Source organism: Mytilus edulis, chromosome 4 (genome assembly GCF_963676685.1).
Source record: "Mytilus edulis chromosome 4, xbMytEdul2.2, whole genome shotgun sequence".
NCBI classification, from domain to species: domain Eukaryota; kingdom Metazoa; phylum Mollusca; class Bivalvia; order Mytilida; family Mytilidae; genus Mytilus; species Mytilus edulis.
This window is the reverse complement of record NC_092347.1, coordinates 55,083,368-55,227,546: the sequence shown is the minus strand read 5'-3', so window position 1 is coordinate 55,227,546 and position 144,179 is coordinate 55,083,368. Positions and strand designations below refer to the sequence as shown.

At 31.8% G+C, this 144,179-nt stretch overlaps 4 protein-coding genes and 1 long non-coding RNA gene across 6 annotated transcripts in view; 3 read left to right on the top strand and 2 right to left on the bottom strand.

Moving 5' to 3' along the window:
• Nucleotides 1-2,308, top strand: part of LOC139519971 (putative amine oxidase [copper-containing]) — an 18,813-nt gene extending 16,505 nt beyond the window's left edge. Inside the window, exon 3 of the mRNA XM_071312301.1 lies at nt 1-2,308. This exon is cut by the window's left edge and continues 948 nt beyond it. The gene's annotated coding sequence lies outside the window, so the exon portion shown is untranslated.
• A 34,316-nt stretch (nt 2,309-36,624) lies between these two features.
• On the top strand, nt 36,625-67,626 carry LOC139519970 (AP-5 complex subunit beta-1-like). 2 transcript variants are annotated; one of them, XM_071312300.1, is made up of 24 exons: nt 36,625-36,786; nt 40,065-40,153; nt 42,152-42,266; nt 43,014-43,145; nt 43,840-43,952; nt 44,408-44,441; nt 45,067-45,222; nt 46,437-46,511; nt 47,316-47,453; nt 47,922-48,057; nt 49,405-49,558; nt 52,647-52,736; nt 54,975-55,110; nt 55,817-55,952; nt 57,504-57,610; nt 58,163-58,235; nt 59,211-59,277; nt 59,823-59,869; nt 60,592-60,662; nt 61,928-62,033; nt 63,816-63,879; nt 64,790-64,945; nt 65,692-65,792; nt 67,360-67,626. In XM_071312300.1, exons 1-24 carry the CDS (start codon nt 36,685-36,687, stop codon nt 67,509-67,511), a joined length of 2,550 nt encoding a protein of 849 aa, XP_071168401.1. In that variant the 5' UTR covers nt 36,625-36,684; the 3' UTR covers nt 67,512-67,626. The 2 variants fall into 2 exon arrangements, with proteins under 2 accessions (XP_071168401.1, XP_071168400.1); XM_071312299.1 differs by having other exon boundaries at nt 44,408-44,450.
• Nucleotides 67,627-79,085: 11,459 nt separating this feature from the next.
• On the bottom strand, nt 79,086-106,642 carry LOC139519969 (uncharacterized). The gene is made up of 3 exons (XR_011663774.1): nt 106,508-106,642; nt 84,243-84,545; nt 79,086-80,419 (listed from the first exon to the last, which is right to left on the bottom strand). It is a non-coding gene; the product is annotated as an uncharacterized lncRNA (long non-coding RNA).
• An 8,765-nt stretch (nt 106,643-115,407) lies between these two features.
• On the bottom strand, nt 115,408-127,961 carry LOC139521932 (putative SERF-like protein). Its single transcript, XM_071315692.1, has 3 exons — nt 127,826-127,961; nt 118,957-119,080; nt 115,408-116,299 (listed from the first exon to the last, which is right to left on the bottom strand). Exons 1-3 carry the CDS (start codon nt 127,830-127,832, stop codon nt 116,197-116,199), a joined length of 234 nt encoding a protein of 77 aa, XP_071171793.1. The 5' UTR covers nt 127,833-127,961; the 3' UTR covers nt 115,408-116,196.
• A 5,099-nt stretch (nt 127,962-133,060) lies between these two features.
• Nucleotides 133,061-143,637, top strand: LOC139521931 (activated RNA polymerase II transcriptional coactivator p15-like). Its single transcript, XM_071315691.1, has 5 exons — nt 133,061-133,174; nt 136,637-136,693; nt 137,656-137,763; nt 139,353-139,458; nt 143,026-143,637. Exons 2-5 carry the CDS (start codon nt 136,640-136,642, stop codon nt 143,109-143,111), a joined length of 354 nt encoding a protein of 117 aa, XP_071171792.1. The 5' UTR covers nt 133,061-133,174; nt 136,637-136,639; the 3' UTR covers nt 143,112-143,637.
• Nucleotides 143,638-144,179: the final 542 nt, after the last annotated feature.

Here is a 144,179-nt window from a genome sequence, read left to right as displayed (position 1 = left end):
AATTCTATAATTTGTCAAATTCAGAAGAAATTTCCTTTTTTTTTTAAATTGTTTGCTTCCAGTTAACAATTCGCCGATATGTTTTCTGTATGCAGTGAACTTGGCTTGGCCTTTCTCGTATAAATCCGATGATGCCAATAAGTATAAATCTGTCATTGAAATAAACTACTATACATGCATTGGTTTAAGAATTGGATAAACATTATTTTCCACCAGTTACTCGTTTCATATGACTTTAATGTATATTGTAAATTATTGTCACGTTTTCTTGGAAATTAGGCAACCGTCTATCTCAAAGTGTAAAAACTATGTTTTCTGTATTACCTGTTAAAACTTGAGATTATTCAAATCCAAAATTCGAATCTTATATTGTTTTTGTCAGGTGAGAAAATATACTTTAAGGACATGTTTACCATTCATTATATCTTTGTTTCCATTGTTTTATTTTTGAAGTAATAAAATGTATAAAAGTAATAATTATTCCATGTTTAATCTGTGTACAAGTATATTGTGTATATAATTATTATAGATTTAGGCAAACTTTATTTATATGTGATATGTTTGAAATGGTTGTGATTAATGTAATACCACTTTTATTAGGAATAGTTTTCTTTTTTCTACTCAGCTTGACCGATTCTTACTTCTTACGGAAGTCTATTATTTGTTATTGATTTCTTCATTTGTCATATAGAATAATTTTGAAAGTCTCATTTTATACTCCCACGCCACTTGTAAGGTCTCGTGGTAGTGCTCGCATTATAAAAGCGTGACGTCGTGGGTTCTATCCCCCTATTTTCGTGGGTTCTTTCCCCGGTTAGGTCAATTCAAAAACTTCAAATTATTAGTCATTTGCTACTTCTCCGCCAAGAACGCTGATTTTAAAATTTAAAGCAGGACAGGTTAGCTTTGCGTCAGCATTATGTACTATCACCATTTGAGTAGCCCGTTTAAATCTTTGAATATTTAGCCACCAGTGAATCAATATTTTATAATTCCAGCTTTTGATCAAATTTATCCGTCAGATATAAACTAAACAATATCTAAGTCAATGAAGCCATAATAGTGATGTACTGAATCAAAGATAAATTTGGTGTGAGTGTCTCCAAACTAACACAAAAGGGTACTGTAAAGGAATTCAAATATTATTGTACCTCGGAGAAAATTCCATTGCATAGTCAAAGCCATAGGTGTAAATGTATGTTTAACAGTTTTGTTGATAAGTGTATATGTACTAGATGTATTTTATATTAGATAACCACATATCTGTGTATTTTGGATGATAATTTTTTATTCAAGTTGATAAAGTACATACATTTTACATTTGTATATACATGTGACTTGTAGTTAATAATCAGTTACTAGTTGAATAAAAAGACGAAGGTATATTTATATAAACCTGAGTTCAACATTCCAGAAAGATAGAACTGTGTTATATTTACATAATATTGTAATTCGTGTATAAGATGTGTGATAGATTGATTAATATACTATAGTGTTAGGATTTGCTTCATTGTGAACTATAGTTATAAGCAACTTTGAACTGTTCAAACGAATTAATTTTGGTGAATTTATTATTCAAGGTTTTTTTTAATTCGTGACTATGCTCCGTCCACTGAAATTCACGCATTGTAAAGCAAAACTGCACCTTTCATTTCGGGCAAACTTACTATTTTTCGAAAATGTCAATCACTAAAATGAAATATGAAAAACCATTTCTGTAGTTAACAGACGAACGGAGATAATTCAATCATAAATAACGAAAAAATTAGAACATATCAGAAACTAATCAGCCTGAGAAAAGAAAGGAAAAGAAAAAACACGAACAGTTTTATATTTTTTATAATAAGATTACAAGTTAATATTGATATTGCAACAAAGCATGTTGACAAAATATTGTTTTTCATTTCAAACATTAGTTACATGTTATTATGACTTTTGTTTTAACACCATTCTGAGTATCTAAACCCGCCCACAAAATAAAGTTTTAACTTGCGAATTGCTCATCTCTCGAGTTCAGTTTAAATCCATTCAGAACATTCAAGAGATTATTGGAATCAATTTCAGTATTTATTTGAGACAATAAGCAATGTACGTTTATATTATTGATATGAATGCAAGAATGATACTCAATCATTATACTATACTATAAGTACTTTTTTCATCACCATGGCTTAACCTCAAAATAAACGGAACGTAGAATTCATGCTTTTTAATACTCTAGTACATTATATTTATTTGACTGCATTCATTTACAGTATATATGTTTGTTTTTATTTATTGATTGTTAATTAAATAAATATTGCAGAAAGACTTTATTTCATATTGTTTAACTGCCTTTTAACTTGCCAAATAAAGATTGTGTTAGATTATTAAAGTTTTGAATTATTTTTTTACAAATGGTAAAAAAAAATCCTTGATACCGAGGTTATACCTTAAAAGAGAATCGAGAAAACCAAAGGGACATTACAAACAGTTAAACGTCAAAATAAATAAAAGAGGAAGCATTCTTCTGGATTAAATTTAATAAGGAACGCTTAACCAAAATATTAACAACCAGGAATTTATGAAAACGTATAAAGTAAGGAGTTGTATGACCCGAAACCGAAAATAATAGACCAAGTGTGTTGCGCATTTTGATACATTGCAATGCTCTGTAGTAACAACTAGGGGTAAACCAGTACCCTTTATTTGTCAATTCTATATTTTCCTCCTATAACTGTACTGCTAGATTATGGTGAACATTTTACTTTTGTTTGATATGACATAGCAATATCATTCGCACTCCTGCTTTATTTGTTTACAAAATCAAGAAAATGATAAAAAAAAAAAAAAAAAAAAAAGGAATCATGACCAAAAGAACGAAACAAAGAAGCAAAAAAACTGTTAAAAAAATTAAAAAAACAAAATTTGTGACAAACCGTAAACAGGTAATGTGCTTCAGTGACTAATCAATATCCCTTCCCCATGTCACACAATTCACGTTAGTCATGTTTTTTTTTTCGTAGAAATTTTAACGATTTTTCGAATCTTCAATGTTCAGTAAATAACTTTCTATTCATTTTTTGTTGTAAACTGTACATGGTTACATCAACATCATGCAAAATTGGGGTCAGGTGACCGTATTTCTGTTACTTACACTTGGCCTACTTTATGTGCAAGATTCAAACAAATGTACCAATCTTAAAAGATACTTTGCATGCATATACTGAAGTCGAAGAAAAACAGCTATGTATCGTTTAAGATAATGAAAGAAGCAGTATATAGGTTTTCAAAATCGATAGATCGAAATAGAGAAAACAAATCCAGGTAATAAACTAAAACCGAGGGAAACAAAAGAACAACAGGAACACTTAAAAGTACAACAAAAAGAAACGACAAAAAACAACAGGAACACTTAAAAGTGACAACAAAAAGAAACGACACCATACATAATCAAAGTACTGAAGTACTGAACATCAGAGGACCTCAAGTTGTGTTGAATTATTGATAAATGACATGTGTTTATATTATACCTGCCGGACAGATATGTTCACCTTACAATATAGTACAAATAATATAATTTGCTATGCTATATCTGAAATACTGACTTGAACTAGGATACTTAACTTTGTGAATTATCAATGATTATGTGGTCAAATGAGAACTGTTAGATTTGCATTATGACCATATAGTTGCACACATACAAAAATAGTTAGCATATAACTTACAATAGAGAATTAACATAGCAAACAATTCTTCGAGTAGCTATATAGTCACTCACCAATGCTCACTGAACTATGATATTAAGGAGGTTCAAGACAATCATATTAAAACAGACAAATTGTAATATTGGAGCTAAAGATACCAGATGAACAGCAAACTCATAAACCGAAAATAAACTTACAATTCCATGACTAAAACTAAAAAAGACATGCAGACAAATAAAAGTACACTAAAAACAACAGGTGCTCTGGATGGGTAAGCAGATCCTGCTCTACAAATGACATTTATTAACAATGTTTGTTCATGTAGTATCCATGGCCAGGTCTTCTACTTTCTGGAACATTTAGCTTTTGGATCAATCACTAATGGGATGGATGTTAACACAGCAATATTACTATCCCTTATTCTAGATTTTTGTTGCAGTCAACAAAAACTTTTTTAATGTTCATAAATAGCTTCACTGAGTTACCTTGGTTTTATTGCAACACAGTCAATCATTTATCCATTATATTTAAAAAAAAAAAATAAGAATCTGCAGCTATACATGTACATTGTAGGTTCTGTTTTCTAATTATTAAATGATTCATTGTAAATATTACAATATATGATATGTACATGTAGATAGCCTTTCGCTAATGATGGTATTTTTGTTAATTGAATTTCACAACATCTGGATAGTTTTTCAACTGTTAGTCTTTTTTTACTTTGTTCTGGATTTAATACTTTGAATACCACTGGTTTAAGCAATGAGAAAATTTTGCACCACACATATAGAACACAACTACCATATGAATGTGTTGGTCCTTAGTAAGAAGCATGTAAAACAGGGCTTGTAATTTTTTGGTGTATATCTTGATTTTCCGTTTGTACATTGATGTGGCCATTAGTTTTCTTGTATGTATTGTTTAACATTTGTCATTTCATGGCTATTTCTTACTGATGTATGTATAGTTTTTTTTATTGTAAAAGTGTTGTATGGTAAGCTTTATTTCTTTTTTGTCATTTTGTATAGGGCTGGTGTCTGATTACCAGATTACCAATCATACCACCCTTTTCATTTCTTTTTTTTATGAATTATGACAACAGTTTGGTGTTAATTTTCATTTATGTATGTACAGTAATTACTGTACATGTAACAATATAAAACAGTATATATACATGTATAATCTCATTCCATCATTAATATTGGTCATTGTTGGTATAAATTTATCTTTAAGTTTAACAATGTACTGTGAAAGAGCTATCTTCTAACAGATACATTTTGTACTTAGTATATAGTATGGTTATTAGTGTGAAACCACTGATTCAAAGGACAAGTTTCACTTCTTGTCCAAAATGGCCTAAAATATAAAGTTAAACATAAAGCTCCAAAAAGTTCACAATTTGGTTTCTCAAATGGGTATATTTCTAAAGTCATAACGCTCAATAAATCAGTTCTTTTCATAAAAGTACATTTTATGTTCCAAATTTTGTCAAAATATGATGATTTTGGGCAATTTTCAGACCCGAAAGCTTTAAGCAATTAAGAATTAAGATTTAGCCACCACCTACCATTCAAAATGTTTTGTGACCAAAAGAATCCAAATCTGATATATATAATTCATCAATATAAAAACTTTTTGGATCTTGGATGGCAGCCAAGTTTAATTATTCCAACAACAATTAAAGTTTTACCATAGTTATCTGTGGTATAATTTTCACAATTATTCAATAGTTTTGTTGTGTATGATTTACAAATATAAAAATAAAGATGGCAAGACCGGAAGAAGGCCGCCTGATTTTTTTAAGTGACATATGAACAACAGAGTCAGTGTGGGGCCACTAAGCTAAACTGCCCGCTTTGCACCAGCCAATATAAATGAATGCCTAGGGTGGGAATCGAACCCACATACACCAACTCTGTTGTCCCTATATTTTTAAATGAACAAAAAATTGGTGTGTCAAAAACAAATTTAAACAATATACGACGAAAAATTTTTCAAATTTTGCGGTCGTATAAAAAATGTATAAATTGGTTAAAATTTAATTATCAATTTATACATGAATATATCTATAGGTTGATTTTCTGTGATTCAGATGTCTACTCAGATTGTAGTCTCATAGGCTCCAATGTACAGCTACATGAATAGACAGCGTAAGAGTGTTTAAAATTGCTAAGGCAGACTTTTGGGGGGAGGAAAGAACTGAAGGCTTGCCCTTTTCGAGGAGCTCCATGTATGGTAACTGCGTAGTCCTTTTTTTATATAGTTTTACCCAAAATGTTGACTTGCTAGACCCCTCCCCCTTTAAAACTCCTGGATTCTCATCCAATTTGATAGAAATCTAAACTGTTTTAAAACAAAGTTGTTTAAGTAATAACAATTATGTTTGGGAATTAAAAATAGAAAGGTTCCTTTAAATGTTGCTGAACATTTTGTTTGAATAATCTAGAATATACATGTACATGTGGTTTTAATCGTGGACATTTTAAATCCATGTTAACTTATGCGTGACTTGGGCTTCTGGTACAAATTAAAACATGGAATTATTCATGCAAACTCACAGAAAGATTCTTGAGATTTAAATTTCCACAGAATAATAAATAAACAAAAACATTAAACAATTTAAACATTTAACATACTAAAATTTATGATAAAAGAGATGATTTTTCATTTCCTATCGTTAACTATCCATTGTCTTGTCACCATCTTACGGTGTTTATATACACTGTATCTCAACTTGTATGATTCTCTCATGTATGTAACAATGTTTTAGATTTTAACGAGAGAAATTTATGTATTACTGAAAAATTATTACACCAGGGTTTTCCATATCACAAACTAGTCACAACATTTACTAAATCTTATCAGCGGTATAAGGACATTATTCGTAAATATAGCTCAACATGCAGACTTCTTATACGTTCAGGTATTTCACATCCAATTTTTTATGGAAATATTCTTTATAAAGCACAAAGGTGTCAGTATTCACCTCAGAAACTAACAAAACCTTTGAATAGACTTATTAAGAGGGATTTAGTAACTATACTGTTGTCAGGTCATTAAAGATTGCATATTTTGGCGTTAATATTAATTCACGTATAGGGTCTTTGCATCGGAACTAAACACATTCATTTAAAAAACAGTTGTTGGCATGACACTGGTTATGTTCTTCTCATATATGTTATGATGGTATGATACTAAACCCCTAATGGGAAGGATTGTGCTTGATATTCATATGATGAAATCATAATCTTACAGTCAGTTTTATTGAAGTCTGGAGCTGGCATGTCAGTTAACTGCTAGTAGTCTGTTGTAATTTATGTATTATTGTCATTTTGTTTATTTTCTAGACTATGGTTACATGTACATCTTCTGACATCAGACTCAGACTTCTCTTGAACTGAATTTTAATGTGCGTATTGTTATGAGTTTACTTTTCTACATTGGCTAGAGGTATAGGGGGAGGGTTGAGATCTCACAAACATGTTTAACCCTGCCGCATTTTAGCGCCTGTCCCAAGTCAGGAGCCTCTGGGCTTTGTTAGTCTTGTATTATTTTAATTTTGGTTTCTTGTGTACAATTTGAAAATTAGTATGGCGTTCATTATCACTGAACTAGCTAGTATATATTTGTTTAGGGGCCAGCTGAAGGACGCCTCCGGATGCGGGAATTTCTCGCTACATTCAGTGTTCTCCCCAGAAATTTTGGATAGCATCACATTTTGCGTAAAAAAAAATAACTGAATTTTTTTAATGTCATTTGTCGCGTCGCGTCGATGCTCTTTTTCCTTTATATGTTTTAGTTTATATTGTTATATATTCATAACTGAGAATACAATTAAACTATAACCACAAAAACAGTTGTTTCAGTTTATGTTTTCTTTATTCATTTATAGTTACAACATTATTTTTTTCCTCTTGTGCCAAATAAAAATAAATATGTGGTTTCAGTTACCCAACAATAAGTCAAATGAATGAATGGTTCATTATAGTGCAAGCTGTATATACAAAACTAAATATCTAGTACACAAAATTAACTATTTTTTATATTATATGAAGTAAAGATAAAGTAGTAAAAGTAGCAAAAAAAAATCAATTTAAAAACTTTTTTTGTTTTGTTTATGAAATTCATTGTTTCATGGCACTCAATCAATTAGTCCCAGTTGATTGTTATCTTTACATCAAAAAGTTATCTAACAAATACTAAGTCTGTTAATGCGTAGTTTTCTCTCTTGGTATATTTTTTTCGATCTGTTGTCGTTGTCGTGAAAATGCGGATTTTTTTCATATCTGGTCCGGTTCCGTTCCGTAGTTTTCCCAAAAATGTGCAATGGCGAATTTCTCGCTACATAATAAAGTCATTGAAGACCTGTTGGTGACCTTCTGCTGTTGTTTTTTTTTCTTTGGTCAGGTTGTTGTCTCTGTGACACATTCCCCATTTTCATTCTCAATTTTAACATTTTGATAAAATAAAATAATACACTAACCCTTTGCAATGTTGCAGTTCAACTTTTAATCTAGGGTTCTGGAAAACATTTAAAATATCTCTTGCAGTCATATGCAGGGTATAGGGCTCATAGGTTTGACTCAATAAAGATTTGCTAAGTTTACTGACATGTAGAATCCCAATATCGCTCTTAGTATAAATAGCCACATGTGTGCTCAAATAACCATTTAGATTAGTCTCAAAATTGATATATCTAACTCAATTGAGTAGATCTAGCTAAAATTTTACTCATAAATGTAAGTGATCATATTTGCTCAATTTAAGATCTCATGGGTGCTCGTAGTGAAATTTAACTGATTGTATTTGCTCAAGTACTCATGTATGCGTGAACAAATGTCTAATTCAAATACCTAAAATTTTACATGTATATGGTTACACAACTTAATAATTTTGGCAATACATGTACATGTGACATGTTAGTCCAAATAATTATGACGTCTTAAAAGGCTATTATATTTTTTTTCTTTGACGCCTTACTTCGACGTCGAAGTAAGGCGTAAAAGAAAAAAATATAATAGCCTTTCAAGACGTCATAATTATTTGGACTCTTTTTTTTCTTTGACGCCTTACTTCGACGTCGAAGTAAGGCGTAAAAGAAAAAAATATAATAGCCTTTCAAGACGTCATAATTATTTGGACTCGAAGTAAGGCGTCAAAGAAAAAAAATATAATAGCCTTTCAAGACGTCATAATTATTTGGACTAGTGACATGTATGGTCAAAATTATACAATACTACAAGGAAGACTTAAAAAACAGAACAGTTAATCTATATTTATATATACCTCTAAAACTGTAAGGATTCTCCAAATATATCTAGTGGCTAGTAAATTCTGACATTTTACTTTCACTTTCAGTGTAAAATAAGACTTCTTCTTCTTTTGGTTTCTAGCGATCCTTCAATTATTGAAGATTATTCGCCGGGCGTCGACTATAAAATTTATAATTTACACTAATTTAGCAACAAAAAAAATCAAAAATAACAAAATCAAAAAATCAACATAACGTATGTACATTTGAAAAAATAAGTTGTGATAAAACTATATACATTTGATAACAGAATAGTTAGGGATAGAATATGGGGATTAGAGCAGATTCTGAGATCATACTCTTGAATCCCTCTACCGTACTGCATGATACTATTTGTTGTGGCAGATGATTCCAATTTATAACTGTTCGTGGATAAAATGAATATTTATAACTGTCTTTAGATGTTTGTATTTGCCTAAATGAGTGTGGATTGCTATGTCTGGTTCTATTGTCAAGTGGGATCAAAAGATTATGTGTAGGAACTGCAACAATTTCATGAATAATTTTGTAAAAGAAAACAAGTCTGTATCGTAAACGCCTAATTTCGAGTGGGTACCAATTTAGGTCTGTCATCATTTCAGTAACTGAGCTGGTGTTATGGAAGCGGTTGCATGAGAAGCGTGCTGCTCTTCTCTGAACTTTTTCAATTTGTAAATTTTGTTGTTTTTGATGTGGGTCCCAAATTGTTGAGCAGTACTCTAATTTTGGTCGGACAAGAGCTTTATATGCATGAGCTTTAACTTTCGGTGATGCTATTTTTAGGTTTCTACGAATAAATCCAAGGGACTGGTTTGCTTTTGATGTCATGTTATCTATATGTTTGTCCCATTTTAAGTTTGATTGAAGAGTTAGGCCTAAATATTTTGTAGAGTCAACTTTTTCTAAAGAGTGATTGTGTAATTTATAGGTAAAGTCTAAAGGTTTGCGTTTCTGAGTTACACTGAGAATGTTGCACTTGTCAGGGTGGAAATGCATGAGCCAGTCCTGCTCCCACCTGCCGGCCGCTTCTAAGTCAGACTGTAATTTAAGTGTGTCATCTGGTTTTTTAATTTCCCTATAAATAATGCTGTCATCTGCAAACAATCTTAATGTACTGTGTTCAATATATTCTGCCAAATCATTGATGAAGATTAAAAATAAAATTGGACCAAGCACTGTGCCTTGGGGTACCCCAGATGTTACAGGAATTTTATTTGATGTTTCACCTTCAAGGACTACTGTTTGTGTTCTGTTTGTTAAGAAATCTTGAATCCAATAATATGCATTACAATTTATACCATAGAAACCAATTTTATACATGAGGTGGTGGTGTGAAACTTTATCAAATGCTTTTGCAAAATCCATTATTATGATGTCTATTAGGATGTTTTTATTATTTGAATTTGCAAGATCTTGAATAAATGATATTAGCTGAGTTTCACAGGAGCGGGAGGATCGAAAACCATGTTGTAAGTCATATAGTATTTTATTTTTTTTCCAGATGTTTCATAATGCTACTAGCTACAACATGTTCTAATAGTTTGCAGCAGATGCAAGTCAATGATATTGGACGATAGTTTATAGGATCGTGTTTGTCACCTTTTTTGAATGCTGGACATACACTTGCGTGACGCCAGTCATCTGGGATCTTTCCAGAGTTCAGTGATGTTTGAAATATGATTGATAAGATGGGAGAGATAGATGATTTACACTCTTTTAAAATTTTACCATGGATGAGATCAGGCCCAGCAGCTTTGTTGATGTTGATGTTATTTAGGAGTTTTTCAATGCCTTGTTTTTGTATCTTAATATCAGGCATCTGCGGATGTTTACTGACGCCCTTGTCTGGTATTGGGTCATCTGTTACAGGTGTAAATGCTTTTTTGAACTGTTCATTTAAAATATTAGCTTTTGCTTTTGAGTCAGATGTTAGTGAGCCCTCTTTTCGAAGTGGTGGTATGTTAGAGCTTTCAGACTTTTGTGTTTTTATGTAACTGAACAGATTTTTTGGGAAACTCTTTGATATAGTAGTAGGGTTTTCATCAACTGGTATCCCACATATCATATTTTCAATATAATTCCAATAAGATGTTCTTTGTTGTTTTTGTATATCATGTTTTAATTTTTTAAGTTGGTCTAGTTTCCCTTTGCCTTTTAATTTGTACTTTTGATACTTTTTCTTGTACTTTTTCATTTGCCGTCTAATACTGTCTGTTATCCAAGGTAAATTTTTACTATTTCTCATCATTTTCTGTGGTATGTTCTCAGTGATAGTGTTTTGTAATGAGTTTTTGAATATTAACCAAAGTGTGTTTGTATCTTCACTATCTTTTTTATGTATGATCTTTTGATATATGCCGTCTATATCCTCTTTTATTTTTTGCCAGTTAGCATTTTTATATTTATATACTTTTCGTGGCTTGGTTTGGCATCTTTTTAGTGATAGTAAACATTCTAAATATACAATATCATGGTCTGCCTCACCTAGTGGTGGTATGGTTTCAGTTTTTTCAATGATGGCTGGATAATTTGTTAACACAAGATCTAAAATTTTATCATTTCGAGTTGGTATGTTTACAACTTGTGCTAATGAATGGTCATTTATCATATCTAAAAATTGTTGATGTTGTTTTTGGTTTGGTTTTCCAGGGATGACACTTGTTGTTTCCCAATTGATGTTTCCTAAATTAAAGTCCCCACCAATAATTATGGCTGACTTTGAGTTTACATTTATTCTACTTATGGATTCATTTAGTAAATCTAAAGATGTATCATCATCTGGCTGGGGTCGATAATAAGCACATATATAACATTTACGTGCATTTGATATCGATAATTCTACCCATATCATTTCACATCCTGTGTCTAGTTCTTTGATTTCTGTACATAAATAATTATTTGATATAGCTATGAGTACACCTCCATGACATTGTCCTTTTTTATTTGGTGGTCTATCTTTTCTAAATACTGTGTAATGATCTTTTGAAAAATATTCATAAGATGATGTTTTTGAGTCTAACCAGGTTTCAGTACCAATTATAATATCAGGCTGTGTGGTATCAATCAAAATATCTACTTCTGGTTTTTTGTTCTTAATAGACTGGAAGTTAATATTTACTATTGCTTTTATGAGCAAGACTCTTGCTTTTATGAGCAAGAGTCATAATTGACACTCAAAAATAGTCCATCTCTATTGGAAGAATAAGAAGTCGAAGATTCTCTGAATATTACATAAAATACAATTATTTCAACCAATAATTATATATAAGAATTACTTACAAATTCATTAACAAAATCCGCTTTTTTACGCGTCAAGGGACATAATTATTCAAATATACTAATGCAAGTAACTAAGTCGGAGAAGGAGCGAAAATCCGAAACAGCACCTTAATTAAAAAACAGAAAATAGTTCCACGTGCACGTGTGTGTCCAAGTGATCAATCTACTTGTTATTTGCGAAGAAAAGAAATTTAACTTAAAAAATTGTTGAGATCTTTTAAAAAAAAAAAAATTGATTCCATTAAAGAATACAAAGAAAGTAACCTTATCTTTAAGGGCCTTGCAGGTTCTTGTTACTCCTACCCAATCTGCTGGTATTTTCAAAATGGCTGCGGGGGACGCGGCCTGACAAATTATTTTAATATTGTGTCAGATTAAATATTCCTGATTTTGCTTCGTTAATATTATAGACAAATATGCTACAAACGGTTTAAAGATGTTACTCTAAATCAAATAATTGAAATATAATTACCTTTCTGTGTGTAATTGCGTGAATTGATTTTCTCTCGTTTATCTTCTCGCTCTTGCTCACTTGATGAATATGCATAGGTGGTATTCATCCGCGACAATAATATTTCGGTATATCATTGATATTGAAGATCGTTTGATTGATATACGAATATTTCTAACGACAAAACATTTTCATGTTATTAATTTTCATTTAAAAAAATCTGAGTATCCATTGAAAACATGAATATAAAAGAAGAGACAAGGAATTTTATTCTGCACTATAATGTTCGCGGGTTCATAATGTCGGTTATTATCCCAACACTAATTATATATCCATCTCTTTGATCTTTGAAGATCTTTGAAAAGTAGGCGATGGCAATACACCCGAGGCCCCTCAGGGGCCTCTGATGTAAAAACGAACTTAAGACACACCAAACAAACAAATTTACGGTCATCGTCACGAATTGGTACGTGTCTAACTCCTCTCGTTTTAGAGTTCATTCGACTCCATCAGTATTTTTCATTTTATTTTATTTTTATTCTTCCTTAGTATCTTCCAAATGAATTTATGATATTTGCACATCGGTTAATTATATTGTTGCCTCATTTGTTCAGTTTCTAATGACTTCAAATAGTTAAAATAGAATACAGAGATTAGTGAGAATTAACTCACTCTTCTTCAATAATCTAAATATGCTACGCAGATCGACATGATTTAAAAAAAATTAGTTATCAGTTATTTGAAATCTTTCTAGAAATTATAAGTCGGTAAAGAATGTGTGTTTTTTTAACAAAGATAGTATTTTTTTTATTTCAAAAGATTTGTCTGAAATATTCGTTTGATTGATCTCTGACCAACTCAAACCTAAAAGCAAGCTGGTGCAAACCAAAGAAAAATACCATTTTGGCATAAATAGTTATCAAAGGTACCAAGATTATAATTTAATACACAAGACACGCGTTTCGTCCACATAAGACTCATCAGTGAAGCTAAGATCAAAATAGTTGTAAAACCACACAAGTACAAAGTTGAAGAGCATTGAGGACCCACAATTCCAAATCGTTCTGGCCAAAAACGAATTCTCAGATCCAACCATATGCGGTTTTCAAACCGATAACCTCACATGGAAATTATGCACACGACAAACATTTTTTTATCGTGTTGCATTATTGCACCGTGTACAATGACACATAGATATGAGACTGTAATTGACATAATGTGGAAACAGCAAATGTTGTTGTTTTGAACAAAATAGGTAATGAAAAATCTTCAAATGTTTTAAATTATTCGGGCCGTTAAATAGAAAGTGTTGCGTGGCATGCACAGAAACCAGGGTTGTTCACTGGATTAAGTTTGCATTTTTCTATGCAGAAGTACAAAACTCGTGCATACATCCATATGTCATTAAACTTTCACTCATGTTTTGGTGTTAGAGTTAATGCCGTGTCCTTTTGCGTAACATTGTCCTTTTGCGTAACATGAGTCCAACTTTACAATTCAACTAGCACATTGCCTAAGAAATTGTTTCGTCTCCAGAAATGTTACAATTTCACAGTTGATAAAAAATAATGATGTTAGTTTTGGGATGGTGTTTGATGAGTGACAAGACGATTGTAAGTCAATATAATTCCAAATGATACTTCTGAACCCAACACATAGTCTGAGAGACTATCAATCAATTTTATTTTCAAAAATATATATGACAGAAAATTCAACTGCTGAATTACGAATTTGGTCTATAATGTCTTGAATTGTGGATTAAATTTGTCTAATGCCAAAAGAAGCGTGGATCTATCACGTGCAATATCGATAAAAAGTATAGGTTAAGCCTGTTGGGATTTAATCAACCAATGCAAGCACAAAACATGTCGCATTTTCTTTTGAATGAATACTTTATTTGCAAGAAGCATATACATGCTATGGTGAACGAAAATATATACAATATATGACAGATAAAAGACAGCAGAGAACAGTAGTTACAGAGTATACAATAATATTATGTCAATATATGTGATATAATTTTCCAAGCTGCATTTAAATAATTGCATAGTTTTACTGTCAGAGATTTAGAATGAGCTTGTAATAAATTATCTAACTTGTGCTCGATTTGGCCAAGAACAGTAGAATAAAGGTAAAAATTCTATACGCACAGATCTATACGTTGGACATGATAAAACAAAATGAAATTCGTCCGCTAAAACATTCATACTGCAACATATACAAATTCTGTTTCTCTTTGAGTATTTAGATACCGACCAACTTGAACATTTAATCTAAGTGTGCCGCTACGCAGTTTTGTTAATCTAGATACATTACAATGAAAATTTAAGTATTTTTTCAAAACCAAATACTAGTTTATATCGTTTATAAATAACAAGTTTGTTACATTCTTCTAAAGCTGTATTCCAGCTTTGTAAAAATTGATCTTTAATACGTGTTTTTATACAATCAAATGATAATTTACTAGCATCTTGTGAAATCCATATATCATAAAATCCAAGGTTACATAACAATTTTTTACGTTAGACGCCCAATTAATTTTACCATTATTTGCATCTTCGTACAAAGGTTTATAAGCTTCACAATATGAGGTTTATTAGTTACAATATGAATCCAATATTTCAGGATTTTATATTTTCTCAAAATATGCAATGATAAGTGTAACATTGATTAAGATGAATCGTGATTCGCATGGCGCATGATACACGAAACGCAATTTATCGCTCACTCTGCAGGCGCACTTCGTTTGTTTTTAATTATATTGATCTATAACTACATTAGATGCTTTATTCTGATTGGATAACTGCACATCACGTCGTGTTTAATTATTCCTTAAGAAATTGCATTACTCAATAAAACTTATCATTCATGATAACACGTGGTCCCACAATAAAGTTCACAGGTGAATTAAATAAAAAAATATAAAATTCGTGTTTTCATGATCATATATAAAGCTAAAAAATGTAATTATAAGTATTGAATGTTTCTTTTTGTAACTTCATAGTGTTGTAAAGCGTTGACCGTGCGCACATCTTTAGAATGAAGCGCTTCCGTACTAAATACAAAATGTACTTCAGTCAACGCTTTTACACTCCAATGAAGTTACAAAAAGTAGTATTCAATTCTTAAAACGTTAGAGTAACCTGCATAATCTTAACTGTTTTCTAAGTATTAGCAAGGGTTTGTATAATACCGGTATACTGAAATTTGATTTAAACTTACTGAAAACTGGTGCGTTGACAGGATGGTAGTCGAATGTTTTTTTTCATGCATCGTCAAAATGTCACAATAGGTAATATGACTCGTGTTGTGCTTGTGCTTGTAATTTTATTATTATGATGATGTTTCACTCTTCCTTAGGCCAACATTCTTTGTTTAAACTATAATCTAGTACATTAGACTCAAAGTCATATGCTATGTTATAATGTTTTGTATTCTTGTCTTTCTTTTTTGTTTATTTACTTGGTCTACAGCGTGTCTATATGCTGTTTTGATTTGTCTGTTAAAATAGTTATTTGTTTTTATAGTAATTAAGATTATTATAAATAACCTCATCAAAGATAAAATTTGTATTTACGCCAGATGCGCGTTTCTTCTACAAAAGACTCATCAGTGTCGCTCGAATCCAAAACAGTTAAAAAGGCCAAATAAAGTTCGAAGCTGAAGAGCATTGAGGACCAAAATTCCTAAAAGTTTTGCCAAATACAGCTAAGGCAAACTATTCCTGAGGCCTTAGTATTTAAAAAATTCAGCTAATTTATAAATATGACCATATCAATGTCAATTCATTTCAGCACAGAAGTGCTGAATACTGGGCTGGTGATACTCTCGGGGAATTAATACTCCACCAGCAGTGGTATCGACCCAGTGGATGTAAATAAGCTCATCATAGATACCAGGGTTAAATTTTGTATTTACGCAAGACGCGCGTTTCATCTACAAAAGACTCAACAGTGACGCTCGAATCCAAAACAGTTAAAAAGACCAAATAAAGTACATGGGCGTCAAGTTGGTTACCTATTCCCTATTCCCTATTCGTTACCTATTCCCTATTCCCTATTCGTTGCCTATTCGTTACCTATTCCCTATTCCCTATTCGTTACCTATTCGTTACCTATTCCCTATTCCCTATTCGTTACCTATTCGTTACCTATTCCCTATTCCCTATTCGTTGCCTATTCGTTACCTATTCCCTATTCGTTACCTATTCGTTACCTATTCCCTATTCCCTATTCGTTACATAAAGTACGAAGTTATAGAGCATTGAGGAACAAAATTCCTAAAAGTTTTGCCAAATACAGCTAAGGTCGTCTATTCCTGAGATATAAAAGCCTTAGTTAAAAGCACAATGTTAACTGCTGTTCACCAATATTTGACAATTTTACATAGTACATAGATATAAGAAGATGTGGTATGAGTGCCAATGAGACAACTCTCCATCCAAGTAACAATTTATAAGAGTAAACCATTATAGGTCAAGTTGTAGTCTTCAACACGAAGACTTGCCTCACACCGAACAGTAAGCTATAAAGGGCCCAAAAAATCACTAGTGTAAAACCATTCAAACGGGAAAACCAATGGTCTAATCTATATAAAAAACGAAAAACGAGAAACACTTATGAACCAAATAAACAAACGACAACTACTGAACATTGTTATCAATATAAATGAATTTGATACGACTGTCATACAAGTAAGGGGTTTAGCTAGCTATAAAACAAAGTTTAATACACCATTTTCTTCATAAAGAAACGCCTGTACCAAGCCAGGAATATGACAAGTTTTTACCATTCCTGTGTTCGAGTTTAGTGTTTGAAATTTGATTAATGATTTCTCGTTTTGAATATTCCTTGACGAGCTAGTTCGGTATTATTGCCATTTTACTTTTATTTCTATAAATTCTTACTTAAACAGTTGTATTCACTGCTCTTTGGTGAAAGTTGATGGAGCCCTGATGCCTTGCTTCCTTAGTTTTTCTTTAACTTCGTCAAATGCCAATTCTGTATTACTGGAATTCTGTACAACTGGTGTGTCACTTTTCTTACTGTTCTTACTTGAAACACGCTTTTTACGAACTGGCGGCATTTTACGGAAGTTGTGAAAAGTTGTGAAATAACCAAAAAGTTTTGATTTGAATTTTGCACTGCTATACTGCTACTAACTTATTAATGCAACTGACTAAATAAACCTGACAAAGATTGAAAAATTAACACGTGCACCAAGTTCATGAGACGGTTAAGAAAACATTGCCGTCTCTACCACAGACATCATAAATGTGTATCGTCCACCTAAATAAATAATGATTTTAACAGAAGCCGAGTCGGACAGAACATGAAACATTAATATAAACATCAATTAAAAATTTCTAATTAAACAGTTGTATTCACTGTCGTTTATCACTGAAACAATATTGGCTCTGGTTTTGGGTTTTGTTACGTATTAACATTTGGAATCACGTTGACTTTATCGATGCTGAACAATTGCATGATTGAATAAATAAATGTAATAGACCTGTTAATTAACGTTATAAATCATTTAGAACCAAAAAATCACAGTTTTCTTGTCACACTGTACTCAAAATAACAACCATTTCTTTTTGAAATCCTGATGCCATTCGCGAGTATTATACTATTTGGTAGTGAGGATGGTTTATGCAAACTTGGTCATGTAACTGTCTCTTTTATGGGAAGTGCTATTTTGCAGGTTGCGGGTTGCGGGTTGCAGGTTGCGGGTTGCGGGTTGCGGGTTGAAGTTTGCAGGTTGCAGGTCACACATATAAAATCTACCCCATGACTAATAAATTTAAAATCATTTCTAACAGAACACATCCTGTAGTAATCTATACTATTAAACGAGAAGACCTCATTTTTGGTGTCGCTTCTCCTCCTTTCACAATAAATTAATCATCATGCCTCTGTGTTCTATAGGTAACATGTATAGTCGCATTTGCCATCCATTCTTATGATCATTAAGTTTGGGTTATTTGGGCCAAAAAAGAAAAAAGAATGCGTCCGGATATTTTCCCGTCATTGGACAAAACTTTAAGTCAGATTAGACTTCCGGTTTGTGTTTTTCTGTACTTCGAACATACAAAGACTATGAAATAAAGTATATGAATTTGCTTTCTGCTATCATTTTGAGTACTATCATGTATCATCCTTGCTTAACGTGTTTCAGTCTGGGTTATTTTGGGAGGAAAACGAAAATGAATAATATTTGCTATTTACTATCAATTAGTTTACAGTGGCGGATCCAGAACTTTTCATAAGGGAGGGGGTGCTGACTGACCTACTCTCATCTTCCCCATATAATCAACAATTTTTTTCCAACGAAAGGGGGCAGGGCCCCCAGCCCCCCCCTGGGATCCGCCTATGGTTTACTATCAACGACGGTCACTGCGGATATATTTCTATATACTTACATACATTTACTATGAATTACTGTATTTGTTATAATTTACTATAAATTCCAATGGTTATCTTGGGGAGGGGGGGGGGGGGACTCTTTACTATTCATGGCGTTCACTGATGTATATATATATATATATAAGTACCTTTGAATTTTGATACCTCTCCTGAAATTCTCTGTATTGAGTAATTAAAGTATATATGCATGTTCATAGAGTACAGAAAAACAGAAGGTATAAAAATCGGTATTTGGAAAATAGGAGGAGGGCAAAAAAATGTGCCCAGTCCCTAAGTACCTTTGAATTTTGATACCTCTCCGGAAATTCTCCAGTCAGCATATTTTTTTTTACAGTTTACATACGCTCTATTTCCCCGCGATTTCGCGGGTGTGTTCTAGTAAAGCTTAAAAGTAGGGTAGAAGTTTTTGGTCAGTTTTCAGTTGTCAGTTTTTGATTTTGTCATTTCATTATAATTCAAATTCAATAATCATAAGTTTAATACACATACATGTATCTTTTGATGCTTATCATTCTGCTCAATTGCTATTAATAGTTCTAAACATTGATTCTAATTAAAGTGAAAGCAATGAAAACTTATTTACATAGGCTGAACAGGTTCTATCATAGAACACATTAATCTGTCTTAATCTAGTTACATAAACAATTAAATTCCTTTCAGTGGACATTTAACATCTTTGAGGCTAATATTATGAAATTATTAGGTTTAAATAATTGTATATGCCCTTTCTTGCATGAACCTAATTTAGTACAAGAAGCAAACAAAATAACTTGCTTCATTTGGCAGTCAGTTTTATTATTTAAAGACGCAAAATAAAAATTTAGACATTACAGAGACGCTTGAGAGTCAACATAAGTTTGCAGACCCAGCCAAAATAAATGAAAAGGGTAAGTATTCTTATTTCTTCTATTTTTACTTTCTTTTCTCTTTTTTTTTTTTTTTGGGGGGGGGGGGGGGGTGTACTTGAGCCAGTTCCACTACAATTGTCCATTTACAATTTGACTATTGATTGAAAAGTAAAAATAGTATTTATTATTTTCAAAAAGAGAATCCTTTGAGTATATAAAGGTGTACATGTATGTATGGTTAAGGCTGATTTTGGCCTAATTAAATTTCATGTGAAAGATTTGAACTGATTGAGTCAATTAAGACCCTAAAATTCAAGCTGCAATCGGAAAAATCAATCAAATATGCCATACTATGTCACTTTTCAGATGTTTTTTGTCAAAAATAAAAGTGCCACATTAATTCGTGTTCACTCTCAATCTTTATAATATGTTATGAACTATCATAAAATACAACTTACATTTAAATATTAAGAAATATAGATTCCACAAATGCAACAAGTGTGTTACGATATTTCTCCACTCCAGACAGTTATTTTTTTTTAATATTTAAATACTTAAATTTAATTGTTGAAAGTGGGCAAAATATTGTAATACACGAGTTATAGTGGTGGAATCTGTTTCTCTGATGATTTTATCCTTCCTTTTTAACTTGACCTCGACCTCATTTCATGGAACAGTGAACAAGGTTAAGTTTTGGTGGTCAATTGCATATCTTAGAAACTATAAGCAATAGGTCTAGTATATTCTGTTTATGGATGGACTGTAAGGTGTACATGTCCAATTGGCAGGTGTCTTCTGACCTTGGCCTCATTTTTATGGTTCAGTGGTTATGGTAAAGTTTTTGTGTTTTGGTCTATTTTTCTTATACTGTATGCAATAGGTCTGCTATATTTTATGTATGAAATAATTGTAAAATTTACATGTCTAGCCGGCAGGTGTCATCTGACCTTGACCTCATTTTCATGGTTCAGTGGTCAAACTTAAGTTTGGAGTTTTGGTCTTTTTTTCTTATACTATATGCAATAGGTCAACAATATTTGGTGTATGGAAATATTTGATGATCTATCTGTCAGTCGCGCAGGTTTTATTTGACCATGACCTCATTTTCCCGGTTCATTGCTCAGTGTTAAGTTTTTGTGCTTTGGTCTGTTTTTCTTAATATATAAGTAATAGGTCAACTATATTTGTTGTACGGAGGAATTGTTAGCTGTACATGTCTGTCTGTCTGGTATGGTTCATTGGTCAATGTTTAGTTTTCTTGGTAAATGTTAAATTAATGTGACAGTTGTAGTAAAGCTATATAGTTAGAACTATCAACATAATATCAATGACTTGTAAAGAAGGCGATACATTTTACCGTGTGCACTCTTGTGCTTTAAATTGACAGAAATTAACACTTACTGAAAACTAGAGGTTAGTAGAACATATAATCCTGATACAAAAACAACATGAGTACAACACTAGTACACAAATAAGAAGATGTGGTACGAGTGCCAATGAGACAACTCTCCATCCAAGACAATGAAGTTAAAGTAAGCAGTATTATTTTACAATACGGCCTTCAACACAGAACCTTCAAGTTGGCTCAATTTTGGGTCCTGATGAAAATTAGAAGTGCAATTCTTATAAATATACATGTAAATTAATATTTTGACAATACATGAAAGACAGGACCGAATACAGAAATTTTAAAATGGGAAGACATGTCCAAGTAATCCTGGAGGCTCTACAGAGTATTTCAAATGTTTTCCGAAAAATTGAGATTTGTTTTGGCAGAAGGGGCAGCTCTGTTTGATGGTCTATATTTAGTGATTCAAAATGTTTGCTTGTCTTTTGCAATTATCATAGTTTCTCAACTCTCAGTTTCTTTGAAACTTTACTCAAGGACAGCAACAAAAAACCCAGGTATACATGTATATGTTCAGCTCACAGGACATTTTCTAAAAAAAATGATACTTCTTAGGGTCATAACTCTTTTAAATACGTCAACCTTTTTAGAACTTGTCATAGATGTTGTTGATATTAACCTATTATAACCTATTTATAGAATAGTTTTATAAAAAAAAAAATGGCAAGAGTTGTACACGTGGGAGCGATAACAAAAGCCGGATAGACAGACCGGCGAAGAAAGGACTAACAGACGCTCGGTATTTCTATTTCCCCTGCAACATGTTACTAAAAAAATGCCTTTCATAAGCCAGTAAAAATTTAAAGGAGTATCAAGCGAAAACAAGACTTTTGAATAGGTAGACTTTTGAGAAGGACCCTTGCTAAGAATGCAATAGAACTTAGCTAAAAAGAATCCAGAAACACTGTTAATCAAAAATATATACAATGATGTTCATATATATATATATCTAGTTTAAAGGCAAAAAGTCTTTAATTTACCACTTAAAATTAAAACCGTGTCAAGTACTTAATATGTATTAGTTAGTGGTGAGAATCTACCGTTTGTTGAAGGTTTTACCCTAATGTTTGTTAAGCTTTCTTTTCAAGTTCATACGAAAATGTGTGTATAATATTATATAAACCCATCAAGATATTGTAATTAATGTGAGTTGATAGATTTCTATTTGTAGGTGTAAGTTTATTTACACAAGAATGATGTGTATTGTAATTAAATACCATGCCTTTAACATTGATAATAAAATTGTTATAACAAGTGAAGCAAGTAAAATTTTGTAGATTACACCATCCCATGCTTATCCCCTTGTGGCAACCCGCAACCTGCAACCCGCAACCTGCAACCCGCAACCCGCAACCCGCAACCTGCATTTTAGACAATTTCCTCTTTTATCTGTGCATTCCGTGGATAACAGATTTAATATAAACACCAGCGTCCAAATTAAAAAAAAAAGAACCACCATAGCAGACCAAAAGCAATCTGTCCAAATGTTTTGACATTTTGTTTTCTATTTTCTTTACCTTTTTTCACGTTTTTTGTTCTAGTTCACGTCATAATAAATGTCTTTTGTCCTGCAACTATAAATGGTTTTGATAAACCTGGTTAAACATATTGTAGCGTAGCTTACAATCTAGTTCAGAACGTTGTTGGTAAAATTGCGTGTCTTTCAGTATTTTTTGTACTTCATAAAGGTTCAGCAACACTCCCACAAAAAAACAAAAAAACGTTCGACACAGGTTTGTTACTGTCAGAGTTGTACACATTTTTATAACGTGTAACATTATTAAAAAGGAGACTGATTGCATTCTTTTCTATGATTATAATCCCAGAAAACTCAACTTGACTGAACTTTTTCAAACTATGTAAGCTAAAGTCATAACACATACATGTTAAATTTTCTTAAGTGTGCTAAGGTTTGCATTTTTATTTTTAATCATAAGTTATTATCCTGCGTCTTTTTACATCTTTACAAATATAACATTAATGAGGTCCAAACAGACACTAAATTATTTAAATATGATAGTTAGCATTTTTTTTTCGTTCGTCCACTCACTCGTGTGTTAGTATCTGGTGCATGTGCTTTATATAGAACGTAATCACACCAAAGTTTTTATAAAAATGATAGGAGTTGCGACTTCGATAACAACAAACATTTAAGTTGTCTGGAAAAGGATGGTTCAGTGCTATTATCTTGCGTCTATTGCATGATTCTACAACAATATGATTACCTAACCATCTTTTTCAAAATATTTGATACTAAACGTCATATGTATAGTCTAAATCAGCGTCTTTTGTGTCGTATGTTTATTGTGTTGCCCGTCCTTCTCAGCATAGGTATAAAACAATGCAAGATGTTAAGCGTATTTTGCAATGTTTTAAGTTGAACTGTATTAATTAGTGCTTTCGGGATACTAGCTGGTGTGGTATTATTAATCGAATGACATTGAAAATTGCATCATCCGCGCAATGTGTTTTAATAATTCTTTGTTCGTATACATCAATTATACTAAACCACTCCACTATCTATAAGTGCAGTTTCAAGGTAATTGGAAAGTGGTACAGGATTTTGGTTCACACCAGGGTCATTTTCATAGTCTTTCTATCGTCAAGTGTATACCACATTTCAAAATAGTTTGCCAAATACAGCTAAGGTCATCTATCATAATTCATTGGGAAGAAGATTCTTCGTATTTGGAATTTTTTTGTTTTGTAAATAGTAAATTTATCATTATGACCATACTGTATAATATAAGTTATATTCAGTGTTCATGGGCCGGTGAAACCTAAATTATATAAACAATTCAATATTTGTTTGTTTTAGCAAGTGTTTATCCAAAATTATATTAAAAATCAAAAAATTAAATCAGATTGGTTAAAGATATCATTTAACGAAAAAAAAATTAATTAAAAAACTTTTAATTTGATATTGTATAAAAAAAATGAACCGAACAACAATGTGTAGCACTAAATAACGCATGTTTGGTTTGGACACTATATATTAAGTCTAGTACATTAAAGTCGAAATGCGCGTTTGGCGTAACAAATTATTGAATCTCTCGATAGTTTTTACAACATTTCATAGAAATATTTGTATATAGTACAAATCTGATGATAAGTCTAATTCAGTAGGTCACATATACGAGGAGAAGATGATGGGATTGGGGGACCATTGTAATATATGATATAATATAGTGCAGTGACGGAATAGGGAAAAGGAATATAATTTATTCAGTTTAATTTCACCTCATGTTACATGGCTAAAACATTTTGCCGTCCTACTTAAAGAATTTTACTTGAATTAGAATTTGGTGGGCAAAAAGTTCTACCAGTGCATTTTTGTTTTTAATATTGTCAATTTTAGCGTTAAGCATTGACTAAAACTGTGGCATTCAGTCTGACTTGTTACCTTGCATGGAATGTATTGTCATTAGATATAAGCAGAAGTCTAAAACTAGTCTAGGGATGGACTCCTGAAATAAGCCATTCAAAAGTCACCAAATTTGTTTCCTGGTATTTACTTTATTAGAAATAGGATGGAAGACATAGTGTGCGACAAATGGAGTTACGCAATTAAGATTTTTCCAGGTTTGGTTGATTTCAAGTAATAAATTTTGAAATGTCAATTATGGTTTACCTGGATACGAATGATTTCTTGTTGGTCAAATTGACAAATGTTTATTCTGATGGCTCGCTTGTTCACTTGTAAATGTTTGCATTGACTTTTTTAAAACTGAACACGCTAACGGCATTGTTAACCAATCTTCGGTTAAAGGTCAAATTAGGGTTACATGAAAACGGGTTAAAGCTGAAAATGTTTGCACCTGTCCTAAGTCAGGAATCTGATGTACAGTAGTTGTCGTTTGTTTATGTAATTTATACTCGTTTCTCGTTTCTCGTTTTTTTTTTATATAGATTAGACCGTTGGTTTTCCCGTTTGAATGGTTTACACTAGTAATTTTGGGACCCTTTATAGCTTGTTGTTCGATGTGAGCCAAGGCTCCGTGTTGAAGGCCGTACATTGACTTATAATGGTTTACTTCTATAAATTGTTATTTGGATGGAGAGTTGTCTCATTGGCACTCACACCACATCTTCCTATATCTATAAAACGAGGTTGAAATAATGACTTGCAATTAAGTCAATAATACATTTGAAATATTTTCGATCATAGATATAACTAAACACGCATCGGGCCTGTCATGGGTAACAAGTCTTCAGTTAAAGATCTTATAGATTAGGCTTACAGGACTGCTGGTTCAATTGAGGTTGAAATACTGACTTGCAAGTCCATAATACAACATTTGCGATTAATTTCAATCTTATATTGACCAAATTGAACAATACTAACAGTTGCTAAAATTGAAATATCATTTCATTATTCTGCTTTTATAAATGTTTCACGGTAAGAAAGAAAAAAAATCGTATTTTATTTTTTGTCTTATTGGCATTTGCCAATAAGCTTTTGGGTATGTTCTAACAAGTGGATGTGCTTAAATCATTAGGTTGGATCATCTGTATATCGGAAAGAATTCGAACCTAACAAGTTGCATTTAACTGAATTACTTCCTGTTTTACTCCTAAAGGAATACGATATTTTTTCAAGGTAAATACAGCAGACGTTCACCATTAGTAATTTTGACTAAACGTCAAGCCACATTGTCTTCGCATTGAATGATGTCAAACCTTATTTATAAGTCTATAAATTGAATGATATATCAAACCTTAATTATTGAGTATTTGTTCATATTTACTTTGGTACATGTAATCATGGAATCATCATATTAATATAGATTTTATTAAAGTCTCACTACTTGCAATACATAAATATACAGTACATACAGAGTATATACACAATATAACACAGACAATACACAAATATAAAATACAAGTACCATTCTATTAAGAATTATGAGACACTGTAAAACAATTTCTGTATAGATATTCTAAATATCAATAATCTCAATTTTCAATTTACTTAGTTACATGTGCTCTCAAAAATTACCAGACTACAGGGAAAAACTGAATCCATTTATACTAGTAAAAATAAAGGGATGGGATGTGTTTTTTTTACATAGTTTTGTAATCTGACTTTACTTGTTGCTTTCTATCAGTGTTCAAACCCTAAATGTTTAGGTCATTGTCACATTATATTATTTCCATTTTAACACAAGTTGATACTATTTAAGGAGAACCGTGGTTAGCACATTGGACTACTAACACAAAGACTCAGGCCTTATCATGCATGTACTTCTATCCAATTCATAGTTCAATTTAAAAGGAGACTTCAAGTTAACATTTGAAATAAATGTTTATTATAATTATGTATTTCAGTGTGAAATAAATGGTTTGCCACACTATATTTCGTCACAATATTCTACACCCAAGTGGCCATTTACCCTGTGACATATATTATTATGTGAATTTTAGTTATATTATCTACTTATTTTGTATTTGTCACAAACTTAATGTTGATATAGTTTATATGGCAATACATATTTAAATTGAATTGAAAATATATATATCTCTACGCCCGCGCTCTAAACGGAAATCATGCAGGGTGCAAAAACATGGTATACACAAAGGTCTTAACAGAAAACATACCTCGAAATCTCTACGCCCTCGCTCTAAACAGAAATCATGCAGGGTGCAAAAACATGGCATACACAAAGGTCTTAACAGAAAACAAACCTCCAATGTTGGGCTACACGACCTAGAGGAAAACACATCTGGGAAAACAGGGTGCAAAAACATGACATACGCAAAGGTCTTAACAGTAAACATACCTCGAAATCTCTACGCCTGCGCTCTTAACGGAAATCATGCCGGGTGCAAAAACATGTCATACACAAAGGTATTAAAAGAAAACATACCTCGAAATTTCTACGCCCGCGCTCTAAACAGAAATCATGCAGGGTGCAAAAACATGGCATACACAAAAGTCTTAACAGAAAACATAGCTCGAAATCTCTACGCCCGCGCTCTAAACAGAAATCATGCAGGGTGCAAAAACATGGCATACACAAAGGTCTTAACAGAAAACAAACCTCCAATGTTGGGCCACACGACCTAGAGGAAAACAGGGTGCAAAAACATGGCATACGCAAAGGTCTTAACAGAAAACATACCTCGAAATCTTTACGCCCGCGCTCTAAACGGACATCATGCAGGGTGCAAAAACATGGCATACACAAAGGTCTTAACAGAAAACAAACCTCCAATGTTGGGCCACACGACCTAGAGGAAAACAGGGTGCAAAACATGACATACGCAAAGGTCTTAACAGAAAACATACCTCGAAATCTCTACGCCCGCGCTCTTAACGGAAATCATGCAGGGTGCAAAAACATGGCATACACAAAGGTCTTAATAGAAAACATACCTCGAAATTTCTACGCCCGCGCTCTAAACAGAAATCATGCAGGGTGCAAAAACATGGCATACACAAAAGTCTTAACAAAAAACATACCTCGAAATCTCTACGCCCGCGCTCTAAGCAGAAATCATGCAGGGTGCAAAAACATGGCATACACAAAGGTCTTAACAGAAAACAAACCTCCAATGTTGGGCCACACGACCTAGAGGAAAACAGGGTGCAAAAACATGGCATACGCAAAGGTCTTAACAGAAAACATACCTCGAAATCTCTACGCCCGCGCTCTAAACGGAAATCATGCAGGGTGCAAAAACATGGCATACACAAAGGTCTTAACAGAAAACATACCTCGAAATCTCTACGCCCGCGCTCTAAACGGAAATCATGCAGGGTGCAAAAACATGACATACACAAAGGTCTTAACAGAAAACATTCCTCGAAATCTCTACGCCCGCGCTCTAAACGGAAATCATGCATGGTGCAAAAACATGGCATACACAAAGGTATTAACATAAAACAAACCTCCAATGTTGGGCCACACGACCTAGAGGAAAACAGGGTGCAAAAACATGACATACGCAAAGGTCTTAACAGAAAACATACCTCGAAATCTCTACGCCCGCGCTCTAAACGGAAATCATGCAGGGTGCAAAAACATGGTATACACAAAGGTCTTAACAGAAAACATACCTCGAAATCTCTACGCCCGTGCTCTAAACGGAAATCATGCAGGGTGCAAAAACATGGTATACACAAAGGTCTTAACAGAAAACATACCTCGAAATCACTACGCCCGCGCTCGGTGCAAAAACATGGCATACACAAAGGTCTTAACAGAAAACATACCTCGAAATCTCTACGCCCGCGCTCTAAACGGCAATCATGCAGGGTGCAAAAACATGGCATACACAAAGGTCTTAACAGAAAACAAACCTCCAATGTTGGGCCACACGACCTAGAGAAAAACAGGGTGCAAAAACATGGCATACGCAAAGGTCTTAACAGAAAACAAACCTTTAACAAACAAACAAACAAATTTATCACTTACACTTGGATATCTACCTACAGGTAACATAGCCTTAAACGTATATCCTTAATCTTCATGTTATTGTTTACCTTCAGCTGCACTTTCTTGTTGTCTATATTTTGAGATAAGCTACTGTTTAAAGGGGCCAACATGTAGGATAGAAAGTTTATTCTTAAAACATTTTCTTACAGAATGGACTGTTATTGGCTTATATCTCTCAAAAGAAATGTTTAATATTAAAAAAGGCCAAAACATTTTTTTTCAGCAGTGTGTTCTTAACCACTACAAAAACAAGAAAAAAATGGAGTAGAACTGTCAAAAAGTTAACATTAACCATAAATGTAGTTTCGTAAGGGGAAGCAATGCAAATTGTGGAATATTTTGATTCTTTAAAAGCATTTTTTCAAACTAAACAGTTTCAAATTCTTAACAGTTAACTTGAGCCACTCATTATACATACATTATTACATTGTAAATACCTTTTATTCCTAATGAAAAAAACTCTTAATATGAAATGCATATCTTTATTGTCCAAGTAAAGATCAAACTAAAAATGGACCAATCGGCTAGCCTTTCGATCACATGATCATACTAGTAGTTAATCTGTTCACTGACATTTAAGGGACGACCATTTGATATTCGAGGGGGGGGGGGGGGGGGGGGGCAGGAGGATTTGGAAAATAAATAACTCCGCCTTGATAATCACAAAAATAAATGGTTTGTTCTGTGGTAGTTTGAAAATAATGATTACCTGGCTTTCAATGTATTGAAAATAAATAACTCAGCAGGTCTAATCGAAAGCATGAGATGGCACCAGATTCTTCATAAATTCATCGGGAAACACTTCCATTTTTTTTTAATAATAAAAGTATGAATATTATTTAAATATACTTGAAATGTCTGAAAATTGGTTTCATTTAACTTGAGGTATATTGTCTCAAGAAACCTTACCTCACTTTTATTTTAACAGGGCCGTAACTACATTGAGGCAAATGCCTCAAGTAGGAAATTTCAAAACCAAACGCTTGTCTCCATATCAAATTGTGTTCACAGCGAGTGCTGTGCAAGAAGCAAGTTCTGTTTTCCCTCAGACGTGGCCCTGATTTTTCGGGATCGATGTTTCTTAATTATTTGTCTTTAGTTCATTGATTGCCCTTCTGTATTCTGTTAGTGTTGCATTCCTTTTGTAATCTAGTAATTTTGTTATGAACATGAGTTTAAAAAAAAACAGCAGCCACAGACTTAACTATGTGAATTCCATTTTTGCTTTATCATGCACATTGGTCTTTTGATGTTGTCCCCAGAAACTTTAAGTCTTACATTGAATTTATACATTTTGCTTTGAGACCAAAATATTGTCAAAAAATTATTAAAACAAAACTTGCATTTTCAGATTATGAAAGGGTCTTCGGAACAACCCGGCAGAAAGCATTATTTTGCATCATTTGTTCTATAGCTTCTTGGGCCTTCATTGGCTCCAAAACCCTTTAAAAAAAATGACCCGCCCTCTCCCTTTTAAGAAAAAAAAACCACGGAAGCGGGGCCACTCTTAAGCAGCCAGTGGGCCCCCACTTATGAAAATTTCTAGATCCGCCACTGGTATATATTACATAAGACTATAGGTAGTTCGAACACTCTCTATATACTCAATTCGAAATCTTTATATAGAATAGAACAGAAAAGAATATTTATTTTCCAAATTACAGGGTCTATATATAAAGAGCATATAAATGAAGACCAACCATCGATGCCATCATGGTGCGAGCTACTGATGATACCCCGCCCAAATATTTCGGTAAACAGGAAGTTATTGAGTTGTGAATCTGAAAAAAGCATCACACAGTATAACTGACTTGTATAAACCTTGAAATTAAATTTCAGAAATCATTGTATTGTAGTTTCTGAGAAAAATATGACGAAAATTTTGAACTTTCCTCTCATGTGAAAAGTGTTCGGTAAACAGAAAGTTGTTGTTCGAGTTATGAATCTGAAAACGCATCACACGATATAGCCGACTTCAATAAACCCTGAAACAAAATTTCAGAAATCCTTGAATGTTGTTCATGAAAAAGATACAACGAATATATTCATGGGACGGACGGACGAACTGACGGACGGACTGACGGATGGACGGACGGTCAGACAGAGGTAAAACAGTATACGCCCCACTTTTTCGAAGTGGTGGTATAATGATTGGGTCAACATTAATACATAGCAATACTAATATGATATAGTTATCTTTATATCACCATAGGCCTCAGTCACAATCGAAACCAAAACAAATTAGGAAAAAAGCAACTAACACATTGATATTAAACAACAGCCAGTATCAAGACCTGTACTACGTTATTCAAAAGAACTAATAATAAAATCATCATTTTCCCATAATAGTAAAGTTGTCTTGTGTTAACATCGAAGATTAATCATCTTTATCTAATGTTTTAAAGTTCTGACAAGTGCTAGAAATATGCTGAAAGAGTTCATCCCTCAAATTATTTATATGAAGGGAGTATTCGATTGAAAAATGACGCTCAGCTGAACAATACGATTTTTTGAGTATCTGGCATTTTCAATTCCTAATGTAATGGGTGAGCACCAATTCTTAATTAAGCATATGAACTACCTTTCTTAAAATCAATATTATCTAAATATTTTTCTTCTTGAAACAATCTTTAAATAAAAACTGAGTGTCAAGTATGCCAGAAAACACATAATGTACTAAGTTTTTACAATTAGATAATTTGACAAAGACACAAGCGGGACAAGAAAGTCACACGTTGTCTAAGATTTTTTACTAGTTGTTATTGGCTTTTATACTTCACTCCGTTCTATTTAAGCAGTCAAATTGCGTTGAATGTATATTTCTATGTCATATACAGTCACTGACCCCGTCACCCGATATCACTTTCCCCCATGAATATATTGAAATAGAAGTTGCCGAAATGTTCATGTCCGTCATATTTGTTTTTCATAATAAGTTTTGTTGTAAATCATCAGTCCTGCACCTCCCCAACCATTATAAAAGAGGCATATTTTTCTAGATTTTAAAATAAGCTCGGAATATAAAATTGGTATCCCTACAAATATATTGAGTGTCATCTATCAGACTATGTCTGATCGATTGCTATCGAAAGTGCTGTGTATTGTTTCCGTATTTCGTGGATTCACATTCCTGATTCATTATTGGAATTGCTCATCTTTTCTGAGCACATATTTCGTCCTATTTGTCATCTTATTTTTTAAGATCTGGGTATGTATTTGTCTCTGTTTTTCTCATTTTGACTGACGCCACATTAGTCTCTTATTTCTACGACAAAATCAATTTAAATAAAACTCAGATGAGTGACACACGGGGTAGAAAGTGCTGCGACCAAAGAGGGCGGGTAGTGTAATCCAACTCCGATATATTTATTTATGTAGGTAATTGTCATGAAACCTCACTCCCCTGATACGTGAAAGGGGGAAACCGAAGATCTTGTGAAAGAAGGTAGATCCAGACACACAAAAAAACAAGCGAACTAGAACAGCACAGACTGACAGTGGACACACAAACGACGAAATATAAAGACAAATAAAATACTCAGACACGTAAAACGAAAGATAAGGAACGAGCAGTTGCAATTAGCATGTGTACCAACTTCCATATAATGAGACAAATGTCCCGCATGAAAAGAAGAATTGGAATCAAAACGGACAACCACAAATATTGCAGAGAACAGAGTTGTTTTTTTAGAGAAAATTTACCGGGCCAATACAAACAAGACAGATGCATTGTCGGAACAATGGGCTGTTGGAGTAATGGGTTGTCGGAATAGTGGGCTGTCGGAGTAATGGGCTGTCGGAATAATGAGGGGGGGGGGCAAGGGGTTTAACTGTTATGCTGTTATGGGGCAATTTAATTCTTTGTTATCTGTATTCAGAGAAGGATTCCATTAACATATACCCATCACAGAAGTGAGGTCCAGGACAATTCAAGTATATCTTATGATTATCCTTTGTAATAAATTCCATTTTTTTTATGAATGGGTATTTAGAATTATCTTAATTTTTTGTATGAGAATAATGTTCCTTGTTTTCCGTACGAACATATTAAATTAAAACAATTCTTAATATGACAAAAAGGAAAACATATGGCCAGGAATATCTGACAAGGATCTCAATTAAGGACTAGGTCCTAACAACCACTTAACCTTTTATATAATATGGTACATAGACTCAGCTCTGTGAGATTCTTTTCAAAGCAGAACCAAATGCATTGTACAATGAAAGTTCCAACCATGTACTTGGGTCCGAAGCTGCACATAACTCACAACAAACAAAGATTTATTTCGTTTCAAGCCATTGTTTCCCTACTAAACTATGTATTCTACTTACTAGTACACTTGGTACAATCAAAAACCTCAGCTGATAAAAAATTGTTCAAATAAGGCCTTTGAAAATAGTGGAATAAATTGCTTTTAGAGTGTCAAAATTCGTTCGAAGTACTTGATAAATTGCATGCTTATAATTGGTGCTTTTGATTTTTCTACCCTATATACCACTTTGCCTCAAAGTTTTATTAAGAAAAATTCACACACCTCATTAAATGGTCATTTAGAAAAAGTCAGAATATTCAAACTCTTTTAGGTCACTTTTTTTATTAGCAACAAAGGGAGCTTCAGTCAATATATATAAACAATACACCAACGTTTCATGAGAACTGCTGAAAACATTTTTGTGTTAATGTCTGAAAACTGGAAAATCACCCCTTTTTAATTAATAAAACCCGTTAACTCGGAAACGTAATTATCTAAAATTTATAAAAATTGAAAGTTACAAATGTACCTCATGTTAATAGATATAAACAATTCACCAAAATTCCTTGCTTTGTGAAAGCATTTTTGAGATATTATCAGAAAACTGAAGAAAAAAAAACCACCAATTTTATTAAATAAAAACCCATTACCCAGAAACTTAAAATCTAAAATTTATAAAAAAAAAAAAAAAAAAAAAAAAAAAGGGAGCTCACGTCAATAGATATAACCAATTTCCCAAAGTTTAATGCAAATGGTTAAAGAGTTTTTGACTTAATGTCCAACATGTTGACATACTGATATGTGAAAGACCGAATTATTTTAATATTTCATTTACTGTTATCTGTTTTTGTCCATTTTAATTCCTTGTTATCTGTTATGAGCCAAATCAATTTGCTGTTTTGCTGTTATTGGGACCCCCCTTGCCCCCTCAATAATGGTTGTCGGAATAATGGAATGTCACCAAAGATTCATTTCTGCAGAGGATGAGGATTAATTCTCATTAAAATCTTGCTTCAGTAGTGCAGAAAATGAATAATCTATCCTCTTATCCTCTTAGTTTACAAAAATAAATAACCAATCAAAAACTAATCCTCCCCCCCCCCCTCCCCCTACTTTTTTATATATAGTTTTACCGTGGTGGACAATGCACGACTATATTTTAAACAGATTAAGATACAAGTATCATATATACGATCATCATATATACAGAAAAATTAAATAAAAACCCATTACCCAGAAACTTATAAAAACCCATTACCCAGAAACTTATTACTGAAAAATTATTACACCAGGGTTTTCGATATCACAAACTGGTCAAAACATTTACTAAATTTTATCACCGGTATAAGGAAATAATTCGTAAATATAACTCAACATGCAGACATCTTATACGTTCAGGTATTTCACATCCAAAATTTTATGGAAATATTCTTTATAAAGCACAAAAATGTCAGTATTCTCCTCAGAAACTAACAAAACCTTTAAATAGACTTATTAAAAGGGGATATAGTTACGATACTGTTGTCAGGTCATTAAAGATTGCATATTTTGGCTTTAACATTGATTCACTGATAGGGTCTTTGCATCGGAACTAAACACATTTATTTCTAAAAAAACAGTTGTTGGCATGACACGGGTTATGTTCTTCTCATATATTTTATGATAGTATGATACTAAACCCCTAACGGGAGGGATTGTACCTGATATTCATATGATGAAGACATAATCTTTCAATCAGTTTAATTGAGGTCTGGAGCTGGCATGTCAGTTAACTGCTAGTAGTCTGTTGTTATTTATGTATTATTGTCATTTTATTTGTTTTCTTTTGTTACATCTTTTGACATCAGACTCGGACTTCTCTTGAACTAAATTTTAATGTGCGTATTGTTATTCTTTTACTTTTCTACATTGGCTAGAGGTATAGGGGGAGGGTTGAGATCTCATAAACATGTTTAACCCCGCCGCAATTTTGCGCCTGTCCCAAGTCAGGAGCCTCTGGCCTTTGTTAGTCTTGTATGATTTTAAATTTTAGTTTCTTGTGTATAATTCGGAGTTTAGTATGACGTCCATTATCACTGTACTATTATGCATATTTTAGGGGCCAGCTGAAGGACACCTACGGGTGCGGGAATTCTCGCTACATTGAAGACCCATTGGTTGCCTTCGGCTGTTGTTTGCTCTATGGTCGGGTGGTTGTCGCTTTGACATATTCACCATTTCCTTTCTCAATTTTAGAATTTACATTTTAACATGTTAAAGGTAAAGACATTTATATATGTGTCATATATGATATATATGCATGTCCCTGTTCCAAATATTTCCAAAACAAATATAGACCCCCTTAATTTTACTGATAAATCAAGTTTAGAAAAATTACATTTGTCTTTCTGTAAATATATCCTCGGAACAAGAAAATCTTCATCAAACATAGCTGTGAGAACAGAGCTAGGGAGATACCCACTCGAGTTGCATATAAAAACTCAAAGTATACTTTACTTATCAAGATTACTAAATTCTGAAATTAATCCATTATTATACGAATCCTTTTTACTTTCTAAAAGTTTAGATAATTCAGGTTGCTATACCTGGTTTACATATGTTAAAAATATTTTGAAAGAGGTAAATATGGACGCATCCATTCTTGAGGAAAACAAAAGAAAAAATTACTCAAAGTTGTTAAAAAAAACCTTAAAACATCAATTCTTAAATTTCTACACAAATATGTTTGAACAAAAATTTGAAAAAATAGATAAAAAAAGTAAATTGCATTTATATAAAAGTTTAAAGCAAAATTTAGAAATGAAAAACTACTTAAACTGTAAATCTTTTGAAAAGAGAAGGAACATAACAAAAATGCGAATTAGCGATCATAATTTAATGATAGAAAAAGGAAGACATTTAAAAATACCTAGAGAAAAAAGACTATGCACATCCTGTAATACAATGGAGGATGAAGCCCATTTTATTTTATACTGCAAAAAAATTGCTAAACTAAAAGATAACTTTATAGGAAATGTAATTAAACATATGCCAGATTTTATGTCCTGGCAAGAAAATGAAAAAATTAAATATCCTCTTTGTCCATCAACCTCAAAAGAAGTAGAAAGCTTAGGGTCCTATTTTAAACAGGCATTAGAACTGAGGACAGGGGACTCTTGATTTATTTATAAAATATATTTATATATCATATAGATAGATTGTTTTGCTTTTTTGCTTTTTTTGTTTTCATGGTTTGTTTGTTAAATGTATTTTGTGTATGTTTATATTATTTGTCACAAACTTATTGTTCAGAGTTTATATGACAATAAATAAATAAATAAATAAATAAAGTTAAAGGTTATACTTTTAAAATATCATACCTTTTTAACGTGTAATGAAATAAAAATTCGAACAATCATGCACTCTTTTTATGAATAAAGGTTATCATGGTTATACTACAGTGTGTTTTCTCGTGTGATTTGTTCATTGCGAGAAAATATGCTTTCTTATTTTATACCGACATTTCCGTCTTTTTGTCTGACCGATACCCGACATTGGTCTAAAACTATGTTAAAGGCCTAACATTCCTCTACATTGAAGATTTCAATTGAAATTTGACCTGCAAAATGACTTGTGAAAACATTGTTTTGCAATTAAAATGTGACATTGAAAGGGGTTCGGTACAAAGAAAATTTTCAGATAAAAGCTACATATGTGACATTTTAAAGGTATATTGTCAACGTGAATTTGCAATATTTAAGGATGTTCCCCGGAAAACTCCTAGTCCGAGATTACTATGACGTCCAACGGCTGTTTTGCCAGACAAGCTGTGGCCCAGCTTACTCTGACGTCCAACGGCTGTTTTGCCAGACAATCTTGGCACAGCTTGTCCCAGCTTGTCTGGCAAAACAGCTGTTGTCTGGCAAAACAGCCGTTGGACGTCAGAGTAATCTCGGACTAGTAAACTCCCCAAAATCTTGGACTAAATATATGTATAATTTAGTTCTAGACAAAAATTCTAACAATTAGACATACACACTCTGGAAGTGTCTATATCATAAAGATTACTCTGTGTATAACCAAAATCTGTATAGTTAGAAGTAGTCTGAGATTACTCTGATGTCCAAACGGCTGTTTTGCCAGACAAGCTGGGGCCGTGGGACAGCTGGGGCCGGGCTCGCAAACTTGTGCAATATAAAATTTTACTCTGGACAATATTCCCCAATACTCATGCAATAACCCTATAATATCAAGGTACCATAGTATATCAATAATATGTGTATCAATAGAGATAAAGATAAGCCTTACTATTACAATGTTTTCAATAATCATGCAATCACAATAGTAATATAAACTTTTTTATCAAATATTAAAACTACTGGCTATGAGGTAGTACAAGTATAAAGCAATGTGACATATAAGACTCATGACATAAAGGTTAAAGGTCATTCTCAGAATCATTCAAAAATCTATCTCCCTTCTTACAAACTACGCTTTCATATAAATCATACCCTGAATCATCTCTTTCATTTTGTCTTTTACACACATTTACATAATATAGGGATATAGGGTTATACCTACCAAATAAGGGTTACGGCGTTCCATACAATTCATTCATCTCTCATACAACTCAAAGTAAATAAAGTGCATTCTTCTTACCATATAAAGCGAATACATGTATACTAAATTCCATATGTCCAAAATACTGCAAATGACTATCAATCATGTCAATGAAATATCATTCTGTTCCAAACAATATAGATACAAAACAATATAGATACATTTGTATATATAGCACAAACTAAAGTAAATGTAAATTCTCCATTTTTTCTCAAACAATACCCATTTCAAATCTGGGGGTATGTCCCAATCAGATACAAATGTATAATTCTGACCACAGAGAAATTCACCTGAGCTCTCTAAATAATGATATATAAATTGTGCAGGTAGAAACAGTTACCAACGTGCGGTCAAGCACAGCTGATTAATACTAAATACTCTAATGATTAAATAATACATAGATAAACTTATCAATAAGTAATAATGATAAACTATACAACATGTACAAAGAAGTGATTGAAATAATAAAATCAATGCAAACTGTATCTGCCACACAACTTCTTAATTTACTGGGAAAAAAAGTAACTGGGAACAAAACTATGATTAATGAATTGATTTATGTGGGGTTTTCAGCATATTTCAATACCATTGTCTTCAAGATTGCAATCTTCTTTGTGTTGTTTGTAATTTAGAATAAATTACCGAATTTTTCATTCTACTAATGAACTCAAAATTGTTAACTTTTTTTTCAGATCTACTTCCTGTTCCCGTCTTGTTTGCATGAGACTTTGAATAAAATGTATATTTATCAACATATCAACAAATATAGGACGGAATTCAACACCCAATCATTTTTAGCTCACCTGGCCCAAAGGGCCAAGTGAGCTTTTCCCATCATTTGGCGTCCGGCGTCGTCGTTAACTTTTACAAAAATCTTCTCCTCTGAAACTAATGGGCCAAATTTAACCAAACTTGGCCACAATCATCATTGGGGTATCTAGTTTAAAAAATATGTGGCGTGACCCCGCCAACCAACCAAGATAGCTGCCATGGCTAAAAATAGAACATAGGGGTAAAATGCAGTTTTTGGCTTATAACTCAAAAACCAAAGCATTTAGAGCAAATCTGACAGGTGTAAAATTGTTTAGGTGTAACACCACTAATTCAGGCCCGGCCAGAAAGCACATACCAGAAAGTAGTACATATTTAACACAAAATAGTTCCTACGCATGGACATAACTTTCAAAATATTTAGAATATTTTATTAATTGTGGTATCAAATGAAAGCTGCATGACTGGTGATCATTGCAGAACAATTTTGGACTGATAAATTTGAATAATAAAAAAATGGCATGAAATTTAAAAAGGAGGGTACATTTTGCCTTTTTGTCAGATTGGAAGTACCTGTTTTGGTACATCCGAAGTTCCGGGAACCAGTTCTTTCTTACTTCAGACAACCTGTTATTATCTTGAATATTATTATAGATAGAGATAAACTGTAAACAGCAATAATGACCGAAATGGTCAATTGACCCCCTAAAGAGTTATTGTCCTTTATAGTCAATTTTTATAAAATTTTTATAAAATTTGTAAATTTTTATTAACATTTTCCACTGAAACTACTGGGCCAAGTTCATAATTGTAAGCAGCAAGACTGTTGAGTAAAGTAAGATGTACAAACACATCACCATCACCAAAACACAATTTTGTCATGAATCCATCTGCTTCCTTTGTTTAATATTCACATAGACCAAGGTGAGCGACACAGACTCTTTAGAGCCTCTAGTTCTGTAACTTGATACTGTATTCATAAGGATTTGTAAAGAAGAAAACTGCAATTTATACAAGTACTTTCTGAGGATGTACAAATTTACTATCTAGTCATGCTAGTTGAGATTAACATTTCAGAAAAAAATCATGTTTGAAATGTCAGCCTCTGTGTTAAATTGGTCTACATATGATGATCATCTGTATAAAGGGAAATAACTCTAGACAGATTTTTAAAATTTTCAAATGACGTTATCAAATGTATTAGCAAATATGTATATATATTATTAATAAAATTACTATAACCGCAACTCTTTTTCCTTTTATCATGACTATGCCCATGTCATGATGACGAGATGCTGACAACATTTTATGATACTTTATCTCATATTTTTATTTTTAAATTCACACATTCATATTACCCTCAAATTTAAATGAATAATTTATTTATTATGAATTAGTATGATTGTTTTCCAATTGAGATGTTAAACCTTTGTGCCTTGAGATTAAATAAACCTAATTCATCCGTTAACAGGGTTAATATGTTGATAAATGTTCAGATGTCATTTTTTATTTTTTTATGGTATGTTGAATTAGCCTTTTTTTGACTTTTTATTCAGGGCTCTTGTTCATAATTTTTTTGATGTTCATGAAACTAAATAGCTATTTTGTATTTTAGGTGCTACATGATTCAGCAATAGCGTGTCGTCAAAAGCAAGAGTTTTTGGTGTTGCTTGAAGAGCAAACTTCATTTAGTCGTGGAATTGAGTATGTATTTCAAGTCATTATACTATGCATTCAAGTTTGAAGTTGCTTTTTATTTTTTTTTATACATTTTGTACTTTATTTTATGATAAATTTTTAATAATGAGAAATTACATTTAAAAAATCCAAATTAGTTAACTGGTTATCATCAATGTGTCTGTCTCCTTTAATTTACAAGTAACCATGTGGTAACTTTTTGATCATATTGATTTTTATGTTTTCTATAGAGCTAAACATGGAGATTAGCATTTCTACATGCATGTACATGGAAGGGTGTTGCTAAAAGGCGGAAAAGGAAACCAGAACAGAATATGAAATGGGAACGGAAAAAGAAAGAATTAAAAACCAATTGTTCAGAGAACAATTGAAAGTCTTTCCACATCAAAGAAATTTTGATAAGAAGATAGTTTCTTCATACTGATGTGATAAATAATGGTTGAATTATACTTTTGAGTGAAGTAAGGGAGATAATATGCTACTTCCGGTGAAATGAATGTCACTTCCGGTCTCATATGATAGTTTCTTTCACACTGATTCTAAAAATATATAGTTTCTATCTACTTTTGTATGTAGAATGGGACATAATTGGCCACTTCCGGTTTATTGGAAGTAATTTTTAGTCTTCAGTAATCAGTTTATGTATCTATATGACAAAGTATATGGATTCTGAGTACTTTTATATGAAAAAATTGCAAAAAATTCTACTTCCGGTTTTCTCAGGGTCACTTCCGGTAGCCATTTTTCAAGGTCATTTGGCGCCTAACCTTTTGTACGAAGTCAAATGATTTTATAATGTTAATAGTTGAAGTTATAATCAAATAACCTTATATTAAGACATCTTAAATCACTTCCAAACTTTTAAATGATGCACATGTTGTTTGTTATTCATATTTCATTACTGTAATGTGTTGCATTCTGCAATTGACATATTTGACCTAGATATGACAACTGTTCATGCTGGCTGTTCCATAACTCCTCCCTCTGAAAAATCACAGTGCCAGCCGTTTGCTTCTTTACAAACAAAAAATGGAGGTTCAGGGAAGAGCCTACACAAACGCTTTTACACTGTTATATCGCTCAGGCAAAAATAATCAGAAATATAATGCTTACCCATGTTAAAACTACAATAAAATATAGCTTGCATCAATTATTTCTTATTTATATTTTGCGAATTTTAAAAAAAAGTAGCCTACTTGTATATACGATTTGCACAGTGCCCTTACAAAGTTAGTTCTAGTCATGTCCTAAGGTTTTCAAAATCTGAAATCTGGTGAAAAAATGTTTGCTATTTGTGTGATTTCTTTTCTTCAGTCGATATTGATTTTTGTAGTTCTTTCAATTTTTTACCCTTAAATTCCATCAATATAAATATATTTTTCCGTTTCTGTTTCCGTTTCGTTTTTCGTTTCCGCTGTTTAGCAACACCCGCACATGGAAATATTGTGAAGACAAAATGTCTGCAAATAACAGTCGAATGGGTCACAGCTATACAATATTACTTTAATAGATATGTAGCTGTACACCCATTATAAAAAGGAAAAGAAAAACTTGACAGACATACATACATGTTTTCATACATGTACCACATGTATATATATAAAATTAACATTTAGGAATTATCTGCTTTCCTTGATATGCAAAATGCCTACACACATGTATTTTAAATCAAAATAGACCATGGAGGGAAATTGATCTCCAGTGACAACAGATTAAAATTTGTTATGTCTAGCATGCACAGCAGTCCAAAAGGAGTGAGGGCATAAAGGGTCAAAATGTGGACTACAAAAGTTTGTTCAAATTCCATCATTAACTTCAAGTTTGTCTTAAAACTAGAATAATTTCATGTTGATCAAGACTGTACTTATTGTAGAGCAAGAAGATGAATTAAATTTGTAAGCTTTTGAAATATGACTATTGTTTTTACTGGGATATTGTATGGTTCAAAATGAAAAGTCACCTGCACTATATGCAGTTTTATTTTAAGCATCTACAATTTTGCAGTATAGAAGAAGTTTTGAGATCCCTGAAAGAATGTTTGGAAGGCAACAAAGATGTCTTATTTTCCTGCCAGCTTCTTAGTACTATGACAAGTTTGATGATACAGTTTGAAATCCTTGTAAGTATTTGTATGCTGATATATCAAATAACAAAGTGAAGTGTTAAAAACAATTTACAACTGCAGTTTAAGACAGAATACAGATATACATTGATTTGTGTGCCTCAAAACAGTTTGTACTTTTTCTTAATCTAAAGGATTGCTGGTTGATCTTGGTTGAAGTTCCATAGTTAAGAACTTTGTTAAACAAGCACTAAGTTTTAATGTTTTCTTTCTTAAATATCCCATTGAAGGCATAAGATTATAAAATAGTAAACTCATATACTTATGTCGTCATTGCAAATTCAGATATTAATATAAGGTTTTTATTAATGCGACTGGGTGGGTATTGAAATGATAACAACTCTCATTCTAATATCTGATACATTTATCTGTTTGTATTTAGATTTCCTGAAATTGAAATAATTAATCTTGCTTTTTTTGTCCATTCTTCATAAATAGCAAAAATATCTTAATTTACATTATACATCTTAGAAAATATGCTTAGGTTAATAGATACCTCAAGAATAAACTTGATTAAAAAAAAGCAACACCAAAGATGTGTAACATAATATATCATTTATTTTAAAAGGATAAATGTCAAAATCATTGTCACAATCTATGCTGTTACACTGTAGATATACATGTACGAAAATTGTGGTGTATAATGGGAAAACAAACCTATACATTTCAATGCATGAACATTTATCAATACTATAAGAAGTATATAAATTACTACTTATCAGTTAATAAGATATATTATTTCAGACTACTGATATTTGTACATCCATTATAAAGATATTAACAAAAGCAGTTACTTCTGCTGTTGATTCTTCAGAGAGCTGCTACTACAAATCTTGCTGTTGTCAGTGCTTGTCCCAAATAGAAGAATGGAAACCAGTAAGTAGATAATGATACTTGCTTAGAAAATTATGAAAAATTGAATTTCAGGTTCATAAAACAGAGCAGATAGCAAGTATGTGTAGGACTGTAAAGCGTAAAATTGAATCAAGCTTTTACAGAAAATATCAAGCAACTGTTATTATTTTTATTAATTTTCAAAGCTGCCTGCTTGTTTTCTGCTTACGTTTAGCTGCAATGAAACATCTTTATCACCATGAAAAGTGACAACTTTCCAGACAAATTTTTCATTTGAATGTTTTGAAATAATATCTGAAAAAACCAACAAAATGATATAAATGCAGGGATGAAAAACAACAGATTATTATTATGTTGATAAATATCTAGAACTTATGATGTCTAAAATGAGCAAAGAATATGGCATGAAAGAATTATTTCTTGATTCCAAAATTGTGTAAGCATTTAAAACAAATTCTCAAAAAAACAAGTTCTCATTTAGATAACAACTTATTAAATGTTGACCTTTGACAATGTTTGCCAGGCTTTTTTTAAACATGTTTAATGAATGTGAAAACATTATATTTTTTCACTCTCAAAACTTTTAGTTTGGCATATTTAGTGTGTACATCATTGATATAGAAACATGTGCTGTGCTCATAGAAGTAACTATCATTTAACTTGTTTAGCTAAAATCAGTAATTATATTGTAGATTTGATTTTTTCTACTTTTCAGGGGACACTTTGGGCAGATAGGGAATACATTTTAAAATCATTTAGACAAGAAAAAAGTTATATACATCAAGATTATGCTACATTGGTGACCAAAATAGTGGTCAATGGTGTTTGGTAAGGTTTTATTTATACAAAAATTTCAAAAAACAAAAGAAAAAAAAATCACATGGGGAAACAAATTCAAGCAAAGTAATATTTTTTAGAAAAATGTATAAGATAAATTCAGAGTTTGATTTTTGTTTCTAATCTTTGATAACTGACAATGAATTTGTTCCAAATCTTTGATAACTGACAATAAATTTAAGATTACTTACAAAAATGTATTTTCCATGATGATATTACTGGTTAAAACAGATAAAAGTCAAAACAATTTTTAATTATGGCAATGTTCTTCCTGTCAATTTTCTCACAAACATCACACTTATTTATTAATTCTACCTTACATGTAAATCAGAAATGTTCCATATAGTAGCAAAATAAAAAAAATAATTACAAAAATTACAAAAACATACTATTTCTGTTATTAATTTACATTTATAAATAACTAGTACTCTTTTTTAATTTGTAAGTGGCTTCCATCAGACAGATGAAAATGGTGAAAATGTGAGTATAGTAGGTAAATTATAACTGATTTAATTTGTTAATTTAAATAAAAGGGTAAATAATATTGGAAAGATTTTGATAGTTATGTCTTATGTTATAAGAAAATCTTCCTGGACCCTAATGTAGAAAATTTTATACACAAAGTAAGGTGTCCAGTCACTCATTGTCATGATAAAAAAAACATTGGTTGTAAAGTTCTACCAAAAATATAACCATAAAAAACTTGGTACTACTTGATAATGATTTCTGCTTGGTAAAATATGGTTACTATGACTTAAATTTTAATTTGTTGACAGTGGACATTTGTTTGTTTTAAAATGATTGATTTTAAAATAAGAACCTCAATTTTATGCATGAATTATTTAGTTTAAAAAAGAAGAGGAGGTATGATAGCCAATGCAACAAATCTCCACAAGTTACCAAATTTTTGGTGTGCTGTGAATATTTTATGAAGGTGACTAGAACAAATATAAAAAATAATCTGTTAGAATTTTATGCATATTTGGGTAGTACTATAAAATCTTAAAGAATCTATACATATAATTCTTGAACAGCCATTTATTTTAGTATCTTGTAATCAAGGCTTTATATTGTTTGTTATCCTGTTTATTTTTTCCTATTCAAGGGATTTCTCAGACAACAATCAGTAGAACCACAAGAATTTAGACAAATGGTCTCTATTATCATGGAAAATCCTGAACTTTATACTCCAAGTGGATTGTGGCATGTGGTCACATCTGTCAAAGAAATTGTCCAGAATAATCATAACATTTCACCCACTGTATGTATAAAATATCAAATTGTTAAAATGTGCATAAACAATGTAGGTCTATGGGAATAAATTGAGATTTGTTATATTTAATAGCAATTTGCCATGTTAGAATCAATGATACAGTAATGAAAATAATAATGATTTTTAGGTGTCATACATTCTTTATTGTGTATGAGGCTACGTAAACATTTATACACTTGTAGGAAATCATGTTTTACTGTACGATCAGGGAAACAGAAACATAATAAAAAGAAGATAAATATAGGCAGATTTTACTGTAAATTCCATTGGAAGAGTTGGAACAAAACTTTTAAAAAAAAAGCATCATATTAGCTTCAACTTATTTGGTTTCAGAACTGGATATATTGAAAAAACAAAACAATTATTTTGACTTATGTAAGATTGTAAGGCATTCCTGCCAACTGTCACTATTTGTGTGGGATTTCCCCCATGGAGGTCCACAATTTTAAACAAAACAACTATTTTTACAATGCCTTAGGCTTATAAAAGTATGAAGAAGCCAAAAAACAACATTTAAATGTATTTGAAGGTTTTTTAGGACTATGACTGCCATCTTGCACGCAAAACCCCCATGTGCATTTTGAAAAGTTGTCAGGTATGATATGGAGAGTATTAAAGGATGTTTGCCCTAATTGCAAGCATGGTATCCCAAGACCATAAAGCTTGTTTTCAGAATTGAGGTTCAATAATAATTTGAAATAAACATAACTGTTTATATAACACATAATACAAGATATTTAATAAAATAACCTTTCCTAAGGTATAACTTAGTAGAGCTAATCAAATTCATTGTTAAAATTCCAGAGATTTTTCCACAAATTTCATCAGTTTTAATACTCAAGGGAGATAAAATACATACCGGCCAACTTTTCAAAATTCCCATCGGGGTTTTACATGCAAGATGGCTCTTTTAGTCTTACAAAACCTTCAAGGGGGCCTTCAAATGTATCTTAATGTTGTTTTCTGGCTTCCTCATACTTTTTAAAGAATATAGCCATTGTAAGATTAAATATTTTGTTTAAAATTGTGGACAAAATTGCTATTTCAAAATTTCCATTTGTTAGCTTTCATGGGGGAAATCCCCTGCAAATAGTGACAGTTGGCAGGTATGAACATAATCTAACCATTATGTTGTGCATTGTTTTTTTAACGTACAACTGTAAGAAACATTATTTTTAATTGTGATTTCGATATGGTTTCAGATATTCAAACCTCTGATGTTACATCACATGTCTACTATGGATCCGGTTATTCTTCATTTAATTATTTTTATTATGGTAAGTTATAAAAGTTAGCATTGTTTGTAGTATGTGAGGAAGTCAGTATTTAGAACTTATCAACAAGGCTTAAAAATGGGGTCGCAATTTGGGGGTGGAGAGTTCTGATCCCCAGATCCCGCTTACTGTTATCTGGCTTACACTATGTTCGTAAGCATTTCTCATTTTTTTTGTAATTTCCTGTGTCCCGCTAGACTTTATTTCCCGTTTTCACAGCACAATAATTTGACTTTCACATGTTACGCTAACAAAAAATCAGCAATCTCGTGTCATGCTTAGACCCCAGTGAGACCCACTTAATAAATAATGTATACCTGAACAAAATTTGAAACATATGTGGGCTTTTACCATCCCTGAGAATTTGTTTTCAGGTTTTGTTTTTTCGTTATCTCTTTTCTGTAAGCTGAATAGAATGCATATTCAACAACAAAAAAGGAACTGAAAGATTACATCACTAAAAGTAAAATTTCATTAATAGATATTTAAAAATTACAAAAAATGGCCTGATGCTGCCAAATTGTGGATAGCTTTGTATCTGCTTTTAGACTTATATTTGAGAATTTCACCATCATTAAGATAAATAGATGAAAAGAAAAATACAGTGCTAAGAAATAAAGTAATCTGATAAATCATTTTTTTAGAAAAAACAGTTGGCAATAAAATTGAATAAATGATGCATTAATAATCATATGTGTCCCTGTATGTCATTATACTAATCTTTAATTCAGATTTTGAGATAACTGACCAGCTTTGATGAGCTATGGATTATTTTCATGTCAATAACAATGATTGGTTCTATTGTAGGTAGAGTTTGAAAATGAGATACTAACAGAGAAAGAAGAATCCCAGATCATTGGCAGTTTAATCAGAGGATTAGATCACCCATCACTGGTTCCAGCTCAGAGATTGTTTTTTGCTCATTGGCTAAAACAGATATTAATGGTATGGAGGAGTGTCTATCTAGTTTTGATTGACATATCTTGTATGTGAATACTGGAATGAATGTCTTGACAATAATCTCAGCCAATATTTTTTATTTAATTAAGAAATGACTAAACTTTGACTATGAATATCCGAAAATCAAAAATGTATGAATGCACACAGAAAAAATATTTGTAAACAGAATTTTGACTTAACTTTAAAATTTATAAGGAGGGCAGGTTTTAATTTGTTTGGGTACTGGAGTCTTAAATATGATTATTTTGCATAAGTTTTAAAATGATAAATAAAACCTGTCTAATCCAACTCATTCATATCTACATAACTTTATTTTATTCGACATGTGTTGAAAAACAAAGATTAAATCACTATTGACTCTTTTTGAATATTCTAATACAAGATTTCAGTTAAGATAGATTTGAGGTTTATGCATATTTTGATTTTGACTGGTGTCACGTCTGTGTTTTTCAGGATTCAGAAAAAGACTATGGGATAAAGAAGTATCAGTTGAATTTCTATCCCAGAGTATTTGACCCACTTGATTGTCAACTTAGTAAACTAATGTTATTGAATTCATGCATTCCACGATTAAGTGAGCTGCCAAGTGGTAAGGATTTTATATTTTACAATGACTACTTGTGAAATAACACTTTTGCTACCTTAATAATTTATGAAAGATTCTGGAATGAATTATGAATGGTGTATATTCACTTTTAAAGTAAATTAGCTAAGGCTGTGAAATTAACATCAATTACCATTATAAGCTATTTTTATGTCGTAAGACATTCTTAAATACTAAGCTTAAATGTTTCAATCATCAACACAAAATTGTAAACTTGGCTATATGAACTACAAAAAATAGACAAAGGATAAAGAAATATAAATATGTTTATGACACTGTTACTTTGTTATGATTCAACCCTTGTTGAAAAAGTTTCTCAGTTGATATAAGAAGAAGCAGCCATTTAGAAAAAATCTGCAGACAAATTCTTCATTTCTTTATATGGTTATGCTTTCAAACTTGAAAATGTTCGAGTTCCATTCATATATTTGAGAAATTTTCATATTTTGTATTCTTACAAAAAGATAATTATACCAGCTAAAAATTTATTCACCTTTTTTAATTGAAAAGGAAATTTACTCTTTGCGGCCTCTTATTTTATGTTAATGTTGTGAAGAAGATATACCTGAAATACTGTGTCTCAATAAATTAGTTCTTTATTCCTAGCTGTAGCCTAACTGTAATTATGATTGCTTTTTGTCAAAGGAATGTTGTTTACTCATAGAAAAAGAAACAATTATTTCCCCTGTTACATGCTTGTAATGTTGATATCTATGTCATTTCTAACTTTGCTCAGTGTTATTATGTTATGTTATATGTGTTGAAAAGAAGCATATTGTTTTAATTTCAACTATTAGAGTTCTTCTTCTAATGTTTCACTGTATACTTTCCATCATAGAAATGATATGTTTTATAATTGCCTAGACCAGTGTAGTTAGTCATCACATTGTTTTGTTTCATTGTTGAGTCATATTATATACCGCAGTTATGAATGTTGTCATTTTATAAATATAAAAACAAGGAGGTGTGGTATTATTGCCAATGAGACAACTATCCACCTGAGTTGACATAAAGTAGGTGTATCTGAGCAATTATAGGCCATGGAGAAATAAGAAAAACCAACACGGTATGGTTGATTGTAGAAGCCCCTACCTGATATTGTGAAATGAGAAAACTAATGACAATTTGTAACAAAACCATATACAAAAAAACAAATTTTACAGACTGAACCATAAGCCAATGATGAATATTTACACATATTGCTGCTGCATACAGGCATCACCCATCTTTTGTTTTGTTTTGTCAGATTATTCTTAAGATTGAAGTTTGAAGAGTGTTAGTTATTAGTTTTTTCAAAGATGTTGTTCAGTCATCATACAGTTTATATTGTAGATATGAATGGTGCCCTGTTATTGGCTAGTGTAGGATATTTACACAAGTTGGTGTGGCATACAGGGAACCACAGAGCTGTTGTTGTTTTGTTCAGAGCATTATTTGGCATGTATCAGAGACATTGTAGCAGGTCTTTTTCACAAGACATCAACAGGTATGTGAGCTGTTGTGGAACATGCTCTTTTAGTTTTCTCGTTTGAATTGTTTTACATTGTCATTTTGGGGCCTTTATAGCTGACTTTGCGGTATGGGTGACATAAAGATGTTAATTTTGTCATTTTGGTCTCTTGTGGAGAGTGGCAATCATACCACATCTTCTTTTTAGCTCACCTGGCCCGAAGGGCCAAGTGAGCTTTTCCCATCACTTTGCGTCCGTCGTCGTCCGTCATCGTTAACTTTTACAAAAAACTTCTCCTCTGAAACTACTGGGCCAAATTAATTCAAACTTGGCCACAATCACCATTGGGGTATCTAGTTTAAAAAATGTGTCCGGTGACCCGGCCAACCAACCAAGATGGCTGCCATGGCTAAAAATAGAACATAGGGGTAAAATGCATTTTTTGGCTTATAACTCAAAAACTAAAGCATTTAGAGCAAATCTGACGTGGAGTAAAATTGTTTATCAGGTCGAGATCTATCTGCCCTGAAATTTTCAGATGAATCAGTCTGCCCGTTGTTGGGTTGCTGCCCCTGAATTGGTAATTTTAAAGAAGTTTTGCTGTTTTTGGTTATTATCTTGAATATTGTTATAGATAGAGATAAACTGAAACAGCAATAATGTTAAGCAAAGTAAGATTTACAAATAAGTCAATGTAACCAAAATGATCAGTTGACCCCTTTAGGAGATATTGCCCTTTATATTCAATTTTTAACCATTTTTCGTAATTCTTAGTTATCTTTTACAAAAATCTTCTCCTCTGAAACTACATGTACAAGGCCAAATTAATCCAAACTTGGCCACAAACATCTTTGGGGTATCTAGTTTAAAAAATGTGTCCGGTGACCTGGCCATCAAATCAAGATGGCCACCATGGCTAAAAATAGAACATAGGGGTAAATCGAGTTTTTGGCTTATAACTCAAAAACCAAAGCATTTAGAGCAAATCTGACGGGTGTAAAATTGTTTATCAGGTCAAAATATATCTGCCATGAAATTTTCAGATGAATCGGACAACCCGTTGTTGGGTTGTTGCCCCTGCATTGGTAATTTTAAGGAAATTTTGCTGTTTTTGGTTATTATCTTGAATATTATTATAGATAGAGATAAACTGTAAACAGCAATAATGTTCAGCAAAGTAAGATTTACAAATAAGTCAACATGACCGAAATGGTCAATTGACCCCTAAGGAGTTATTGTCCTTTATAGTCAATTTTTAACAATTTTCATAAAATTTGTAAATTTTTATTAACATTTTCCACTGAAACTACTGGGCTAAGTTCGTTATAGATAGAGATAATTGTAAACAGCAAGACTGTTTAGTAAAGTAAGATGTACAAACACATCACCATCACCAAAACACAATTTTGTCATGACTCTTTCTGCTTCCTTTGCTTAATACTCACATAGACTAAGGTAAGCGACACAGGCTCTTTAGAGCCTCTAGTTTTATCTTTCAGTTACAGCTACTTCTGAAATTAATCTGTTGATTTTTTATTGAAAAATCTAAGAAAATAAACTGAGATAAACTGAAATCCTAGAGAAACGTCTAGCTTGTGTGCCTAAATTTGGAAATTAAGTGCTTGTTAATGTTGCAAAAGGCGCTTTTGATAAAGGTACAAAAGTGATGATATGGAAGTATATTGTATTGGATTTTAAAAGTCTTGTTTGATGTTGCATTGTATTGCATTATAAACAGTTTAATTCATTATATTCTACACCAGTTGGGATGTACTGTGGATTCATTTATATTCATGGGTATATTTTTGAGGGAGATGTTACACTTTTGTAGGATATTTTAGAGGGAGATGTTACACTTTTGTAGAATATTTTGGAATCGATGTTACACTTTTGTAGGATATTTTAGAGGGAGATGTTACACTTTTGTAGAAAACTTGATTTCATGTTTTTGTTGGATTTGGAAAAAAACACTACAAGAAATTTTCTTTTGCTGAGCACAATAAATTCATAGTTCCCCTTTATCCCCAAAAATAAGTAGCCCACAAATGAAAATGACTCCACAACGAATAAATAGAATAAAACACCTTTGATATCTTTTGTTCTTTTTTCTTTGGCTGGCTGTCTAATTAACATATGCCCCACACCTAAAATAATTTTTACTGTCATACACTTCTGTCTTTACAAGAGATTTTAGGATTCAGTTTACTTTTCTTCTTGTTCTCCAAAGATAAACATGTTCAGCATTTCTTTTCAAGATATTGTCAACTCCTGCAGAATACTACTTAAAGTATATTATGTACAAATCAACCTTAGCTTGCTGAATAATCTGCTTGCCTTGGCTATTTATTGTTTTAAAACTTTGAGTGGTTATGAATTTAAGGAATTGTGCATATACTGAGTCTAATGTCTCATATATTTGTTTTTGTATAGTTTTAGTAATGCTGCTAAGCATTAATACCAATGTTTGTATTTATACTGCAACTAACTTTATTTTTATGCCCCACCTACGATAGTAGAGGGGCATGATGTTTTCTGGTCTGTGCGTCCGTTCGTTCGTCCGTCCGTCCGTTCGTTTGTCTGTCCGTTCGTTCGTTCGTCCGTCTGTCCCGCTTCAGGTTAAAGTTTTTGGTCAAGGTAGTTTTTGATGAAGTTGAAGTCCAATCGACTTCAAACTTAGTATACATGTTCCCTATTATATGATCTTTTTAATTTTAATGCCAAATTAGAGGGTTTACCCCAATTTCACGGTTCACTGAACATAGAAAATGATAGCGCGAGTGGGGCATTCGTGTACTGGGGACACATTCTTGTTTTTCCTAAATATAGTAACATAGCTATATTTTGTATAATGTCAATTTCATCATGGAGCACTTTCTCCACAATCAGGGGTTCATTTAGGGATAAAGATAAGTTAAAAAGCTATCAATGTATTAATTTAAGTTGCAGTATTAAAACAATTTAAGGTCAATGTCATAAAAATATTTTTAAAAATAGTACTCCACGCAAAAGTGGGGAAAGGCTCAGTAGAAGCTTGCCCTTTCCCAGTTTCTCGGTTTCATACAAAAAAGTTTTTATTTTCCTGACATTGACCTACTATTGTATATCTATTGTTATTTTTTTTCAGATTTATTAAAGGATTAATATCAGGATTTCCACACTTCATTCCACATGCTTTAGATTTCCTGGAATGTTTGAGAGAGACAACATCTGATAGGTAAATTTATAAATATTACAAATATATTTTTGGTATTTTATGTGAAATAATATGATAAGTATACATGTGCATTTTCTTCAACTTTGAAGTAATTAGATAATAATGCATTTGAAGTAGCATGACTACAAATATTTGGACTATTCAATAAAATCTGTAAAAACCAAACACTGATCTCATGACATTGAGACTTGTAGTTTTGTTCACAGTAGACATATATTCAGTTTCAGTACGATAAATAAAAAACAAAAAAAAATCATTGTTTTTAAAATAAATTAAATATAAAATTGAAAACCACTCAGATGCCAGAATTTAAATGGAAGTCAGATACATATTTATGCATTCCATTACAAACTATGTAAAAATAAGTATTTTTGTTTTATAAAATTAAACAAATAGACTTAAATAAATCTAATGTACATGTTCCAGACCATACAAGTATTTGGAACGTACGCGTACGGGTCTAGTACGAGCTGGACCATACAGGTATTTGGACCATATGGGTTTATTTTAGACAAACATTTATCAAAAAAATTTTATTGAGTTTTACAAATTAACATTATTACAATTAGATAAATAAAGTGAACAAGTAAACATTAAATTGAAATTAAATTGTTCTGATTTTAATTGTATCGAACTCCTGTTTTTGGCACTCTCGCCCTGGGTGAAACCTGCTACCACAAGGAACGTCTGATTTCTGTTCATGCATGTTCCTTTGCATTTGCATCTCTTACATGCAAGAGAAAAACTTGCTTGTTTTGTGGCAGTATGCAAGGAAATTCCGTCTGTACTGTTCAGTTTCACATTTTGTTTACTTTTAAATATCTTAGGGGTCATCCATAATTGTCAACCATTTTCCAGAGTGTACAAAACATACACTTTTTCATACCCCCACCCTCCCTGAAAAAGTGTACATCAACCATTTTCAGATTTTCAAGACAAGAATCAATCATTTCTAATAAAAAGGAGATCCTTTCTATCATAGTTTAGTTGTATATAGAAAGTTGCTTTGAAAATAAACTTAAACATGTCTGACTGTTTTACATGTTTTATTCTTATTTTTTTTTTAAAGCGTACAGTAAAAATGTTGATTTTTAAACCCTTCCCCCAAGTGTATGTTTTGTACACTTTGGAAAATGGTTGACAATAATGGACGACCCCTTAATAACTTCAATTCATTGAGCCATATTCATGTACATGTATTACTGACTGACATGCTAAATGCATGAGATTAATGGATTAAATTTACGTGACTTTTTAAATAATCAAAATATTATGGGTTTTTTTCCAATCACTATTGAACATTTTATATTAATTCAAGATTTCAGTTATGTTTACCTGTAATATACATTCATATCTTATAAACTTGATCTACTTCTTATAATTAGCCTGACTGTACACGTACGGTCCGAACGTATGCATATTTTAAAAATGTATGCATACAGTTCGTATTGTACGCTTACAGTTCGTATTGTACGCTTACAGTTCGTATTGTAGGCTTACAGTCCAAATACTCATACGGTCTGAAACATAAACACTTATAACTGTCCCTTCCTGGATTTAAATATTTCAGTTTTGCAAGGGAATCTCCACACTAAAATTTACATTTAAAGGGACTATTTTTCGTTCCCTATTGTCAATTTTCCTTTTTGGGATGGTGATGTTTCTTCTGCACCATCTTACAGAATTTATATTTCACAACTCTTTTGCTATTTCCATGTGTGTGGTGAAGTTTTAGATTTTAACAAATGTAATCAATGTATAACTGGTAAATTATGAAGTCAGGGATTTCATTACCAGGAAAAAAATCCAAACTTGTACTAAATTCTTCCAAAGATATAAAGATTTGTTTTTGAAGTTTGGTTAAACCTGTAGGAAACTTATTTCAAACGTCATAGTTCATATTCATTTTGTACAGATATGCTTATCATGTTTATCGTCCCAGGACATTTACAAACAATCGTTCTTATGTTGTACTGTTACACCACCGTTCTAGGTTAGAAGAGTGTTGGGATCCCCTTAACATTTTCAACCCCACCACATTCTTTTTGTATGTATAAAAAAAACTTTTATAGCTGACTATGCAATATGGGCTATGCTCATTGTTGACAGTGACCTATAGCTGTTTATTTCTGTGTCATTTTGGTCTCTTATGTAGAAATGTCTCATTAGCAATCATACCACATCTTCTTTTATTTGAAATTGTTTGAATATTCATTTAGAGAACTGTTTTCTTTTCAGCTCGATGTATTTAGAAATACTAAACTTACTACATTCCCAAGTTACATCAACAACCTCTGAGGATTTAGCAAAAGATTACCAATACTTTCTTCAGGTTATGAGGAAAGTTTCATTGCAGAAAGAGATATCACCACATGTAAGTGTTAGTTCTTACAATACAGAAAAAGATATCACAACTTGGAAAGTTTAATAATGAGATAATCCAACGAATCAAGATTATTGGTACACAAAATTGATGAATTTTAACATTGTCATCTTAACATGCAGTAACCTGAGTAAAAATATATATAAGTTTTTATACTGGTTATCATGCAGATTTACATTTTTGAAGCTGTCAATTTAGTAATGAGCTCATATATAAAGGTTAGTTATTTTCAATATATTTAACAATATGATCCATGCAAAAGGCAGTAGACATGAAAACAGAAAAAAAATTGTTTAAAGACACATAAAAGTATTTCATTTATTGTGATGGGATCTTCTAATCTGAAGGTCAAAATAAGAAATTAAATAATAACTATCTTCTGGATTTATTAATACAAATAATTTGGCCTGGATTGGATCCACGTAGTAGAACCTTGGACGGTAGTTTTTACAACAAGTATCTATTGCTATATATTCTTATATGTATAACATTGGACATTTTAATCTCTTTGGCTTTTCTGTCAGTGTGCTGTTCTGGATGAATGTGCCATATTTGTACTTGTTTTAAGTAAATCTCTTGTATCAAGGAAAATAGGACTGACCTTTGCACAAAAAAGTAATGTAGACTTGTTTTCATAGAAAAGGTTTTCAATATTAGTTCATTTTAAACATACATTTTAACCTTGCTCTTTTTGAAGGCAACCATTAACTTTCTAAACCATCTAGTACAGAATGCTGCCAGCATAGATGGTAGTAGTTGGATTCTTGGGAATGGTATACTGGCTGTATGTCACAATCTTCTAGTATGCCATGGAACAAAGCAGCTATATACAGGTAATTACTGCATAATGATAGAAAAATGGTTTACAAAGTACTACTTGATTGAATTTGATCTTAAATACCAAATAATAATAACTGTAAAGTAGACTTTTCCCTCAATTAATGTTTTATTTTATACATTTACGGACATGATTTCACATGGAGCACTGTGTGCTTTTTATACCCCCACTTTTAAAGTGTTTTTTAAGTGAGGGTATTCTGTTAAACCTCTGTCTGTCCATCCATTCTTCATTCTGTCCGTCCCATGAATATTTTCATTGCATCTTTCTCAAGAACTTCATTACAAGCATTTCTGAGAAGGTAGGTGGCGGAAACTGCATCAGTTTCACTTGTTCTAAATATAAAGCTCTAGAAATAGACATTAGCAGCTGTCAGATTTTAAAGTATAGTTCTCACAAATAATTTTGCAGAACAAACCTGTGTGAAAACTTCATTACAAATAATTGTTTAATATTTTTACGTCATTCTATAAGATTTATGTTCAGAGAAAAGTACTATATCCTATCGTAGTCTAAAATCGATCATCTTGTTGGTTCGTTGGGTATTTGTGTTTGTACTTATCACATGGGAAAACTCTGTATTGATGTCACTTAGCTAATATCAGCGTTCAAAGTTAGTGCAGAATACGTTTGTTCTACTCTTCTAAATAAAAAAAACATTTCTAAAGATACGTTTTCATTGATATTCAAAAGTTTGTGTAAACATGCCATTTTTCTAATGGCCATTTTAAACCTGACTTCCGAATGCCTAAAACATTTCAGAACTTCACAAAATCCCACTTCTGGCCTCCATTGCTTTGTGTACATTCCGTTCAGCGTCATTAATCTTAGTAGCAGACAAAAAAAGTCAAGCGAATCATATTTTTATGAATTTCAAAATGACAAGCACCTTACATTTTCCTTGATTTTCTAACAAAAAAAACAACATCCAAAATGAAAGGAAAGCTATATGAAAAAAATGATGTTCATGACATAAATTTTTTTAGGAATAAAGAGTAGGTTGATAAAAAAGATTTACATTTATTTTTCATAGAATATTTTTTTTTATTCAATATAACAAGATCAATATTCTGACCATCATGTACGTTGGTAAATATTCATACAAAATTCCATTGCTGTCGAATGTCATGACTTAAATTGAGGTTTCCTGTTGAATAAACCCCCAAATTATTGCAAATTATTTCAAAGCAATATCACACAAACAAATAATATAATTGCCATAGACTGGAAAAATCCCCTTATTGACAAAAGAGCAATTTGAATGGGTAGAACTATCCAATGCATCAGGTGGTTTTGACGCCATTGGAATTTGAATGTAAACAAACAGTGTCAGCAGCTTTAGTATGGAACAACATCGTACATTTAGTGACTGAGAAACAATTATGAGTAACATAGCTTGACAATACAGGGTAATAAAAAATTAAAGCTATGTCTGCAGAAAAAATGAAAAAAAAAATGGCCATAGGTGAACGACTTATCAACATCTTAAAGTATTTTTTTTCAGAAATCGATGATATAACAAACTGTACATGTATTTATATTACAGACATTGGTGATATTCTGTTTAATATGATGATGTCCTATGACGACATGGATATTCAAGACAGAGCTTTATTTTACTACTCACTCCTGACTTCAGCAACATCAAACAAGGTAAGGGGAGGTAACTGCTGTAGCAGTTTTGTTTGAAGCATATTCTCTGTTTGTTTTGTTTTCGAAAAATAAGCTGAGTTGATTATTCCATATCAAATTAAAAATGCAAAAAATTAAAAGGTTTTTATTTCCAATGTGAAAACTAATTATGCATGTAAAATGTATTTATAGAAAATAACGATTATTTTTATATAAAAAAAAAACCTAATCAAAAAGTAGTTATGAGAAAAAGTTAGTAAAAATGAATTATGAAATAATATCATTTTAGAATACATTCATAAAACTAATCAAGACTGAAGAAGTTTTTTTGGGTTGATAAAATTTCAATGGCATCAAGAATGCCAACATGTAATAATTCATTAAGTGACAGTAAAAGGTTTTTTTAAATTTTTGGAAGTAAGAACTAAAACTGTTATATGTGTAGTTTTCATCATTAAGTGGGATTTTTTTTTTAAAGAATTCCTGCTGATACTAGTATCATGTGATGGACACTAGCTTACTCTTAAATAGTTTTAAATGGATGAACATGCATATCTTCATGTTTTATTATAGATTCAAGAGTTCCTTAAGAAAACATCTGGGACACAGAATTTTAACCAGACTATTTCTACGTTACTTCCTGAAGGTAATAACAAATATACTCTAAACCAACTCATTTTCATATTAAAGCAATTTATTTTTGTCACTTTCATTGGGAGAAAAATAACACAAATGTGTATTTTTGCCATTATGTACAGCTTGGATAATAATCTAAATCCCTATAATTATAAATTCCACAACAATATTAGAAAATTGTTGAAACAAATTGCTGCAATGTTGGTAGACTCAGCTGTTCAAAACACCAAATTTAGTATTCACGAAAAGAATAAGATGAATTTCAAAATCTGTTTGACTGTGCACAAAGAACCCTGATGTTATGGCTTGTAGGATATACCATGAAATCTATATTATCTTTCTTTACATCCTATTGAAAGACTTTTATTTGTAATTATTATGCAGTCAAGCCATGAAGCTTTTGGATAGTTGGAAAGAAACATTTTTCTTTTTCTTGAAAGACAATTAATTTGGAAAATTATCTATACTGGTTGTGAACTTACTGTAAATTGGCATTAGTAAGCAGTAAAGGAGACTTTGCATAAATAAGATGTTCTACTGTTATACTAAGACGAATATTTTAACTTCTTGTGTAAAATATGTTTTTTTTTTTATAAGATTAAGATGGGGTTTTTGGGTAATGCTAAGTTTTACCTGTTTATAATGCTTTGTGGGAAATAACGAGTATGAGGACATAACCTTGACCTTGTTACTCCATTATGACTATGGTTTTAACACTCTAAGACAAACAAACATAATACTGAAATGAAAATATCAGCTTGATCAGCTAATGCACAATTGGTTTGGGTTGACAAGTTTTTTTTGTCATAGCTATGACATTTTGCACATCTTTTGCCATGACTTTTCATTATGTTATTACTCCTTTATGGGAAAATAAGCATCATGATGATAATACTGTAACTGTTGAAAAGATTTTTAAAATACATATGTATAAAAAGTATAAAAAATCTAAATGGTAAATTCGTTTTGATTATGTTTTTTTAAGGAAAATCAGATGACAAAAGCTGTAGTAAGATCCTTCAAGCTAATCCTCCAGTTTTAGAATGGCATAGGTATTTTTATATTATTTAGTAAATAAATAAGAAAAATTTGAGGTCGACATACATCAATGTTATGGCAAACTTAAAGCAACATTTGAAAGTATCATACTTTCAAATGTTGCTTTAAGTTTGCCATAACATACTGTATGCTGTTGAAAGTATTAAACTTACACAGGATTTGCTTCAAACAAATAGTTATTCAAGCAAGAATGTCTTTTCTTAATCATTATGAGCGCTAGATAAGGATCTAAAAATACAAACAGTAATTTGCGCATATTTAAAAAAAAATTGTTCCTTTTCTAAAATAATTTTGCACACAAATGTTTCAAGAATAGAGTTATTTTCTCTTGTCACTAAAAAATTACAATAGTATAGGTATAACATTAATGAAAAGTGAGTTTGATTTTGTTGTTTAAAAAGGTGTATACAAATGTAAAGGTGATTCCTTTGAATATTTAACAATTGTGAGTGGTTAGTACAGAAGTATTTAACAATTAGAAACATATGAAGGATTAAATGTAACTATAATTTATGCCGGTAATCATTGTTTTTAATAGGAATACTGTGACTACTAACTTTGAAAAAGAACAAAAAGAGTTTGAAGGTATGGCATGGAAATGTTTACTCCAAATAATGATGACATCTCAAAAGGAAGTTTTTAATTTTTTGCTTTGATATCTTTCGACAACATCATAAAACTGAAGCCATTATTTTAGTTGGACTTTGAGAGATAATTCCCTTCTCAACTTTGAGACTCATTTTCCCATTAAATTTTAATTTCACTCGAATGCGACACAAAGAAAGTAAAATAGCATAATTGTATGACTAGGAAATGTTGTACTATATATGAACATACTGCATCAATAACTTGATTGCATAGTTTACATACCAGAGGCGGATTTAGGGGTGGCCCAGGGGGTTATATAGGGAATCACTGAAGCTTGACATGGCCCCTCTCTTAGGCAGTCAGTGGACCCCCACTTATGAAAAATTCTGGATCCGCCTCTGCATATTTTGTGCAAACGTAATAAAAAGATCATTTAAAATCGTTGACAATACCTTGTTTATGATATTAAAACCATATTTTAGGAGACATGCTTTGCATATGTGATGATATTTTATATGGAATTTCAATTCTTTAGTTAAGATTATGAATCCATTTGCATTTGAAGTGACCAAAAAACTATGATATGTCATTGCAGACAGTGGTTTCATATTCCACTTGTTTTGGAAAAACAAATTTTTTTGCTGTTGATGTATGAAAAAAATGCCTAATCATTACAAAAATAACTGCAAATTTGATATTTATATCATGTATAAATTCAGATATAGAATCCTACTATGATTGGTTATCATCAGCAGATATTTCCATTAAAGCATCATATAAAATACAAATGGTAAGTCTGTGTAATGGATTTCAGTTTTTCCAATTTTCAATTTGTTATAATTTCATGGCTGTCTCCTTCCAAATTGAATGTATCATATTTAAAAATACTTAACAGGCTCTGTTTTTGCTAATTATCAAGAAAATTCATTTGTAATCACTTAAAATTATTATTACTGATAATTGATATGCAGAACTATTCCATAGAGTATCTTTTTTGTAAAGTAGTTATGAAATTTAAGTTCTTCTGTACTTATTAACTGTTCAATTTATAGATGGAACTTTACCAATAAATGGATTGTAGGTGGGGAGCCTTGCAATGAAGCGTTAATCACTAGACTATGTGGTGGCAGTCGACAAGTGTAATTTGAGGCTTTGCATAAATGATTTTTTTTTTTTGGAATAAATTGAATTATTAGCTGTCTACTTCAATTATATATAGTATTTGGCACTGTATGCTCAGATATGCCTTAGTTACTTAAAGTTTTTTCTTACCATTACTGTCAATTATGCCCTTTTGGAATAAGTTGAAATTATAGAACTTAAAAAATGGGGTAGCACATCCACTAATGAGATGAATCATTAGAAATAAAAAGCTTGGAACAAAATGAAAGTGACATTTTGGGTCCTGTGTGTAATTAAGATCTCTTATTAACACTTCTACAAGTGGTTACGATTAATACTTTATAGGAAAAAAACAAATTCAAAAGATTTATGCAAGAATGCTTCTATTATTTCTGTGTCATTATTGTCTCTTGTTGATAGTTGTCTCATTGGCAATCATACCACATCTTCTTTTTTTATGCCCCACCTACAATAGTAGAGGGGCATTATGTTATCTGGTCTGTGCTTCCGTTCGTTTGTCCGTTTGTCCTGCTTCAGGTTAAAGTTTTTGGTCAAGGTAGTTTTTGATGAAGTTGAAGTCCAATCAACTTGAAACTTAGTACACTTGTTCCCTATGATATGATCTTTCTAATTTTAATGTCAAATTAATAACATCGTTTCACAGAATTTTTATCTGGCAGTATAATATTTATAGTTGGTTGTAATGCGGAACAGCCGTTTTTGTGTATTTAAAGTACTTTTTTGGGTTGGTCATTTATATCTGTAATTTACCATCACTAACGCCCAGGGTAAATAATCCAATATAAATGCCCAAGCCATGGTTGAATAAAAACAAATCTATGGCTGCCATGAATCATTTCTTAATTTACCAATGTAAATGCTTTAAAATAATTTGTTTATTTGATTTTAGATTTTATTTGTTATTTGTTTCAGTCTAAATATGAAAAGGAGAAAGTACAAGCAATCTCTGTAAATGTTGAGAGTGATAATAACTTTGAAGCAGTGAAAGGTATACAGTTAGCTGAAATTAAGTCAAAAGGTAAGTGTTTGTCTTCGATATCTTTTTTGTCAAATCTCTTAAAATTATCTACCATTTATTTGTTATAAAATTATTATGCTGGAAATGGACTGCAAATAATGCACAAATTATCATTAAGCTATTATTTGCATTTTTTTTTTCTTAATGTATGATGGTTCATTTTTTAGGAGATCAAATGTCATCATTTCAAAGACTAAACTGTTTATGAGATTTTAGTTTTTGTCGAGCCTGCAACTTTTGTTGCAGAAAGCTCGACATAGGGATAGTGATCCGGCGGCGGCGGCTACGGCGGCGGCGTTAGCTAACTTCTTAAAAGCTTTATATTTTAGAAGGTGGAAGACCTGGATGCTTCATACTTTGTATATAGATGCCTCATGTTACGAAGTTTCCGTCAGTCACATGTCCAATGTCCTTGACCTCATTTTCATGGTTCAGTGACCACTTGAAAAAAAAGTTCAAATTTTTTGTAATGTTGAATTCTCTCTTATTATAAGTAATAGGATAACTATATTTGATATGTGCGTACCTTGCAAGGTCCTCATGTCTGTCAGACAGTCTTCACTTGACCTCGACCTCATTTCATGGATCAGTGAACAAGGTTAAGTTTTGGTGGTCAAGTCCATATCTCAGATACTATAAGCAATAGGGCTAGTATATTCGGTGTATGGAAGGACTGTAAGGTGTACATGTCCAACTGGCAGGTGTCATCTGACCTTGACCTCATTTTCATGGTTCAGTGGTTATAGTTGAATTTTTGTGTTTTGGTCTGTTGTTCTCATACTATATGCAATAGGTCTACTATATTTGTTGTATGGAATGATTGTAAGGTGTACATGTCTAGCGGGCAGATGTCATGTGACCTTGACCTCATTTTCATGGTTCAGTGGTCAAAGTTAAGTTTTTGAGTTTTGGTCTTTTTATCTAATACTAAAAATGTATATGCCATAGGTCAACTATATTTGGTGTATGGAAATATTTAATAATCTTTATGTCAGTCGCGCAGGTTTTATTTGACCGTGACCTCATTTTCACGGTTCATTGCACAGTGTTAAGTTTTTGTGTTTTGGTCTATTTTTCTTAAACTATAAGTAATAGGTCAACTATATATGTTGTATAGAAGCATTGTTAGCTGTACATGTCTGCCTGGCATGGTTCATCTGACCTTGACCTCATTTTCAAGGTTCATTGGTCTTTGTTTAGTTATCTTGGTTAATGTTAAGTTTATGGTACAGTTGTTATAAAGCTAAGCTTTTTACATAGGACTATCAACATAATATCAATGATTAGTATAGAAGGCGAGACATTTCAGCGTGTGCACTCTTGTTTCTTTTCTATGTTGATTTATCTTTTACATTTTTACTTTTATTTCTTTGATACATGTACTATTAAAAATACTACCTTGAAATCACACTAATTTCAATGGCATACAGACTTTCACAGTATTGTTTTATTTTTGTTTGTCAATTAATGCTAAAGACTGTTGTGAGATATTGATATTCTATATACACATAGTCATTATATGTTTTTTGTTATTTAATGACACAATTTCAAGAAGGCATTTTTTCCAGCTTTTGAAAGTATTTCTAAAAAAGTTAATATTCTATATACCTTAAAGTCATCATATGTTTTCTGTTATTTAATGACATAATTTCAAGATGGCATTTTTTCCAGCTATTAAAAGTACTTCTAAAATAGTTAATAAATCAAAATGTACACAGTGAAAAGTAATACTCTCATTGAACCATGGAGCTGTGGAATAATAAAATGTCACTAACATTTCAGATAGCTTAGATGTGACAGTACATATGAAACCAAAGTTCCCTATACCAACAGTATTCAGAGCATGGTAAATATATCATTCAGTAGTTTATACAAAATTAAAGCTTAAATCAGATCTCTTAGAAATATACAACATTCTCTTATGGTTGGGGCTGTTATCTAACTCCCACGTGAATAGATATTTTTCGTATCACACCGTACTAGCTGTTTTAAATATAGAAGCAATGGCAATTTCTACTCATTTTTATACAATATGAATATAACCATGCAATCTTCATCTGTAGTACTAAGAAATGCAAGAAAATAATCACTGCACAGTTAGAATAACCTCCCCTTGAACTAACACATCCATTCGATACCGTTTTGATCGGGTATTTACATTTTGATAAAAATTTCCATATAGACTATTTTACCTGATTAAATCAAATATGTAATGAAAAATATACCTGTTTTGAGTAAAATGAGGTTGAAATTTTGTATATTTGCTCAAAATTCAGATTTGTGGCCATATTTTCCCTTTCGAAAGAAAGACATAACTTTTTTGTTTTAAAAGATAAACACAAAATGTTTTTTGTTAAATAATTTGTAATTTCTGTATTTTATAAGTATTCTAAAAATTTATACATTTTTGTATTGAGAAATAACTCATATTTATCAAATGTTCATGAATGTAGAAAAAAACATTATTTTTTGCTGTATATTTATCAAATTTAAAAAAAATGCACTATTTACGTTTTCATTAAAATTGGCACACTTAATTTTCTTGCGTAATGAAACCAGATGGCAAAGGGGGGTCCATGAACTCGTTTTCAAATTAAATAAGTTTGAATGATAAAAATCAGTCAAAACTGCATCTTTTCCAGATAAATCATAGTTTGACGTGGCGAAAATAACAATTTACGTTAGCAACGTCATTACCTTCCCTGTAACTGTATCGTATGCCCTTAAAAGTTATTAGTTTCTTTTGTGTATTTCAGGGTAGAATTTACAGATAATATGTTAACATATAGAAATGACCTAGAGGAAATAAATATATCATTACTAGATATGATGCTACCTCTGCCTGAGGGCAATCAGTTGTCTCTATTCAATAAACTATGGACATATTTTACTAATCCAGAGTCTAATACAAGGTAGAGTATATCATACATGATTTTTTACAGGCAAATCAGTAAATGTTGCATCAGCTTTTGACATGACTATCCATTTGCATTTAAAGTGATATTTCAACTCAATACCTCAAATGAAACATCTCACTTTGTGAAAAGAACATACAAACTTATCACAAAGTACTATGGTAAACTAATTCACTTGAACTGGTTCAATAAGTAACATGCTGAAGGTCTTTCCAATTTACTTATATGTAGAAAATGAATAAAAAGTGAAATGCAGATTTGATGGTTATTCTTTGAAATGTTGGTTTTTGAACATGCATGTGGAGAACACAAATTACTGTCTAACAAAACAAGAATTACCTTTTGGTTACTTTATTCAAGAAGACATAATTCAAAAGGTGTATTTAACATGAATATTGATTAAAACTTATCATTAATATAGTATACTGTAAATTCAGAAATTATTGCGATGTTCTTGTTTTTGCGAAAAATGCTACAGGGTTATAATCGCAATAATTTAAACTTGCATTTTGAAATTTTTTGAATGAATTCAACAGGATTTTTCTCTATATCGGAAAAAATTCAAATCACATTTTAGGCTAAAATGACATCATCGCAATAATAAATGCACACAATAACTTCTAAATTAGCAGTATATTAATTAACATTAATAAAATTGAGATTCCATAAAGACATATTTTTTTCACATATGACTGAATCTTTTATATAAAAATGCTTAATTATTGAATAATTTGTATTTGCAGTAGACAATGTGTTCAGTCTATCAAAATAGTTCATAAAACATTGGAGCAATTTTCAGAAAGAATGAACCAGTTTTGTTCATCATACAAATTGAAGGGTAAAGGTAAGTCATTGGAAAAGAAGCTAATGTGACTTCAGAATTTAAAAAAAACATCAATTGTTTAATTATTGTAAACTTATGTTGATTCTATTACTCGATTTATTTCACTTGACTGGGCGGAGTTTAACGATTCGCTCACAATAACCCAGTCCATCTATAGATAGGTGTTTTAGGATAAACTCATCAATGAAGTGTCCAGTCATTGTTTTGTAAATTCCCTTGATGACACTGATGGATGATTAGAAATCAGTAATAATTATAACGGCAATCAGTCTTATCACACACATCTTCAAATAGGCTGTACTTATACAAATGAAAACATAAGCTCCGCCCGATCAGTTGAAATAACATTGGTAATACGTAATGATAAATAAATGGAATACCGACTGGTCACAAAATTATGTAAATTTATTTAAACTTCTCAAAACCTTTTATATAATATATAATTAAATAATATGATTAAAACAGCCCTAATACTACCAAAAACAGCATGTGTCTAATGGTGACGTCGTCCTAGTTATATAAATCACATGATCTATATTGCTTTTCGGCCCTGGTCCAATATTTCCATTATGGACTGGCAATGAACCCTGAATTACATGTAAACATATATTGTGCATGTAATTCAGGATTCATTGCCAGTCCATATTGGAAATATTGGCCCTATATTCACATCATTGCCATTGCATATTGGAAATATTGGCCCATTATTCACATTTGATGTATGTAATACAGCATTCAGAGAACAATTCTGTATCGAAAAAGTTGTATTTTTTAATAAAAGTGTTTTAAACTGGCTGTTTCTGTATTGGCACTGGTATAGATTCTCGGTCAGCTGTATTGGCCGTGAGACCCGTAGCCAATACAGCAAACCTTGAACTTATAAAGTGTAACAACATATGCCATTAATTTGAAAATGTTCTCTTTATTCCAGTCTTAAATAAGGTGATAAGTTTGAACCACTCTCTGTGTGTCTACTAGGTTTGATGTATTAAATGATCATTTAAAAAGACTCTGTTTTTTCCAAAGATGTGTGATAAAGGCTTCATCTCAATGAACCCAATTGGCAGAAACTACAGATAGAATGTATTGTTGATTAGCACCCAGTCTGAAAATGCATATAACATTTACTATACACTAAGCAAACAACAATCAATTGATCAATGAATCATTTAAAAACTAGTTAGCACAGACTGTCAATTCACTGACTCTGTTCATATCATATGTTCATACTATATCTTATACTGTTAGCTTTTTTGATAAAAACTGCAGTGAAAATTTAATATTAAATTGTCCACCCTTGAAATTTGTGTAATTAGGTTATTTCATAGTCGTCTTGACTCCTATTTTTAAAATCCTAGATTTTTATAACAGAAACAAATTTCTGCTATCGTTCACCATATCTGATCTTAGTGGCAACTTTTAAAATTAGTTTTAAGTTTATATAAACAACACCCAAGGCTGGTTTGCATTTGAGCATGGTGGGTGAAAGAAAAAAATATGTTATTGTTTTACCTGACTTTATGAAATGAATGGTAATTTTTTATCATTTTGTTTTTATATATTATAGAAAACAACCAATCCTGCTATGGAATGTTATTGGCATCAGGTCATCATTTATTGTTGTTATGCCAAGGGAAAGAAGAGCAGACCAATGTTTCCATAGCAACAGACTCTTATCACATGTTACCATTTGTTGATACATTCCTAACTGAACTTTAAAAAACTGACTTACATTGTCAGAAATATATGTGCAATTTTTATATAATTGGTGCTTTATTACTATTGTTTACAAACAACTGACTGTGATAAAAATAAATAAAATTGTAAAATGTAATAGACTTTGTTTATGAATGGTCAACAATACTACAAACCTCATGTGTGCCCTCAGTAGTTGCAGTGATGTTATATGTTAACTGATCTCTGTTTCTCCATCTGCCATGGTAGATTTCTCAGGAACTGTACTCTAGAGTGATCAAGAATTGCTCATTCAGTTCATCAGTGTTAGTAATAGTGTGTAATTAATTTTTGTTGATTTCTATCACGGCATTTAGAGATATAATTATCTGCTACAATATCTACGACATTTTTATAATACATAAGTTATAAAAGCACTGTCAATGTCATATCAATAGAAATGGCGAATAATTATAAGAGATAGAAAACGTGCAATGCAGTCTAAATTCTTTACCTTATCTGGCAAATAACTACAAATGTACTTCTTTGCCCATACTTTAAATTTTTCAGTATGTTGAATGAATAAATAAAAATTGTCACACATTACTTCAATACTACTAAAACAGAATTACTTCTTATTTTGCTAGGAGCTCAACAATGTCCAAGTGTAATGTGAGCATTGTCAAGAATCAGTCCGGTCAACATTGCGCATGCCTGAATTCAGAACCCTACATGGATACAATCGTTATATAGAAGTTATATGAAAAATAATTTTTAACAGACGATATTCGATTTTCTTCTCAGTTCTTTTCTTAGCTGTTCTGATCACCATAATCCTTAATGTGTCTTCTTTTTAATGATATAAATTATTTTAAAATTATGTTTAAATTTCATGCAACAAATTTTTATTTTTTATACAGTGATGTCAAATGGCGTACATTTGCCGTTATTCTTACAGAAAATGTAATTTTTAGGAAAAATGTTCAGCTTTGAAAAAAACAAATAAAATACTTTTACTGATGACATTCCTTAGCTGTTGTGACCAAAAGAAAGATGAAAAGTTATAGTTTAATGTGGTGTAGTTTATTTTTAGATAGCAAATATTTTCAATTGCGCAATAGCAAAAAACTACAAACTGGTTTAATTCAATCAAATATTTGTGTGGGTGCGTGGGTGTTGCAGCCTGTAGCTCATTGCCATATTCAGCATGGCCATAGAGGTCGCTCGCAGCTTGAATCAGAATTTTGGAATTCCTGTATCAGCTTGAATTAGAATTTTGGAATTCCTGTATTGGGCACTTGTTAATTTTCTGTTGACTAGAAAGCAGGTGTTACACAAATTAGTTATTTTTTTTAAAAGAAAAAGAAAAGATGCCAAACAAGTAGTCCAATCGGTAGTCACCCTTTGACCTCAACAAAATATTATAGAATGCTCTGTAGCCAAAGTAATGCCACAAAGTAAAAATGTATATTCTAGTAATGAAAAAGTAAATACAAGTTGGTGTAATAAAATGTATGTTTAATTCAAAGGATTGTTTTTGTATAAGTTGTAAATGAAATACAGAGGATGGAACCTCTACACAAACGAGTATATAATAATATACAGAAAGTCTGTAGTGTTTTAATTTTGGTTTTGTGTGAATTATAATTAACAACAGACTATTAGAGACAATTTTAGATTAATTTTTAACATAGTTTAGAAAATACGTCAACAACTCTTGATCGTTGTTCTTCATCTCATTGTTATTCGTTCAGTATAACCCGAATAATTCAGTAGTTATATTACGATCACTTCGATCACTCCATTAACCTCGAGAAAAGTAGTGGATAGAGGGCGCTGAATTATTCGAGTTACGTTCACTACTGATATAGGGTCTTCTTATATGAGTATTGCAAGTCAACAGACCTTTACACAATCTTGTTTATACAGTCATGCTGATACATAATAATTCATGTGATATAGTGTAAACGACGTTTTGTATTAACTTGTTTTAGGGCTGAAGGAATTACAAAACACTAAATAATATGACATTCACGTTTTTATAATTGAAGTCAAGGATTTGTATAGTGACTATACAAATCCTTGTTGAAGTTAATTATATTCAAAGTTTTTGTTTGTGTCTGTTATCACGTGCTTATAACCGATATTAAATAAGTATGAGAATGCAATCGTAATCTAAAGCGCATTGTATTAAATAGATGCACGTTCAGCTGAGTGTTTTATCAATACACAATCACATTTTTTTTAATTAATGGGATTGAAAAGTTTCTATTCATATTTGGTATAAAAAAAAAGTTCAGCAGTAGCTGTATGATTGCAGATTGTCAATAAGACAACTCCCCAAGTGACTAGTGGCATTTCAACTGGTTCTTTTGGCTCTTTTTCGTAACAAAACTCGTATAACCTTTTTTAAGGCTATTTTAATACACAATCATAAAGGAGCACATCCATTTCGTCGCACTTTAACATTGCATAAAACAGCATATAGAATACACCAATAAATTCCACTTGATACGGCCAGTTAAAATCATAGATTTTTCATCAAAACCTATTTCTTAAAACTAAATATATGAATAATGTGTGCGCACAATACATTAGAAAGTTAGCACCTTTCAAGACACGTTTTACCATGATGATATAAATTTACATTCGCCGTCAAAAAGAAACTTGTTGATGACTAAAATAATCGAAACTAAGATATGTCTAAATACAACAGTATTCTTGTATAAAATGAAATTAAACTGCTGTTTATAGAATTGCCTTGTCATTTTATTTTATCCCAAGCTCTCCAACTGTATTAAAATTCATTGAATCGAAACAATATTAAATAAAAATTCAATTCTTCACAAAACGATAAAGATTGTTAGTTTTGAACAGGTACTTGTATGACAATTAACATGTCAGCTTCAGGCCATATACCTGTGGGTATATGGTGACATACCTGTGGGTATATGGTGATATACCTGTGGGTATATGGTGGAAACGATGCTGGAAGCTTGTACTATTTTATTAAAAACAGGAAAGGGTCAATAAATATGACATTTCCGAGATTTCATTTTCAGACATAATTTAAGATTATTGTCATAACGTAGCTGAACGTTCATCTATTTAATGCAATGCGCTTTAGATTACGATTACACAAAATCAGTCACGTCTCAGTCATTACAGCTGAACGGACGTGCTGGGCCAGCTCTCCTTTACCCGCTATCTTCGATGAGGGTTTATTGTTAGATGATCAACGACTTACTTCTTAAGATGACAGAAACCAATCCATGCCGTACAGATAGACGTAGGAGTTGGCGTACCCGCGTTAACATGCACTCCAAAACCATTGTATCATGGGGAGTGTTATGCCGATTAACGTCCGAGGGCTGTATCCTAGGCTGTTGGGTGATACGACCTTCATTTTACTGCCTCACGGCTTTGGTCCTGATAACGCTTCCTGTCATCTTTAAAACTACGTCCACGATTCATCTACCAGTACTCCATCATCGAGGTTAGCGGGCTGCCAAGCTGACCAAATTGGCCCTGAAAGCAGCCGTTGTGAAGAATAACATCAAAATAGTAAAAAACCAAAATCAACTCACCAAAACCAAGATGGCGGCCTCCATTCGGCGTCCTTACTACCTGTTCCTGACCCACGGCAGAAAATATTTAAATGCTCATCAATCGCCTTCGGGCACCGAGCCGACCGTGCGAGGGCTGTATAGCCAGTCAAGGTCGTTAAACACTTCCATTTGTTGTTACGATTACATTCTCATAGAATCTGCTTTTGAAATGACGCATTCTCACTATCTCCCATATCGGAAGAGCATCAACTGGAAAAAAAACAGAACAAATTAATTATAAAAAATTATAATGTATGAAACGCTTTCTTTTCCTTCATAAATGATTTAACCAGAGCCATAAATGTATATTTACTTATTCATGTGTCTCTGTTTAACTTAGAAGAAAATACAATAATTTACAAATGATAAGACGGGGTACGTGGTATGATTGGCAATGACAGAACATGTCACCATTACTAAAGGAACAAAGAACATGGTTGAAAGCATCTTTAAGTAACTGTATGACCTTCATCAGTTAATTAAACCCATATCGTATAATAGCTTTATAGGATAGATTTGAGAATGGAAACGAAAAATGTGTAAAAAAGCGTTTACGATAGACAACAATCTGACTATGGAGCAGAAAACCGCCCAAATCCATCAATTGGACTTTAACGCAGCACAAGAATATTCCGCACGCGCTGGTTTGCCCCTATACACAATTTCAGCGAAAAGAACACCACACAAAACTCCGTAACATAAATGAACCAAATTTTAAAAAAAAAAAGCAACAAACAAACACGCACGCACGCACGCACACAAGACTAACAAAGACTAGGTGTTCCTTACTTGGGACAAGCCCAAAAATGCGGTGGGTTAAACGTGTTTTGACAGATCTCATGTTAAATGTTGAAACCCAAACGAACTGGTATATGCTTAATCAATAACACCAAGAAAAAAATTATTTCAGACAGCAAAAAACGACAACCATATAATAAAAAGTAATTTGATCCTGGCTTTATAAAACAGAACTAGAAACCGTGATATGCAGCGGGGATAAAATGTTTGTGGGTGCTCAAATATATCTGTGGTATGAAAGCAAAACACACGACTAAACTGTTGAAAGTATAGTAGGAAAGGCTTCCTTGTCAGAATGGCACGAAACTTATCAACAGAAGACAAAAGATCTAAAGTACCGATTTGAAGATAAATCATCTTCCAGTACACATCCAACATACATATAAAAATAAAGAGATGCGGTATGATTGACAATAAGACAACTATCCACCAAAGTTCAAATGAAGTGGACGTATTCAATTATAGGCAACAGTACGGCCTTCAACAACGAGAAAACACATACCATATAATCGGCTATAAAATGCCCCAACATAAATAATATAAAACTATTCAATAAAAAAAACTAACGGCCTCGTTCATAACAAAACAATTTACGAAAAAAAATATGACAGATGACCAACAGCACTTCATTTAACTCTAGGAATTGTGCTGTTACCCGCACTCAAAATATACTGATAAGAAATAAGTAATGTAGTTAATATAGAAATAGGACAAAATATATACTAGTAATGTATTAGATCCAGATTCGATTGATAAATTGAATGCAATTTGTAAATGACTTTGACATGTTCCTTCTGACATTGGACTCATTTTAATAGTTCATTTGTGAATGCTATTTTTTTCTTTAATGAATCATTGCTAATCGTAGATTTCTACTATTCCTGTATATTAAGACCTTGATCTTATAAAGACTTACAACATAAAAGTCTATTATTATCATTCAACCAGCATGTGCACTCTTACAAATCGCTTAATTATCATAACTACATAAAAAGTCAGCGTTAGTAGAACAGACTATGACATACAATTCGCAGAGACATAAGCCATCATTTTATTTCATTTAGAAAACAATTATAGTTCTTTATAATCATTTCGGTGTCTATATGATGATCATATATCCAATATTAGACAAACTTAGATTGGTATTGTCCTTTTGGGGAAGCAAAATGGTCCGGTTATGTAGGCTATAATGTTTAGATTACGTCAGAATAATTATCAGAAAGCAAAACATTTTGTTACAATGTGCAGCACTAACGTGTTTATTCAACTCCACCATTATAAAATGAAAATATAAATCTAAAAGTATTAGAAACATGATGATTTATTAGTAATGATGATGGCGCGTTTTAAAAGATCTTATGTCATGACGCTCAACACGCGTTCCTAGATAAACTTTATTCAAAAATGAAAATACCACTTTTAAAATGCCCTTTTTTGGATTAGTCTAGCCATGTTCAAGAAGCAAATATGCATATTTAAAAAAAAGTCAGAACATAAAAAACATATTCAAAACTAAAAAGTGCTGGAGAAATTAGTTTTACTGCGATTGAGAAATATGGAATATCAAATCTACTTGCCTGAAGTTTTGAAAATTATCTTTGAAACAATCTTCTTGTTACACTAGCTGATTTGCTGTCATAGCACTGACTTCGGAAGGCCGGGTAATCTAAAATATTAGTTGTGGTTCGGTTGAATTAGTCTTTACATGTTCTAAGTCATCAACATATGTTTTGTTGGTTTTTGGCATATGATTTCTGTCTCATTAACGTGTACGTCACAATTAGTTTTGTTCATTGTTAATGAGATTTTATTAGATATAAAAAAAAAAGTACTTTTGAAAATATATTAAACATTCAACAAAAAATGTTTTATTTGGAATAAATGGTGAGTTGTGCTGAGGGTTTTAGAAAAAAAGAGTAGTTCTGTTGTTCATTTTGTATATGTGTACCAGATAAGTAAGAAGAGAATAAATCTACGAGGAACTTGGCTGTTTCCTCAATAGTTATTATCATCAAGATAATTCTCTTTACAACGTTGGGCCATATAATGAATCGACCCAGATCAGATTCTTTCGAATCTGTGTGGTGTAGTTATGCAACTATATTTAGTATTTAACTGTATGGTTCACAAGTTGGAAACTTTAGATATACATCTCGTAAATAACTTAGAAGATTTTATATTGACATTTATGCGATTGTATTTAGATTTTTTATATTTTTTATGACAATGTTTACTAATGTGTGTCGACTAATTCACATAATTTGATTCAATAATAAACGAGTAACTTTGTTATCGATTCTCATCTAAGAATATGAATGTCGTCCTATTCACGAAGGGCATTTTAATTTTATATAAAGGTAGAATTGATTTAATATTCTAATGTGATAAGAACCCCTAACGGTCTCTTTTTGTCATTGTACATGTTTTTGTGGTTTATTTTGATAATCCCATACAACTCTTAGATTGGTCCGTTCATGATGCGTATCTATACCCTTGATATATATCAACAGAGATGGAGCCAATTTGTCCAGTATTTTTTATCCTCTACGGATGACACATTGTGAATCTAAAAAGTTAAATTCCGAACTGCAAAGAATATTCAAAATAGAAAGCCATTTATCAAATACTAAAATCAATAGCTAAAACATCAAACGAATGGAAAACAACGTTTATATTCCTGATTTGGTACAGGTATTTCCTTCTGAAGAAAATGATGGATTCAACCTGGTTTTATAGTTAGCTAAACATCTCATTTGTCTGACATTCGCATCAAACTTCATTCTTTTGAAAACTATGTGTGGTCAAATCAATCGGTGAAAATGTAAAAAAAAAAAGTCTTCAAACTCTACTCGAAATCGAATATCATTTCTAGATAATTTCATAATATCTTACTTCTTTGTTATTAAATATTGTTTTCAATGATGTGTTTAACCAAAATTTAAGATTCTTTAAGATTCGAAAGACAAAATGTAAATTATTTCAGAAAAAAAAAACCCTCAGTTTTATGGATACGAATAAAATTCTGGAATAAAAAAGAATTATTGAAAAAAATATCAATTGTCGTTTTCAGATATCCCCAGGTGTTAATGATTTGACTTTATGTTTATGCAATCCATGTTATTGTAATGGAACATCAAATGAAAAAAAATGGAGATGTTATACTTGAATCTTAGTTAGATTAAAACACTTTTTGAAAAGTACCTTGGTTTGAATAATTCAGGGAAAATTGGCCTCAACTCTTTCTTAATTATTGTTTTCTCAGTATTGAAATATTTTGGTTTGTTCTTTGTTTAACACTGGAGAAATGTGATTGTTTTGATAATTGCTTAAATATACAGTTTAACAGCAATTCAACAAAATTGAGAATGGAAATGGGGAATGTGCCAAAGAGACAACAACCCGACCACAGATCAGACATCATTGTCATGAAAATTGTTTGGACGAGTATTATGAAAATATTTTATAAAGTTCGAGATTGCATGTTAGTTACGTAAGCGCGTCACAGTTTTTAATATCCTGTGGTGTATGTCGCTGGTGGAATATGTTCGGTTTGCATTTTGTAAAATTTAAAATTGAGAATGGAAATGGGGAATGTGCCAAAGAGACAACAACCCGACCATAGAAAAAAAAACAACAGCAGAAGATCACCAACAGAGAAATTCCCGCACCCGGATACGTCCTTCAAGTGTTGACTATTATCTTATTTACTTGACGTGTGGTTCTCTGTGATGAGTGTTCTTGCGAGTGTTTGTTTCTTTCACGTAGTGTTGTCATTTAACGTTATTTTTTTTAACATTATCATAAAGCGGGAGGTTTGAATATACATTAAACCAGGTTTAACCCACCATTTGTTCTTGTACATACCTTGTAAATATCCTGTACCAAGTCAGGAATATGGCAGGTCTAAGCAAATATTTTGTTATATGTATGTTGGCGTTTGTTTTTGTTGCACTTCAGTGTTATGGATAGTTGATTTGTTTCCCTCACTTTAAGTTGTAAACCGGATTTTTTTGTGCTATCTTCATCTAATTTATGAATTTTGAACATTGGTATACTACTTTTGCCTTTATCTAAGTCATGTCGATTTCTCTCAACAACAAAAATTCAACAATTTGGATGCACAAAATTAATTGCAGGATAAAGTCAATAACTGTTTAGTGTCTTTAAATATCAGCTGTATTTGTACTCGACTCAAAACAGAAGAAAAGGCTCGTTGGAGCTCGTATTACACATTTTTCTTAGCCTAGTACACAAACAGCTGATATTTAAAGACACTTAACAGTTGTTGTCTATGAATTTATTGATATAAGAGAAATATTTGTTTAATTTCTGTGTAATCAGTTTTTTTTAAACTCATCGAGTATTTAAATTTGCGTTTATACCAACTTTTGGATTTTAATCCTTCATGTAAATGCACTCAAAGGAAATCTCTTTTCTCGATTCCAAATTAACATCACATACTCAGGAATCCATTTTTGAGAAATATGCTGACCATATATATATCGACTGATTTTGACATTGATTTTGAATAGTTCTGACCATCCAAGTCATAAACCCAATAAATTACTAAGCACATTTATCTTAAATGACAGCCAATTTATCATTTCATGCTAAAACATTTTATCGGTTTTGTATCCTTTTTCCTTGCCTTCTAGTGATCTGAAGCCTTTGCTAATTAGTTTGTGTAAACATGATCGTTGTGTTAATACGATATGTTTGTTAAGCAACAAGTTCTCTGCAATGGAAATTCATTTTGTATTGAAAAAACATGATTGCAGAATCATTGTAATTACGTATCTTGGTTTACTTTTGGTGCATATTAGCATCATAGTGTCCAAAGCTAAGAGATCACTCTATCGTGTTTATGTTTGACAGAATGTAACTTTATTTTGTGAATTCTTCTGTTTCTGATTTCAGTTACATACATTTAAGACTAATGATGCATCTTATGGTACGACAAGTGTAATAGGTTTCATTGACATTGACACCAATCGTCAATTATCCTGATTATCTTTTAAAGAAAACTCTGTAAAAAGTAAAATCACAAAAATAATGAACTCCGAGGAAAATTCAAGTTCCTTATCAAATGGCAAAATCAAAAGTTCAAACACATCAAACGAATGGATAACAACTATCAAATTCCTGACTTGGTACAGGCATGTTCTTATGAAGAAAAAAGTGGATTGACCCTGGTTTTATGACTAGCTCTGTAAATACATCTTACTAGTAAGGAGCACTTCATACTTGGGAAAGGAATAGGTATACGAACGTATCCTCCTTATCGCCAAAGATTTGAGTTTTCAGTATTTTTTTCTGTCGGTGTTTTTTTTTATTGTACCCTTTATTTGAACCTGAGGTTTTTTTCTAACAGTATGCCCTTCTGCTTTAATGAAAATCCTACTTCAACCGTGACTAATAGGACAATCTGAAGAAAATGAACCTTAAAAGAAAACACAAATCGAATTTGATATTTGCATCAACACAAAAAGACAAGCAACCACAACATCAAGTAGCATATGAACACAATAAATTAACAAACAACATATATTCTCATGAAGCACATATACTATTATTGCAAATATGTGTGGAAAACAATGACCTTTCATTAGACATACATCTATTGTTAGAATGGATAAAGAAACATATTTTGATAGTCCAAATTTTATTACTAATCCTTTCATTCTCTTGTAGATTAATATTGTGTCGGCATTGTTTTCGCTATTTCATAACTAAACTGCGCAGTACTCGCTTTTTCATTTATTTTGTTTTGTTTATTTTACCACAGTCAAAGGCAACCTTTGCCGGATTTTGAACACTTTTACATAATTTTTTTTTATTTAGCATCCCAATTATTTGAATTTTAGCATCACTGATGAACATTGTGTAGATTTAGCGCATATATAGTATACTAAACTTGTAAGGCTAGTATCTTTGATAAGTTATTTTCATAAACTGACTATGTTCTACATTCAGTAATTTCTAGTTTTGGTTAAGTATAATTTCAACTGTATGAGAACTGAAAGTGGAGAGCATCTCCATCTTTATTGAATTTACTTCGGACAGAAGCATGCAAGTTCCGAAATATTTTACCATCTAAGTGTCAACAGCTTTTGCTTAAAAGAGGGACGAAAGATACCAAAGGGACAGTCAAACTCATAAATCTAAAACAAACTGACAACGCCATGGCTAAAATGAAAAAGACAAACAGAAAACCAATAGTACACATGACACAACATAGAAAAGTAAAGAATAAACATTACGAACCCCACCAAAAACTAGGGGTGATCTCAGGTGCTTAAGTTTTCTTTGACGTAGATATCGTAAAGGACACGTGGATTAGGAATGGTACGGACTGATATTTTACCTACAGCCAGATAAGGTTGCCTTGGTTTGTTACTCGAACTAATGAAACAGTTAATGTAAGTCAACTTACGCGTCATACTTTAAACCACACTATTATTTTACTTATTATCTGTTTTTTGTCTATTTTACGTGACTGTATTTATGTATCCCATCATACTTTGAACGACAAAATTATTTCATGTCTACCTGTGCGAATTTCAAACGCGCAATTTTACATCAGTACTTAAACCCCTCCATCCTTTATGGGTGCATTTTACATAGATAAATAAAATCGTATAATATAAGCAAAATGAGGATGTATGCCTTTTTGTGCTTCTTCGTTACATTTGTTGTTTTTATAGTGATTAAGATGATAACACAATGTTGACTGCTGTACCCCTATTTTTGACATTTTTACCTATTGTGTCTGTTTGTTTTGTTCACGCATCGGTGACAATTTGATGGAATTTGATGTGACTGTCATACAAATGAGAGGTTTAGCTAGCTATGAAACCAGGTTCAATCCACCATTTTCTACACAAGAAAATGCCTGTACCAAGTCAGGAATATAACAGTTGTTATCCATTCGTTTGATGTGTTTGAACTTTTGATTTTGCCATTTGATTGGGGACTTTCCTTTTTGAATTTTCCATGGAGTTAACTTTTTCACAGAATCTTAAGCAGTATTACATCTTTTATTTAGATGTACTTATTTTTCCCTTTCGCTTTTTTGAAAACATAAGAATTTGAGCAATTGGCAGATGTTCTATATGATACTGTATTCGCTTTCCGTCAAATTGAATGGTTGCGAGAAGAATTGAATTGTGCATAATAGTATATCAATATCACACAATACATAGTAATAGTTGTCTTGAACTTCCAATATACAGTTTTATTCAAACATATACATGACCATGTAAATAACATTGACAAATAAAAATGATGCAAATAATTATATATATGGTTTATAGAAAGTAAAGAAAATGATTTACTATACAAATGAATGATAAATATTTTCATAAACACAGCTATTTACAAAACAGCAACCACAAACATTACAAGTCATGTTGAAATTCAAAGTAAATTGGTATGTACCAAAGATCATTTGAAACATAAATTGTCGATTTGAAATCGTTATTGTTACCGCTAAAATTATGATGTTATATGATATATCACTAATTCGTAATTGAGTAATACCACCACTGATTTCTCTTACTGGTCTTTGTTAAATTTGTAAAAAATATTGTGCAGAATATATCTTTGTTTTAAATAAAGAAATACTTGGCAGAGAAAAGCTTTATCCTACCCAGTACAACTAACAATATTTACACAACATTTCATTGCATATAAGATAATAACCATCACTGAAAGTTAATCAATCAAATTCTCCCGCCGTTTCCCCTTGTTAACAAGCTTTAGTCCTGTTTTCAAAAAAACATTTCAAACTCCTCAAGAATAAAAACGTATTACAGAAACACCCCCAAAAATGGTGCTTTAAACACAAAAGCTTTGTGTTTATGACTTAGAAAAATTGTTATGCAATGAAACGCAGGGCTAATTTCCTACAGCTGTCAAATTAAAGGGAATATTTCTTTTCGATCACTTTATGGACGCGTCTAACCGTGTAATGGTGTTATATACCTAAACAACAGAAACGTATTAAATTATAATCCTAGTACCTTTGATAATTATTGAATTATTTTATGGAGGAAACCCTACTAAAAAAAATCGAAAAAGATAAGAATTAGTTAACAATTTTTGTGTACCAAAAATAATTCGTTTGTTGAGTTGGTTTCACGTCTATTGACAAACAGTCGATACATATGTAGGACGAACACAAATTAAACAATGCATCTATTTTGTAAGTTCAGTAAAGCAAGTCCATCAGGATGACAAGCACAAGGTTGGTTCAATTGAAATTGAAATTGTCACTAAAAGAAGGTGAAAGAATTCCGAAGGTTTCTGCAACATTCTGACAACATAAGGCCTTAGAGGGTATCAGGAGAATATATTAACCTTTATATATAATTTAGACTCCATCAATGTAGTCACCCGTCTTTCTTACACCAACAATTGTTTCAAAATATTATAAAAATCAAAGATGCACAATAACAGCAAAATAAGTTAAAAATACAGTTATATTAAAATATTTTTTATCTGCACAATTAGACTGAGATTCCTGTCTTGTTTCACGTACAACTGCCCCTGTAAATTGAGAGAAAACACGTTATTGACGATTTAACTTTAACACACATTTGTTTATTTGACGTATATTTTCAAGTATTTCAAATATTAATTTGATGTCTTCAACGTAGTTATTGTTTGAGCAGCCAGGTAAAACTGTAATACATAGTGATATAGCTTAATACAAATTGTTCCTAAGTAACACAGGAAGAGTACATATTCTTTCGGTCTAGTTGAGCCACATCTGCTCATTTATTAGTAATTTTCTGACAAAATATTTTTAGTTACATAGTGTGCTAGTAATCTAAGACGATAAATATTGTAGTCAGTAAATTCATGGGGTGATAGCGAAGAGCACTGTGTAACAAATTGTTTCAATAGTTTATCAATTTTTTCGTCTGTTTATCCTTAAGATCGTGTTGTTTTCATTAAGGGACGTAACACCACTACTAACCAGTGAAGTAAGGCCGCTTTCTAATCAAATATTAAATATACATGGTTTCCACGCGGTTGATTTTAACTAATCATATTCCTAGAAATGTATAGGAGATAAAAACACTTCAACTATTCGGTTTTTTTTCTGTAAAATATGAAGATCGGTTTTTGTTATGGTTGAAATAGTATCTAAACATTTGTATCCCTGTATTTGTAATATCAGACATAACAATACAATGTTTAAATAAATGCTCAGCATTCCTGCACTATTAATAAACTTTGAGGATCTATAGACATACAAAATATTGTTCGTTACTCTTTTTTGTTTCTAGTCTATTCATTTCTCAAGTATATATAGGTTCGTCATAGTTCGTTTATAAATGTATTCATATTTACAGTAAACTGAAGTGTTTTTCTTTTTAATTTATGCCTGCCATCATAAATTAAGAGTGTTATCATCATATTGCGTCATAACAACAAACGGATTCGTCGAACTGAAAGTGAAATATATAACCGGTTTAGAGCATAAGTAATCTCGAACCTCCCTCATTGCATTTCTCCAAAGACACAGAAAAGGGGGATACACAGTTACCCTTTGTGCCGTTACTGCGCTGTAACCACGATTTACCTATAGGCCTCAGAGAGAAACAATTCATGCATCGGAAAACATAGAGGGTTAGTAATGTGAAATACTAGTAGATGAGTTCTCATTATACAAGAGGACTCTGTGGACAAAAATTCTTCTAAAGAGGCATGCTTAAATAAAGTCCAGTCCTATTAAAACTAAAACCGTAGGAATTTCAAGACCATCAAACAGAAGCTAAAACTAATAAAACACAGCATGTTTAAGATAGAAATACGATATCTGCTGATTCAAAATTAGTAGAATGAAGGGCTGACAGAACTCAATTTAAACCCCAAGGAGGATTCAGCGCCATGCATATCACCTTTTCACGGTAGATATGCTAGAATAAAGAGATATAAACTTATCATATATACAGTCTGACCCGCTCGAAATACATGCACTTAAATTTCTAGAATTGACGATCTATAGCTTTTAGTAGTTGAGGTAACAAGAACTTTATACACTGTTTCTGGCTATTTTCTACAAGGAGTAACAATGAGTTCCCCTCTGATTCTTCAGATAATTGACAACTGTGGTGTCATCGGTTACCAGAACTACTGCTGTGTCGATAAAATACTATCAAAATAGATGTGTGGTTTTATACAATTTGGTTACCAGACACCTGTGAAGAATTGTCCCTCCAGCATCCCGATCTAGAATGGATGCAGCAGTGTTCAATATTTGATTTGTACAGAAGAAAGCCCCTCATAATATTTTCCCTGTGTAGTCAAAACTGAAGTCGAGGGGATAAAGATTGAAGCATTGGATTACGATTTTTTTTAAAGCTGGAATCCAAATCCAATTTCGGTGAAGATAAATCTTGAATGTAATGTTGGTGAAGATTTAGCTGAAATAAACGAATATGAAGTCGTCCAAAGAGAACTACATCTAAAAGTGAATTTTACAGACCCATAAATAAAAATATAATGAGAAAATCGTCTCTGATTTTTTCCGGAGATCAATTATGTCTGAGCTTAAAGGTATATAGGACAACATCCTTGATCGAAGAATCGTTACAAAAAGTAACGAACTTCAAAAGCTTCAAAATGGAAAAGTGCAGATGATAGGTCAACGAGGAATTGATTGTCCTTGAACATCTTGTTGTTCCAGACAAGACGAAGGCATTTTCTAAGGGATTTGAACAGGGATACAACCAGTAGAGATGTAGTCTACATTTCATGCAGAATAACTGCTCTATAGATGTGTCGGTCTGGTATTTTAAACGTAGAAACCACAAAGTAAGTATCTATGACCATCCTTATTGCCTGTGGAATAAGAACAGTCGAGAGTAGAAACATGGAGGCAGTGTTGATCAAAGATTTTGAGTTCATACGGTTTCCTCAGTGTTTATGTATTAGTATTACCTTGGTATATATCTTTTAAAGAGCTTTTAACTATTGATACGTTTATAAACATAACCGCTTTTTTGTATCAAATTTTTACTTCCATGGAAAGATGTTGAAATTGCATATAATCCGAAGTACGATAAAGAAATATATACTCTTAAACTAACTGCAGTCAGAAGAAGATAATCTTTGAATTGAAGAGTCAAATCATAAATAATTATTAACAACAAAAAGCAATCTGTAGATATTTTCTCCCACTTTTACTAATACTGAATTAAACGCATCCAACTGAAATTTAAAGAAGACTAGCAGTCAGTTAGTCTTTCAAACGTACCTATGTACAAGGTCCTGGTTATTAAAAGCATTCAGAATAGCAAAAATTTTTGGCTGACGTGGGAGCAGACGATTTACTCTGCTTGCTTATAAAAACCTTTTTATTCTTGACAGTCGGAGATCGTCCCCATTACCCCAATGATAAGAAATAGAGGCAACCAAACTCAGACTTGCCATTTACTAGTATGTAATCTTAGTTACTTTCAAACTTTCGATAATGATATGAGATATAAAATGATCTAAAATGGTTATCAAATGTACCAGAATTATAATTTAATACGCCAGACGCGCGTTTCGTCTACATAAGACTTATCAGTGACGCTCATATCAAAACAGTTAAAAAGCCAAACAAGTACAAAGTTGAAGAGCATTGAGGACCAAAAATTCCAAAAATTTGTACCAACTACGGCTAAGGTAATCTTCTCCTGGGATAAGAAAATCCTTAGTTTTTCGAGACGACACTATTATACACCATTGTCGAAACTCGTGTATTTGTACTGGTTGACAGAGGTAGAATTACATAAATTACTGAGTGTAAAAGGAAGAGCCCAAATAAAGCAATTCGTCCCAATCAGTGATACAGTTAAACGAGCAATTGCTTTAAAGTTTAAAAGTTTACTTTTTACACTACTATCTAATGCTTAATAAACAAATAATTGTGTCTTACCAACACATTAAATGTAAATTTAATTTTACACATTAAATATGAATTTAATTTTCACATTAAATGTAAATTTAATTTAACACATTAAATGTAAATACCATTTATATAACAAAAAATAAGTACCTTATACTTCAGGACATCATTTTTAAGATATCTCCCAAATCTGCGAAAGAGGAATTGTAGCAGTATAAAAGCAATACTGCTTCTTTTCCAGATTGGAAAATTTCATAAAAATTTGATAAAGCAGTTCGGAACTTCCGTTCATCAAAGTTTCATTTTCAAAATTCCAGCATGTATATTTTTTTTCTCAATTTCAGGTTCTTTTATTAGGATTATTTAAATTGCAAGTAATATTGACGTTCAATTTATTTAAAGGGACGATTTGGAAAACATTTATTTCTAATATTTTTTGGCAATACTCGAAGTAATTTTAATACTTACGTTTAACAAAAACATTTTTCTTCTTCGTGCCGTACAAATTTGTGGCGGAGCAAGTATATTGTCCATAATCTTCTAACGCCATTTCTCTTATCCACAGCTGACGAGTATTTGTATTTTGTTCTGTTATAATCTTAACCAAAGTGAATTTTTCATTTTCAATTATTAGTTTTCCACTTTTCATCCAAGTTATGTTTAATGGCGCAGCTCCTTGCACGTGGCATTCACCGATTAGAAATTTTTTGCGTCCTATTTGCACTTGCACACTTTCACGCGCAATGTTAATGTCTGGTCCTAAAACAGTATCTGTAATGAAATGAAAATAAACTATAAACGAGTTTACAAATGTATATTTTCCCTGATTTTGACCATTCAAATTAGACTTGTCACCGGGATTGTACTTATATAAGCAACAAGACGGTCGTCACAGGTGAAGCAGAATCTGCTTACTATTCCGAAAAACACAAAACCAAAACCAGATTCTGGTGGGGTTTGTGTAACTGTTGATATATAAGTCTTTACTTTTCATGTTGTGTTTGGGTACTGTTTGTCTTTTCTTTTTTGGTTATGACGTTGACAGTTTATTTTCGGCTTATAAGTAAGAATGACCCTTTGGTACCTTTCACCTTTCTTTTATAGGACTTTCCTCTGTGTAACAGTACTGCTTTTTTTCGATACGACTTGAAATGAAATAGAATTCAATTCTAAAAACAGATAATGAATGTTTATTTCCAAAAAGTCTTACTAAAAACTCTTATAATAGCTATCAAAAGTACCAGGATTATAACTTTATACGCCAGACGCGCGTTTCGTCTACATAAGACTCATCAGTGACGCTCAGATCAAAATAGTAAAAAAGCCAAACAAATACAAAGTTGAAGAGCATTGAGGACCCAAAATACCAAAAAGTTGTGCCAAATAAGGCTAAGGTAATCTACTCCTGGAGTAAGAAAATCCCTAGTTTTTCGAAACATTCAAAGTTTTGTAGACAGAAAATTTATAAAAATGACCATATAATTGATATTCATGTCATCACTGAAGTGCTGACTACTGGGCTGTTGATACCCTCGGGGACGAAATATCCACCAGCAGTGGCATCGACCCAGTGGTGTAAATAGTTATCAAAAGTACCAGGATTATAATTTTATAAATTTTATAAAAGGTACGCAGACATTGTATGTGACTTCTAAATTGAAGAATCAGTTATTAAATTATTAGATGCACAATATGTTAATGGCAATATTTTTGTTTTCAAAACTTTTTTGTTTATTAGGAAAAGGATAAAGTGTACCATTTCATTCATTTTGGTCTTTGTGAATTCAAAAAACGAGAAAGTCAATGATCTTTAAATACACACAGAATGAATAAGATAAATAAAATTGAGAATGGCAATGGGGAATGTGTCAAAGAGACAACAACCCGACCAAATAAAAAACAACAGCAGAGGGTCACCAACAGGTCTTCAATGTAGCGAGAAATTCCCGCACCCGGAGTCGTCCTTCAGCTGGCCCCTAAACAAATATATACTAGTCCAGTGATAATGAACGCCATACTAATTTCCAAATTGTACACAAGAAACTAAAATTAAAATAATACAAGACTAACAAAGGCCAGAGGCTCCTGACTTGGGACAGGCGCAAAAATGCGGCGGGGTTAAACATGTTTGTGAGATCTCAACCCTCCCCCTATACCTCTAACCAATGTAGAAAAGTAAACGCATAACAATACGCACATTGAAATTCAGTTCAAGAGAAGTCCGAGTCTGATGTCAGAAGATGTAACCAAAGAAAATAAACAAAATGACAATAATACATAAATAACAACAGACTACTAGCAGTTAACTGACATGCCAGCTGCAGATTTCAATTAAACTGACTGAAAGATTATGATTTCATCATATGAACATCAGGCACAATCCTTCCCGTTAGGGGTTTAGTATCATACCATCATAACATATATGAGAAGAACATGAGCTAAGGCAGTATAGTGCAAGATATGTTAAAGTTTAAGTTTGTGAAAAATACTTTTAAACTTCTTTTTTTTAGAAATCTCACAATTCAATAAATTACATCAATTTATTCACTGAAAAATTGCCAATGAGACCATCGAAGTCTAACAGTCTACCAGCAATGATGTAAACCCTCGATGGTTAGTCAAGGTGAACGATGCAAAGGGTACTGCTTTTAGAGCTCTTAATTCTCATGTTAATCCTTCACAAGGAACGTTATGATAAAAAAGTTGTTCCGATACATTTTGTGCCTGTACGATGTGTTTGCACGTTTTTGGTTGTATTTGTTTGGACGTCATTTTTTTTCTCGGGGAAAACTTATATGAAAGGCCGATTATGTCAAAAACCCGATAAAGCGTTAACATTTAACGCGATAATAAATACAGTTTTAACGCGTTAAAATCTTGTAAAGAAATCAATATATTTAACGCGTTAAACTTTTAACAATTATCAAATTTGGGATTTAACCCGCAGGTGGAAAAAAGACGTTTATCGCGATAAAATACCCGTCGCACTGGCCACATGTGTCATAATGAATCACATTTACGCGTTAAATTCAACACAATTACGTTGCTACAATACCTTACTTTAACGCGTTAAAACATCATGGATGGAGTTATGGAATAATGTTACTAACAAAATACTACTATGATCTGTTCGCATTTTTTGTAGTATCGTGGTGTCCTGGACATTACAGACGAGGAGAATACGGAAGATATGACATGGCGTCTTCCTCTCACGATTAAACCTTTCTCTTTAACTAACCAGATTTCAAAATAGCAAACACTGTGTGTTAACTGAAAACCATACAAACTCAAATGTCCTATTTGTAACAGTTATCTTGAACAACATGGACTCTGAATGCATCGCTTTGCGCGATTTACTATCAAAAACAAGTGCTGCAAATGAAAACATACCACAACAAACACATGAAGATGACCAATGAAGACGATAACATTTTACCACACCCGGGAATGAATTACAGCCTTCAACGTGTAACCTTGGCTCACACTGATCAGCAAGGTATAAAGGGTTCCAAAACAGATAAGTGTAAAACCATTCAAACAGAAAAGCCAACGTCTAACCTATAAAAAAAAGAGAAACACTTATGAAGCACATCAACAAACGACAACCACGGTACCAGGTACCTGACTTAGGACAAATGCAGCGGGTTGAAACGTTTTAATAGGCACCAACCTTAATCCAACTTGAAACAATAGTGTTATATCACAACGTTGAAAGACACACTTTAAAATATCAACTGAAATGGCTTAACTCAATCAAATGACATATCACTTCACGAATAAGTTTGATCTATCACTCAATGTAAATACAAAATAAAACAATGGGGTTACAATCAAACAATATCAGAAAGACAATCATAACCTTGAACAAATTTCAGGACTAATAACGGGCAGAGAAACGGACGGACATAGAGATTATTTCAGCTTTACAGGTAGGGCATTAATAACAGATTCATTTTATTAATATAGGGCATGGTTTACTAGATGCTCGATGCATGCTCTTAATAGCCTGTTGTTTTGAACATGTTCTCAATTCACACGCGATTGCTAGCTGATTAATTCGTAATAGATACCAGGATCGAAATTTTGTATTTGCGCCAGACGAGCGTTTCGTCTACAAAAGACTCATTAATGACGCTCGAATGACGCTCGAATGAAAAACAAAAAATGCCTCGGTAATCTGACTGACAGCGGTGTAACAATATCCGATTGTAATGTTTAACAGAGGTATGGTTGATAGATGTACAAAATGTAGTAAAGGTATAGTAAAGATATGTCATGTTTACACCATCTACAGAAAAAAAAACTTCACTTGTAGAGACTTAAGTAAGTATACGTCAAACTACCAAAGTTTATGGTAAACCCTTATGTTAGATACAGGCATCAAAAGACGCAAAAAAGTAAAGTATCTGACAAACCTGACATATAAACAAAATTTATTTAAGACAAAGCGTAAAGACAAGTTGACAAATGTAAATCTAGATGGACTTTTAATTAACATGATCAGTCCATATATATACAAATGAAAAGTAATCTTAAATGAAATTAAATTAAAAGATTCATTTAACGCGTTAAAGTTGCATTTAACGCGTTAAAGATGCATTTAACGCGTTAAAAATGCTTTTAACGCTTTTAACGCGTTAAAGTTGCATTTAATGCGTTAAAGTTGCATTTAACGCGTTAAAGTTGCATTTAACGCGTTAAAGTTGCATTTAACGCGAAAAAGATACATTTAACGCGTTAAAAATTATTGTCACGCGTTAAAGTTGTATTTTTCTTATCTTTTTACGCGGTAACCTTCTTTTAACGCGTTATACCCTCTTTTATCACATTAAACCTTCATTTAACGCGTTAAACCTTCATTTTACGCGTTAATATTTATTTTAATGCGATAAATAATTAATGACGATGATAACAAAAATGTGCTGAAAATTAATAAACTTTATTGCGTTAATTGACAAAGTTATGACACATGTGGCCATTTCATTTAGTAATTTTCGAGTAAAATCTGACGCCTTAAAACGTTGTTATGGCGAAAGAAGAAAGTATTTTCGGTCATTTTTTGTAGTTTTGTGCTTAAATCGCGTTAAAAATTATATAAACGCGTTAAAACTGAATTTATCGCGTTAAATGTGATTTTATCGCGTTAAATGTATCGGGTTTTTGACATGATCGGCTTTCATAAACTTATATCGAATATTAACAAATCTAGTAGTACCAAGTGTACCCAACCCTACCGGAGCATCTGATTACACCTTATGCTTGTAAGGTTTATGCCGGTTAATCTATATATTTTACAAAAGTACTGAGTATTGTCCTATCAAGTCTTGTTTATATTAAAGTCCTCTTGATATCTTCAAACCATTACGCTATATGTTTCATGTAGATTTCACCCTAACTTTGGCGTATTCAATTTATTTTAAAATTAAAGCATCAAATTGTCATCAGAGATCAAAATAAAGTATGAATAGAAAATCGACAATTGACAGCTAAGCTAAATACATGTTTCATCATTTCATCAGTAACTTTACGCACTGTAAATTGTAAAAACAGACTCAAATTTACTAAATGATGTTTGATTTTGCTATTGCAGTGTACATAGAACGGTGACATAGAACTAGACTAATTATGATAGAACTTTAAGAATATCAATCACTAAAATCCAGACTATTTCCGGTAAATGATCCATGGCATTACAAATTTTAAAGACTAAGACACTGCAAACTAATCTTTAAAAAAAATGACAGAAGAGTCAAAGTTTGCAACGTTATTTTACATAAAAAATATTTCAAAATAAAATAATTGCATTCTTTGTGAATGTCTGTTATTTATAGGAATCTAGTCATTACTTTGTCTAAGAATAATTGGCAACTTTTTATTTGATAAGAAATGTTAACTCGACAGAAAAAATGGTGAAACCATATGTTTAATGTTTCAAGAACTGTCCTTTGTTAAGTGCAAGAAACGATAATTAGCGTCAAGACAGCATTCGCCTATTAAAGCAAAACTTCTAATGTCTCCAGTGAACGAATACAGTGTTTTGTATGTATAACACCTAAGCATCATGGGTTTTTTTTATGTGACCTCTAAATATTATGGTGTTTCGTCACATAATTTATGTAAATACTTCAGTGCATAGCTCATACATATCAACTATGCTTTTTTTATTTGATGATTTAGTCATTTGATCTAAAGAGGAAAGACGAATTCGTTAATATAATGGTCCCTGTGAGTAAATAAAAGTAAGACGGAGTTGTCCTGGCCTTGCGGTCATAACACTTTCGAGCACGATTTTTGTACTCAGACTCAAGAATCAACCAATCAAAATGCTGGATTTCGTGTTTCGAGCATGATTTTTGTGCTCCGAGCACTGAGCAAAGTTTTATGACTTCAACCCCTGAACCAATAAGCTTGTTATACTTGTTTACATAAACAAGCTGCAGCCATAGGTCTACGGTATTCATCATTAGTGAGTTAAGTGAAATAATCCAAGCTTAGATAGGTCAACTAATAGTTGCATAATATGTATGTTTCATTATAATACGTTATTTTGATCAGCTAACAGCAACCTCATGTCATTCTGAAATTAAAATTTATTTCAAAATTTCATTCATGGTGACATCGTAATTTATTTGGCCTTTTTTATTTTGTTTTTATTCTAGCGTCACTGATGAGTCTTTTGTAGACGAAACGCGCGTCTGGCGTAAAAACAAAATTTATTCCTGGTATCTATGATGAGTTTTTTTATAACCACTGGGTCGATGGCACTGCTGGTGGAGTCTTAATTCCCCGAGGGTATCACCAGCACAGTAGTCAGACTCGTCAGTGACGCTCGAATCAAAAAATGTAAAACGGCCAAATAAAGTACGAAGTTGAAGAGCATCGAGGACAAATATTCCTAAAAGTTTTGACAAATACAGCTAAGATAATTTATTCCTGAGGTAGAAAAGCCCTAGTATTTCAAAAATTCAAAGTTTTTTCAACAGTAAATTCATAATTATGAACATATCAATGATAACTTAAGTCAACACAGAAGTGCTGACTATTTGGCTGGTGAAACCTTGGCCTCGGGGGAATTAAAACTCCACCTGCAGTGGCATCGACCCAGTGGTTGTAAATAAACTCATCATAGATACCAGGATTGAAATCTTATATCTACGCCAGACGCGCGTTTCGTCTAAAAAAGACTCATCAGTGACGCTCTAATAAAAAAAATGTTAAAAAAGCCAAATAAAGTACGAAGTTGAAGAGCATTAGCGTCTACCGTTGCTAAAGCGTTATTTTATTTTGTTTAAAGTTGTTAGATTCAATCGTTTTCCCCTGTTATTAACAACACCTCTTGATTTTCCTATGCAAGGCATTATATTATATGCCAAGCAACCAATACAATTTATTTTAGCATTATTGTGTAAAACAACTCATATCCTAGACTAATACAATTGATGCAAAACATCTTAAAGTTTATTCATTTTTCTAAGTTATGGTATTTTGTTTAAGATCAAAGGTTTTTTTACAAGCAACTTTAATTTGTATCTTCTTTTTTCCCCCATCATAATAAACAATTAAAACAAACAATTTATATAATAAATTAATATCACCAAAAGCCAAATGGTCACCATGAACAAGTTGAAAATATTGACTGCAATATTGTATCATATAAAAGCACGCGAACCAATATTTATTTTCACATAGTTTTGACATTTTCTACATGGCAATTAATAATTTGGTGTTTACTTTCATAATTACATTGACAATGTCTGCATTTATAAATTTGTGCCAAGGTTTTCATTTAGATAATACATCCGTCATAACTTCAAAACCCATTCGTAGAATAAGACATTCGTGACTTTTTATCAATCAGCTGTCTGTCACATTTGTTCAAACTCAACGACTTCCGGTTGTCTATTCGAAATATATCGATTTTCTGATCAAACGTAGGATCTGTATATATATATATCACTGTATTGATCCGCAAAATCCTGGGGCAAAATCGTTTCAATTATGAAAAAAATATAATTCAAATACAAAGATTAAGTATATACAAAGGAATAAGATACCAAGGAAAACAAAACCCTATTGGGACAAGAAGGACAAACAACACTATGGTATAAAAAAAAAAGCAACTAATAAACCAGTCCACAGAAAAGTAAAATTCGAGCCAAACGACGTTCTCTATATCTGGTCCGACTTCATGTGTTTTGGAAGGTAGACCCATCATCATTTAACCGTTTATGAAATATCTGGAACACACCTGTGTACTTAAAGTCATAGAATATCGTATCAATTTATTTATCATATCAATGTGCTACTGGAATGTTGCTACAGATAAATGGAAAGCTCACTGTGAGAAAATTAAAATCTTCTCTAATGTTCTTGAGTTTAGTTTTCTACCAACCCACGTCGTCAATTTCAAGATGTAAGTCATCACATTGAGCAGACCAACTGTATATTTTCGGCATCGTTTATTTGAGTTTCAATGGACTCTATGCAACCAGTTAAGACACCAAACTGTTCAGTGTACGAACTTCATCATAAAACTGTGGAACATAAAGTAAAAGAATTATATTTTTTCTGACAAGTGCTGTAAGTCTATCTCATACAGAAAATAACCAGCTGCTGAGGATATGATGAACATAGTTTGTTCTCATAGGAATGCATATTGAAAGAAAAAAAGACATCACCCAAATGTAATAACTATGTGGTCCATAATAAAAATAAAGATGAATCATAATGTAATCAGTCAATGTCTTCAAAATATCCTGTATAAACTTCAAGGGTTCAAGTTATGTAAAGAATATGGTCAAATGCACTGCTCCCATCTAGTCAGCTAACTCCTTGCTTAAATGGGGTGTCTGTTGGAGCATTGGATGTATAAAAACGTAGACTCGTGTGTTTTGGAAGTTGGAAGATAATCCCATACGCACCACAAGGCAACAACTCATTTTCCAGTAACTATCCAAATTTTCAGCACTTCATCCTGGTCGATCATTACATGCACAACCTACATACAAGGTCAATTTGTTCATACACAAAATATCTTCCATAAACTCTACCAGAAACACTCGAGACTAATACTTAAATGCAATAAATTCTACCAGGTAGGTTACACGACATATACTTTGTGAAGCAAAATTTGTTAAATGTGGTACAGCAGAATCATACGATTAGTTATGAGCGTCAATGTGTTTTATAAAACATTGAAATATGTCGATCGAATATACGTTTTTTAATTTTCATTTTAACTTGTTTAGTGTAAGACCATGTTGGAGTCCACAGTATTTGGGAAGTTTGTCAAAAAGGAACAGTCATCTATATGACAACTACAACTAATGTACACTCAATAAAGGTAACAGTAGTACCGCTTTTCAAAGTCATAAATCGTTTCAGAGAAAACACATCCTGCTTACAAACTTAAACCGTGGGAAACACATCAACTTTAAAAGGAAGGACAGAAACACTGAAGTGCAACAAAAACAAACGCCAATGCAACATACATAGAAACAAACTATTTGATGACAACTGCCATATTCCTAACTTGGTAAAGGACATTTTAAGAAACTAACTCATTTCATTTTAAATCTATGTATATCATAATAGCAGTAGATGAGAATGATTTTAATTAAACGTCGGAAATGTTCTCTATTGTTAAAAAAACATACATCGTTGACACATGCTGGTTCAGTCACATAAATCCAGTTCTGTCATTGAAACTAATTAATAATGCAAGATATTAATTAGGAAAATGCACTGTCTGCGAACGGAGAATGTAATATATATGGTCTTTAATAATCATCAAAAACCATTTTCTATCGAGGGTAATGCATGCGGAATTGTTATCAGTCGTGCGTTTAAATATAACAGAGCTTTAGTACCTGGATAGAAAATCGTCAATGAAGTGGAGAAATTCCCAACGGAGTGAAATAATAACTTAATACGTTAAGCAGAATACATTATTTCCTCCCTTTACGATTTTATTGCTTAATAAAAAAAAATCGGTACAATTTATTAAACATTGATATGAATGCATACTAATATTTAGTAAAACAACGTTTAATAAAACGCATGGGCGAATTTAAGTATCGAAAACGATAATGGGCGATCCCATGGATTTTTATGAAATATAACTTTTTAACCCCGCCACATTATTTATGTATGTGCCTGTCCCAAGTCAGGAGTCTGCAATTCAGTGGTTGTCGTTTGTTTTAATATGTGTTACATATTTGTTTTTCGTTTTTTTTTTTTTTATATATAAATAAGGCCGTTAGTTTTCTCGTTTGAATTGTTTTACATTGTCTTATCGGGGCCTTTTATAGCTCACTATGTGGTATGGGCTTTGCTTATTATTGAAGGCCGTACGGTGACCTATAGTTGTTTATGTCCGTATCATTTTGGTCTTTTGTGGATAGTTGTCTCATTGGCAATCATACCACATCTTCTTTTTTATATTAAGCCACGTAATTCTTATACTTTCTATCATACAAATAAAAATGGAATCTGATGTTCAGTGGTTGTCGTCTGTTTATGTAGTTCATATGTGTTTCTCGTTTCTCGTTTTTTATATAGATTAGACCGTTATTTTTCCAGTTCAGTGGCGGATCCAGAACTCAGTTTCCTAAGGGGGGCCCTCTCCAGTCATGCTTCATTGATTCCCTATATAATCAACCAAATTTATCCTACGAAAGGGGAGCGTGCCCCCCAGGCCCCCCTGGATCCGCCTATGCAGTTTGAATGGTTTTACACTTGTAGTTTTGGGGGCAATTTATATCTTGCTGTTCGGTGTGAACCTATGCTCCGTACTGAAGACCGCACCTTGATCTGTAATGGTTTACTTTTATAAATTGTGACTTGGATCGAGAGTTTTTTTCATTGGCACTCATACCAGATCTTCCCATATCTCACAAACATGTAATACACATTAATGTCGCAAGAAAAGTTCAGCTGACATTGACTTTAAGTAGCTGTTTCACGAAACCGCTTTGAGGAAAAAAACATCTACAATTTATATATCTAAAGTAATTGACGGATTCAAAATCCTTTATGGTTGGTGTTTAACGTCACTTTCAGCACTAATGTGCTATTTCATGATTGTCAGTTTTAAATGTGGATCATTGAAGACGGAGTGCCCGAAGAGACCCTGATGACATAAGTTTAGGGTATTTGAAATGTTTTCACATTTTTGCTGTTTCCATGTACCCGCTGCTATTATTCCATATCCAAATGCCCCATCTATACATGCCAGTCAACATTTCTGTGAAGTTTCATTACATTTGGAGCATTTTGAAATTTTGATATTTGCTCTAGTTCAATGGCAGTATACTCTATTTCCGATGTTTGTTAAAATCATCCAAAGCCTATATATAGTCGATATCTACATTGTATGAAAATTTAATGATTTTAAATTCAGATATCGTCAAATTATTTAGAAAAAAGAATCGCAGAATCACAATATGTCACCCCAACTCTCCGGGCGTTGAGGGTGACATAATTATTAACAATTAATTTAATAGTTTATTTATAGAATTTTCGTCATTGTTATTGTATGACAATACGTGAGAAAATATTACCAACAAAACGATCCAGTCGCAATTCTTACTTTATTTTAAGTTTATAAATAATTATTTTTCCCATTTGGGATGTTTTGACTTCCAGAATGAACAAACTAGTGTCAATATAGCCATAATTAAAAAAAATTAAAGTGAGAATGTAAAATGAGATGTCTAAAAGTAGTTTAAACCGAGTAGGAATTTGACAAATGCATAATATATAGAAGCTTCTATATGAGTATAAATAGTTTAAACTGAGTAGGAATTTGACAAACGATGCATACTATATAGGTCTATATAGAAGCTTCTATATGAGTATAAAGTAATTACATATAAATTGAAGAGTTACATAACATTCGTTGTATGCTATCATTGACTTGATTAAATATTGTGTTTCGGTTGCTTTGCTGTTAATTTAACAAACGGTTATTTATTTCACTTGACTGGGCGGGGTTAAACCGGTTCGCTTATTATTAAAGACTAGTCCATGTATAGACAGGAGTTTTAGGATAGTTTCATCAATGATGTATCCAGTTATTCGTCCCATATCATACACTAAGTTCTTTTGTATATCCGTTCGATGACACCGATAACAAACATTTCTCCTATTATAATCAAGGAGAAACTATCGCAAAACGGAATTGTAACCTTTTTGTTCTGTCTTTTTTGACCTTAGACTTGCTGTCCTAGATGTCTATTCAACTTGTCAACACATTAAAATCAATCTGGTCCAGTAAGTTACCCAATATCGGTGGTTATTACAAGATGAGATAAGATATTTTATTGGTTCAAAATTACAGAATTGATACCATTAAGACAATAAACATTGGTTATGCACAAACATACTATTACATGATGGTTGTAATATTGAACTTTATAGAGCATGTACAATATGTATACAATGGTATTATGTTCACCGAAAATTTTAGTATCTATGTTATAAAACTGGTCACTTCTCAGAAATCAATATCAAGCGTGTTTATAAATACTTGACAATTAAAAATAGGTTGGTACCGCAGTTGGTGAACTAACTTTGACTGGTGGTACAATCCTTCTAGTAGTCAGTTCATTGACATTGCCATGATTTATACATAATACATGTTTATTAAATGTTCAGTCAATTAATAATGAATTATTTGTGCTTAGACCACAGAGATAACTCTTTCTGTGAATGCGGTATTGGCTATACTGATATATATGATATTTGCCTCCCAATAACTTTCCGCTGAAGCGTTCGTTCCTGGTGAGGTTTATTCAAGATACACGTGCCATATGCAATGAAAGTTATAACGGAGTTGATACGTGTTTGTTACAATTGAATTATCATATCAGTTAGCTACTGCTGATGACCGACTTTTCCCAATACATCTAGAGGGAAGGTACCATTACTAGTCTTAGACAACTGTCAGTCCCGGAAAGTATTTGAATGATACATTCAGTTTGAACTTTTTTGTTTGTTAATAAATTTTATAATAGTTTACAATGTATATAAATATAAACATGCAACTCCCACAGTTGACCATTGGCAGTTTTGGCTGTACAGTTTAGGAACGTACTGGGTATTGATATAATGTGAATAAACCATAACATCAAAAATACTATCTCAAGCAATGCATTTATGTAAAGAGAACCTCAGATATATTTAATTATAGATGAAAAATCCAACCAAGATGAATAATTTATTAATACGAATCTTAACCTCGTTAGCTTCTCCTAAATGTATCAAAATTTGTCAATTATGCAATATGCATTGGAACGCATATCTAATAGATCCAAAGATAAATATATTACACGAGTCTCAGGAGAAATTCGGTCACACGTCAAAATAAGACCATTAAGATGTACCAGACACGATAAAAGGAACGGTCTCCACTTTCATCTCAAATTGACCTTTTATGACAAACGAGGGACGAAAGATACCAGAGGGACAGACAGTCAAACTCATAAATTAGGACAACACTGCATCGTTATGAATTTATTTCCTAAAATGACGACGGGTGACGCTTTTTGATATGTCATTAGCAGATGCCAGTCTACAGATAAATAATACTCATGGGCTAAAAGTAACATTTTTGATGATAAAAGAACTTGGGATATTTGGAATTGAACCTATTAAAAATAAATGTAATCATGGGATAGAATGACTGTATCATATTAACGTAGTGACATGTTCAGTCGACATATTTTTTTCTTCTTGTATGAATGGCTCTATTCATACCAAATAATGTCTAAATGACAACTTGAGTACAGTATTTGCAAATCTGTATATATAGCTAGCTATTGCCTGGTCAACATAAATTTTCATAAATGATGATTTGATAAATTTTCCAACAATGATGAAATCAAACCGCATTGACCCTTCAGATAAAGAAATATAATTTTTAAATCAGTTTTATTTTGATAAAAAAAAAAACTGTAGTGTCTAAATAGATATTTCTCCCTTTTCCACACAGTAAACTCACTTCAAATTTAGCGGTTTATATATGCTCAATATGAAAACACGTTAAATAAATGTTTGCGTCCGAAGCGTTTTTCTGGTTAAAGCTCATATCGCTTCTACGATGCAAGAAGTTCCTTAGTAATTAATTGACATCGCGAAAGCGTTCTCTATTCAATTATTCTCATTATCTAGCAATAAAAGACGTTTCCATGCATTAAAACTGTAAGAATAAAACCAAAACAGAATTATCATTAGCCGACAATTGATAAGCAATGATAAAATGAAATTCTATCTATTGAATTAATTGTACAATCGTATAATTGAATAGTTACTGCACGGCAAAAAATCAATCCCAAAGCAGACAAACGGCCCAAGGCCTGACAACAAGTAGTAAGAACCCTCGTCGATTCGTCATTAATGTTTCATAGATCCTCGGGGAGTTTATCACCAAATAATTAACTGTATAAAACATTTACTCATCAGCTTTCTAGATCTGTTTATCTATCCTGTATTACAAATACTTTATGTCGGCTTACCTCGCAAATCATGACTCGGGTATTTGACTCTGCTGGGCAGATCGCAAGCAGAAACAGGAGCCAAAATACGTGGACAGCTGAATGACACATGCACCCCTTTTTATTGTTTGCTAGTAGGCAGAAACGAGCTATTACATTTCAAGGTGAATGTCAGCATGACTGACTTTATTTTGGTCTAAATGTATCTTTATTAAAAAAAAAAAGATGTGGTAGGATAGCTAATGAGACAACTCTCATCAAGAGACCAAATGGCACAGAAATTAAAAAAAGCCATGGGTACGGCCTTCAACAACGAGCAAACAAAAGATATTATTGTGTTTGTTACCATGTTTCCCTTTCAGTTCGACTACATACAATGCCTTACCCCTTATTGACTGCTGTACACCTATTTTTGACATTTTTACCTATTTTGTCTGTTTGTTTTGTTCAGTTCACGCATCGGTGACAATATAATGGAATTTGATGCGACTGTCATACAAGTGAGAGGTTTAGCTAGCTATAAAACCAGGTTCAATCCACCATTTTCTACATTAGAAAATGCCTGTACCAAGTCCGGAATATGACAGTTGTTATCCATTCGTTTGATGTGTTTGAACTTTTGATTTTGCCATTTGATTGGGGACTTTCCTTTTTGAATTTTCCTTGGAGTTCAGTATTTTTGTGATTTTACTTTTTATTTGTTTAGCACTTGTTATATAAGCTACAAATCTAACAGTTTTAATTAATTTATTTATTCTGAGACGGATGAAAAAGCTCAAAATTACTGACATATGTGCTGTCTTTTATATAACTTAAACTTTAGTGTTTTTGGTTCTACTTTTGAATATGTAGAGGATTTATATATTTTTTCTTAAATCATTTATAAATGCACGCATTCCTCTTTCTACTAGACTGACTAGATATAATTGCTTAACTATAAATGGATTATATTGTGACGTTTTTACGAAAGTAAGAAAACTCAAGCAGAAAAAGATGAAAAGTTAATAATATTAAGACATGTATGTTAATTCGGCGGAAAAGGAAATACAAAGTTGCGAATAATGTCAATTTTTAGATTACCATTGAAGTAGAAATCAGAAGATAGCATTTCTTTAAATATCGAATTTCTATATAAAATAAGCGCAAAGCTAACAGAAACTGTGTTTTCGTTTAACAGATTTAACGAAGAAAAAAATTGATTTTCCAAATGTTATATGTGTCTTTTAATAAACGACAATTTGGTAAATCTTCTATGTTGAACAGTAAACACGATCAACATGGAATTAATTGTTTATTATAACTTGATTTAATCTGAATTTGTACTATACATTTTGTAATTATTTTCACTGAAAAGATCCTTGTATGAAAATCATAACAAAAACATATATGTTGAAGTAAAAAGTTTTTGTAATGATTTTCATACAAGGGACTGTATGCAGTAAGGTTGATATCAATCTGTTGTGTTGATGTATTTAACCCCTATCTGAAAAAAAACCCAGATCATTGTGGATTATTGGGACCCAGGGTGACCCCTTGTATGACGAATATATTTTTAAGTATTATTCAAGGTTTTACTCGCTTTATATTTTTCATATAGAAAAATGTGAATCCCGGCGCCATTGGAGTCAAGAATTTAACTAGAGCCTGTGTCGCTCACCTTGGTCTATGTGCATATTAAACAACGGACATAGATGGATTTATGTCAAAATTGTGTTTTGGTGATGTGTTTGTAGATCTTACTTTATTGAACAATCTTGCTGCTTACAATGATCTTTATCTATAATGAAATTGGTCCAGAAGTGACAGTGGAAAATATTTTGTAAAAATTGACTATAAAGGACAATAACTCCTTAGGGGTCAATTGACCACTTTGGTCAAGTTGACTTATCTGTATAGCTCTTACTTTGCTGTACATTGTTGTTATTCACAGTTTATCTCTATCTATAATAATATTCCAGATAATAACCAAAAACTGCAAAATTTTCTTAAAATTACCAATTCAGGGGCAGCAACCCATCAACGGGTTGTCCGATTCATCTGAAAATTTCAGAGCAGATAGATCTTGCCCTAATAAATAATTTTACCACATGTAAGATTTGCTCTAAAGTCTTTGGTTTCACAGATATAAGTCAAAATCTACATTTTACCCCTATGTTCCATTTTTATCCATGGTGGCCATCTTGGTTGGTTGGCCTGGTCACTGGACACATTTCTTAAACTAGATACGCCAAGGATGATTTTGGCCAAGTTTGGTTTAATTTGGCCCAGTAGTTTCAGAGGAGAAGATTTTTGTAAAAGTAAACGACGACGGACGACGACGGACGCCGGACGCTTTAGTGATGAGAAAAGCTCACTTGGCCCTTCACCAGGTGAGCTAAAAAGTCATTGAGTCCGTGTGGATGTCTTGTAGTCTTCATGATATCAGTGGTGGATGCAAAAGGGGGTTCGTGGGGTTGAACCCCCCCTTTTTTACGAGCAATGCTTTTGAATTGGAACACATGGTTAAAAATGGCTTGATCAGTCACCTGGATATCACTTTTTGTCGACACCATCGTGATACATTTTTTTGTTGATAGCTTTGTAGCATCACTTTTTGTCAGCTTCGTGATACCCTCATTGTGGTCAGCCAACCCTCGGGTTAGAATTGAGTATGACATGCATGATCTGGATGAGATAACAAACATATAATATATTCCCCTCATTCTCGGTCAATAAGCATATTTTATTAAATTATTTTGTGTACAATGTTATCCCTGGTCGTGTTATGATCAAAATATGAATGATTATTGTAACAAAAAGATTAATTAGATAGATTAACCTCTCTACGTTCTTGATCATTATTTATTTATAATCACCAATAATGGAGTATTTGTTTACTTAGTCTTACAAACGATCTTTTTGTCAGCTATATAGATTTTAAATCCTAGACAATTCTATAAATCACAATTTAGAAAGCATTATTGCGAACTTTGAGTTAAGTAGTGAAGACTAAACTTTCCATTAAAAATTGTAAAAAAGGCACTCTGAACTGTCACTTTATTACGTAAGATAAGATTGCAATATGTTACTGTAGTTTTCACACGATTGCAGTTCTAACATTGCAATTACAAACAAAAGTCTTTTAGATCAGCCGAACTTTAACTTCCCCAGAGATCAATATAAAGCAAAGAATGGGATGTTATGATTTCAGTATAGCCTTTTTTTTTTAGACATATACGTTTTAAACCGTGCAGACTAGACTGAGTTTAAAACAATTAGTCTAAAAAGAAAGGAAAAGAATGTCAACATTGAAAGTGAAACAAAGGCAAATGATTTGATTGACTGATTCGATCCACAAAAAAACTTCTTATAAAGGTAAAAACGACGATAAACATAAATTTTTAATATATAATACAAAATTTAACAGACCTATAAAAATCCAATTGCACGAGTTGCTTAATCTATTTATATCTATGTTTATGTTTACATCGCTTATATGGTCATAGAGGGTCAACTCGATAGTTAATTAGATGGCGTCTTTGTTAAAATTCACACGAAACGAAGCTACATCTTTTTGAGACCATGTCCAGTAAATTGTTTATTTCATACGTTTGATAGTTTGGAAAAATGTTTTACATTGTAATGAATAAAATATGAGAATTTGAGTCAAATCGGTGAACATGAATTTGGCAGCTAGTGCCCCTTTAACACATCTAGACATAAAATTGTAAAGAACTTATTCATTTTCTGTTATTTTTGTTGTTTTTTGTTGTTTGATTTCTTATGTGAGATGAAGATAGATCTTTGTTGGTATCTGCTGAATTTATTAACTTCATTTAATATCTATAGATTCAAACACGGAACAGTTTGACATAATATGTATGCCTATAATTTTTCGTCATCAAACACGATTGTTTTCTACGTTGCAGCTTGCATTTCAAAGATACTAGGAAAACGGTACAATGCAAAAGTTAAAGTCTAACAGCGATGTCTGTTCTTTTTTCAGTCTAACATTATTAATTTGTACGAACCCCCCCCCCCCTTTTTTAACTCAAACATTGTGTTCGACTGTTTGCCCTTCAATGTTTTAATTATCTTTGTGAGTGTATTTTTATAATTCTTTTTCTATTTGAATTTGTTGTTATTCTTGTGGTCTTTGTTAGCTTTTACATGTAACAATTGGTATTATCAAAATACAAAACAGTTCAAAGGTAGTATCGTTCAGAGTCTCAGAAGATTTTAAAACAGATGGCTGATACTGTAATGCAAATTAATGCTCCCGCAGGAAACGTAATTTTTGTTTGTTTCATCACCAAATGACCCAATCCAAATATATACGAACATAAGACATATCCCGATACATCAGAGTGGTATTTACCAATGATTAATCATTTCATCCAAATTAGGTAACATTCAAATTCCCTGGTCTGAAATCGATGGCTGGGTAAGAAAGAGATACCTCTTCTATGAAACGGCAGATATAGTTTATGACATTAATGTATACATTTTATCAGTTGGATTTCCACCCGATTTACCGATGTAGAAGGATGGGCTATTCTTTTTCAAAATTCTGGATCAGAGCGACTTCAAATAGGAAACGGCGAATCTTAATGTTTATTTACAGTGAGACAAAAGATTTGAGGTTTTGGAGTCAAGCCTCATGCACCGTGTCAAAGGATGCGATGTGGATCGGTAGTGGACGGTTAATATGCATACAAATATAGTTTTCAGTATTTAGTAAATACGGAAAACTATATACTATATAAAATGCACAGGGTAGAATTTTATAAAGGTTTGATTGATTGTGCTGCTTTAAGTAACATGGAGTAATTCATATTTCATGACTATTCTGTACAAAAACAAATAAACAATAATTAAATAGAAAGGTTTTGCATTCCCTGCATGCCAGAGCTATTTCAAAGGGTTCTGTAACGTGCAGAGATCATTTCACCCTTCAATTATCATATTTAGAATATCCATTCTGAATGGACTTGACTGCGTATTTATACTTCCTGTACAGCTACAACATTTTTACAAACGAACGACCCTTTAAAGAATGCATGCATGGAGTTAATGTTAACTATGATCTGGTAGAGTAAGTACCCGTGGACATCCCCAAAACGCAAAAAAAAAACCAATCTGTAATCATGTTTTCCTTCTTAAACTTTTAAATTAAGTAAGACCAAAAATCAACAGCTAGGGATTTTCCTCATATTTTCTGGGACCACATATTCAAATAAGTTGAAATGGCATATGTAGAACTTAATTAGTATCTTGAAACGACATTTTGAGCACATTTAATTTTTAGTAACCTGGACATTAGCATTGGAAAAAATAAAATGGATTTTTTTCTCATAATGTGACCAGATACCCAATCGCATATCGTCGCTGGGCTTCTAAAATGTTGTAAATTACAAATTTTTCAAGAAAAAAATTTCTCACAAACAGGCTTTGAAAATTTTGGCAAAATGCATGCTCCAAAATGTCGTATGTGAACTTGAACATTTTTGTAAATAGCGGTGAAATAAAAACGTTGACACTTCTGGATTATCCAAGAACTTAAATTATTTTCACAGAAATAAATAAATGTACAATTACTTTTTTCCCAAAACCATTCTACAACGGTTTTCATACAACATTTTGGAAGCAAACTTTACAAACAACTGACATTGGCAATTTTGTAATATGTCTTATTTCACACATTTTGATTGGTCTAACTGTATGCTATTTTGTGATAACAAAGATTTCCTCCCGCCCAGACCATTGGTGTCAAAAAGTATTTTTAGCCAAAAAAGTCATATAAGACATTTTAGAAGCCCAGCGACGATATGCAGTATTTGTTTAAGCATCTGGAAACAATTTCTTGGCATACATTTTTGTCTATTTAACATCACTGGGTCGATGCCACTGCTGGTGGACGTTCCGTTCAATTGGAACAGCAATCCATTATATATATATGCGATCATATTCCAATGAAAGGTTGCAATCCCATATGTAGTACTAGTATATATTTGAATAAGCATGCAGAAACCCCTTTAATTCTGCACACATTTCAGTCTTTCTGGAGTAAGTACCACAAAACTAATAGGGATCTGTCCTCTCATCAAAGATACTGTGTAAACGTGCTATATTGGTAAGATCGCTCAAACTTACAAAAAAGACGAACAGGGATGTATGAATACCCAAATAAGTAAGGAGCTGTATATTGATGATAGGGAGACGGATTTATAAAAGTTTTTCCAAACTTGTTTCCGAATCCCATATTTGAACTTTATGTAACATTGTAATATACATCTTGTAATTTTTCATTAATAAATACTGTTTAAACTAAGGAGCTGTACTGATCAAGCGGAATACACAGAACAGCAACACTAATATCCCTTTTTGATCAACTGAAGGATGCTGGAATCTTACTGCTAAATTTATCAACGGAGAATTTCAGAAAAGGATGTTATAAATTATGTCAGTAAACTGAAGCACCGACTATTGTGTTGGTGAGAGTCACCTGGACTGACATTTCATCATCATATACATATCTTACGGTTTTATTCCGTATGGAAGTTAATAAAATAATGTGTATGCAAACATTTAATAAAACTCTTAAAATATGTTCTATTTTATTGTATTGTATTTCATTGTATTTAGAATGTATAATTGTTTGTTTGTATTGCTTAACCCTTATGGGTGTTATTTTGCAATAAAGATATTAAATAAAAAAAAATTAACCAAATAGATCATTTTGTATATCTCTATTATAGAACTAGCACACTATTATTGGATTCCATTGGAGCAAAAATTATCTACACGATTACACACAAGCTGCGTTGATGAACAATTTTTCGACTTTTATGCCGAATTCGCTTGTTTATAATTCCATAAATGGACACCAATAATGAGATAAGGTCGAGGAAGAGAAGATTGATGATATACATTCCATACCTTGGGGCTTTTTTGCTTGGGATTGGTTCGATACGCTCACGTGGTCTAACGAACAAAAAGTATGATTTATCTATCAATTCAATTCCGAAACTTTTCAATTATTTTGTATACATATTTTCTGTTAATATACAATTCCTATACTTGAACCATGTAAAGATTTTTATGATCGAAAATGAGTTAGACGGGCTTTAGCAATCGGAGTCATTTCCAAAAAGAAACTAAAGAAATGAAAACCTGTGTCAATATTGGGAAATGTTCGAATATGGGAATCTGACAAAACAGTATGTGTCCATGAAATCGAACTACGATCCTCAAAATAACCATAAATACTTGACAGCACAGCAGACTACATCCGACTCACCTATGAAAAGAGACGCACAGACAAAGACTATCAATAAAGGGCAATACATGGTCTAGTTAGTCAACCTTGGTCACAAAATGTCGTTGGGTTAATCCAGTGCTTATGGGCACCCCATCTCACCCTAAACCCTTTTACATAAAAGAAACATGTGAGTAAAACACCATTTAAAAAAAGGCCAGCTACCAACAGGGTTAACACTTACGTTAACTAGGAAATAAAAACGCACAAAAAACAACCAATTTTATAATAAAATTCCCTCTAAATATCTGCTGATCATTAGTATCTCAAATAAACAGACCGTAAGTCATGCTCAGATTATCAAGGCAGTTCATATATAAAAAAAAGTATTTGAAGAATGTGGACATGTAACGATTTCAATATTAAAAGAGCATGCGGGGTATTCCACTGAAACCCAGTTGGGCCTAGCAAATGCGAAATGGATAATTATATTTATACGGTTTTATCTCAATTTGGTGGCGTAAAAGCACAATAACAAGAGGAACAATTATTTGTAAGCGATAAACAAAGAACAAAGAAAATCCAAAATTTACACGTCTTTTTGAATCTCTTGTTGGTCATTTCTTATGATAAAAAAACATTTTTGTACACGAGTGACAGATAGTAACTGCCAAAAAAGGAAAAACAGCCCAAACCCCCTAAAATATTTGAACAACAGATTTTCTTTAAGTATTCACTTTCTGAACTTTCATAAAAGATGGTTATATACAATTAACTGAAAATAATAAATTCATGTTAATACTTTTAAATAAATAAAAATCTACAAATTGAAATGATAACTATCAAAAATGAAAGCAAAAAAAGTTCTAAAAAAGTTTTAAGTTTTCATTATAAATAGTTAACTCTGAGATTTGGATCAAATAGAAATGAAAAAGAAAAAAAAAACGAGCTTTACAAAAAATGACAAAAAAAATGTTATATTGAAATACTACTTTTGTTACCTGAATCTGAATTACAAACTGCTTCCAATAAACAAATGTACAGATGAATTAATATTCCAATAAAATGAGAAGTCATGTTTTTTCTCCATGTAGTTGTCACTAGTTCTGTGATTGCTGAAACTGACTTAGTCTACTGGACCAGAAGCTTATAATTACGTGAATTAAGTATAATTTCCTTTGCGCCCTGATCGTTAATAGACAAACGTAGATCGCAATAGCAATAGTTCAATAGAATTATTTTACTACGCTGCTATCGAAATAGATGATTATTTCCCTAAAAGAGAAGTTAATACGATCTCTAATTATATAAGTAAAAAGACGAGATTCTGTCTTTTATTCAAAACATCTGATTGCATTTTAAAATTAACCAAAATCGTTGAAAATCGATATGGCTTATATGTCCTGTCGTGCTTTGTGGTGTAAAACAATGGTTAGATCAGTAAGTACAGAAAAGGGACTTTAGTTTCGCAATGGAATTGCAAAAAGATGCTATCTAGGGATTAAAATTTAATGATATTTTTGTATAAATTAATCAATTGTCAAGATAAACGCCAGAATCCTCCGCTTTATGTTTTAACGTAATTACGACAAAATGGGCAAAAATCAGCATTTTTTGAAATACAAATTCTAAAAAATACATGAATATAACTATGATTAAAGATTTAAAACAACAAAAGAGTCCATCGCTTTACATAACAGTAACCAAGTGCATATATTTACCCGAGATTGCTTTAGAACATATACATATACTAAGTTATAAATAAATAATGCTGATATATGCAGCCCTTAAACCTATAAAAAAAGTGGCTTGTACAAGGGCATACAAGAGCCTGAATTGTTTGCCTAGTAAAAATATGCCATTAACATTAATTGTTTTACTTTAAATGCAATCGTTTATATTTTATTTTATTTATTTCGTGGCATTTTTGTAGATCTTCCACTGATGATCATTTTTATTCTATAAGTAGTCGGTTGACTGGGTGAGAATTGCGGCCATGCCGATTTATTTGTAGATCTTATTGTGCTGATCATTTTTTTTTTATACTGTTGCAATAACTTCTTTATGGGTCGAGTTTGAGATTCCGGCTGTGTCTCAAATTCAACCCTCAAAGGAGTAATTGAATATTCTATTTTGACGAATAAGTTGAATTAATAATTTCTAATACATTTTTCAGAAAAAGCGGGGAAAAGGGTAAAGCCCGCCTTAAAAGGAGAATAACTCATATTATCGTATATTCTAGCGTATTTGTGGATATCATTTAGCCGCACAATTCTCTATCTACTATTATAGTTTCCTCAAAAAATGCAAAGAAAGGTAAAACTTAAACTTAAATCCAATAACTCACACGAGGGATCATAAGGGGTCAAATGGCGACTTCTAGCATGTTGACGTACAGATATTATTGTTCTAGTCATTTGTACTTTTGAAATTTCTTTATTTCTGTTTAATTTGAAATATAATAACAAGGCAATAATTTTACATTTTAGAAACAATAACTTCAAAATGGATGTTCCTGAAAATCTCATGGAGAATCAGATATCCTTGGACTTGTTGATATTTTTTAATATGTCCGAATTCCTTCTTCTGTTGTAATTTAAGGGTTATAAGCGAAACACTGTATTTTCCTCCAATGTTCAGTTTTTAGCAACAATGACCATGTGAGAGGATGAATGGAACCCCCAGATAAAATTTTAATACTAGATTCCATTATATAGGTAAAGGTTGGTAACATTTGGCCCTAACTGATTGAAATTTAGATCTCTGACATCTTTATTCTCGTATGATCTATACAAGCACGCGAGTTGTTATAGATCAGAATTTTAATAATAGGATTGCATTCGGTCTAGATGTTTCAGAAAAGAAGATTTATAAAAAAGTTTGCGATTACGGACAGACGACGCACGCGAAATGATTGCAAAAGCTCACTTTTGCCTTTGAAGTCAATGCGAGAAGACAGAATAGTGTTGGCTTAAATAAACGAAATGCAATAACATCGAAAAAGTAAATAATTGCTTTCTAAAAGCACATTGCCATGCTAATATTACAGAACAAAAAGACATGAAAATATATCATTTATCTTAATGAAATTCTTGTTGTTGAAATTGCAAGATAATGAGAGATTCCTTATTTTGTCGTATTCATTTACAAACTTAGCAATTTTTCCAACTTTGCGAGATTAGTTTAAGTAATTTTTATAGTTACGGTGCTACGGTAATGGCGTAAAAATTATATGTTCAGATTTAACTATAGCACTATATAACTGAAAAAATAAGAATTAGTAATATTGCAACACCACGCATGGCACACTAGACTTTTCTAAATTGATCCTTAAAAGTACTTTTGATGAATACGCACAATTAAAGTATTTGACCTCTAAACTGTTTATGAAGGTTATTTCTAAAAAAAAAAAAAGCTTTTGTTTGAAAAGGCAAATAAAGTTTCGTCGAATTATTGGGCCAAAAACTGATTCTCAAATTGTGGTTTAAAAAATAACATATTTCTTTTTATTTGCACATAAACATAATAAGTTATACCAAGGATTTGTATAGTTTGTCTAACCTTGGTTAAGGACACTTTTATGCACAACAGTTATATACAATAAACAGAAGATACATAATATATTTGATAGTCACAGCTGTAATAGCTTGGTACATTGCAGTATATGATTGCAAGTCTGAAGACGAAGACGGTTTGGATATTAAATATATATATAATATCGGTGGTGTCGGTTGACTTGTTTTGTTTTATGACAACAAATGAGTCCAGGGGTTCCAGCAAATCTCTGCCCTTCTGGGTATTTTATTTTAATATATTATATTTCTTTTTATCAATAACTTGTTTTTTTAATGATGATTTAGTGCTTTCATATTGGTTTGTTCCATTGATAATTTTCTTCTATAAATCTAGAATTTTGTTTACAGAATTATTTAAAAGTTTCTTATGTCATTTTCATCTGTTGTTTTTTGTAGGAACACCAAATAAAACCAAAATCAACATTTAAAGGTAGTTCTATTTCTGTCTTCTCAAATATCCAGGAGTTAAGGTCTTCCCATAATTTATATACATTCAACTTTTGTGACTGGGTTTGTGCTGTGAGTGCTGACATTGGGCACAATATACCCAATCGTTAGACAGGTTTAGGTGATAATTTTATATCTGTTCATTTACGGTTAAGGAATTGTCAATCAATTTTAATATAAAAGATTGGGAAGTTCTTAAAAATCACAATTTTAATACCCCTTGTGGCACCGTTAAAGTCCACAATTTCTCTAAAATCCACAACACCGCTAAAGTCCACAACAAATTTTCGTTAAAGTTCACAATGCCGCTCAAGTCCACAAACTTTCCGCTAAAGTCCACAAAATGGCCTCCGCTAAAGTCCACAAAAAAGCACAGTTAAAGTCCACATCATTTTATATCTTTTATATATAATATATAAGTTGGACTTTAGCGGAACTTGTATTTGTGGACTTTGTCGATCGTGTTGCTGATCAGGTTTGCTGTTCAATTTTTTAGTGGCCTCGGTGGCCGAGTGGTCAAAGAAGTCAGTGACTACTAAAATCACTAGCCATTCAACACTGAGGTTGTGGGTTCAAACCCAGCCCTTGCAGTTGTACTTGACTCGAATCTTAATTGACTAGGATTGTCAGTTTTCCTAACGAAGGTCGGGGGTTTTCTCCGGGAACTGCGGCTACCTCCACCAATAAAAACTGGCCGCCACGAAAAAGCCTAATTGCGGTGCTTAAAAGTGGCGTTAAAACACAAAAAATCAAATCATTTTTAGTTTAATACTATTTAGGGTATCGCACGGTCGGTTCAATAATCCAGTCTTTCTATTAAAAGATTCAAGATATTATGTAAAACACATACTTTGGTGGAAAAAAAACCCACCATTTCCTCATAACTTATTTGTAGATCATATTTGCAATATAAAAGATTTCTCTCTCTATTTCACTTTCACAAAAAAAACCCGGCAAAATTGGTATCAAGCGTAATTGAAGTCCAAAACCTCCTATAATGAGCCAATATCATTGAGGACTACAGCAATGGTTTAGTAATTTGTTGATATTATTTTGCTGACTATTTCTGCTATTTAGAGTTTCCGTCTTATGGTTTATGCAAACGAAATCGTACAAAAATGGATAAATTACCACGATGAGACAATTGATTACATTTGTAAAAGAGAGCACAAAGATACCAAATGGATGGTCTAACTCATAACATGAAAATAAAGTGACAATACCATGGCAAAAAGACAGAGCAAAAGACAAACAACAATACACAAAAAAAATAACATGGAAAACTAAGCTGAGAAACACGAACCCCTCCATGAATCTTATTTTACTGATTGATTTTGTTATTATTAGTCTCTCACTAACGACTATATAGTTTTCGCAAAAGTCAAAACAAAGAATTGTGTAATATCTAGGTGTTTACTAAGTTGATTCGAAGATTTGCATATTAGTATACAAATCCTTGGTTCCTTAGCTCCCTTGCTACTTTATATACTACAGCAAAGCAATACAATTAAAAAATTCCTTACATAATATTAAAACAAGAGTTGACATAATACAATATCTTGTATGCTGCAATATTGTTATTTTTTTTTAAAGATAAATGAACATTTTTTGCACCTGTCCTAAGTCAGGAATCTGTTATTCAGTGGTTGCCGTCTGTTTATGTGGTTCATAAGTGTTTCTCTTTTTTCGTTTTCATATAGATTATAGACCGTTGGTTTTCCCGTTTGAATGGTAAACCATTCAAACGGGAAAACCAACGGTCTATAATCTATATTACATTAGTAATTTTTGGGGCCCTTTATAGCTTGCTGTTCGGTGCTCCGTGTTGAAGGCCGTACCTTGACCTATAATGGTTTACTTTTATAAATTGTTACTTGGATGGAGAGTGGTGTGAGGCAGAAACGACAATTTTTTTTTGCTGTGTCCAGTAGCATAGTATATTCTTAAAATATTTTCTCGCAGAATGGCTGGACATCAGTGGACATGCAACATTGCAAAACCACACGTTTACAAATAAAAATCAACACTCAGACTATAGTCTTAAGAGGGTGGTAAAGGGGGGTACTTGCACGAAAAAAACGTGAAATAAGACATAATTTCACGTTGAACGTGAAATAATTTCTGTAATGAACGTTGCACGAAAAATAAATACTTTTATGTGAACCTTTTGTGACTGAATCACTGTCTTCTTGTGTATATTAACTCTTTGTTTTACTTGATATTCCCGATTTAGTATACAAATTTATGATATAATTGGTTTACGGTTTTTAAAAAAGTATTTTTTGTCGATCCCTGTCAAGTTTTTGAATTTTATTTGAAAAATACCGAGCACGCAAAATAAGACTTTGAAAATCACGAAGCACGTAAAATTAAATAAGCAGAACACGTTGAACGAGGCACCTGTCTTGCACGACTGAACGTCAAATAAAAAAGTAAAAACACGTGGAACGTGAAATAAAAAACGGCGATCACGTTGCACGAAAATAACCCTTTACCACCCTTTTCTAAAGTAGGACAATAAATGAACAAAAGACAAACCCGGGACACAGAAGTACTAACCTCAACTCTGAAAACTAAAAGTAAAATAGAAACATGGATCACGAAAAACATGCCGGGGCGACATTATTGAGTGAAGAGAACTTGCTTCTTGCAAGACACTTTCCGTGAAAACAATTTGATATAAAGACAATCTTTTGCTTCAGTTTTTTTTTTTAATTTCCAACATTTGCCTCAATGTAGTTACGGCCCTGGTCTCATTGGCACTTTTACCACATCTTCCTATATTATCAATAATCAATCTGATACAATTACTTTCCGAATGACAAACATCATCCAAGACCTTAAGTGACAACGGACTTCGAAAATGTGGTAAAAAAAGGACACATGTCAAACAGATAACCCACGAGCAGGCAATCACTATTACAGGTTAGTGCTTTATGTCGATCTTTATAGTATCTTCTACTGTTTTTCTGTTACATCACTATAGCCAAGGTAAGGGCCATTAACAATAATTCTTTATTTGCAAAACAGACAAAAACCAATTTTGGTTATGGCAAATACATTGACAAAACAAACATGATCACTAACCAATCCGCAATTTGAATGTGCCTATCTCAAGTTAGGAGCCTGTAATTCAGTCGTTGTTGTTTGTTGCTGTATATATTACTAGTATTTTTTCACATCAATCAGAAAGTGTCTCACTGGCGATCATTCTACACCTACATATTTATATATAATTTAGGAACTGAGGATGATGATAAATTGGTATTTAATGTCCAGTGGCAAATATAACATGCATTTCATCAGATGGTATATTTTTATAGAGTTTTTCTACAGTTACTCTCCAAAAGAAGCATAGTTCCTATAGAGATTAGTGTATCATGTACTAAATCCTTTTTATGCAACAAATTGGGGTACAATGGAGGGAGGGGCAACATTGCAAAGACTTAAGAGATGTCTCATCTCAAAGGGCTTGTGACCTTGCACATACTAGTAGGTTTATTGTTACATCTGTCAAAGGAGTAGGTCCGGTAAGACCCCTTTTTGGCCCCAAAATATACCAGTTTTACAAAATTGTTAAAATGTAAACTTTTAGTAATTTATTGCACAGTTGAATGCTTCTGCTACATAAATATGGGCTGTTTTTGACAATACAATGCACATATATCGGGTTGTAGCACCATTAAGTCATGCTAAATTACTGAAATCTTAAAAATTCTATCATTTTAGTTAAATTTTAGACGGTTTCCTTGTAAAACGAAAGTGGCCGCATTCGTGTTCATCCTTAATATTGAAATGTAAGTTGTATTTTATGATAATACATAACATATATAAAGGTTGTGAATGAACACGGATGCGGCCACTTTCATTTTTGACAAAAACCATCTGAAAAGTGACGTTTTTGGCATATTTGAGAGAATTTCCATATTTGAGCTTGAATCGGATCGTTTTTAATGACTAAATCAGTTAAAATCTTTCACTTATACTAATTAAATCAAGTGAAATAGACACTTAAGTCTTTAAAAAGTGGTCAAAATCTTTCGTCAGATGAAACTGAAATTTGAGGCCAAAATGAGTCCTTACCGGACCTACTCCTTTGCTTAAATGTGACCTGGTTAATTATTAAATGAATTTTTATGTAACATAATAACCTAAAGATTGGTACCAAATTTTGAAGAAACAACATTGTATTAAGTTTTGTAAACAACATATATGTTGAGGGACAGAATATTTACAGGTGTGTTTTGCTGGTCAAAGATCAATAACTCATACATGAGTAGCCATTAGGAAAATTACTGTTGTTGTTGTTGTGCTCTTTGTTATATAAAGACCTTATAGGTAACCAATAGAAAATATTGAAACAAAAACAAGACCAAAATGATCCAAACATCCTTAATTACTCATCAGGCAAACATATAAATGACAGTTAAATATTTATTTGTACCTTTTTGCTAGCAAAAAATAATTCAAAATCATTTTTCTTCCTTTAAAGTAGAAAACAATTCCAGAACATTCAAACTTACTTAAGGGCCATACATTGTGTTTTCCTCAGTACCAATATCAAATTATAATAAAATAATGTAGTTATTTATGGATATCATCAGAATAATGTATATTTTTGGCAAAATCTTAGCAGTCCCATCGAAATGTAATTAGTTTTTCACATGTCACTTTCAAACCAAATGGTATTAAAATTGTTGATGTTATTTATATTTTTGTGGTTAACCAAAAACTCAACAAATACTATACTAGTGATACACACAGATTGAGAGATTTAAAAAGATGATTCTACTGTAAATTCAGAAATTATTCCTAACTGCGGCACTGTTATTAATATTGCAATAATTTAAACATGCATTCTGAAATTTTTTATATAAATCAAACTTGATTTTTCTCAATATCCCAAAAAATTAAAACTGCATTTTAGTCTAAAATGACAAAATTGCAATAATAAATGCACACAATAATTTCAGAATTTACAGTATGAATTGCAATGTGATCATGTGCAAAATCTCGAGTTTTAAGAAGGATTAATCATCAATTTGCATTCAAATTCTGTGTTTAATCAAACGTAATTTTTTGCTGCAAAATATATAATATTGATCTAAGAAATAACAACTTTTATCCATAATTTCAGGTGATGAGTCCCTTATGCTATGGACCTAATTCCAGTGATTACCATTTCGAATTCACAATTTTCTTTTCTGTTATCTTATATGTTAATTAATGTAGCACTGTAGTTCTAAATGTATATACATGTATTAGGACGGGAGAGATAAATTTATCATTGCTAGGAGTGTATCATCTCCAGTAATCCTGTAGAACCCATATATGCCTGTCAGTCCACATTTAAAAAAGAATGTGATTAACACAAGTCTTAACTTCTTTTTTCCACAAACATACACATGAATTAATGTACATTTTGACTTTTCAATAAATATATCTACCTTCAAGTCATTTTTTTTTGTAATTTCAGAATTATAGATAAAGGGACACAACTGCTTTTTATTTTGGTAAATTCTGTCAAGGATGTGGGAACACATTGCAAATTAAGAATCAAGTGCAAAGGAATTAATTTTATACAATTAAAATATATTAAGGTGAAAATATCCAAGTGCCTTAAAAAATATCTTAAAGGGTGATATAATCAGAAGCAAGAAAATTACACACTAGGAACAGATTTCTCCCTAGAAATCATTATACTTGCATTGAAATCAGCAAAAATGAAACACTAAACAGTAAATAAACAATATCAATTAACAATTTACTTATACAAAATCCCTGTCATCTTGATAAGACATCAAGGTTTCCTTACTGGTTTTCTTTACAATATTATCCATATTATGGCCACATGTGACAAATCAATACAAAAAACATGGTAATAATGACAATGTTTATTCATACATATAAAAACACATTAAATCTGAATTATAAGTAAATTTTAAATGTATTACAAAAACCCTTAACATATAACATAAGGCAGTCCAATTTAACCATTGCAAAGTATCAACTTATTAGAAACACAGTTTATGTAATACTTTTACCAACAGTCTATATACCTGTATATATATATATATATAGCTGTTTTTGGTGATAAAAAAAAGTATTGAAATACATGAATTTACTAATACACCAATTAAAAATTCTGTACAAAATTACATATTCATAGTGATCAGATCTTATTATTTAGACATAACTTTAAAAATATATCATTTCTAAGCTATCAGCTCTAAACTATGCCATCTAGTGAGAGGGGTAGCTTTAAAATTATATAGTCCAAAAGACAGAAATGCCCCCTTAAAAAGATTAAGCAATATAATGAATGTATGTATTAAAACAAAACCTTATTCCTTTCAATTTCAAACCCTTAATCTCAAAAATATGATGTAGATGACCTTTTTCTGTGCATGTTCGGTTTGATAATTAAAACAGTACACACAACTGTCAAGATGACACAGTGACTGATGTAGAATCAAGTCAAACCATTCTTGATTCATGTCTACTGATATATCTTATCAAATCAGTTTGTATGTACTTAAAATTTAGAGAAAAGATATAAAGTAACATGCAAAATGACACGATCGTAGTTATATGACAAAATGATAAAATGCAAATGATTAATAAAAAAAAATATCATCAGTTGTTTACATTGACTTGTGTCTATTGTTTTACTTTCCTCCTGTAGCACCTTGTTCACCACCACCTTGTTCACCACCACCTTGAGCACCACCAGCTTTCTTTTCCTGTTTTAGTCTCATTATCTCTGCATCCCTATAAAACACAGAAAAGTTTATTAACCAAAGCTTGTAAACCACAGCACTATTAGATTGCTATTTTTTGTAATTTAAACATTAAATTAGACATTGAACTGTATTCAGCAAATTAATACAAATTGACATTGAAAATACCACATTTTGAATTGAATTTATTTTCATTTGTTTTTAATTGTTCATTTTAGTAAAATTATTTTTTTAAACATATACCATGTATATCATGCATGAAAAACTCTTGTACATTGTAGTTATTAAAAAAAGTTTTCTCAACAAGTAAGTAGATTTAAATTGTTTATCATCAAGAAATTAATTCATTTTGAATTTACAATTTATTTAGAACATTTTGTACTGCGCTTAAAGGATCTATTAACTTGAAAACATGGTGTAAGCAGTACACACTGGTATTAAAGTGATAATCGTAACTGGAATTACGACTATCCCAATATGGCGAAGGCAGATATAGGTAAAGTCTATACAGTCATTTTTCTCAAATGTGGCATGTTTTTGCCAATAATTATTCAGCTGCAAGGTTTTTCTGTACTATTACATCATATTTGAATCATAACGGTGCCCTGGAACTGTCTGAGCACTTTGAAAATTGCAGTTGAAAAAACAAGGATGATAATCCTAACTCTTAAGGTATTTTTCTTGTTTGATAATTGTAATTTCTTTATTGGATAACAGTAGCTGAAAAATAATAAATATGTCTTTCAGCATTTCAATAGTATCTTGTGTGTTAAAATGCAAATGTCCAGTTAAACAATGACATTAACGCAAAAAAAAAAATACAACAGTTTCCATCAATAACTTTATTACTGCATTATGTCATCATAATGTCAACATATGCTATCAGATATATGTTTTTAGCAAAATGTTTAGTGTCAATATCAATAAAACAACATCCAGTTACGATTATCTTCTCATTTTTTAATACCATAATAACGATTATCTTTTTTCCGAGTTATGATTATCATCCCTATTTTTTCAACGGCAATTATCAAAGTGCTTAGACAATTTCAGTGCACCGTTACGATTCAAATATGTTGTAACGGTATAGATAATCCTTGCAGCTGAGTAACTAATGACAAAAACATGCTACATTTGAGAACCAGATGCTCTGCAGGGCGCAGCTCTATACAACCACAGAGTTTGAAACCCTGAACATTGGGGCAAGCATGGACACAACATTCAAGCTTGATACAGCTCTGAATTTGAATTGTACATGTGATTAAATAGTTGACACAACACAGGTTTCTGACACATACTGAATGTGGTCTAAGAACTTAAACTTAAAAACTTTAAATTTTACATTGGACATTACCTATTTTGGTCCAATATCCAAAATCTAAATACATCAGCATATCAAAGAATCCCAAGAATTCAATTTTTGATCAAATCAAATAAAGTTCAATTTTGGACCCCCTAGACCTGAATGTGGACCAATCTGATAACCGGGCCCAAACATCAAAAATCTAAATACATGGTTAGATTAAGCATATATCAAAGAACCCCATATATACAATTTTTGTTGAAATCAAACAAAGTTTAATTTTGGACCGCAATTTGGACCAACTTGAAAACTGGGCCCATAAATAATCAAAAATCTAAATACATGGTTAGATTAAGCATATATCAAAGAACCCCATATATACAATTGTTGATATCAAACAAAGTTTAATTTTGGACAACAATTTGAACCAACTTGAAAACTGGGCCAATAATCAAAAGTCTGAGTACATGTTTAGATTCAGCATATCAAAGAACCCCAAGCATTCAATATTTGTTAAAATCAAACTTAGTTTCATTTTGGACCCTTTGGACCTTAATGTAGACCAATTTCAAAATGGGACCAAAAATTAAGAATCTACATACACAGTTAGTTTTGGCATATCAAAGAACCCCAATTATTCAATTTTTGATGAATTTAAACGAAGTCTAATTTTGGAACCTTTGGGCTCCTGACTCCTAAACTGTCGGGACCAAAACTTCAAAAATCCATCCCAACCTTCCTTTTATGGTCATAAACCTTGTGTTTAAATTTCATAGATTTCTATTCACTTATACTAAAGTTATAGTGCGAAAACCAAAAGTCTTTGGAAGCTGCCAACGACACCAACGTGATACCAATATACGACCAAAAAATTTTCATTTTTGCGGTTGTATAAAAATGACTGTAAAGATTTTACCTATATCTGCAGTCGCCATATTGGGATAGTGGTAATTCCAGTTACAATTATCAGATTAATACCAGTGAGTACATATATACACATACATGACATATGTATATATGCATTGGTGAAAAAACCCAACGCATTTCAACAAAGGGACTAAAATGTCATATTGATACAAGGATAAACTCAAGTGCTCAGAAGGAAATTAGTTTTGATATTACATAAAGCAATGATAAACACCAGAGTAGTTGATAGGTTTTGCACTTTCCATATCTATTAAAATTCTTGTACAATTAATTGCACCTTCCAACAGTCAAAGCAGACCTCAGGACCTGCAATTACATTGATTAAATGTAATTTTCTTTTACAAATTTACTTTAAAGTGATTTTCTTTCATATTTTTAAGATGAAATGTTAGTTTTATATTGAGCGTAATGTGTATGATACATGTATATTGTACTTGTAAATTCTTTGATTATCCTACCTATGGCGGCGTTCCTCTAAAGTTAATCCTTTGTTGGCACCCTTTTCTGAACTCTTCTTTTGTTTTTGCAGATCTTGTTGTTTCTTTGCAGCTTTTGCACGTGCAAGATCTCTCTGATTTCCTCCTAAAAATCATTAATACAATATGTTAGCTAGATTATAATATATGTTGATAACCATGACAAAATCATTCTGAAAATATTAAAAGAACGACAAAAAAAAATGCAATCTCACTACGAAATTAGATAAAAAAAAATAAAGGTACATGTAAGTGCATACATGTATTAATATCAATATTGCCTTCTTTTGTTAATATATAGAAAGAAAAATATCTACTGATTCTGTTCATATGCTTGATGCCCTTTTATCTTGTCCAACCCACAACTGATGTTTTTTAGACTCTTGTGCACCTATTTATGTATTTATGCCAAATTATGGTAAAAAAAAATATGTTAACTTTATTGACCTATATGAAAAAGGTTCACCAAGGAAATGAAGAAACTTGAATTTTGTGTTCCTTATAAGGAGGAACTTACATAAAAACAAAACATTTCCAAAATCTTTCCTTTACACATGACAGACATTTTGTATGCAACCACTGTCTGCAACCACCTGACCACTGCTGAAGTAATTGAAGTAAAATACAAACTTGTACATCTTATATATTTTCCTCAGAAATGTGTTTGAGATTAGATTATTGTATGTTTTATCAATCTAGACTGTGTCATTGATTTCTTCTGGCTCTGCAATATATATTAATTAAGGGCTGTTTGGAATTGCCTCCCTATGTGTCTTATTGACTCGTAAAAACCAGGTTGCGCAAATCTTACTTAAATATCTGGCAATAGAAATTTATGTAGAATATGATGCAAAATGAAAAGCCTTCATACTTCTTTTAAAATTCTATGGTATAAAGTTAAGAATTCAAGAAAAATAGTCTACATCAACATGGAATCCGGGTCAGTTCGCACCTAATCACTTTCGAACCCATTCAAGTTCACCCCCTTTCACTTTCGCACACCCTACATGTTCACGCCCAAATTTTATTGGTTTTGTGTTTAAAAATTTGTCAACGAGTTTTGGTAGGTGAATTGCTATAAATATATTTTTTTTTATTGTTTTAAAATAAAATGAGATTCTGACAACCAGCATTTTATTTTTGTGTTAAATCAATATTATTCTTATAGGTAATTTTTTGGTTAGTGTATTGCTATATATGGGCAGGAATTCGCTAGTGAAATTTTAGGGTCAATAGTGTTTATCCAATTAAAAAATAAAGAAATCATGCAAATTTGGAGAATAAACATGGTTTAAATATCAAAGTGGGTTAGTCTTTATTGCCAAATGCAAAAAAAATGGATCCAATTAAAAAAATCAACAAAAAATAAGCACTTGTTATGTGCTGGCAGTTGAAAACTGTAGACAAAAAGTGTGACATTTCTGCAGTGGCAAAACCCCTAGCCATATTTAGAATATGCCTGAAGAATTGTTCTACTATAATAGTTGAAAATCAACTGCAAAATGATCGGTCTATCATTTAGAAACCCCATTTTGTACAGAATCCGATTATTGCTGCAAATAAAATATGTTTGAAAATGGACAAGTGCATGTAACTTTTCCCGTCAACAAATGTTACATGCACCTTTTCATTAGCTGATTAGCTTTGGAAACAAGTTATTGGTCCAGCATGGCAAATTTTGAAAGGTGTCAACAATGGGTACAATTTGGATTTCATGATTTTTATCAATCAACTGAATTTTGAAAAATATAGAAGGTAAGAAAATTTATTTCATTTTCGTGTCAATACTGCCCAATAATACTCATCTTTTATAACAGTTGTATACTTTTTATAGTAAGCATTACCATAATTATTTTTTTCACATTTCAACCCACTGACAATTACATTAAAATGTGGCTTTGCCATCTTTCACACTTGACATCTACCAGTGATCAAGCAGATGATAAGAGAGTGGGACCAGGTTAATTTGACCTCACAATGAAGTGTTACATGCACTTTCTGTGTAAATTAGATTCTTTGATAATGATGTGGGACTTGCTTTGCAATTTTGTCAAAAAATATAAGTTTATCTTGTATTTAAACAGGTTTGACCCTTACGATATTCATTTTATTGCTGGAGAGATTTCTGTACATAACATTGACACGAAAATATTTACCAAGGAAAGGTGTCTATGATACATGCAAAAGCTTTTTTTTGTACGGTTTGCCTTATCAATCTAATTTATTACATGAAATACCACAGATTAATTGCCAATTTGATTAACTAGTACTTGTATTCATTCTCAGCATTATAAAGATAACTGGCCACTTAATTTGAAAACATAAAATGTAACATTGACACCAGAATAAAAACAATATTACTTTATTACACTTAAAGCATAATTGGCCAGTGCATAATATTAAATCAAATGTAAATTTATGCTGAATTTTTAACAGAGAAGTTGTTGATCTTTCTTGATTTCTAGACTTTACAATATTTACTTGTAATTCTTATCGTTTAAAGGCATGTAACATTGACACATCTTCTGTGTCCAGGTTACATGCTACATACAACCTAATAAATGTGCATACAATTATTCAATCAATAAAATCTTGTTGAAATTTAAATTTGCTTCATAAAAATGATATTAAAGAAATAAATGAGTTTTTATTATTTGTGTTTATTTTTTTCCTTGATTGACTAGCAATTTTTCCTCATCATTTGTTGGTGTTCCTGTCAATGTTACATACATAACCCAGAATTATAATGTTTTAAAAGCATTGATTTCCAAACCTCTGTTATGAGCTTTAAAATGAGTTTATCTGAGTTTATAAATGACTAACATCTGAAATATTGTCATCACACAATTTCTTTGATGCTCCTATGATAACTTTCTAAGTAACATGGACTACGATTTTTGTATCAGGTCTTTTTTGCGTTACATAAGAAGATTTTACTGTGTTGAAATCAACAGTTAATCTAATTTTTAATATTCAAAGTTATTATAATGATACTTATTTTAAAAAATAATGTATAAAGAAACCCAAATTAAACTTTTTTTTCATTACTGTAAGAAATTGTGTATGTAACATTGACAGAGTCGATTATTTAGACTTTTACATGTTCAGGCCAGTGTTACATGCGTAAACAAAACTTACTGCCATATGGAGCTATTATCTTATTTTTATTTTACAAAATTAAAGCGTTTTCCTGTTTTCCTGTTTAATTTGTCTTTTAAAACTAGTTAGTAACATTGACAACAATATTTTGTGTCAAGATTTTTTTATGTTACATGCAAAGGTATTACTTCCTTTAAGTCAGACATTTATATAACATTTTATAACCTAAATGATTAATTAATTATAACTGGGCAGCAATTAAATTATTTCTCCAAAGTTGACTATTAAGCACACCACTTTCATCTTCTGGTCTTCATGTATGTAACATTGACATACAACCTTTTACTTTTCTGTCAATGTGACACGCATGAACAGAACTGATAACATTTACTAACTCCTTTGCTCTATAAAGAGATTATTGATAATTTAACTTGTTTTACCACCATCAAACTTCATCTTTATTTCTAAATATAGATATTCTTTTTAGAAGTGTATTTTCTTCATTGACAACAAAATTGGTGTCGGTCTTGAAAATTTACATGCAATTTTTAATTAAAAAAATCTACAGGCAATATAAACCTAAGAAAGAAAAAGATAATCAGCAATAAATGTAATGAAGAAAACTCTCAGGAAGATGCTGCAAAAAGATAATGTCCCTGTCAACCAGTAAGATGGTGATGTCCCTGGCAGCCAGACAGATGGTGATGTCCCTGTCAGCCTGGAAGATGGTGATGTACATATCAGTCAATCAGTTAGTTGGTGATGTTCCTGTCAGTCAGTCAGTCTGTGATGTTCTTGTAAGCCAGTCAGAGGGTAATGTCCCTGTCAGCCAACAGATGGTGATGTCCTAGTCAGCCAGGCAGATGGTGATGTTCATATTAGTCAGTCAGTTGGTGATGTTCCTGTCAGTCAGTCATATGGTGATGTTCCTGTCAGCCAGTCAGATGGTGATGTCCCTGTCAGCCAGTCAGATGGTGATATCCCTTTCAGCCTGTCAGATGGTGATAACCCTGTCAGCCTGGCAGATTATGATGTCTGTGTTAGCCAGTCTGATAAGGTCCCTATTAGTGAGTCAGGTGGTGACGGTCCTTTCAGCCAGTCAGATAGTAGTGTGTGTCTGTGTCAGAAAACCAGATGATGGTGACTGTGTATGCAGACATACTAGTGATCTCCAATTTGACCATTCTACAGCAGTGTAGAAGATAGTTATTTCAAAATCTTGTTTATTTATCCCTTTTCAATCACCAGTCAACACATGTATCATGTGTATTTACTGATGCTCATTATAGAAATCATGAGGAATTCAATTTGTAACATTTTTTTTTTAATTTTTATGCCAATTATTGACATTCCAGAATATCTTTTGCATTATAAGAGGTTCAGGCTCCTTCTGATTTCAAAATAATAATAATAAACTCATCATGGATACCAGAATTGAAATTTTGTAGGCCAGAAACGCTTTTCGTTTACAAAAGACTCTTCAGTGACGCTAATGAAACAAAAAAGTAAAAGAAAGCCAAATAAAGTTGAAAACAGGACTATGGTCTAGTGGGTGTTGGTTTTCTCTTCTGAATTGTTTTACACTGGTCATTATGGGGCCCTTTAAATTGTGGCTTCCTGTAGTTTAGGTAACAAGTTTTCAAGATGAAATGGCATTGAAAAATCGAAACAAGATATTTGAGAGTTTCTATATTATTGTAAATTTTATAATCTATGCATGGATTTTGGTTCTGATTGAGGGTAGATTAATTGTTGTTTTGTTTTTTTCTTTTTTTAGATAGATAGTTGAAGATGTTGGAGACAGAAAACAAGAAACAAGAAACTTGTTTTGAATGTTTGAAATAAAATTTATTGTTTAAACCTTAAAAAGTTATCATAAATGTAAGATTAACCAGCAGAAATAAAACGAGATATGGGGTAATATGTCTATCAGACAACAACCTCGAAGATGAAACCCAAATTGTTCTTTATAGAAGTTATGTAAACGATTGAAAATAAGATTCTCAATAAATGCAGCTGTATCAACCTCTCGTAGATTTGTCCATATTTTGTCTTGGTTTTTCATACTATTAGTTTTAAGTGTAACTGTGTCACATGAATGAGGGATACATGTAATCATTTTGTACCCTTACTTTGTCAGTATTAGTTATTGAGTGAGAAACTTGTGGATGCTGATGGTTGTGTGGTTGTCTTCTTATCAATCTCATCCCTGTGCATAAAAAAACGGGTTGCTTACTTACTGATATAAAAATGTTTCATGTTGTGGAAATTTTGGATGACTCCTTCATCAATTGATCTATCTTTGATCTTAATTTTATTTTTCTGGTTATTTTGACATTTGAATATCTTTTAATTTAGCCTTCCATAGTGTACCACCATGAACAAGCATAACTACTGGTATAGTTAAAAAATATGTCTGCTGTCTGAAATTTAGGTGAATGGTTTTGGTATTAACCACTATTTAAATAATATCATAAATGAGAAATGTGGCAGTATAATTGTATAATTTACATTCAGATGGTTGTTTGGAGGCTTTTTATATCTTTTAAGGTCAATTCTGGCATGGTTCATTATTCATATTTTTTGTGTCCACGTTACATGCAACATTTAAGTCACTATTTTATGACAGAAATGAGATAATTGCAAAAATATTAATACAATTTTTTAATGTGAGGGTAACACAATGAAAAAGAGCCTTTACATGTTCAGAAAGAAAATGATTCTTACTGTATCTATCTCTTAAACATTGCATGTAACATTGACAGAAAAGTAGAGGAAACTTGTTTTCACAAAATTTCTGAAGAAATGAAAATATACATTTTAGAGTTTTGATGATAGACAATGTTTTGTGATCAATATATATGATATTGAATGTTGAATAAGTTAAGGAATCATTAATCTCAATTTGGAAAAAGTGTCCATGTTACATGCTCCAAATTCATTATTTGCTTTGGTTCCAAACTGACGCAAGTTTAAAAATGATTTTTTTGGTTACAAATAGAAGGACACCATTTGTAGCAATAATTTGTAAAAAATTTAGAAGCTTTTAATGATTTTTATTTTTTTCTTACAATGTCACACTAAAGTAGCATTAGCGAATTCCTGCCCATATATATTTTTTTCATTGTTTTTAAATAAATTGAGAATCTGATGTTTATTTGAGTGTGTTGAATACATCTTATATCAGTTGCGTTTGATGGTATATACATATGAGACAATATCTGAAAAAGTCTAGTTTTTGGTAATAAGAAAAAACCAAAAAAAATTCTTAGACCCGGTATTTTAATAGCACAAATCGAAGAACACACATTGGGGATCTAGGAACTGTTGTCTGTAATTCAAATACTTGTTTAATAAGGAAACAATGGCAATTTAAAAAATGATACAAAAAAAATCCAGTTCTTTCCTGTTACCAAAGTGAATCAATTTTTAAAAGTTTCTAATGGGAATAAGGAATAAGTTTAAGACACTATTTGTGGTTTGCTAGTATATCCTGCAATAGTTTATCAAATGCCAATTATTGATTTTAGCATTTGCAATACAAAAGGTTTAGAAATATACTTAAATATAGTCAGATATGTCGGTAACATGAAAGAATCTTGAGTAACAGGACAATGGTAACAGGACAGAGTTGGTAACAGAAAGGATTTTTCTGCTTTATTTTAAAGTTTAAGAAAAATAAATCATTTTAGATTGGTCACAATTGGAAGATAACAGCAAACAATGTCATTTATCCTTTGAAACTGTATTTGCAAGATGAAAAATCTGCCCAGGTAATGAAAAATTCTAAAATAAATTCCTTTCTGTTACTATCTACTATACTAGAATTGCACAATGTTCTCTGCTGTTATCAAAAGCAAAAAACCTATTTTTTTATTCAATATACTGTATATTATTTTGAAATTTATTTGATATGGGGGTGATAACTTATATTAAATGAAATGGTTGGCATATAGTAGATTAACTGTTCGATTCTTCAGTGAAATTGTCTTGAACATCCTTCCTGTTACTGATGATGGTTATGCTGTTACTTTTGATCAGGTAACATGACAGAACGTAACAGAAAGGAATTACGCGATAGTTTTTGTCCTTTTTATCACATTAAATGCAAGTGTATTTCCTGTGACATATAACTTTTAAAAAGATGATATAAAAACACACTTAATGTTGTGGTGCACACTTAAAAATATTCTCAGAAAGTGTAAAAAAAGGCTATAACAGGATAGAACACCAATAAGTATTTTTCTATAAATTCTCATCTTGGATGGGCTTGAATTTTCAAACCTGGCCGCCTTTCCAACTATTTCTTTGTACTAATACATTCAGGGAATGATGCTCTTCACAATACATAATGGGAAAATAACTTTTGGTCTTGTAAACGTTTCCACAGGTAAAAAAAACCCAGTGGTAACAGGAGGGAAATCACCCCTGGGGACAATTTTTTTTTCTCTTAAAATTTGCAAAATTTTATTACATGCTATAGTTATAATATAAAAAGACAAATTAGGGGCAAGTTTATTAAATAATATATCATATATGTCAGAATCGGACGCCTGTTTAATTAATTTGGATATTATTTGAATGATTTAGTTTTCAAAAAAACACAGGGGACAACATGATTTTAGGGGGGGTTGAACATTTTAATTACAATATTTTATTGGAAGAAATATAAGAATGAGTGTTTAATTGGCAGGCCATTGTGCATTATATAATTTAGTTTATACTAAAACTTAAAATTTTCAAAAAAGATGGTTGAATAAAAAAATAATTGCTGGTGAAGTGCGGGACATGGAAATTAGACTTTTTCAGATATTGTCTCATATATGTGTAATAATTCAACTGAAATTTGAATAAAAATTGGGCATTAATGTGTAGGGTGCGAATGGACTTCAGGGGCGAACATGTGAGGTACAAATGTATAGGGTTTGAAACTGTATTGGGCGCGAACAGACCTGATACCATGAACATGATGAAATAAATATTAGTCACAGTTCAAAAATCATTCATAATTGCGTCTGGTGAGGCTAAAGGGTACCAACGAAAATGGGAGAGAACATGCTAATTTATGGCGAACAGACACGGACGCCTTGTAATTTGTTTATAATAGTACAAAATGTAGCTACTTGACATGTAGTCCAAATAATTATGACGTCTTGAAAGACTATTATATGGGGACGAAGTCCCCAATAACAGTAAAAAAATTAATACAAAAATTGTTCTGGAATTTTCTTTGTACTAATGAACTCATAATCTTTCAAATTTTTTTTTGTCGTGTTTCATTTTTTATACATGTACATGCTAGTCCAAATAATATGTGACGTCTTTCAAGGTAATTTTTTTTTTCTGTGAAAGGCGCATTCCTACCTTTAAATAGTCCAAATAATTATGACGTCTTGAAAGGCTATTATAATTTTTTTCTTTGACGCCTTACATCGATGTAAGGCGTCAAAGAAAAAACTTACATCGATGGAAGGCGTCAAAGAAAAAAATTATAATAGCCTTTCAAGACGTCATAATTATTTGGACTAACCTTTAAATAAATAAATATGAAAATAGACTTGCAAAACATCATTATCAATAATTATTTTGACTACTATGTAATATAATAACCCAGCCATAATAGTCTTTTTATAAGAAATTCTTATAAAAAGACTTATAGGAGGCTATATTAACTTTCATTTGTTATGATGACGTTTACACTGACAGTTAGATCAAACGACAAATTAGAACAACAAAAATAGTATTTACTTACTGGTCATGTTTAAAACTTCACTTTTATAGCTAAAATAATATACTTTTATCAGTCAAAAGACTGCAAACGCAAAATTGCACCCTTTCCCTAAAGATTCCACTTTAGGCCAGTTTTATTTATAGTATTTGAATAAAGGAAAGATAGAAAATACGTTTGTTCAAAATTTCTTTTTTCATTTGTTGAATACAGTTCATGTCCGAAGTTAACCGAGTCAAGAATATTTATTATCAATCTAATGAGATAACATGTGGTCACCTCCAATCGTACCAAATAGTTTAATAATGAAACTTTTATCTCTTTATAAATAATAAAATTCATCTTCCATTTATTCTTTTTTTAGGGTACTACTGATATTTGACTAAGATCAAACAGAGGTTCTTTCGGCCACACTTTGTAAAGTTGTTTCGGTCATGGCATGGGTTTCCTGTTGTGGTTATTAAATGAGGATCGTATATAATATTGTTTTTTACGGAAGCGTATTAGGGACATAGAAAAAATAAAATTGGCAGTGAACTTTTTTTTCAAAGTCGAAATTTTGACTTTTCAAATCTCGAAATTTTGACTTTAACTTAAAATTTTGACTTTTCAAATCTCGAAATTTTGACTTAAACTTAAAATTTTGACTTTCTAAAATCTTGAAATTTCGACTTTTGAAAAAGTCGAAATTTTGACTTTTTTGAAACTCGAAATTTCAACTTATAAAAAGTCAAAATTTTGACTTAAACTTAAAATTTTGACTTTCTAAGATCTTGAAATTTCGACTTTTTGAAAAGTCGAAATTTTGACTTTTTGAAACTCGAAATTTCAACTTATAAAAAGTCAGAATTTCGACTTTAAACTCGAAATTTCGACTTATTTAAAACTCGAAATTTTGACTTATTTAAAAACTCGAAATGTCAACTTATTTTAAACTCAAAATTTCGGACTTTTTTAAAACTCGAAATTTCGACTTATTTTAAACTCGAAATTTCAACTTATTATAAACTCAAAATTTCGACTTTTTTAAAACTCGAAATTTCGACTTATTTTAAGCTCGATATTTCAACTTATTTTGAACTCAAAATTTCGACTCTATGTAAACTCAAAATTTCGACTTTTTGTAAACTCAAAATTTCGACTTTTTTTTAAATCGAAATTTCGACTTTGATCTCAAAATGTCGACTGTTGAAATCTCGAAATTTTGACTTTTTCTAAGTACTTTTAAAACTTTGATGTTAATTACAATTTAAGAAGAGTAGACATGGACGCAAATTATTAAAACGTCATCCACACATTTTGGCAATTTATATCTAGAAATTGATTTTGTTCTTAAATTGAGATATGGGTTAGCATTTAATATTTAATATTGAAGAAATCATTCGTAAAGAACATGCATGTTGACAGAATTCCCCCCCCCCCCCCCCCCATATTCCATGTTTTAGTTTCCACGACACTGTCATAGGATCGTCAGATCTTAGGACATTTAGCATCACAGTTTCAAAGGCCTGTTTGGTATCCCAATAGCAAGTCACTGACTTTGCCTTGTTTAAACAATCATGGTAAATCAAGTAGCCAAAAATGCCATGCATATTCAGGACGACAAATGAGCTGCTCGGTTTTCTAGTTTTGAATTTTGAAATAAATAAATGGTTCTTTTTTCTGGAATATTGATTAAACTCTACAAGTTGACATTCTTATGACACAACTATTAACCCTTGTCTTCATATATCAGACTGTTGAATAAAAGTATGTCGTAACATGGGTGTATCGGAATAATGGGGTTGTCTTGATACACATATCTGAAGTCCAGATTTGAAATATGTATTTGAACGTGAAACATATTTTATTTATTCTTCGGCAAGAGCAAGATTTTCTATCTAAAATAACCTCTTTAAAATGGTTTAGTTTATTAAAATGTGCTTATTAAGTTTATGATGTATATGGCTCTCCGCTTGCTGATATAAATGACTGTGAATGTGGTAATCGCAAACGTATAAATACTTAGGAAAATTCGAACTTTTGTGTTTAAAACAAGTCGAAATTTTGAGTTTAAAACAAGTCGAAATTTTGAGTTTATTACAAGTCGAAATTTTGAGATAAAAAGAAGTCGAAATTTCGAGTTTAGAAAAAAACGAAATTTCCAGTTTTAAAAAAGTCGAAATTTTGAGTTTAAGTCGAAATTTCGACTTTTTATAAAGGTAAAATTTCGAATTCTAAAAAAGTCAAAATTTCGACTCTTTGAAAAGTCGAAATTTCAAGATTTGAGAAAGTCAAAATTTCAAAATAAGAAAAGTTAAAATTTCGAGTTAAAGTCGAAATTTTAAGATTTGAAATGTCAAAATTTCGACTTTGAAAAAAAAGTTCACTACTACTTTTATTTTTTCTATGTCCCTAATACGCTTCCGTAATATCCAGCAATGGCGTCCGGACAAATAGCGATAAGGTGTATTGGCAACTGAATACATATCTAAATATATTTATATTATTGATAATAATGAGTATCAATCTATGAATGGTTTAAAATACATTTGGCTACTGTGGTAAAAGGTGATAAATAAATCATTTAATTTTTTAATAATGTAAATCTTTAATATGCTAGGAAAAAATATGCTTGAAAAATTATTTGATACTTTAGTTGTTCCAACAACTCTTTATGCATGAAGTGAAGTTTGGGGTGTAGCCAAGTGATAAAAGATTCAGTTCCAATTGAACATTTACATATTAGATTTATTAAAGAAATTTTAGGAGTACAATGCAAAACAACAAATGTAGACTGTTTAGCGGAGACAAACCGGCAGAACCCCTTTGTACTTTAAAATTCAGCTTTCAGCTATAAAATTTCTAAACCACATTGTGAACTCGCTTAACACTTTGGTCCATAAAATATATAATAATATAGAGAAAACAAGTAAATGGGTTAACATTGTAAAAGACTGGTTAAATAAATTAGATTTTGGTCATCTCACTTTTGATACTATTCAGTAATTTAAAATATCACATAAATACTATCCAACAAAGAATCTTTGACGAGGCTTATCAAATTATGAATTGTTCTATCAATAAATTTGAAAAATTTAATTTCTTTTGTCATACTAAAAGAATTAGAAAAAGGCCGCCCCCATATATTGATATATGTAAACTCAATACTGACCGATAAGTTTTCAGTAAATTTAAACTAAGTGCCCATTCCCTAGCAATTGAAAGAGGACGTTATACCAACATTGAAAGAAGCCTGTAACCGCTTATCCTGTAACAGACAAGAAATTGAGGATGAATACCATTTCTTCTCAATCTGTCCATGCTATACATCATTGAGGGATACCTATATACAAAATATTAATAAAAATCTTAATTTCAATTTTATTAAATTGCAGTCCGCTATAACACTGAAGCATTTGACTGCAATTTTAAATAGCAGTCTACCAGTCATGATAAAAATCACCATAAAGTATATTAATGATTGTTTTTTTATTGAGAACATCTGTATAACTTGCATTTCTTTTAATATGCAACCTAATTTTTGTTTGTGTTCTTAAAGTTTTAATTGTTCATGAACATTAATAATGTGTTAACTGTCGATATTTATAGTCTTTTTTTTTCCTTCGCTGTGACTACCACTGTCACTCTAATATAGTTATAATTAATTTAACTATTGTCAGTTTATTGTCTTAATTTTGTATGCCATAACCATTTAATGTAAATGTGTTTGTGCTAATAAATATTGTCTATTGTCTATTGTCTTTTGTATATTGTATATTGTATATTGTATATTGTATATTGTATATTGTATATTGTATATTGTATATTGTATATTGTATATTGTATATTGTATATTGTATTCAAAAGTGAAGAAGATTGTTTCTCAGACTAATTTTAAAATAGTAATCAAGAAAATGGAAAAGAGATGGTGGCCAGGGGAAAAGGAAAGGGCGATGAAATTTTTTTATATCTACGTGTTATTTTAAGGTTTACTAGTTTAGGATTTTTTTTCTGAGACAAGTGCCCGTGAATTGTAGTTTCTTGTTTTTCATAGTACAAAGTGTATCATCAGTACAGTGGATATAGGTACTAACCAAGCGGGCGTGAACGATTTTGATCTTACACGGTAACGAAAATCTTTGTTTTGTTCACATAATATCAGTGTGTACTTCAATCTAAACATAATTGTTGTTTTAAGAAATGATTTGGTCGTAGGTTGATGATTAGAGATGTCTCTTCATTTTCTCAAAGATTCATGACTAAAAACATGTGCAAAAACTCGTCAAAGAAGTTGGCACTCGTCTCATCAGATATAATTCTATTTTCATTGCAACTCTTTTTCTGATAGAAGGCCATAGTGTGTGTGTAATAAATATAGCAGTTTCAATCATTAAGTGGCATTAATATCTTTCATACATTCCCCATTTCAGAATCATTGATGGTTTAGACCATTTTTTCTATGATTCCATTTGGATTAAAAATAAAATTGGTGTACCGTTATAATAAAGAAGGATACGACTACAAAATAAACACATCATAGTTTTGTCTTTATCATAAAAAAAAAACGTAGGCTAAAAAGCTGTTAAAATAGGTGCAATTTGGGTACCGTCACGTTATACGTTTCATTTGTTTCTTTTAAAATATGTTTTGAATTGTTCAAAAAGCTCAGTAGGGCTTATTATTAAAATGTTTGTTAATAAATAAACTCATAATAGATATCAGGACTTAATTTTGTATATACGCCAGACGCGCGTTTCGTCTACAAAAGACTCACCAGTGACGCTCGAATCCAAAAAAGTTAAATAAGCCAAATAAAGTACAAAGTTGAAGAGCATTGAGGACCAAAATTCCTAAAAAGTTTTGCCAAATCCAGCTAAGGCAGAGACATGTCTCTGGCTAAGGTAATCTATGCCTGAGGTAGTAAAGCCTTAGTATTTCAAAAATTCAAAATTTTGTAAAACAGTTAATTTATAAATATAACCAGATAATTCATGTTAATATTTCAGGGGCGGATGCAGGAATTTTCGAAAGGGGGGGTGCTAACCCAGGGCAAAGGGGGGGTGCAAAACATATGTCCCGATACAAATGCATTGATCTGCAAAAATAAAGGGGGTGCCCCCCCCCCGGAACCCCCCCCCCCCCCTGGATCCGCCACTGTATTTCTTTACTTACTGACCGTTATATTCCGTAAGCTGATATTTTGGTACATGGGACGATACAAAATTATGAAATGTTAGTGACGAATTGTCTACCTTTCAATCACAGATCGCCGGATTCTAATCCGCTCAGTTTTCTTCATGCAGCTACTTCCGGATCCGGTTACCAAATACAAAACCCCGCAATTTTCTGATTTTTTATAAAGAACATTCTATTTGGCTCGTACCTGAATAGGTAAACACATGAACTTCAAACTTAAACTAAATCAAAACTGAGATGTTATACGCATGCATTTGGTCGAAGCTGTAATCTGAAATGCATTTTAAAACTTGAGATTAACACAATTTAAATTTTTTCATGTGAAAACCAGTCTGACACTTCTTGATATAATTTTTGGGGTTGGCTTAACTATCCACACATAATTTTTCGTGTAAGTGTGGATAGCAAATCCCTATTGACAGAAACCAGTGCCATTTGTAATATGAGGCAGGCATATTAAACCTGTGAATGGGGACGAAGTCTGTATTATTTTCTTAATTCAATCATGTTGATAAAAGAAACCGAAATACCGTACGTAACGTTCCCGATTTTGGTTCTGTTGTTAGGGAATTAGCTGTGACGTTCTTTAAGTTATGACGTCATATTCGATATAAACAAAAGAAACGCTTTCATCAGGTAACGTAACGTTTTTTTTCATATCAAACAATTATTAAAATTGAATTTGTATTGAGATCCAATCTTATGTTTTACTAGACTGATAAATATAAAAAAAAATCAAAGTCTCATGCAAACAAGACAGATTTCTGCGCAAATGCGGGAAAACCGGAACAGGAACTAGATCTGAAAAAAAACGTTAACGATTTTGAGTTCATTAGTACAATGAAAAATTCGGGAAATTTTCCCAGATTTTTTTTTTTTTTTTTTTCATTGATTTTTCTACCGTAATTGGGGACTTCGTCCCCATATAAACATCGAAGTCTGAGTGAGATAACTCAAAATAATAAACATATGCTGCACTAGTCTAGATAAATTATACACATCTTATCACTTTTTGTCTGCCATTACTGGACATCACACAGGTTCCGGTAAAGTTTTGACGTCATAATACAATATATCTGAAGCCACAATGGAAAAGTGATTGTTATCATTGTTATGTATGATTCAATAGTTCAAGCAGTATAGATTCCCAGGTCAGCCAGGAATAGCAATAAGGTGTACATGTGTAATTATGACAGACATCGTCAAAGGAAGATGTCCCAGATAAAAAAAAAAAAAGCCTTGCAAGATGTCATAATTATTTGGACTGCACTGAAGACCAAATAATTGTATCATCTGGTTTTTTTTTTAATCTGTGAAATCTCCCTACATTGGAATTCAGAGTTTGCAAAACCTTTTGATACCAATTGGTCATAGTATTGACAAAGCAAGATTATTTGTTAGTCCTACAAAATTTTTGCCAGTCCTACAAAGTCTTTCAATTTCATCTTGAAATAATTTAATTTTGGATGTAACACATCTTCTGATTGGCTTACATTATTTCGTTATCAAACCATAGACATAATTTAGTCATGTGACCGTGACGTCATCAACGTTTTTTCATGGTTTTCTACGGTTTAAAATGGAATTTAGAATTAAATTATAAGAAATGACTTATATTTTTTCTGTCTATTCAAAATAACATAAAAAATGTGGTGCACACTGTTAAATAACCCGCTACACGCGTTATTCAGTGTGCACCAAATTTTTAATGTTATTTCTTCATAGACAGAAAAAATATTAGTCATTCCTTACATAAATTTATAAATATATTTTATCGAAAAATAACTTTATTTATATTAGTTTTATTCTTCACAGCCAAATTAACGACAAAGGATTGGTTCTGGTCAGCTGATTGTTTATTTCAAAGTCATCTTCTCTGTTAGTGTTTCCTGCAGCTTTTAAAAAGGGCAGGGTAATTGTTAGCTCAAAGGGCACATTAAGTGTGATGGACAACAATTTAAGGGCACTTACTTAATATAAACAGGCAATTTCTATAAAATGGATTCATTTAAAACATACTAGTTTAATGCTATAAAAAGGACATATACATCTGTAATCAATCATTAAAACAAATTGTAAAACAAGAAAAAGTGTTTAAAACATATATATGAAATATTTAAAACAATAAACACAATTGAAAACAAAATCAGTTCTTTAAAAATGTTTAAAAACAAGAACTATGTCATATATATATATAAAAATATTGCTTTGGTCATATCAATTGTCATTGACAAATCCTCCTTTTTTTCCCTCAAAACAGGTTGACACATTCCCTGATATTCAAATCATCTATTCCGTGCCTCTTTGGTGCTGAAAATAAATAAATTACACATAAAACAAGAATATCTTCAATAATCTGGAAGTTTTTTTCATAAATTGTTCCTTTCTTAAATTACTTCAAATTAAAAACTGAAGAAGTAAATTTAAAAAAAATCATTTGATGAAAAAATGAATTAATTGAAAGTAATTAATATGCAAGTGATTTCATGAGATCCTTGGCCTAACTCAACTTTAACCTTAAATTATCCCTTTGACAAAAGTTTATTTTTACCCCCGAACTAACACAGTTGCAAGTGCGTAACCATTTTGTAATAAAAATCTACAAACCTTTGAAAAAATGATAAAAGCTTTCTGCATTTTGCGGCCTGTTTCTCATTTTCTTCCTCACATTTTCGCTTCATCCGATTTGTTGATGGCATGATTACTATCTGTATTCACTATTCACATGATTCAATCTATTGCAGTTTGCTAATCAGATGATTACGAAATCGATTACAAAATGGCGTCCTAATGAACTTTTGTTTACGTTTGAAGGAAAATAACTCGAGCGGTATTCATTAAATATGTCTTTCAGTACCGGTTGTTAATTACAACGGTAAAGGCATGGCGTCAGGAATTTCGACAAAATTAGGGCAGGGCACCAAATTTTTTTCCCAAATCGGGCAGGGCGTCGCAAAATCGCGGTGGGGCGCCATTACACGCCAAAACCACCTGTAGGAAACACTATCTGTCCAATTCATCATCTGAATTATTTTCTCAGTTGTAGCAGTTATTGTTTGCATCATCAGAAGGTTTCACAGCCGATTGTTTGCTTGAGATGGCTTCATGAAAAAATTTAACAGGACACATGTAGATATTTGCTTTGGTTTGTTTATAATAAAATTTATTTTGGTTGTCAAGACAGACATTTGGGTGTTCAGTGACTGCCATACATTCCTTAAGCTTTGTTCCATCATTTTGTCGATATTTGATGTCGTTTCATGCATTTCTTATATTTATTATTATTCTAGACAGAGTTACACAAATATGGCAACACCAAAAAGGTTTGAAAATACATTCTACAATACATTTATTGTCAAATTTTATATAAAGCATAAATGAAGCAAAAAATATTGTGTTCCACAATGGCTCTGACGTTTTTCACTCATTGTGATACATTGTATTTCTGGTCAAAATCTGCAAACTGAGCATACATTGTAGTGCTAGACCTTCCCAATTACTGTACAATGCATATATGGCAAACAGAAGATACAGCTATGACAAGTGGAATGGTCTTACTCCAGTTACTTTTAAGAATTTTAATACTTAGATATACATATGAAAAATTGCCACTAAACTTTCTCATCCACTTCAAGTAAAATAATTTTTGTATTTCAGGCTATGCCAAAATCCAAAGAATTCATCTCGGACTCTGAATCAGATTCTGATAATGAAGTAAGAATACATTTATCATCATGTTTATCTTGTTACATTACATAGTTTTCTATTAAATCCAAAACTTGATTTTTAATTGTAGCATGCATGTGGTTTATGGTATTATTTCCTGTTTTTGACTGATTCTGAATAGTTAAATTGTATGAAACTAGTGCATCCATCCATGTGACATTCTAAACTCTTATCTTATCCTATCATAATATGTATATTTTTATCAATGAAAACCAAATCCTACATGTACATCTACACCTTTGGCAACTAAACTAGGTGACGTATGCTTCCAGTGTAAAATGTAAACACTTGGCTTTTTAAGGTTTCTTATATGCCTTTGAAATTCAGAATGAAATAAAAAAGAAAATAAAAAGTGTTATTTTAAAAATTTGTATAATCATGATAATTTTTATATTTTTTAATATTATTCTATGGGGTATTAAATTGAACAGTCAAACCAATATCAGGTGTATAGGCATTCACGAATGATAAAATTACCGTATTTGAGCTAATAGAATCAAAATAATTCATGACCAGTGTAGGTTAGTTTTCATTTAATTATCACCAAGGGTTGGGCATTTATATTCCTATTTAACCCTTCACTACTGCTCGAAATGAAATAAAACGCATATTCAAGATTTCAATTGTAAATAGGCCAAACAAGCTGTTCTATTTAATATGTTTTAGTTTGATTAAGTTCTGCTTCTTCATTGATAAAATCTTGAACTTTTGACTGATGTTAAAATAACTTTTGTCAGAGGCAAGGTTCTGTACCAAGTCAGTACTAATACCTGAATCCTACAAAATAGTTCCCTATATATGTCATACATGTCTTACAATTTTCTAGATCTGCATTTGTTAGGATGAAATGAAACTATAATTTCTTGTAAAATTTTGCTTTTTAATATTAGTTTTTATACACATGTGCTTTGATTCTAATATATTTAAGAGTAAAAAATAAATTGTTTTAGGCACCTAAGAAAAAGAAAACAAAAGTAGAGAAAAAAGTAGAAAAGAAAGAACCTCCAAAATCAGCAGCAAGCTCTACCCCTGGAAAAGCTGGAGAAAAAACATTTCAGGTAATTTTCATTTTGAAGCTTTAACCAGTACTAGCAATTGAGAAATTATTGCATGCATTTTTCATTGATCTTTGTCTCTCCTTGACAGAGTCAAAAAGTCAGGACATAGCTATAAAGGGACATGCTGTTTCTAGCGTCGGCAAAGGCGGGACTGCGTCAACAATGTATTAGTTTGTGTTTAGGTCTAGTTTATTGATAACGGCACATGGTAGGTCAATAATATTTGGTATGCAGTTGTATAAGCATTGGCACATCTCATTTCCATGGAGATTATTTGGCCCTGAATCCTCAGTCAAGGTCTATTGACTTTGAAACTTGCTTATTTTACATATATTAGTTTGTGATTAGGTGAATTAATGGGGAACCACAAGTGGTAGGTCAATGATATTTGGTATGCAGTTGTATAAGCATTGGCATATATATATCTTGTTTCCGTGGAGATATACTCCGCCCCTTAGTCATGGTCTATTGACTTTGAAACTTTTGCTTATTTTACATGTATTAGTTTGTGATTAGGTCAGTTCAAGGGGAACCATTAGTGGTAGGTCAATGATATTTGGTATGCAGTTGTATAAGCTTTGATACATCTCATTTCCATGGAGAATATTTGGCCTTGCCCCTAAGTCACAGTCTGATGACTTTGAAATTTATCTTAGTTTACATGTACTAGTTTGTGATTAGATCATTTTAAGATAAACTATGTATGTTAAGTCAATGATATTTGGTAGGCAAATTTATTGTCATTTGCAAGTATTGTTTCCATGGAAATTATATAATAGCCCCACCCCCTCTTCATGGTTCATTGACTTGGAAACTTTTTCATAATTTACAAGTTAATGTTTGTATTTAGATTTGGGAATGACTTATAATAAGTCAATGGTATTTGGTATGTAGCTGTATAAGCATTGGCAAATTTCAGTTACATGGAGATTGTTTAGCCATATCATATAATGTAGTCATAGTTCATTGACTTTGAATATTTGCATAACTTGTGTAAGATGTTAGAGTACAATCTATAGCTATTTGGATTTCAACATTTGCATAATCAAAATTACAAAAAGGCGAGACATATATCTGTGATAACAATTTATTTGAAGAATAGACGCAAATGCAAGATCAAATATTGTAGTACATGTATTGGGAAAAGCTGCCTTCAGGCATATGTATCAGATCTATATCATATATATTGTGACTTCTTATTACAAAAAATGTATATTGCCTTACTCTTCCAATAGCATTATTCATATTAATAAAAACCTCGCAATAGTTTTTCAGTTTACAATAATCAATATTTATCCTGCTATGGATTTGTAAACAAAAATTTCTGAGACTAGATATAAAATAATTATAACTGAAAGGGTCTAGATCTGGGTAAAGTATTTTTTAATCACAAATTGATTGAAGATACCATTACCAAGAGGGGTATTTGCATTTAAAGATTATTATATGAATAAAAGTACATGTTTGAGGAGCAAAATGAATAAGGAATCAACAGATGTAGGATTGATTTACTTTTAAATGGATATCATGCAGGGTGGGCGTCAGTGTCCAATGAACACTTTCTATTTTTATTTATTTTTCTCCTTCAGATTTCAAGGAACAGATGGGTATCAGTTAGCGAGTTCAGAGGCAAAGTGATGGTAGGAATTAGGGAGTTCTATGAAGCTGAGGGTGAATTAAGGCCTGGAAAAAAAGGTGAAATTTAAACCAAATTTAATATAGGGATATAAAAATAAGATCAATAACAGTATCAAAGTTGTCAACTCTAAGCAATTGTATGGAATCGGAACATCCATGTTCTTAAATAGAAAATTAGAAATCTTCAGAAAAATGTTCAACAGAATATGAAAGTTATCATGGTTATGGCCTTTTTTAAAATCATTTTTTATACGACCGCAAAATTTGAAAAATTTTTCGTCGTATATTGCTATCACGTTGGCGTCTGCGTCGTCGTCGTCGTCCGGCGTCCGAATACTTTTAGTTTTCGCACTCTAACTTTAGTAAAAGTGAATGGAAATCTATGAAATTTTAACACAAGGTTTATGACCACAAAAGGAAGGTTGGTATTGATTTTGGGAGTTTTGGTCCCAACATTTTAGGAATTAGGGGCCAAAAAGGGCCCAAATAAGCATTTTCTTGGTTTTCGCACTATAACTTTAGTTTAAGTTAATAGAAATCTATGAAATTTTGACACAAGGTTTATGACCACAAAAGAACGGTTGGGATTGATTTTGGGAGTTTAGGTTTCAACAGTTTAGGAATTAGGGGCCAAAAAAGGGCCCAAATAAGCATTATTCTTGGTTTTCGCACAATAACTTTAGTTTAAGCAAATAGAAATCAATGAAATTTAAACACAATGTTAATGACTACAAAAGGAAGGTTGGTATTGATTTTGGGAGTTTAGGTCCCAACAGTTTAGGAATTAGGGGCCAAAAAGGGACCCAAATAAGCATTTTTCTTGGTTTTCGCACCATAACGTTAGTATAAGTAAATAGAAATCTATGAAATTTAAACACAAGGTTTATGACCATAAAAGGAAGGTTGGTATTGATTTTGGGAGTTTTGGTCCCAACAGAATAAGGGGCCCAAAGGGTCCAAAATTAAACTTTGTTTGATTTCATCAAAATTGAATAATTGGGGTTCTTTGATATGCCGAATCTAACTGTCATGACTGTGTATGTAGATTCTTAACTTTTGGTCCCGTTTTCAAATTGGTCTACATTAAGGTCCAAAGGGTCCAAAATTAAACTTAGTTTGATTTTGACAAAAAATGAATCAGTTAGGTTCTTTGATATGCTGAATCTAAAAATGTACTTAGATTCTTGATTATTGGCCCAGTTTTCAAGTTGGTCCAAATCGGGGTCCAAAATTAAACTTTGTTTGATTTCATCAAAAATTGAATAAATGGGGTTCTTTGATATACCAAATCTAACTGTGTATGTAGATTCTTCATTTTTGGTCCTGTTTTCAAATTGGTCTACACTAAAGTCCAAAGGGTCCAAAATTAAACTTAGTCTGATTTCAACAAAAATTGAAATCTTGGGGTTCTTTGATATGCTGAATCCAAAAATGTACTTAGATTTTTTATTATGGGCCCAGTTTTCAAGTTGGTCCAAATCAGGATCTAAAATTATTATATTAAGTGTTGTGCAATAGCAAGTCTTTTCAATTGCACAGTATTGCGCAATGGCAAGAAATATCTAATTGCACAATATTGTGAAATAGCAAATTTTTTTTTAATTAGAGTTATCTTTCTTTGTCCAGAATAGTAAGCAAGAAATATCTAATTGCAAAATATTGTGCAATAGCAAGATTTTTTTTTAATTGGAGTTATCTTTCTTTGTCCAGAATCAACTTAAATCTTTGTTATATACAATATACAATGTATATTCACTTTTTACTACCAACTGATAAATTATAATAAATAACATTCAGTGATAACAAGCAGTTTTTTTTACATCTTAATATTTTATGATGTATTTAAATGAGTAGTTATTGTTGCAAACTCCATTAGAAATTTTAATTGAGATTAGTTTTGGAATAAGGGAAAGGGGGATGTGATTAAAAAAATTGGGTTCAATTTTTCTCATTTGAAATTTCATAAATAAAAAAGAAAATTTCTTCAAACATTTTTATGCCCCACCTACGATAGTAGAGGGGCATTATGTTTTCTGGTCTGTGCGTCCGTCCGTCCGTCTGTCCATTCGTTCGTCCGTCCGTTCGTCCGTCCGTCTGTCTGTCCCGCTTCAGGTTAAAGTTTTTGGTCAAGGTAGTTTTTGATGAAGTTTAAGTCCAATCGACTTCAAACTTAGTACACATGTCCCCTATGATATGATCTTTCTAATTTTAATGCCAAATTAGAGTTTTTACCCCAATTTCACGGTCCACTGAACATGGAAAATGATAGTGCGAGTGTGGCATTCGTGTACTGAGGACACATTCTTGTTTTGAGAGGATTAATATTCAACAGCATAGTGAATTGCTCTAAGAGAAAACAAAAATTTTAAGTTCATTAGAACACATTCATTCTGTGTCAGAAACCTATGCTGTGTCAACTATTTAATCACAATCCAAATTTAGAGCTGAATCCAGCTTGAATGTTGTGTCCATACTTGCCCCAACCGTTCAGGGTTCAACCTCTGCGGTCGTATAAAGCTACGCCCTGCGGAGCATCTGGTTTAATACTAAATTCTGTTTTTTTTTCTTAATAGTTTACTATCAAAAGTAAAAAAAATGGTCAGTGGATATAGGAAGATGTGGTATGGGTGTCAATGAGAGAACTCTCCATCAAAGTCACAATTCATTAAAGTAAACCATTTTAGGTCAAGGTACCGACTTCAACATGGAGCCTAGGGTCACACCGATCAGCAAGTGATAAAGGGCCCCAAAAATAACTGATGTAAAACAATTCAAATGGGAAAACCAACATCTAATCTATATAAAAAATGAGAAACACTAATTATGAACCAAATAAACAGATGACAACTGCGGAACATCTGTGCAAACAATTGCAGGGGGATTAAACAATTTAATGGTATGTAAAAGATAATTGGTGATGGGAAACCTTAAGCACAAAATGAAATTTGGATGCTGTTTAAAGTCTGACTTGGCATCTAAACATTTCCTTCATGGATAATTGTATCTTTATGAAATAAGTTACATACAAATGAATGTATTAAATCTTACTATTTTGATGTGCGTATTGAAATGTGTACTTTTTTTTAACATGAAGCATAGGGTAAAATCAAGTGTATTTGATGGTAGGATGTTCTTATTCATTATGATTTTCCAAGAGCCAGAAATAATATTTCATGGTCTACCTGGCAGCTGGCAGAATTCTATTTTTACATTGTCTATGACTAAGCCCCTCATTGTACAAGCTTTATATTGAAATCCAAGGGTTCTTCCCAATTTTTTGTTATGACTGTAAATAATGAACTGATTATTGATCAATATGTGTATATTTTATTGAATAATATGCATTTATTTTATTGATTTATATGTATATAGCTGTATTGTGAAACAGAGGTCGAGTATAGGTTTGAAATTAAGATCACATTTTTCAAGGAATTACTGCCCTTGGACTTAACAGTTCATAAAAATTGTACCTGTCCGAATTCTAATAATTATATATATTCTATGCATGTTAGAAAATTGTAGGAAAGGAGGGGCACTTATGTTGTCCCATTGATAGAAGGTGTGTCATCATTTCATTATAACTCTGTATTGCAAAGAAATTAAAAATGTCATCTTTTTTTACAGGTATTTCTTTACCTCTTGACCAATGGGAAAAGTTGAAGAACCAGTTTGACGACATTAACGAAGCTGTGAGGGAAATGAGTAAATGAAATAGGTCAACAAGAAGGGGACTTAAAAGACCATTTGCTTAAGCGAAAACATTTGTTAAAGACCTATCATTTGTAAAGAACATGGTCTAGTATCATGTTTTGTTCAACTTGGTGTACAGATTGAGAAAAAAAGATTCCTCAATAGTTTTAAATACAATGCACAAGTTGATCATGAGGAAAAGTTGATTTATCACTGAAATTTGTTGACATTTTTTTTTTATAAAGATGAATTCATGATAATTAATTGGTATACAAATTGTCAAGTAAATGAAAAAGTATGATTTTTAATGTTAAAATGAATTTAATTGTAAAATTTTCTCTAACTAATGTTGATAATTTATAATGTTTTATACATTCTAGCCGTCCTTTATTTATGTCATTTATTCTTAAGGTGCTGACTTTCAGTGGCCTGTCTCATTTAAGTTCTGCATATTTCTTTGTTGTCGTTCATTTAGTTGTTGAATGTCTCATACATGTACTATATCAAACATTGTCATCAAAATAATAAAATTATTTGTGGGCATAATTTTTGCAACTCTTTATTACGATATGCTTGAAGGCACCTTCTAGAAATGCTGTCAACATTTTTATTTTATCGGTAGGCTTGCTTTTTTGTGGCAATATAGTCATGATAGTGGTTAGCAAATTTCTTTTCCCCCTGTTCATCTAGTTGATGGGGGAAAAAATTGACAGCGCTGTCAGCTAGCCATTGTTACTTTATTTGGACCTTATTTTGTGCTTAATACGATAACCCCAGATGAAATTGGCAATGCATCTTTTATTGTGCTTACCAAGTGATTGTTATTAGTCCCCTACCAATAAAGTCGAAGGGGATTTTAGGGTTCGCACTCCATCCGTCTGTCTGTCTATCTATCCCTCAGTCAGTCATGCAAATCAGTTTTCCACACTTTTTCTCTACATTCTTGGAAGATATTGATTTGATATTTGGTATATTGTTATTTCATGACAAGTTTAAGACCAAGCTAAATTTTGTTTCCGTCTGATGATATTGTGCAGAGTTTTGGTCCTTGCCTCCTTGGACTTAGAAAATTCACTTCAATCAGTGTT

Bases quoted from the DNA above. Each gene is read 5' to 3' on its own strand.
- LOC139519970 (XM_071312299.1), top strand. From the start codon at position 36,685: ATGACTTGTGAAAACATTGTTTTGCAATTAAAATGTGACATTGAAAGG. The intron at 47,454-47,921 runs GTATGGAGGAGT...TGTGTTTTTCAG, and splicing joins GGCTAAAACAGATATTAATG to GATTCAGAAAAAGACTATGG. The intron at 48,058-49,404 runs GTAAGGATTTTA...TTTATATTGTAG, and splicing joins ATTAAGTGAGCTGCCAAGTG to ATATGAATGGTGCCCTGTTA.
- LOC139521932 (XM_071315692.1), bottom strand. The intron at 116,300-118,956 runs GTAGGATAATCA...TGTGTTTTATAG, and splicing joins TTAGAGGAACGCCGCCATAG to GGATGCAGAGATAATGAGAC.
- LOC139521931 (XM_071315691.1), top strand. From the start codon at position 136,640: ATGCCAAAATCCAAAGAATTCATCTCGGACTCTGAATCAGATTCTGAT. The intron at 136,694-137,655 runs GTAAGAATACAT...AAATTGTTTTAG, and splicing joins AATCAGATTCTGATAATGAA to GCACCTAAGAAAAAGAAAAC. The intron at 137,764-139,352 runs GTAATTTTCATT...TTTCTCCTTCAG, and splicing joins CTGGAGAAAAAACATTTCAG to ATTTCAAGGAACAGATGGGT.